The 144,179-nt window shown below is 33.7% G+C and overlaps 10 protein-coding genes across 12 annotated transcripts in view; 3 read left to right on the top strand and 7 right to left on the bottom strand.

Moving 5' to 3' along the window:
* The window catches only part of LOC130636515 (nicolin-1-like), a 4,950-nt gene extending 1,705 nt beyond the window's left edge, over positions 1-3,245 (bottom strand). Inside the window, exons 1-5 of one of the 2 annotated variants that reach the window (XM_057446259.1) lie at positions 2,837-3,245; positions 2,210-2,258; positions 1,982-2,096; positions 1,533-1,611; positions 631-725 (exon numbers count right to left, since the gene is read on the bottom strand). In XM_057446259.1, coding sequence (XP_057302242.1) covers positions 631-725; positions 1,533-1,611; positions 1,982-2,095 — 288 coding nt within the window. In that variant the 5' untranslated portion in view covers position 2,096; positions 2,210-2,258; positions 2,837-3,245. Of the gene's footprint in view, positions 1-630; positions 726-1,532; positions 1,612-1,981; positions 2,097-2,209 lie in introns of both variants that reach the window. The other variant, XM_057446258.1, reaches the window with a different exon arrangement.
* A 32-nt stretch (positions 3,246-3,277) lies between these two features.
* LOC130637001 (uncharacterized) lies at positions 3,278-18,496 on the bottom strand. Its single transcript, XM_057446856.1, has 21 exons — positions 18,349-18,496; positions 17,643-17,668; positions 17,293-17,349; positions 16,933-16,986; positions 16,834-16,860; positions 14,436-14,563; positions 14,255-14,311; positions 13,813-13,849; positions 13,671-13,716; positions 13,354-13,421; positions 12,726-12,782; positions 12,440-12,471; positions 9,427-9,500; positions 8,142-8,191; positions 7,551-7,622; positions 6,269-6,319; positions 5,968-6,038; positions 5,648-5,703; positions 4,031-4,108; positions 3,510-3,946; positions 3,278-3,310 (listed from the first exon to the last, which is right to left on the bottom strand). Exons 1-19 carry the CDS (start codon positions 18,494-18,496, stop codon positions 4,065-4,067), a joined length of 1,155 nt encoding a protein of 384 aa, XP_057302839.1. The 3' UTR covers positions 3,278-3,310; positions 3,510-3,946; positions 4,031-4,064.
* Positions 10,586-11,537, top strand: LOC130636512 (epithelial membrane protein 2-like). Its single transcript, XM_057446255.1, has one exon. It carries the CDS (start codon positions 10,742-10,744, stop codon positions 11,324-11,326), a length of 585 nt encoding a protein of 194 aa, XP_057302238.1. The 5' UTR covers positions 10,586-10,741; the 3' UTR covers positions 11,327-11,537.
* A 200-nt stretch (positions 18,497-18,696) lies between the features above and the next one.
* On the bottom strand, positions 18,697-21,974 carry LOC130636516 (uncharacterized). Its single transcript, XM_057446260.1, has 5 exons — positions 20,986-21,974; positions 20,647-20,702; positions 20,345-20,422; positions 19,817-19,942; positions 18,697-19,739 (listed from the first exon to the last, which is right to left on the bottom strand). The coding sequence occupies exons 1-5, from the start codon at positions 21,124-21,126 to the stop codon at positions 19,631-19,633; spliced, it is 510 nt and encodes a 169-aa protein (XP_057302243.1). The 5' UTR covers positions 21,127-21,974; the 3' UTR covers positions 18,697-19,630.
* A 145-nt stretch (positions 21,975-22,119) lies between these two features.
* On the bottom strand, positions 22,120-42,818 carry LOC130636505 (SCL-interrupting locus protein homolog). The gene is made up of 22 exons (XM_057446246.1): positions 42,251-42,818; positions 40,952-40,996; positions 40,555-40,608; positions 40,095-40,201; positions 39,825-39,890; positions 38,858-38,925; positions 38,324-38,401; positions 37,987-38,101; positions 33,352-33,484; positions 29,553-29,636; positions 29,241-29,327; positions 28,604-28,688; positions 28,458-28,523; positions 27,970-28,079; positions 26,820-26,937; positions 25,867-26,742; positions 25,179-25,313; positions 24,878-25,107; positions 24,253-24,512; positions 24,022-24,146; positions 23,358-23,527; positions 22,120-22,975 (listed from the first exon to the last, which is right to left on the bottom strand). The coding sequence occupies exons 1-22, from the start codon at positions 42,331-42,333 to the stop codon at positions 22,498-22,500; spliced, it is 3,573 nt and encodes a 1,190-aa protein (XP_057302229.1). The 5' UTR covers positions 42,334-42,818; the 3' UTR covers positions 22,120-22,497.
* Positions 42,819-46,613: 3,795 nt separating this feature from the next.
* LOC130636506 (elongation factor G, mitochondrial-like) lies at positions 46,614-58,734 on the top strand. The gene is made up of 27 exons (XM_057446247.1): positions 46,614-47,409; positions 49,328-49,413; positions 49,805-49,834; positions 50,312-50,425; positions 50,501-50,575; positions 50,757-50,814; positions 51,017-51,105; positions 51,182-51,414; positions 51,491-51,564; positions 51,644-51,720; positions 52,456-52,536; positions 52,614-52,687; positions 53,509-53,581; positions 54,011-54,148; positions 54,222-54,323; positions 54,604-54,660; positions 54,817-54,906; positions 55,125-55,172; positions 55,471-55,556; positions 55,633-55,702; positions 56,180-56,275; positions 56,348-56,423; positions 56,512-56,580; positions 56,821-56,894; positions 57,015-57,101; positions 57,452-57,505; positions 57,593-58,734. The coding sequence occupies exons 2-27, from the start codon at positions 49,345-49,347 to the stop codon at positions 57,725-57,727; spliced, it is 2,229 nt and encodes a 742-aa protein (XP_057302230.1). The 5' UTR covers positions 46,614-47,409; positions 49,328-49,344; the 3' UTR covers positions 57,728-58,734.
* Positions 58,735-59,853: 1,119 nt separating this feature from the next.
* On the top strand, positions 59,854-62,146 carry LOC130636511 (uncharacterized). Its single transcript, XM_057446254.1, has 4 exons — positions 59,854-60,034; positions 60,770-61,060; positions 61,478-61,682; positions 62,044-62,146. The coding sequence occupies exons 1-4, from the start codon at positions 59,869-59,871 to the stop codon at positions 62,099-62,101; spliced, it is 720 nt and encodes a 239-aa protein (XP_057302237.1). The 5' UTR covers positions 59,854-59,868; the 3' UTR covers positions 62,102-62,146.
* A 2,314-nt stretch (positions 62,147-64,460) lies between these two features.
* LOC130636504 (E3 SUMO-protein ligase RanBP2-like) lies at positions 64,461-90,541 on the bottom strand. Its single transcript, XM_057446245.1, has 27 exons — positions 90,185-90,541; positions 89,962-90,029; positions 89,838-89,879; positions 89,691-89,762; positions 88,967-89,010; positions 87,685-87,731; positions 84,205-84,264; positions 83,894-83,968; positions 82,184-82,244; positions 81,959-82,078; positions 81,651-81,759; positions 81,358-81,505; positions 80,739-80,916; positions 80,361-80,440; positions 80,227-80,274; positions 79,926-80,007; positions 79,755-79,844; positions 79,458-79,555; positions 79,158-79,324; positions 78,878-79,001; positions 77,785-77,841; positions 77,477-77,541; positions 77,312-77,372; positions 76,846-76,983; positions 73,473-75,826; positions 66,876-73,310; positions 64,461-66,180 (listed from the first exon to the last, which is right to left on the bottom strand). The coding sequence occupies exons 1-27, from the start codon at positions 90,293-90,295 to the stop codon at positions 64,890-64,892; spliced, it is 12,225 nt and encodes a 4,074-aa protein (XP_057302228.1). The 5' UTR covers positions 90,296-90,541; the 3' UTR covers positions 64,461-64,889.
* A 10,249-nt stretch (positions 90,542-100,790) lies between these two features.
* LOC130636517 (E3 SUMO-protein ligase RanBP2-like) lies at positions 100,791-121,359 on the bottom strand. The gene is given in 12 exon segments (XM_057446262.1): positions 100,791-103,007; positions 103,009-104,953; positions 109,509-109,637; positions 112,150-112,224; positions 112,393-112,452; positions 113,603-113,649; positions 114,932-114,975; positions 118,518-118,589; positions 118,665-118,706; positions 118,783-118,850; positions 119,795-119,918; positions 121,252-121,359. Coding segments are annotated over 11 exon segments (3,444 nt in total). The 5' UTR covers positions 119,906-119,918; positions 121,252-121,359; the 3' UTR covers positions 100,791-102,156.
* A 9,844-nt stretch (positions 121,360-131,203) lies between these two features.
* LOC130636503 (uncharacterized) lies at positions 131,204-143,139 on the bottom strand. 2 transcript variants are annotated; one of them, XM_057446244.1, is made up of 7 exons: positions 142,589-143,139; positions 141,827-142,139; positions 140,910-141,000; positions 135,467-135,656; positions 133,700-134,043; positions 132,720-132,847; positions 131,205-131,772 (listed from the first exon to the last, which is right to left on the bottom strand). In XM_057446244.1, the coding sequence occupies exons 1-7, from the start codon at positions 142,624-142,626 to the stop codon at positions 131,755-131,757; spliced, it is 1,122 nt and encodes a 373-aa protein (XP_057302227.1). In that variant the 5' UTR covers positions 142,627-143,139; the 3' UTR covers positions 131,205-131,754. The 2 variants fall into 2 exon arrangements, with proteins under 2 accessions (XP_057302226.1, XP_057302227.1); XM_057446243.1 differs by lacking the exon at positions 142,589-143,139 and having other exon boundaries at positions 131,204-131,772; positions 141,827-142,343.
* Positions 143,140-144,179: the final 1,040 nt, after the last annotated feature.

Here is a 144,179-nt window from a genome sequence, read left to right as displayed (position 1 = left end):
AAGAAAAAACTATAGATTAATTTCTTTGTTTACATTTTCAGCGGTAAGCTCTTTCGGCTCTGGTATCTGCGTGGCAGGTAAAAAGATAGGCCATTAGGTGAAGCAAAGTTATTTTCAGCTCACAAAGGCATTGTTAAGGCTTTAAATGAATTTAAATCAAAAGGCATCAATCTACACTCGATAATAGTTCAAAACCTCAAACGATGATTCCGGGAGGAGAAATCCACAAAAAACCTGTTACGAATGCTAGGGCCAAAGAGCTTACCGCTGAAAAGTAAACAAATAACTACCGCTGGAATCCATCTGTTGGTTAAAGTTATATCGGGGTTTCTAGCGAGTTTATTGGATCGAATACAGAGTCATCTACTGAGTAATTTCGTCACTATTTCCGGGTTTTAGTTTCATTTTATAGGGTCCTAAATAAACATTTTTAACCTTAAAAAAGTCTAAACATAAAATATATAACGAAACTGCCATTAAATCTATTTTAATAGTGTTAGCAAATTGATTATAAAAAAATTCAAGAACAAGGTTTTTAAAGCCACTTGTTCGAATTTAGGGTTATCAGTGTTTTTTTCAAGGTCCGGTAAAGACCATGTATACGGAAGCAACCATTATAAATAAGCTTACCTTGTCTGGTGGAAGGACAACACGGTCTTGACTTTCATTTGAAAAATGTGGAGTTTTCATCAATTTAAAGTCGCGAACTAACAGTTGGAATTTTCCTGCGAAGAAATGATTTTCCATTAAATAAAAAACACAGTTTCTTAACTTGGGGCTGAGATTATAGCTACTTTGAACAAATCGTAAAATATTAAGAAAATTGAGTAAATTGATAGAGTGACAGGGATCTTGCTAAAAAGAATTTTAAGGATACAAAACTAGGGTCAGACTTCATACAGAAAAATTCAATTAAAGTTAAGAAACATCCAGGCTTCACCAAAAAATATAAAAAAGACTAGCAAATTTTTAATAAATAATACAATAATTAATTGAACTACCTAACAAATAACTTACTGGTCTAAAAAATAATCCGACATTGCACCGGGCTTAATTTTAGCTGATGCAATTGACGTCATTTTCTATACTCACGTTTAAGGCGTTTTAAGGTTTGTATCATTATACTTCGAAAGATACACAAATATTAATGCAAGCATACACACAATTTATGGGATTTTTAAATTAGACCACGCACTTTGAAATTGTCAATATTTACAGCACACTTAGAACTCAGGCTCTTAGTTTTGTGATAATTCTTGTTGTGTCGGGTTTAATGGTTTCATAATGACGACATCGCTAAAATACCACCGGGCGCATTTTTGACGTTTATTACCCACCCCACACATCTGCGTAATTAGAATCTTTGGCTTCGAAGCATTCGTCAGGTGATGCTGTTTTCTATTTCGAAAAATGATCCTAAAACTGTTTTTTACTTAAAAAAATATGGACTGGCTACAGTAAGGTAGCGAATAACAAAAAAAGGTTACGGAGTGTTTGCCCGAACAAAACGAAGAAAAAAAAAAAACGCTTACCGTTACTAACATTCACAGGTGGTTGTCCCTTGATCGTGACGGACGCTGTGTAACTGTTTGTGAAGGATATACAGCAAATCTAAAACCAGTGAATGTGTGAAAAAAGTTACGCGATACTGAATGTTTACCCTCAGTTATTACAGCAGATATCAACGTATATTTTCCAGTGGATAATCTCACTATAGGGAGGTTGCAAATTAGCAGACTTTTAATATGCCTATTCTCGTAAAATCTTAACTGAGATAGACATCATATAAAAACTTATAAAAATATTTACATAAATTGCATAAAGTTATAGTTAAAAATATTAATATTAATAAAATGTTATTCTTTGCCTTTTCTCTGGGTGCTACCGTGTATTTAGGTGCATTGTAAATTTGGTAACTGCTTTGCAGAAACCTTCGCTTATATCACAACCGAACAAACAGACGAACGAACCAGTCACTTACTTTCACACCAGCTGCAGTTGGGAAGGTGACATCGAATACACCACAACCGGATGTCTTATCTGCCAACAGTCGTATTAATTTCACAGCGTGGACTGTACACGGAATTTCTTCCATACTAAAAAAGAATTTTAAACATTGCATGGTCACACATTCTATGCTATACGGTGAAGAAATTACCAACAAATTGACTCAGTTTAGGAGGATTTTAAAAATTAAGTAAATGATTACCTGCGTCCATGGAAACGTTCGTAATTTTTATTTTATTTATTCATTACTTCTAGAAAACATTTGGTAAAAATAAAACTATTAACAGCTAAAACATTTCTCATAAAAAGAAATCTTGTTGAACTAAAATTTCATCAGAGGAACCTGTTTCTTATTATAGATCCTATGCCAAATTCGCGTTTTTATCTAACAAAATTTTGCGATTTAGTGAAAAGCGTTAATGATCTACATAAATGCACGAAAATTTCGCTGCACGGAACTTCAAGGTCATCTTAATTTCACGGTCCAATTGTTGTTACAATTTAATTGCGGGTTTTTGAGGACCGCGAAATTTTACGCAAAATAGTTGATTCATAACATTTTAAAACTATCCTTAAAAATAAAAGTAGTGACATGAAAAAAAAAAAAAGCATTTTTTATATTTTGAACTAACAACATCATTTTAAAATTTCATATAAACACGAAAAAACTCTAAGAATGTTAAAAAATCAATAAAATAATTTTGATTTCAACTTTGGCGCGATTCAATCTCACTCCACGATAAACATTACACCAAACGTTTATCATCGAGATAAGCAAAGTTATCTAAAAAGAGCTCAATGTCCATATAAAGTGAAAACAGACAATTACTTAAAAATACGTGAAACAAATATGCATAGTCGGTTGATCAAAACAAGTGAGTCCATTCCCAACTTGTTCACCACACCAGCGTTTTGATCATTCCACAATTTCAGCTCCGATGACGTATTGTATTCGCCACTTTGTTACATACATTGCGCATCATACCAGTACATATTTCTTTTAAATTCGCACCTACACAAAAAATAACAGTGGCCTAACTCTGAATACGTTTCTGCTGAAACTAATCTTGGAAACTTACTGAAAATATCGTCGTTTTAACTTACTTAGCCTAACTCAAAGAAAATATCACCGTCGTCGCTAATGCAGACTTACTTATTAAAAATATCACCGTCGTCGCTAATGTGGACTAACTCACCTTTTCCCCCGAAAAACACACCTTAAAAGTATGTAAAAAATATGTTACCTCAACTTTTGTAAAGACGGACTCAAGATGGCAGCCGAGCTATTAACAGCACACTCATCCTAGACAAAAATAAACTACAACAGTTATTTCGCAATGACCCGTGTACTAACACCAGCAGAGCATCAGACAAAAGTCATAAGCTTAATTTAAGTTTGGTGTACAGTAAATGGTTAGAACATCAAGGTTTTAGCGAGGAGGTTTTCTCAACGCATTGTATTCAAGATTATAACTCCGTAGAAGAACTTCTTTTTGAGATACCTTTAAGTACAAACCAAACTGTAATACAAATTCTTTCAACATCGGCATAAAAAGCGCGTTGTAGAAAGTGATGATTGTATCATAATGTCGGCCGCTGATAAAAACACGTTTGAAAATCTAAAAAAGATTGTAAAAGGGAGTTTAACCTTTATATTAATGCTTATAAAAATAATCATATATATGGAATCCCTTCAATGCCATTTATTGATCAAAAAAATTGTTGTTTATCTTTCCTGTTCAGATTTACAAATTTTCTAGCATCGCTGTTCGCGTCGGCTGCTTTTACTACCACTCCTCGTCCTAAATATTGTATTTATCATTATTTCACTAACCATATCTGGTCCGAGCTTTAAGCTTTTATAACACTCAATCAGATGTCGAAATTGGACCTCTTTATCGATAACTTTCGCAATAGCATAGACAGCGCACAGCATTAGCTACGAAAGAAAAAATTCATATTTCAATCTTTTATCAGTAGCAAGAGGCATAAAGTACAACAAAAATAAATGACTGAATGATACCTGGTCAAGGTTTCTTCCTTTAGTGAATTTGTTTTTATAAAATATAGCATGTTCCAAACATGGCCATGTGTACAGGAACTAAATGTGTAAAAATAAAGTCAGTTTATATTCGGTTATAACCCATCATTATAAAAAGTTGGTTCAGTTTTGAATTTCTGTGCTAACCGATAGACCTATAGCATTTTGAAGAGTTGCTACTCTTTTTTATAGACTCGAATTTGGGGAGCAATAAGGAGTTTCGAGGTGTGGCGTGTTTCTTAAAAAGTTGATAAATTTTACTGACACACAAAGATGGTTTCTGGCCGCAACAAAGCAATATGCCATTATAATTGGCGTCTGTATAAAAGTCAGTAAAAATAAGCGCTGGCAAATCCCTATTTAAATAAAAGTGGCCCAGGGAATTCACCCACCGCTACTGGCAGCTACTATCTTTGGCTCGACAGACAGAGAAGATTATAATATTGACATAACTGATTACACGTTTGGCTATTAATCTTGTACCAACGGAACTGATTTTAATATAAAACTTACAAAAAAACTTTTAAAAAACTTCGACTTTCTGAAGTAGTAACAGATTACCTGACTTTCGTCTAAACCAAGTCTATCACACAACAAAAGCAATCTACTCTGCATAACTCTTTTAACTACATGAAAACGTCAAAAAGATCAACAATAAAAACATGACTAATTGAGATCACAGTGCTTCTTTAATCAGATATTCCAAATAATACGTAAAAAAACATTCACTAAGGGGCTCTTCATATGATGCAAGCTGGCCTGGTTGGGCGGACTGATATTTTGTTACGTTCCTATGAGGCGAGCTGGTCCGATTAGGCGGGCTGAAAATAGTCACGAAAGTTTCTTCATATATTTTAAATCGCGTTCTAAAGGAGATTTAAATTACAGGGATTCTTCAAAAAATGAAATCTAAGCTACAAATAATGCTTCATTCGCCAAAACAACGATAGATGCACGATAAAATTTGTTATGTTATTTTTCTGAAGGGTTTTTATATTTATTGTTCCCATGCATATAATATAAATATAATTTTCACCAATAGTTGACAAAAAAGGTAACCTTCAAGAAAAAAAATGCTTTCAACAAATAATTTTGATCATGCTCAAAAACAAAGTAAGTTAGCCCGGGGGACTGGTGTGTTCATATGGAAAAAATCCATCCCGCCGGTAGAAACAACGGAGATCTCAGCAAGGCGAGCTGGCTCGCATTTCGAGATCTCGCCCAAGTGTTGCAGCCCGGTTAACCGGGCCACCTCGCCTCCAATGAACAGCCCCTAAGATCTATGCTAAACGTAAAAAAGAAGGTTCGAAAACTGCATTTACGAAAAATGGAAAAAATATTAGGTTTCTTTCCAAGGGGAGATCTGAACACCCTTTTTTTTAGAATTTATTACTATTTGAATTTCAAGTCGCAATTTAATTTCTTTTCTCCTAATGAAATCTATAAATTTGCCAATTAAGAAACATTTTCCCGCAAATTTGGACCTACAAATCGCGAAAATGTATCTTCACGATATTTTTTCCCTTAAATACCTGTTTAAAATTTCAGCTGATGGCTTAAAATGTTTAAATCGAACAAATCGAAAACAAATATACATACGTCTCAAAACGAAATATTTTGCTCGAACGCTATATGTGTTCTCATTAAACGAATGTCTAAAACCAAAGAAACAAAACAAACTGATTTATAAAACAAAACAATGAATCCACTGATTAAAATTTTAGTTTATAGTTAGTATTTCTAATATAAACAGGTTAGAACTTTTTGAAGCAAAATTCTGATGTAGCTAATGCACGAACAGATAAACAGATTTAGCCAGACGCTTCAACAGAGCGGTCTCCATAACTTGCAGGAGAAATAAGACACCGTATGTATCTCAGATTGTGAAAAAAAATTGTGGGTAGATAATAAACACATACGATAGAAAATCTACGTTCCGATGGAAATTATTTTGAACTTTGTTGAACTTAAAATATTCATACACATCATCCTGAAAATACACAATAACAAACACGATTTATAGTACTTGAACTGACTTAACAAGGCGGAAGAATCATCCGTTTAGTAACCACCACATCAATAGGACAGAAGCTGGGGCGTCTGGATGAGGTTGGCGGAACCCTCCTCAGGATCCATGTTGGTGGAAGTACCGATGGGGAATAGAGAAATCATTTTGAGCTAATAAAAAACAAAACAAAAAAGAAAACCCAGATAGTTTACCTCGTTCCATATATATTCTGTTAGGAGCTGTAATTCATATCCCATCAGGAACTATTTGAACAAAACAATCATAAACAATGTTGGCACATGTAACTGGCATGTAACTACTACATGGTGTGCGAAAAACAACAATCAGGCTAAGAGTATGCTTGTGTTATGCTTACTGAAAAACGCAAATTAATAACCCTATAATAACTGTTTATGAGGGCAATACCGGAAAATATTGACCGACGTCAAAGTATTGCCCGAGCTTGTGAGGGAATACGTGACAGAGATCAATATTAGAAGGTATTTCCCAAAATAAACAGTTATTATATGGATTATTATCCGGGTAGTGCATTTTACGACCAAAAATATAACAATATAAGCAGGACGTAGAAACAATGTCTTTATAGAACGTACATTCGAACTAACTAATATGTTTTTTAAAATCGAATATCGTGTAAACATCACAAGATTTTATTGTAGCTGCAACATAGAATTCTTGAAAACAAAAAAGTAATTTTACTTAATTTTTGCGTTTTGTTTACTTTTATTCATTTAATGCCACCATATTTAAACCCGCTATGACGTAAGTTCTAACCAATCACATTGTGCAATATTCAGAAATATTGATGCCGCCCTTTTACCCGGGTAATAAAATAATATAACAGTAGAAAGTATAGTAGTGTCAAAAAGTAATAGTTGTATTGTGTGGAAGGGAAAAGTTAATTAAAATACCAATAAGACAAGAAAAAAATACATTAGAAGGGTTTATGAAGGCTGAGCAATGTGCTTATTACCTACCACAATTGCCGCTTATTTTATAAAGTTAAGATTTCAAGATGTTTCAAAAAAAATTTTTAAAGTTCTTTCAGAAGATGGCGGTATTTTTCATAAAAAAATTACAGATAAAGGAGATTGTGTGAACAACATTTTCATATTTATCCAAAGAAATATGAGTTATAAGATTTAAAAATATTTGAGCAGATTTTAAAGGTAATGTCAAATATTGTAGTACCCATGTAGCATCACAGTATTTGAAAATAAAACATACTAGCTACATGTTGTAAAGCTAAAATTGAGATTTCTTATTTACCAGTTTTAACTCCCTTCCCCTTCTTCCCTTTTAAGACGCCTCCACCCACGACGCCCACGCATACGCCCCTTCTGAAAAAATCATATCAATTTAAGTGTAAGGCGTCAACTAAAGAAACTTTCTTCCATATTAAATTTAGTGACAATAACCAACTGAAAACGGTTTCTAGGTACATGACGAATGCACTTGAAGCAATATATTCACCTTTGTAACTTGCTTGGGTAGGTATGGCTGGTGAAGTATGAACGTTTCAAGAATCGCATGTACATCGACAAACTAAATTATAACGGCATTATGTAATTATTATTATTCCGAATATTTATACAAGATGGCCACTTCAGTGTCCGAAACTTTTATCCATGTGGGTTCAATGTTATGATTGTATACATCAGCTGCACGCAGGCATTGCTTATCCATTTTCCCTCCCACGACATCCGTTGCTGCGGTAAAGACACTTTCAAGCATGTCCGCGCTGTGGACCGAACTACGGCCCTTGTGATTACGAAGCAAACTCCATAGCCGCTAGGCCACGCGCTACAAATGTAAATTAGACAACGAATGGAATATTAAATTACTTTTTTAGCTTGAAAAATATGCTTTTACCTTTTTTTTACTTTATTTTTTCATGAATGGCAGATTTAGTAATATATAATGGTGATAACACCAAGGTTAATAACATCAAGAGTGATAACGCCAAGGGTGATGCCTGATAGACACTCTGTATCACCATGTCTTATCTTTTTCAATTTGTGAAATAAATCAAGACGAAAATAATAAAAAAAATAGCTCACTTACTTTTACATCTAAAGAGCTAGCAAGCCAAGATAAACTAAAATTTTGATCAGCTAAACAAAATGGAAGTAAGAAGTTATCCCAAATCTGTAGCAGTTTTCACACACCATACTGGAATAACATTCTAGAAATTACGAGTGGCGAGAAAACTTAGAGAGGAGTTACATGTATAGTGATATATCACAGTTATCTTTTAAAATAAAATAAGCCTAGAATATTCTTAAGGTATGTAAGATTTTTCTTTTTTTTATTCAGATACTAAATAAAATCTCTAAAAACTGGTTCGTTTCTGGATTGATCAGGATGGAGTTGTAACAAATGCTCTTTTTAGGCACCTAAATTAGCCACCCACCCCCGAAAAGTCGCCTTCAGAGACTCAAAAGATACCCCCTCTCTCTGCAAAAAATTATGCATTTGTCCAGTTACTTTTTTGGAATAAAAAGTGATGTAAATGTAGATGACAGCATGACAGCGTGTATCCGCTTGACGTAACAGAAGGTGTATCAATCAAGGAAAACGTCTAATTTTGGATGATGATAATGAAACAAAAGAAGACGAGAAACAAAAACAGATATTTTGTTTAAAATTCTATTATTTTTTTAGTTCCTCTATCTAGTTCTCGCTTCTATCAATAAAATCTCCATCTGAAGCTAGTAACAAATCACAGTATTGTTAAAGTATCGAAATTTAAACTTTAATATTCCTAAACAAGACTTTTAAATTCATGAGTCCATAAAGAATATTAGTAAAAATGACGACGAAGGCCCAATATTTTGTATGTTGCAGGTGACTTACCCTAGTGTAAGTGGGTGGGTGTGGCAACTCCCAGTCTCCCTCTCCCAGTCCCCCCCCCCCCCCGAGAATTTTTTATTATTATTTTAATTTATATTTACTTAATTTTCTTTAAAATATGTTTATAATCCTAAAATATGTTTATAATCCTAAAATTTGTTTATAATTCTAATTATTTTTCACCCAGCTACGATAAAACGATATTATTTAACTATTTAAATGCTACGGAAAAAAATCGGCTACACATTTTTATCATGTGACAAAAATTAAAATTTTATAAGGTTTCTAGATAATATGATTTTAAAGAAGTTTCTACAAGCCGCCATTTTTGTATTCAACAATATTTACTTTAATTATTCATCAACAAAATATAACCGGTAGCCGCTTTGACATGAAATAATTGTTCAACCATGACGGACAAGTACTGTCTTAATCTCACACCATAAGAGGTGCCAAATCGACATTAAAGAGAATATTTGATCAAGGAGAATTTTACCTTTGTCATTTACGGTAACTGCCACACAAATCAAAAACAATGATCTGTGAAAACTTTGATTTAAAAACAGCAAACTATAAAAAGAAAAGCGTGAATTAGAGCCGCTGGTAGCATTAACAGTTGAGAACAATCAAACATTAACTTATGCTAAATTTACACTGAAAAAATATTATGCGTCGCGGCGCGTTTTCACCATATATAGTAGCTGCTAAACGACGTATACTGACTTTCGGTTTGCCGCATTACGCTGCGGGAAGTTTCTATCGAATCCAAACTTGCTAAGCGTATGTTGAAGTGAGCATTTTTCATTACTATTCTAGAATCACATGTTGTTTCTATTGTATACAAAATGAAACGAAGTGAAGAACAAAAAAAATCATGCAAAAGAACCCGTGTAGTTCACAAAGTTGTTCGCCTTGCACATCCTGACTCATGCAAAAGACTAACCAGAAAAAAAAACTAAAATGAATCAACGATTTTTTATTTCCTTCTCTACAGTTTGACGCGAATTGACGTCTGCGGCAGACAGACAAGTTAAAATAACATCAATTGTATGTATCTATTATTAGAAGGGTAAACAAAATATACTATTAAGGAAGGCGGGTTCGTAGTAATTTTAGCACCAATGTTTCAAAACGTAGTACAGGACTTTTAATAAAAAATTCCTAATTTTGTACAAAACTTTTAATAAAAACTTTTTTACCCAAATAATAGATTTTTCCTGACAATTTTAGAAGTATCGTTGCTCTTTAATTAAAAAAAGGACACGATTTTTATTTTCCAAGCTTCTTAAAAGCATGGCCAAAAATACATTTAATCTGAAGGTTGTTTAGAATAAGTACGGATCTAAAATTTCAAACGATTTCCGAAAAAGACATATGAATCATGTTCTATTTATAAAAAAATTTAAGTATATTTCTTTTCGATAACAACAGTTGCTAACGACCAACTCAGTTGCTATTGTGACTACAACCATTCTTAACCAACCCCAGCAGTACTGATGATCCTAGAAACATTTAATTTGATATTATCACCGCCTTCCATTTAACTCGTTAAACTCATATGTGAACACTCAATACTGAATTAATATTCATGAATAATCTAGCAATCAATAGCAAAGATACTTCTGGTTAAAACATTTTCTATACCATAAGTGTGAGTGATATAAACCTAGCGTGTTTTTCTTTTTAAATGCAAACAGAACTGTCTGAGTACTGAAGTTATCGCAGATACTGACAGCCAGAAGGGGAGAAGTCAAGAAAGAGAAATTTTAAAACAACATTAAGTAAAAGAAGAAATTAAATAGATAAAAAAAATGAAAGAAAAAGTGTTGAACATATCGACTGCTATATTATACGGAATATCAACTGTTCTTTTGTATGTCTCAGTTATTGGTGAAACATGGGTGAAAATACAGGACCAAGATGGCTCTCACGTGCTTGACACTGGGCAAATTGTCACTTTAAATGGTGAAGAGCATGCGCATCATGGATTGTGGGTGTATTGCCACACAAGTAATTGCAATCAATCAGCACATTTCCATTTCGAAGAAAATCAAATTTGGTTTCAAGCTGCACAGATTTGTGGTGTCATGGCAACAGTATTTGGAACAATAGGTTTTATCGCTTCGTTGATCCGACTTTGGGATCCGACCATCTTAGGAGTAATGATGACAATAGATATGTTTATAGCCTGCATATGCATCACTATAGCTTCCTCTATTTTTGCAGACAAGGAAGATACAAATGATACGAAACAGGTTTTAAGAAGAGTATGGGGTTGGACTTTCATAGTTGCTTGGTTCACCTGTTTGTTAACCCTCGTAGCAAGCGCACTGGCTTTAGTCACAGTGTGTGGTAACGTTGATAGAAAAGAAAAATACAGAGTTTCGTTTGCTTGAAATAAAATATGGCTAACAACACAATACATACAGACACACACCAACACGTCATCTTATTCTATAATATATGTTAATAATAACAATTTTATTTTTATATGTTTTAAACAAATCAGTACGAATCCAAACTGTATACGGATATTTAGGGATTAACATTTTAGAAAAATAGAATTTTGCTCACTGTTTAATGAACTAATACAAATTCATATTTTTCTGTCAGTATCTAGGAACACTTAAACAACCCTTTTTGTACCTCATGTTCGTTGTATGACACGTTGCTAACATTGGTTTCTTCAGAAATATTAGGTAATGTTACTAGCATCAAAAGATACTATATACGTATAATGTGACACATTAATTACTAAAATTTTCGCATAAATTTTATTACGAATAAAACGCTCGTTCTAAAATTTTGACTTCTGAATATCTTTCGCATGCAATTACCTTTTTATGGTTGGTAGACAAGAAAAAAATTAATGTTTCCTACATTGGGTGGGCTTTGAAATTTTTAGCAAAGCTTTTTAATTTGCAAAGATCTGGAAGTTCGAAGATTTCTGTTTCACCAGAGGACATATTTAAAGCCTTAGTGGCAATATAGTGATTTTATGTTTTTTAGACCAATGTCTTTTTCTACACAAACAACCAAACGATCGAGCGAACGTCTTAAACCTTGTCATTAATCTCGTCGAAATTATGAGTAAAACTAGTCGTTGCCCGTGGAAAAATCCACGGGTTCGCCCGTCCTTTATATTTACCCTTCGCAACAAAGTGGATAAAAATATATCGCATTTGATATTCGTTTTTCCGTAACATCATTTTTTAATTCAGCGGGGGTCCGCGCAGAGACAGACAGACGACGGCTATTATTATAGAGAGATTTCTAAAATAGGGTAAAAAATGTCTGGATTTTTTTGACTGAAAATATATATTTTTTCAAATATCTGGGTCTAAAAATCTTGTTATTAATGTAAGTTAAGACAATAAAGAAAATTTAAACATTCCTCTTTGTAATTGAGGTATATATTACGATAGAGGTGTTAAAACTATAGGGATGTTCTGGGTGAATCGATCTACCTTATAAAACAATTTTTATTCTTCTACAAAAAAACTAGCTACCTGAAATCTTTCTGTTGTATTCTTAATTCTTCCTAAACATGAAAAAAACTCTTTTATCTTTCTTTGTAACTGACAAAAAAAAATCAAACTCAATAAAAATTCGTTTATTGCATTAGCGATTATCTTCATATATGTAAAAAACATTAAGAAAAAAACACATTGCTTATTCATCAGTTTGAATTTATTAATTAGAATTAATTATGCAAAACAAGTGTTCAGGAAAGGAGGCTAAAAAAGATCTCTTTGGTCCAGGCTAGCAAATATTTATGAAACTAATTTAACTTACATTTTTTAAAATATTTTGCAACTTCATCAAGTAAAGTTTTGTGCTGATACTGCAAAGCTAAAAATAAATAAATAAATAATTCAGCTATATAAATTAATGAACAGCATAACTACTTTTTTAAATTCACGTCAGCAGTTTTGAAATCTTACATCATCAAAAATCTTGTATTGGAGAAAAACTGAATTACCTGAGTTACAAATTAAAAATGGAAAAAAAAAATAATTTAACAAAACACAATCGGTGTTCAACATTTAGTTACATCTGCAACGAGAATGTGCGCTTTTTTCAGTATAATCTGTACGAAAAAGCGAAAATGTCAGCAATTTTTGAACACAAAAGTATTAGGAAAAAAATGAAAAATATATCTTAGGCTACTAACTTTCGTTGGTTTTTTTTTCTGTTTTTTAAAAAACGATTCACACTATTTTTTTTTTCATTTGCCACTTTCTATTTTTTTTCTCATTTGCCACTTTTTAAACATGCTTACGTGGCAAAAAATTAGTTTTCGTGACAATTAACTTTCTTAAGGAAAGATATGATGCAATCCACCCCCCCCTCCCTCATTATTTAGACCAATCACAACTTTTACACGTAACATATTAAATAAATTCTAACTTATTGGACACACCTGTCGCAATTCATTAACATTACAACAAATATTCTCTCGAACACTCTCCAAAAACCATGACTGGAACGCTAAAAAAACATAACGCGCTGTCAAAGACTGTAAAATCGACATTTGGTATTTTAATTTAAAATCCTAGGACTTTCCTTCCTTATTGTGGTTTAACTGGTGTAATATACACCTGATTCCTTAAATTGTATTACACAAAAGTGACGAAGAAAATCAATAAACCAATCCATATTTTTACTCTAAATTTTATGGTAGCAGATATGGGGAAGGAAGGTTAATTCTATCGTGAAAGCAAAACCAAATTAGTATACCTGACAATTTCGTAATAAATTTTTTCTCAGAATACTTTGAACACGCCTAAACAGAAAAAAAGGTATAAACATAGACTAAACATTATACCACAGATGGTCATAAAAAAGTTGTTGATAGTCATGTATGATGTTAATAACTTACAGTTAGGTATGATTTCATTTCTTTGTTTAAATTGCAACTAAAATAAATTAAACAAAAAATAAACATGCATGGTAACACCTACTAAGAATCGTCTTCTGAACAAAAGATTATTTTTGGCAAGAATTCTGAAATAACGAATTTTGAATTTCTGACATAACATGGTGCAACAACAGTGCTAGATATCACCATTATGTGCACATGAATTAGCGTGCAATTTCTTGTTGAAAAAAAAGAGTATTAGTAGATACTTAAAAACATTCAAAGTACTGCTACTTTCTTCATAATTTTGCTACGATTATCAGCTTAATGAAGTAGCAGATAAAAAAATGATATAGAAATATTTAGGGTGGGAGGGGGCGAGTCATATAAAAAAGGGTTGAGTACTACCCTCTCTACGCTATCCGAAATGAATTAAACAAATCATCATCAGTATTTCTTTTACCTTTTCGTGTTTCGTGAGATTTTATCTATCGTCGACATTTCATATTCCATAACAACTCTAAATGCAAGTTTAAACAAAACAACAACAAAAACAAACAATCAAACAAAACAAAACAAACAAACAAATAATATCATTTATTTATTTATAAATTTAACTTAAACGTCTTTAATGGTCAACTTACTTGTATGTGTTGCTCCTTTGTTGGTTTTCTGATTGGCACAGAATTGCGTCATTTTCCAAAAATAAAACTTCGTGAAAGTCATTCTCATTGACAAAGAAAGCGTCATATTTACCAAATAAATATTGAATCTGAAGAAATTAACAGGAGAAATAAACAAATTAATGAAAAGCCCTTGCAGGCTAAAAGATTTCGGATTCTAGTTGGTGTGTAATATTGTTTCATGATCGCAAGTAGCCCGTTTTGTACAGAATTCCTATATTGTTGTTCCGTCATTTAAAATAAATAGGTATTACCCCATGGTTTTATCTTAAACTTGCAAAATGTTTCATGTAATACCTGAGATACAGGCTAGAACAAAACAATGCGTTACTGTTAGTGGGCAAAACAAGGGTCATAAGTTTAAGTAGCTCAAAGCTGTAAAAAAATGCAAGCTGATCAGATGCTCTTAAAAACATTTCGTCTGGTCGCAGCGACCAGGCGCAAGAGTAGAATCCAATCCTATTCGTTTACCACACGCCGAGCAAACAAATTTTTTGAGGTTTTAATTTTTGATTTATTTTAACCTGTTTTTTTATGTTTTTATCTTTAAAACATTTATAGTGTTTTTATCAACCTCGCTCCCAGCGCCTGTTGTCTCCTTTTTATCTCAGGACGGCGAGACGAACATGGCCATGGAGGAGGCCTCGTCACGTGACCCTCCAATGCACAGTTTTTCTGTGCGTAATATTTATTGAGATTTGTCTCAATGAACCAAAGTTTTATATATAACCTTGCAGAGCTAAGCAAGCTCAGCGTTTTACATCACAGATGTGCGGCTAGTTTATTTTCATTCCTCTCCATACGCAGCAGACCAACTGTTTGCATATTGCCCCTGAGTGTTATTTAAATGTATAAATATACAATCATGTTATTTAGGCTGCTGTTTACTTGAAATTTAAGCGATTCAGTTATGTGTATCTTATTGAGTTGGTTGGTTAGCAAGTACTGGGTTGTAGAACTTGTAGCTAGGGGAAACTTTGGAATTGGTAATGATTTGCCAACCTGTGCAAAAATGGCTACATAAACTTCAAATAGTCATGTGACTCTAGGTGCCTGACTGAAGGTAACTAGGCAGAAATTTAACTTCTTATTAAAGGGATTCCTGCATTGAAAATGATATTTTTGTATGTAATAGATGATAAAAGGTTGTTTATCAAGTTTTTTGAATTTTTTAAAAATATTTTTTCGTTTTCACCATATTAACCTTAAAAGATTTTCAGCTGACCTTAATACATCATCAATGATAATGTAATAAGATAGTAAGCATAAATTAATACTTCGAAATATCTTGATAACTTGCACAATACCAAAACTTTTGAAGAGTGTGGACTGATGCTCTTGATGATATCTTGGCATGTGTAAAGTTTTGTAGTTTAAGAATGATCTTATCTTTAATTATGACCTCTGATGTAGCTAGCCAAACTGCATTTGGCTAGCTACAACAGCTACAACTCTTCAGCTAGAGGTAGCTACAGTAAAGTAAGTAAGTAACGGGAAGTTTCAACATCCTTGGGGATTCCTTCCTAACAGTTGGCTCTTCCTCCCCTCCCACTGTAACTATGTTACATTACCGCCAGAGATACCCATAGCATTGCTCTAACTTGCTTGCCTGCCACACAAGCCAGTTAGCAGTCAGTAGATGGCATTACATGGGCTGACAACCCTGCATTTATAGTGCACCGGAGTGGGGACTTGAACCTGAAATCTTATGATTACAAGTCGAATGCGCTATCACTACACCATCTCCACAATAAGACAGAGCTAGCTAGAGAGCCACAACCCTGACATAAAAAAATAAGGCTAGATACAGGTGGCTGGCTTCAATCTGCGTTTGTAGCTAAAATCTTGAAATTGGTTTGTTGCAGATTTACACATGGCTAGAAAACGTGATGATATTTTCATCTTGATATGTGAAAACATAGACACAATGAAGAGAATATCTTAAACATTGATAGAACTGAAATTCAGACAGTTAAATAGTTATACTAACCAACCCAATATTTCTCTTTGCTTCAAAAAATTTGATTCGCAGCTTGGTGAACAAGCTGAAGTATAATCAATATGACGTCGTTCAACTCGGTCCCTCGAAAGGAACGATTCATACCTTAACCCCTACAGTTCAGTTTAGTTGAACAAAGTTCTCCTCATTGAAAACATAACTGGAAACGGAAATTTGAAGGAGATCTAGCATAGCTTATCAAGTAATATTAAAATAACAGTCTATAACAATATTTGTGATCAAATTTGTAACGCAGTCTTCGTTCTTTTCCCAATTTAACGTATATTAAGATACGCACACATCCGGCGTAAGGGAAATTATGATTCATTACACTATAATATACTGAGTTTTTGTACTTACAAGATCAGCTTTTGAATAGTGACAAATCTAAAAAATTAACAATAAACACCTAAGGTCTTTTCATACATGGTGTTAAAGTCTACTGTTAAGATTCTATACCTGCTGGAGCAACGTTCTAAAGGGTATCCATGCATCATTGTAAACACCTGTGAACTAGAAACAAAATAATGAAAGTTTGACACCCATTCAAATTTAAATTTGGCAGCTAATAGATGAATCATTGACAAGAAAGGATTGTAAGAAAAATAGACGAATTACAGAATCAAAGAGAAATCTACATTATAATACCCATATACGTCAGTCTGTCCGTTACGCAAAATGGTACCGCAAGTAGCACGCAATGTGGTACAAAAAAAACGGGCGAACCTGTAGATTTTTCCACGGGTCACTGACTAGTCTATCTATATTACGTTAAGGATTATCTAAAACTACCGACTAGTATTAATAAATGCTACATACTCTGCATAATGGTAGCTTCAATGCGATGCACAAAAACTCAAAAACAGCAGCATTTACCTAACAAACATGAGAAATAAACATATGAAATATATTGTACAACTACAACAACTAAGATGTATTATAATCTAACATCTAGACTTCGACGATGTCTTTACTAGTAGATTAATGATAAGTCTCATCTGAAACAGAATTCCAATCATCATAAAAAACTATGCCACCTTTTATTATAACTTCTAATCTGTTCGCCTATTGTGTTATCCTACCAATCAAGCTTTTTTATGTCAGTCATGCATGACAACAAATGCAATCTAATATTTTCTATCTAGAACTAAACTTCAAAAAGCACTTACATCTGTTGCAACACTGCATATCGTAACTAAAAAAAATAAGAATTGTAACTAAAAAACTAAACATATTCTAAATACATATACGTACATTATATATAGGGTGTCCACTCAAAAGTTGACCTCGATCTTCCTGACAATCCTCACATTATTCTGATATTTTTTAGTTAAAACTTCTGACAAAACTTTTTCTTATAGTCATGACTGATGAATTAGCTGACTGTTAAGGAAGAAGAAAAAATGCAACATACATGAAAAAAATAAGAAACAATTGACGAAAGAAATCCAAGTTGAAGATAAAAACATAATGGAAAGTTTTATATTTCTATAGACCTATATTCCACACATCTTAAAAAAAAGACCAACTTTTTTGACACCCTGGACATATAGTCGAAGGTTGGTGCAAATTGAAACGACTGAAATTGCATAACACTCAAAAACATGCAATGCTTGAAACTAAAGCTTTGCATTAACAAATAACCTTATCCCTGCCAAGCTTGTTGACCCAACAATGAAACACATCGATATATACAATCTTATTCAAAACTTTTTAGAATATATGCCTAATTTTAAGGATCTTACCCACAGGCAATAATTTATGGCTTTTCATAATAGACCCAAACGCTTTGAACTTTTCAATGTTTACAACGTGGCTTAGGCTCTTAGGTTATTTGGTCAGATCCAAAAACCTTAAACACTGATAATTGGTTACTGATGTCAGCTTGGCCTATTTTCTTGATTTCCTGGACCTTGACTTGACACAGCGTTACTTTTAATGCAAAATTGCAGAAACGTTCCTCACCCACCCTAGAAGTTTTGCAGCACTGTGGAGCATTCATTAGCGAATGTTGGTTAGCCATTTCGAAAAATGGCTGAAAAACTGTTATTTTTCAAAAACTTATGGACATGATTTTTAAACTCAATAAGACATACCAACAGGTTCTATCAGAGCATCTAAATCCATCAATGAGATACCATACGACAAACAGCAGATGTATATACTATAATGTTGTAAAAAACCTTGAGCATTGCCAAGGTTCAAGGCTGAAAAAACAAAAAAAGGAATATGATAAATTTGTCAAATTTCCATCCAAAGGAAGTGTTTACTGTACGTTTGCGTCATTTCAGAAAATATTTTGATGCATAAACAAGTAATTGATGTTTTAGGACATGAATCAGCCATCAATGTTGCAAATTGAAAAAAGATAGTGTTTTCAGGATAAACTTCAAAGAAGTTGTTAGTATCAAAATATTTTTGGGTACATTGTATTGTATTAAATTGGTATGCACAATTGATTTAACAAAAACTACAACAATTTTCATTCCTGTAAAGGAAAATAATTATTATATATATTACTATACGTATTACTTTTTTGATGCAATGTAATGTAAGAACAAAGTTTGTAAGTGGTCTTCTAAGGCCCATACACGTCAGTTTAACGTAATTAAGTTGCCATCCCATAAATTTTAGGCAAATTTATAACAGTTTATTATCATTTTTTGTGCACACACAATAATTTTTCGTTGGACATTGTCATTCACCACCTTGAAACTTAATTTCAATTCTATTAAAAGAAGAAGATAAACTTTACTTGTCCCTTAATTTAATGATAAAAATACAAAACTTCATGAAAAAAACATAATAATTTTTAACACAATTTTTAATTTGAAGTTAAAGACCATTATCACTTCCATACGCCACAAGAGGTAACATATGCATTAACCTGACACAAAGCCAGTAATATATGGGAGAAACAATAGTTTTTCTTGGCATTTTTTAATTAATACCCATAGTTATGCTCTTACTTTAACAACATCCCTTATGAGAGATTTACAAACACACAAAGTAAATAAAATATGATAACTTAGCAGAAGTAAATTGTGAACAACCACTGTTAATTACTAATTTAAAACGCAAAACAAGCCTTAGATTGCATTCTTGTTTGATGAAGTCAAAGAAATAACCAATGTTTACTGTTAAGAGCACAAAAAAATCATAGGGAAATATAAATCTTACATTTTGCAACAAGAAATAATAGCCAAATAAACTGCTTGTTCTCTAAAAAGTTTGGATGGCTTTCCACAAGTAACATCTTACATAACCTGAAAAAAAACATAGACGACTTGCTTAAGTAATTGTTGTATTTTTCCAACAACAAACAAAAACAACAACAACGTACTGGTTATGGTGTTCAGATACTAACAAAGCAGTCAAATACTTCTTAGTTAGCACCAAACTGCATGGACTTCGTTTGTTTAGCAGCACCATTTCATACTCTGCTAATTTGATCAGAAAACTGGAAAAACTGAAATTGAAGAAAATTATACATGTTACAAATTAGTTTGGTTTACCTAAACAAAATGTTTATTATTTCTAACTGTCTTATATTTCTAAATGTTCTTTTAACTAAACAGAATATATATTTAATAATGTTGAAAGACGATAAATGAATGAATGGACCTCATTTCACCTGAAAATACTTAGATTAGCTCTACTACACTATATACAGTCTTTCATTCTTGCATTTACAATGATCTATAATTTGCCACTATTTTACTGCAATATATTGGCTATTAAAATTCTACATACTAATGTCAAAAAACAAGAATATAAGACCTTCTGTACTTATTTACCTGACAAACGACAACTTTCCTTAAAATGATGCTTTCCTCTTTGGCTCTTCAACAAAACAGCCATTCACACATACCTTGTACTAGCCTGCTGACACAATTTATAAATGCTGAGGTCTTTATCTACTTGAAAATTATCTCGATCATGAAGTAACCTAGTAAACACAAAAATTACGACTAATTTATCAAAAAAGGGTTCACTTTATTGTTGTATTTGTGTACTATGGTACACATAAAAACAGTTGCGGCACCTAAATTACTGTTTCTTTTGCAAAACGCTAGATAGAGAAATAACTCAAGATCTAGCTTACTGCTTGTTCGTAAACTGAAATAAAAAAACATAAATTAAAAAAGTTAAAATATATAGCGTAAGCCTTACTGTTTTCCAGCAATGAAGACGTAGCCAACACAACAAAACCAGGACAAAAGATTTCCCTGACAATGCAATATTAAAAGTTAAATTAAAGTTGATAATTTTGTGAAATTTATTACATTTTTAAATTGTATGTTACACACTAAATTAATTATAGCTTTCTTCCTCCATGCTCTTAATAGCTCAACTAATACCTTCCAAATTAAATCTTGCTTAAGATCAACTTCCATATGTTTATAACAACAGAATCAGTTACACATAATAAACAATAAAGTGAGCAGACAGTTGTGAGCCTGTATATTACCGCCCTTCTAACGTTTCCATCCTTGAAATTAATTAAACTACCTCAATCTGACAAGGCCACTTCACCATGACGGATTTCCAAAATTCCCATGCTTTTGTATGAAGATGTGTTGGTAAGCAAACTTTTGAACAGTAGCAATGAAATAATTTCTCTGTTGATATATCCGTGTATGGAAAATTCATCTCTGCTTTGTCTAATATAATCAATACTTTTCAAATATGCAAACAAGAATTAATAAGCCAAGCAAAAGTAAAATAAGGATGTTGATCAATCAATTAGATTTTGAGACCAGGAATAGCTACCTCAAGGACATCATAAATCTTTTGATAGCTTATGATATTTTTAATGATGACCTGTAAACCTTTTTTTCGGAACATTTATATAAAGAAAAAAGTATTAAGGCCAAGATACACTTGTATAATATCATGAAATATATTCTATAATACAGTTACATTTTTTCTGCAATATACTTATAATTTGTTATAGTACTGTTATAATTTCATTTAATTTCATAACATCGTTGCCACAACAACGCTAGCAGATAATAGATCTATTGTCACACAAACAAAAGGCATTCGAAACCAGATCACTAACAATATTAATAAAATCAAACTCGTTTGATTTTATTCAAATATTATAGCCATGCAGCAAATTGAGGTTATGACGCACATGCCAGGTGTTGAAATTATAAAGAAATTATAACCATATTTTAAACATAGTTTAAGAAATTATATTGACATTATAAGTTATATTTCAGTGATATTGTACAAATGTATCAGGCCCTTTAAAATACTAAAATCGCAAAAATTAGTTCCGCAATTTTCTCCTATGAAGACTGATTGATATAAAAAATTTTCAATTTACAACTTTTTTGAGGCATCAATCGCAAAAATTTGTTCTGCAATATTTTCTGATCGGAAAAAAATTATGCCCTTGAGGTAACAAACGTACTGTTTTTTCCCCTTTATATTTGTTTGTTAGAGCGTTGTCAAAAAATTACAGGATGCTTCGGTTACAAACTTCACCTCTTATAAATAGAGACTCTGGTGAGATGGAAACATTTGAACATCTTCAACTATGTACCTGCCCTCTAAACAATTTCGAGTGTACAGTGATTCAACATTAATATTAGAGAGCTGTCACTATAAATAAACGTTGAAAAAAATATGTGAAACTATGGGATCTGATATATTTACAAAAAATAACCAGACGTTTTTCTACACATACTATCAAAAATTTTCTTTTTCAAAATTTCATAACATTTTTTGTCAAAAAACACACAAGTTCATTCATTTTAAGTTCAAATATTTACAATCCTATTTTAAGTTATATCTCACAAGAAACAAACAAACAAACAAACAAACAAAAAAGATACTATACAGACAAAAAAATTCAGGAAGATAGGAGACATCTTTAAGCACTCAATTACACACTCGTCTTTCATACATCACAACATGTGACATACATCAAAGCTAATTTCAAAATATAAAGTATGAGGTTTTTGTTAGGTTAACATAAACACAAAAAGGAAAAAAAGATTATATACAAACTTTTCACAGTAATTTAGGCAAACTACGAATTTTATTAAAATCTAAAATGTTTTCTTTATCTTCTAATTTTGTTTTATGTTCTGTTCGAGTTATGTTTTTAGAAATCTTCTTTTCAACAAACCTTCCATTAACATCTTCCAGAGGTTGTTTTGTACTATTTGTTTTATATTCAACTAGATCATATTTTTGTAGATATTTCTTTGATGCAATTGACATATTGCATGATATATTAAAACTAGTCATGCTGCCTGCAGTGGCCAATGTCTGCCATTCGTACACATTGCCAAATTTAACAGTTTTGTTCTTCACCACATTTTTTTCCTTAAAAACATTTGAGACATATTTCGATGCTATCTCGTCAATATTGGCAAACATATCTTCATTGTACGTTTCATCTACTGACATTGACATATAATTGATTCTGGGGTATGCTGGAACCACACTTTTAGATAATGACCAGGGATGTTCATCGATAGGTGGGCTAAACATTTGAGTATAAAATTATCAGAAAAATAATAAAGCTAAAACAAATTTTATTTGTAAAAATTTCACTGAGCAATGATATTGTGGACACAATTCGAACATTCATATAGCAATTTTAAGACTTAAATTGTGTGCGAAAAAACAAGATTGATAGCTTTAAAATTATTTCTTTACTTATTGAAATCTCAAGTCTTAATAGAAGAGGATATAAAATATCAAAAACAAAACAAAAACAAAAAATGCTTTACAAAAAAATTTTCTAAACTGTAAGGCTTAAGATTCTTTGCCCTAATTTATTTTTAACACACACAAAAAAAAATAGCACCTCCTATACACACAACAATCAAAATAACCAAACAATCAAACACTATTTTACACACCTTAGGTTAGGCTGTTGTATGATTTGTTGCAACTGCTTTACAGTCGTGTTCCGTACATGATTTATCTGTTGTTCTTCAGTTATAACTTCTTTGTTAGGGGGAGTTAAGATTTCTCTTGACTTACTTGCATTAACAATATTTTGAGCAGCCATCATCTTTTGAACTTGTTCCTAGGGTTGTAATAATAATGGAATGTAGTTAGTTATAATGGTCACCAGACGTGTATAAATAACAACCACCTAATTTTTTTATAATACATTTAGGTATTTATTTAAAATAGTTTTCATAAAATAGCATTAATGACAAGCAATTGACAAAAAAAGTTTCGAAAATAAAAAAATAGTAATTGACAAGTTTCGAAAATAAAAAAATAAAAAAATAGTAACCCAACGAAGCGTCCATTCTGCTTAATTGTTGGCAACATTTTTTGTATGAATTTTAATTTATTTTCATTTTACAGGCAGTTAATAAGCAAGATTGTCTGTAGGTCTGACCTTACAAGTGTACTTTCTAACTGAAGTAATAAGCATGAAGTTGAACATATTTTAAGGTCTTTAATACTTTAATAGATGCCTTATTGTAAAACTGCAAAACAGAATATACAAACAATATACTATTTCATAACGAATAGACAACAAATTTTAAGAATATTATTAATCTGTACCATCATTTGTGAGTAAAATTCTTGTGTGTCAGGCATATCGCTTTCATTTATCATTACTTGTGCTTCATTTGAAACTTCCGAAGGCATATTTCTTTCTTCCTCTGCTACCATACTTGCACTTTCACCTAAATGGACACAAAAAAACTTGCACTGAAAGCAGAAATCGAAATTGCAGTATTAACAAATCTATTTAAAATATCTATTTAACTATAGTTTGTGTATAGTTATTACCTAACATAGGACTTGTCTCCCATTTGCTTTTTAATACTTTTGTTTTCTCTGGTGAAACACATTCCTCTTGACTGTCATCAAACACGGGAATGTCAACACCTTTTAACGATGATGCAATGGTTTGAATTGAGCTGGCAGTGTCATTAAACATTGACCCATCAATATCTTCAGAAACAAGTTCAGATAAACTTGGTGTATGAAAATTCTTAGCAGTGTTTCCAGGAGTTTCCTTAGATTTAAATGATTCTTTTCTTTTCTTTCTATGGGAAAAATAATCAAAACTTTGATGATGACTTCACCACAACCCTTAAGCCAACATGGGTTTACTGTCGCAAACCAAGGTGAGGCCTGAGATAGAGAAACGAGTGCCATCTTGGAAAATATTTTCTATGATAATTAATTTACTTCTACAATATTGAGTTTGATCGCATATCCTTAACTTGTATATCCCTAAACTTCACAAGACGTAATGTTTTAATAGCTGTAAAAAGACTTATTTTCTTGAATTTGCGTATTCTTTAGGCAGAAAAGAAAATCTCCTATGGACAGTCTGGTTTGGTATTTTCAGTTAGAGACAAACTTTGCGTATCAATAGAAGAGATTTGAAGAACAAAAAATATTTTACCTGTGGCAATGCTGGCAACACAAACATTTCTTTTTGTCACCAACATATTTCAATTCACCACTATTGTTAAAATTGGTTACAACACTAGATGTTGCATCATTACCAGTCATCAACAAACTTTCTCCAGTATTCACACCAATTGATGCAGAAAGTGTGTTTTCAGCAATACTACACTGTGTTGAGGTGTCAGTTGTTAGCATGGGTGATGGTTGGTGCAAAAATAACTCAAGCTTAAAGTAAAATTACTAACTTAAAATTCACTGTTATTACAAACAGGAAATAGAATTTTAGTTCTGCTTACTTGTTGCTGCAAATGGTTTAACTGCTGTTGTTGCTGTTCTTGTATGTTTAGGACATCTTTTTTTATCTCTTCTGCGTTCACAGCTTTTTCTGAAGATTCTTTATTTACTTTTTGGTGATTCATAAATAATTGAAGCTTAATGTAAAAAAGTATGAAAGCAATCAACCATATTTTTAAAATAGCCAAAGATTATTCTGAACTTGTTACAAACAATATCTCTATAATAATAGCCGTATTCTGTCTGTCTCTGTGCAAAATCTAAAGTAGCAAGACACACAAAATGCGGTATGTAAAGGACAGACAAACCCATGGATTTATCCACGGGCCACCGTCTAGTCTCGATAATAATAGTCGTTGTCTGTTTTCTTCCGAGCAAAATAGTACCACAGTAGGAAAGGAAACACGAAAAATGTGGTATATAAAGGAGAAGCGAACCTGCAGATTTATCTATGGGCCAATGACTAGTCTATGTTATAATGATCACTGTTATAATGCTCATTGTAGCTGTAAGTAGTGATGAGTGAGCTCCTGGATTTTTTTTTAATCAGCTTAAAACTAGTTTGTCAATGAATTTTGAATTACCAAAAACAAGTGTCTTATAAAATCAATACTATTAATAAAAGGAATAGAAAAAGAATTTTCAGTTCAAAGTGTTGCCTTTGATGCAGACAGATTCTATAAAAAATACCTGTGTCTGTAGGTTTGTTAGCTGCTCTTGTTGTGCCAGTACCAAGTTGTACAAATCTGTTTTCGAACTTTCGTCACTAATAGCCAGTGTGGGTGCTGGATTATTTAGATTTTGCAAATTTTCTTTTTTTTGTTTTGAACAAAAATTTTTGTTTACCTCAGAAGCATGTGACAAGCTTTCTTTTTGTGCGTTCAATGAAGAAAGAACAGGTGATACAGTCATTTCCTCTTCACAAGGACTGGATAAGGTCCTTTTAAGAGCAGATTCTCTCATGATGTCTTCAACAGTGTGTACTTCTTCCGCCATAATGACACCATCATCCTTTTTACCGTCAATTATAAAACTTTGATCATCGTTAATATCAGAATAATTCTCTGGATGGTAAGACTGATTACTTGATACATTCATTCCATCTTTATTAAAAAATTCCTTTTGTAAATTATCTTGCATGTCAAAGTTTGGTATGCTATTTATATTAGAAAAATGTGATCTTATTTGAACAGGTAGCCTTGGTGTTGAGTCTTCATGATCTACGACATAATTCTTTTTCACTGTGTCGATGCTTTGAACTATTTCTTTTTCTGTATTCGCAATCATAGTTTTCACATCTTTTTTCACATTCTTCTTGAAATTAATAGCCAGTCGATTTTTGGACTGTTTTTGATTCTCATCAACTTTGATTGATTGTTTATTTAGTTCCATTCTAGCAATACTCGCTTTAGTTTGACGAGGAGCCACATTTTTTTGTTTAGTAGACTTAGAAACTGGTTGTCTTGAGACAACATCTACGTCTTCCTCAAATTTTTTATTTACATTTTCCACAACAAAGGAATCACAGAGCGAAAGGTCTGGAACTGAAGGTGTTGCTTGAAAAGCCTTGATAAAAACAAAAATAATAACATATAAATGCATACAACTGCAAGTAGTTAGTGAATGAATAATCTACGGTTTACCTGTACTGAAGAAGGGTGAGGAGAAGGGGAGGGAAAATTGTGCGGCAACGAATCATCCAAACCTTCATTACTACGTTGGTCAGTATCACTAGAGCCAGAAGCATCATGAACAGATTTACTAAAGAGGTTATTATTTTTTACACTCATACAAAATAAAAAATAAGTACAGCAAAAAAATAAAAAAATAATTGTTTAGTTGGGGTTCACATAAACAATAAAATGGTTTTAAAGGGTCTAGCTTTTATTTTACCTTCCACACAAAAGCAAGCATATGGTTTTATATGGAAGAGCAAGAAAAGTTGCCTGAAAATTGGTACGTTTTGAAAATATTTGTATCAGTACCCAAGATTTTTTACTTTTACTTTTTTTTTTGCTATACATGACATTATCTATACATATTTTTTGATATAAATCAGGTGCTGTATTTTTATCAATGTATGTAGTAATGTGAATAATATTTTCACTTATCTAGTTTAATATTCTGAATATATTTACCTTAAGACTAATACATAGTTGTCCTGATTATAATTCATACCAGCAATTGTTTTTCAACATCTAACTTAGGATGCCACAATTTCACATAATTAGCTAAAATTTTAGGTTGAGTATCTTGGAAACTAATACATTTTTCAAAAAAATAAAAAAGATTCATAGGCAACTTTCAAGCTCTTTCATATGAAATTAACACGTTTTTGGTGTGAGGTATTTTTCATTTTAGGAGAACATTCTTGATTATGCCTAAATTGAAAGAAGACACAAATTTTTTTTTTTTTTTTTGCAAATTATTTTTTTCCTAGGAAAATTTTTTCTCCCTTTTTTGTCATTGAAGAGATTTAAGATTCTCACATGTACATGTACAATTCTCCAAGACAAAAATACCACAAAGCAGCTAAGCAATATGATTACAAACTTATCCTATCTGAGCCCATATTTATCCTGAATTTCTCAACTCATTGGAGAAGTTAACTACATTTACTTGAAAATATGGGACTCATAACCCAAACAATACAAGTTGTGATGGAATAAGATTTTATTAATACCTTAAACTACCTTGATAAAATTCCCATTTAGGATTTACATCCACTAGTTTAGATTTCTGGATTATGTTCTGATATTCTGACCTAAAAATGATGTTTTTTAAGGAACATACCTGGTCATGTTGTTGGCTGATAATGCGTGATCAAAATTTCTTGCTAACAGACCGGAATTGGGTTCAACTAACTCAAAGGCGCATTCAGCACTATCCAATGTATTTTTCACCTGGAAAAGCAAGGAAGAAAATATGCATCATTTTGTTACATCATTTGCATACTGGAACGTCAATTACTAGCAATCTTACACTTTAAAAACAGATTGTGCCTGAAGATAATAATTTTTACATGGATTTATTGTTGTGAATCAAGTTCCAGTGACAGGGTTTCTGTAGCACTTTTTTAAAAAACTTTATTATCCATGTTTTTAATGATTTATTGTTTTTTATTGTTTTAATGTCATATTACTAATTTATAGGTTGCACTTAAACGATTGCATCAGAATTTGAAGAGTGTAAAAAAAGGGGGAGTGAAGTTCACGGAAATTAGGGTTAAATGCATCAGTAACAAGTACCATAGTTTTTAATAGTTTAGAAGTATTACGTACTGTGCTTAACTGGATTCCTTCGCAACATGAAACAAACCTGAATTTATGACCTTCCTCTCTACCATTCTACATAAAAAAGTATAACTCACAATAAACCAAATAAATTTTTTGACAAACTTATTATATTCAGAATTCCTGATACCTACGTTTAATGAAAATTCAAAAAATACTGGATTAGGAGATGTGCTGATATACGCAACCAAAAGATAGCAATTAGGTGGAGCAAATACTCTAAAAAATATTTCACAGTTAATATATGATCTATATGTTCTAACAATTCCGTGTATAGCCTTAAAACATAAAGTCTGAAAAACCATTTGTATTGCATATATATGCACCAAAGACAATTCCATATACTGTTGTCAACAAGAGTCATGCTATTTAAGCTATAAAATCTGTGCCAGTAGCATAACTGCTTGATTTATATTTTAAAAATTCCTCCTACATTAAGCAGACTCGCCACCCATTTGTGTCCTTCACAAGAATTAAACAAAGTGTAGACATCATTTTTTTTACAAATTTCGGACAGATGCTTGGTTGACATGTTTTCGTAACCTTTTATAAAAATATGAAAACACTCCAATTTTTTTTTAAAAGATAATTAAACAACCATAGCAACCCTTATCAAGACCTTATACAATATTTTTCAAAAAAAAATTAACTGCAAAAATCACTGATCATTGCATCACCAATCACATAACCGATTTTATCAATTACAATCAGTTTTCTTAATATTTTTTTAATTATTGCTTCTTGATTGAAATATTATTAAAGCTCACTTACCTTTCAAGAATATTTTCACTGCGTACAAAGCGAACACAAGCCGCCCATGTTTCTACTGATTCTACTGCATCTATACCACTGATCCAACTGTGCAAGAAATACATATGGGAAAATTAAAAAGGTGTAATAAGTTGGTCTGCTGTTGACATAAACCAAACATTCTTCAACATTATAATTACCACAAGTACACTAACAATTCTAACTCAAGTAAAAATTTCAGTGTGCCCAGTTCTCTTTATAATTTAACATCTACGGAACTATTGTTCTGTTTGATAAATTGTATTCTTTAACATTTAAATCAAGATATCTTACATTCCAACTAGGGGTAGTGTGTAGGCTTTTGGGTCAGTTTCAATAAGAAGAAGAAGCTTCCTTGTTTGATCCATAGTAATAAAACTAGAAAAATATAATACATCAGTCAAACCCTATAATAAATATGCCGCCAGAGACTTTCCCCACTCATCTAAGTAGTTTCCCCACTCATCTAAGTAGTTGAAATGTTAGAACGTAGATCTGTTGATATGTGTTGTGTTCAGGAAGTCAGGTGGAGAGGAGCTTCAGTGAGATTTGTGGAAAGTAGGAGGGCAAGGTAATAGTGATGGATATGGAGGAGTTGGCATATTCGTTGCAGAGAAGTGGGTAGAAAAAGTAATAGATGTTATGCGTGTTAATAGTCGTATTATAGTTATAAAGTTTTTGATAGGTAATAGGATTGTCACTTTTCTGTCAGTTTATGCTCCACAGTGTGGACTCGGTGAGGAAGATAAAGATAAGTTTTATGATGAGTTAATAGCAGTCACATCAAAGTTTGGAGACACTGAACTTGTCATGGTGGGCGGCGACTTTAATGGTCATGTTGGGAAGTCATCTGAAGGTTATAGAGGTGTGCATGGAGGCTATGGATTTGGGAGCAGAAATAAGGAAAGGGAGAGATTGCTTGAGTTTGGAATGGCAACGGACATGGTGGTTTGCAACACATCATTTAGTAAGAGACAGAGTAGGCTGATAACATATGAGTCAGGTGGTTGTAAGACACAGATAGATTACTTCCTGGTTAGAAAGTCAGACAAGAAAATGGTAAAGGACGTGAAAGTTATATCGGGGGAAGAGTGTGTTTCCCAGCATAGGTTGCTGGTTTGTGATATTATCTTGAAGAGTGTTAAAGAAGCCAAGGGAAAGTACAGGCCCCGTCGAAAAGTCTGAAATCTGAAGGAAGAGATTGTAGCAAGACAATTTAGTGCTAAAGTTCAGCAGTTAGCCCACAATGGTCTATGTGATAGTGACAATGTTGAAAGTACTTGGACTACTTTGAAGAATTGTCTTCTAGAAGCTTCTGATGATACCTGTGGGTGGACGAAAGGACCAGCTAGACATAGACAGACCTGGTGGTGGAATAATGAGGTTGACCAGTGTATAAAGGAAAAGAGGAAACTTTGGAAAGAGTGGAAGTCAGGTGGTAGTAAAAATATTTAAAGCATTGTGCTCGTACAGCAGTGTTTAAGGCAAAATCAGAAGCAGAGAGAAACAGATTTGCAGATGTGTTAAGAATGGTAGACCAACGCAATGAGGTATTCAAGATAGCAAAGCAAATGAAGAAGACTAATCAAGATGTTGTAGGTGAGAAATGTATACGTAATGATGAAGGTGTTTTGGCTAGCACAAAGGAGGAGAAAAGGGTAGCTTGGAAGAATTATTATCAGAGGTTGCTTAACACTGAGTTTGATTGGGATGAGGATAATTTGTCTGATGATGATGTTGTAGAAGGGCCAGCTATGCAGATCAAGACAGAATGGGTAGTGGAGGCTATTAGGAAATTGAAGATTGGCAAGGCTGCAGGAGTATCAGGTACTGTTGCAGAGATGGTAAAAGCATCTGGATATATTGGAGTTGAGCTCATTACAAGTCTTGCTAACCAGATTATAAAGGATGGTGCTATTCCGAGTGAGTGGTAGTCGAGTGTAATAGTGAATTGTTTCAAGGGCAAGGGTGATGCATTAGAAAGGGGTAACTATAGAGGTTTGAAGTTGGTTGATCAAGTAATGAAAGTTATTGAAAGAGTGATTGATAAGTTACTTAGAGAAAGGATTGATATAGATAAGATGCAATTCGGTTTTGTTCCAGGGCGTGGCACTACAGGTGCCATATTCTTACTCAGACAGCTTCAGGAAAAGTATTTAGGAAAGAGAAAGAATCTCTATTTTGCCTTTGTAGATTTAGAGAAAGCTTTTGATAGAGTGCCATGTAAAGTTATTTGGTGGGCTATGAGAAAATTAGGTGTGGATGAGTGGCTAGTTACAATAGTACAGTCATGTACAGCAATGCTAGAAGTCGTGTCAGGATTAACGATTCACTTAGTGATGAATTTAGTATAAATGTTGGTGTACATCAGGGTTCTGTACTTAGTCCTTTGTTGTTTGTTCTAGTCTTAGAAGCGCTGTCGATGGAGTTCAGAACAGGTTGCCAATGGGAGTTATTGTATGCAGATGATTTGGATCTCATAGCAGAGTCGATGGAAGAATTAGTTAAAAAGTTTGAGAAGTGGAAGAAAGGACTAGAAGAGAAAGGGCTAAAGGTAAACACAGCAAAGTCTAAAGTCATGATTAGTAGCATTGCAGCCAAGTGTGACCTTGTAGTTGGAAAGTGGCCTTGTGGAGTTTGCAGGAAAGGGGTTGGTAGTAGCTCAATTTTTTGTCAGACTTGCAAGCATTGGGTACATAAGAAGTGCAGTAGTATTAGTGGAAGGTTAAGAGCTGACATTCAGTTTGTACGCAAGCGTTGCAAAGGTGAGATTATAGAGAATGAAGTATTTTCAGCTTTAATGATGTACAACAGTGGCTCGTTAGAGATAGTTGAGAACTTCTGTTACTTAGGTGATATGTTGGGCAGTGAAGGGGGTGTTGGAAGAAGTGTTACTTGCAAGATAGGTTCTGCTTGGAAAAAGGTCAGAGAGTTACTTCCTTTGTTGACTAGCAGAGTCCTGTCAATTGAGGTAAAAGGTAGGTTGTATGAGGCCTGTGTAAGAAGTGTTATGTTGTACGGTAGTGCGACATGGGCAGTGAAGCAGGAAGATCTTGACCGTTTAGAAAGGAATGATATGAGAATGGTTAGGTGGATGTGTAACGCCAGTCTGAGAGACAGAAAGAGTTCAGATGAGCTAAGAAGCAGGCTAAGTCTCCGTAGAATTAAAGATGTTATCCAGATAAGAAGATTGAATTGGCTGGGGCACTTGGAAAGAATGGAGGAGGATAATTGGGTAAGAAAGTGTAGAGACTTGATAGTTCCTGGGGCAAAGCCCAGAGGCAGACCGAGAAAGACTAGGCAGGAGGTTATAAGGACAGACTTGATACAGAGGAAGTTAAGTTTAGATCTAACACAGACTAGATCAGATTGGAAGAGGGTCATTAATATACCCCGTCCAACCCATGCTAGCATGGAAAACGGACGTTAAGATGATGATGATGATGATGATGATGATGATGATGATGATGATGATGATGATGATGATGATGATGATGATGATGATGATGATGATGATGATGATGATGATGATGATGATGATGATGATGATGATGATGATGATGATGATGATGATGATGATGATGATGATGATGATGATGATGATGATGATGATGATGATGATGATGATGATGATGATGATGATGATGATGATGATGATGATGATGATGATGATGATGATGATGATGATGATGATGATGATGATGATGATGATGATGATGATGATGATGATGATGATGATGATGATGATGATGATGATGATGATGATGATGATGATGATGATGATGATGATGATGATGATGATGATGATGATGATGATGATGATGATGATGATGATGATGATGATGATGATGATGATGATGATGATGATGATGATGATGATGATGATGATGATGATGATGATGATGATGATGATGATGATGATGATGATCTAATATCATCCAGCAATATATTTTCCTGAAAATTAAATTTCCAATTCTGATAAATTTACAATGTGGTCTGCATAATGTTAAATTACAAAATGTCATCAAAACAAGATGGACAGACTTAAAATTTGATTCAAATTAAATAAAATTTTAAATAGACTTAAACTCACCCTGTTTTGACTTGTGACTGGACTTCATTTAAAGAAGATAGGCTTGCAAGATTTCTTGCAAGTGCAGTTTGAATAATTGGAATTGTATTGATAGGCTGTAATTTAAAATCTTCTGCCATAACAACACATCCACCTATATGATAAAAAATCCCAAAGATTCAACTTGGGTGCTTTTTCTACACACAACCAATGTTGTGACCATGCTTGAGTCAATAATAGATTCTTTAATGTTAATTGTTCTTCTAATTTTAGTGCAAGTTATTTATTTTCAATTATTTAAAACATGGGTAGGACATCAACCTTTATTTTTCTTTTTGGTTTTTGAGTTATTTCAATTAGGAAAATACAATGCTGACAAAACTTTTCTCTGCAACTTATGAGTAGAAAATCACCATCTGTATTTTTACCACTGTTTCGTGCAGAAATCTTTGTTTAAAAATTCTGCTCATATTACAGCTTTCAGTTGTATTTATTTTTGTGGTATTACTTGACACTGAAATGTACCATTTTGCATGACAGACAGACGTTTGTTCAATCCAAGCCTCTAGAATATTTTCTAATGATCCAATAACTCAAGATCTGCAACTTGGTTTGCAATAAAATTTTCTTGGTAAGCTTGTATATGTTTACTCACAAAATTTGATTGCAAATCAACATGCAGATCCCAAGTTATAGGGTTGTCAGCAAAAAATTAAGAGGACTAGGACGAGAAAGCAATTTTCATTTTGACAAAAAAGTTTATGTTAATCGATTCACCCTTATAATATACATGCATTTATAAATTTTGAATGCACGTTCTTTAACAGGTCTAAAATTACTGATGACAGAAAATGTCAAAATTTGCTATGACATCATAATTTATGCAGCACATTTAAATCTGAAAATTTTTGAATGTGAATATCTTGAGGACGAAAAGAGCTTTTTAAAAAATTTAAAAGACTTGTTAACCAACTTTTTAAGCTCTATAATATAAGTCCAACATGGTTTTATACCTTGGGTTCCCTTTAACATTACTATAAATTCCATTTGCAAAGTAAATACACTGTACAGCCACAATTGAAAACATAGCTATTAAATAAAGGCTTTTCTTTTTTATCATGTTAAGGTGTGAGTGAGGGGAAAAATGTCATTTTTTTTCCAAAATTTGTTTTTGCACCTTCGTATAGAATATGAGCTTTTTGATAGAAAAGAAAAAAATTATAAAACAATATGAAAGAATGTCTTTATTCCAAAAAACCTACTTTACATTCATAGCGCACAATTTATTATACTCACAAAAACACATTTTTGAATGTTCGTAAATTCATTGTCTTGAGAATAATTTTTACTCACTTGCAGACGAGCGAACTTTTATGATAAAATAATTACCGTCACAAAAGATTATAAAAATCAGTCTTTATTTTTAGTCTGATTTTCTTTATTTTCCTCCAACAAATCCCATTACAACCTTTGCCAGCATTTTATCATTCTTTCTTTTGAAGCATTATTTCTTTCGTCTTTCTCTTGAAACTTCATTTTATTGACGATAAACGAAAAGAAAACAAGTTTTGTCCTACAACCGTTTTAAAATGTCAACTTATCGTCATAAAGCTTTTGCTCCTTCGAAAAAAAGAAAAAGACAAACTAACATCACTTCGCCAGACAAAAGAAGATGCAGGAAACCTGAGAAAAAAAATTTAACCACAGCCTGCACAAGTAGAAAAAAAATCAGAGATGTTGAATATTCAAGTGGCAGCGAGGATAATTTATACTCTGACGATGACGAAGATATTGAGGAATCGCCGTGCAATTGGATAATTCCTACAAGATTTTTGGCTGAATGTGTAAAAAATGTTTGCGTGTGTAAAGTTTGTCATGCTACAGTAAAATTTTCAGAAGGAGAAAACTTTAGAGCGGGTCTAGGAACTAAGTTTGTTGTTACCTGCATAAACAATGTCACGCGGAAGAGGATTTTTTTAGTATTGCAAAATCTAGGAAAATTTTTGACATAAATAACAGAAACGTTCTTGGTAGTCGTGTTACTGGTAAAGGACGTTGTGGATTACAAAAAATCACTGGCGTGCTTGGGCTTGCAACGCCGATTAATAAGACTTCATACAGCCAACATGTACAATACTGGGAAAAAATAGCTTTCGAATTGAGACAAAAAAATTTTAAAATGGCAGCAGAGAGGGCAAGAGATATAGTTCAGAAGGGGTATGGGAGTACTGGAAATATCATTGATATCCCAAAAGATTTTGATGGTACTTGGTGTAGTCATGGCTGGACTGCTAATAATGGTGTTGTATCAGCTATTTCCAATTGTTCTTAGCAAGTTTTGGATGTTGCATTAAAATCAAGACATTGCAAGCAATGCACCGCTATGTCAGAGAAGAGGCAAAATGGACTGATTCAAAATATTGTTTATTTGGATTGGTTTATTGATCACGAACCCAAATGCTTCAAAAATCATTTTGCAAGTCCTCAGGTGTGTTAAAAACAAACTTTGAACTTCGTCGCTTTTGTAGTTGTCATGTAAAAAAGTTAAGAAGTGGTGCGTGGGCAAGTTTTTATTAATTCTTCCTGACTAAAAAACAAATGTATTTTTTTTTTCAGAAAATGGAATCGGACGGGGTGCTCGAACTTTACTGTTGCTCGGTTGATAACTACAGCATCAGGTATAATCCATTCATAGGAGATGGAGACAGCAGTGCCTACTCAAATGTTGACAACGAGCGGCCATATGGTGCTTTGTTTTTTGTTGACAAGGAAGAATGCGTCAATCACGTTACTAAAAGAATGGGAACTAATTTGAGGAATTTAGTAAGGACATGAAGGGTAAAAAGTTGGAGGATGGAAAAGATATTAAGAAGGTATCAAGAATTGACTCTATTCAAAATTTTTATGGTCGCACAAAACAAAACAATAAGGGTGACCCCAAAAAAACGAAACCTGGGATATTTTGAAACATTATTCAAGTACTACAGAGAAATCCCAGCACGAAAATTGTCCCAAAGGGGAGAAGAGTTAGTGCAGCTATCAACGAGATTTGGCCACTGCCTCAAAAACATATCGACCCATAAAAACACCCTTAACACCCGCAATTGTAAAATCTGTTACACCTATTTTCGACAGGTTGGCCAGTGAAACATTTTTAGAAGCTTCTAAGAACGTTACGAATCAAAATGCAATGGAGTACTTTGGAACATTTGTCCGTTTCAAGACGCAGGAATACAACCTCACGCATCATCGGTGACTTAGTGGCATCAAATTGACAAGGAACGTGTTGAAAGTGGTGACAGTTCAGTTTGTGAAGAGAACAAGACAAAGCGAAGAAAACGAAAGTACAGTGAAGTGAAACGGCAAGATGCATTCAAGAAGAATGAGGGTGTACAATATCAACCTCAAGGTTTTCATCCTAACCAACAAAATTGATAGTATTTTTTAACTAACATTAATTATTATACATATTTTACATAAATTTTACGAAGTTTGTAATAACGGTATATTCAGACTATGACAAAATTCTTCCATTGTAACATCGTATGCATTTTCCTGAATCTCACCAACTACATCACCAGGCGCAATTTCTCCAATATATGCTAACACGCTATTAGGGTAACCATAATAAGAATCATTTGGGTCGATTTCTTTTTTGAACAAACTTCTCGTCCATAAACAGTAGTAAAAATATCTGATTTGCTTGTTTGCTTTTCCTCTTTTCTTCCTTGATGAAATCGACTCCACCAAATTATTGGCAAAACAAACACCGTCATAACTAAAAGAATTTATTGAATAAGTTCATAAATTTGGTGTTACATAAATACATATTTTCTTTTTTAAAAAAAAACAGAAAAGTTACTTACCCACAATCAGCCATTTCGTCTATCATCTTTTTTTTTACTTATACCACGGCTTTGTCCTTTCTTCATATTATTTGTTATCTTACCCATGTTGTTTCATTATGATCAAAGTGCGAAAGTAAGTGGACATGTGCGCATCATACAGAAAGTGTTAAAATACATTTGTTACTATGGCGACGAATGAATTATACAGAAAATAATGAACTTTTAAAAAAATCTATAAAACCCTTTTTACAGACTTCATTTTCCAAGAGAGTATACTATACATTATAAACTCCATTTACAAAACAATAAAAGCTTTGAGGAGGAGGGTGACTTTTTTTTGTAAAGGAATGATACATCTCAAGTGCTTTTTTGAATTAGGGTGTAAATGTAAACCTAACTCAAGTTATGACGCTTTTTGTGATGAAAGGAATATAAATATGCCGATGCATTGACCACCTCTCAATTTTAGTTTTACGATTTTTAATACAGAACACTTCTTTCCCTTACTCACACCTTAATTCAAAATACAATTCAAGGTTAACTTTAAAATGGTTTCCATACTCAGAAGCCTTGTCATTAATCTTACACTAACGTTTGTACAAATCCTGACAATAACCATAATCTATTTTGGCTCCCAAATGGTGTAAGTATAACAATGTTAGCTTTTCGTAAATTTTATTTACATGCACGTGTTTGCACACTGCTCATGTAAAAATAACGAGGTGTGATGACGGTACACATGCCATACACAATACATGTGCCATTAAAATAAACACACAACAACCGTAACAAAATTAAATTCACATACTTGTTACAAACGCAAGAATATCGTCATCTTCTTTTTGGAAGCAACATTTTATCTTCATAGAGAGAAAATTGCTTACATTCAATTTATCTTTCCTTGAGCACCAACTTTTTAATACCTACAAAAAAGAAATAATCTAGATATTTTATCGATACATTAAATTATTTGTTTATAAGACCAAGCTCAAATTCAAAACAACAAAAGATAAACAACAGCAACAACAGCAGACATACATGTGATTGCATGCATCTTGCAGAAGATTACAGAAAGAATGTAGTGGTTTGTTTTAATTTCTTTTGTTCCCTATTAAAGTGAAATATAAAACTATAACAACATATACCTGTAACGTTTTAACAAATTCGGAAACAGAGTGTGTCTCACTTGTATGATGATCAACAAAAGCCACTCCATGCTGTAACTGCATAAAAAAACGAGATCAAACTTCTTTAAACAATAAGAAAATCATTTGACCCTTAAAGCTCAATTTAGCATATCTCTTGACTTGGTGTTCCCTTTTTCTCTTACAATATTATGCTGTGTGTGACAGGAGAAGCCCATGTGTTCCTTTACTTTGAAGTAGCTGAATTATTCTCATTGTTATTTTTTAACTTTATGTAACAATATCAATGATTAAGCATTTATGTTTTTTAAGAAGAATCTGGTAGCTTATACATCAGGCCTTTCAGGAGGATTCTGGCGCATGGGCAGCAACAAGCACATGTCAAGTGTTACAGGTGTGCTATATATGCCAACAACTTGTATGTGCCATCAATAGCATATCTTAATTAATTTGCGTGTGTGTGTGCTATCGCACACCTCTTCTGAAATAGCCTGACACATCATGTTGAAAAAGATAAATATAAACAAGAAATACCAAAACAGGAATACAAAAATCTCCAGGGATCATTGCTGTAGGAATTCTAATGTTTTGAACATCAGTGCCTAAACAATGAAAAAAAAAAACATTAATTATTTTAAATCACTAGCCGTTAGCCTGTTTAAAACCCACAAAAATTTGACTGTGCTACTCCCAGGTTCTATTTTGGCTTACAGACAGAGATGCAGCAAACATTAGAACATAGATTCTGTATCTGCTAAATTTTATAGGGTGGAAAACAATTTACAAATATTAAATTTAAAAAAAGTTTGCTAAGCAAATAACACAAACATCTATAATTATTTGCCAAATATATAAATCTTGTTATTCTTCCTGAGGAAAAATGTCACTTGTAAACAATTTCATAAATTTTGTCAAAGTTTCCATCAGGCACAAATTTAAAGAACAACTTACCCTATTTATATTAGGCTTTTTGGGTATCAAATATCTTGCAGAGAGGGGTGGATTAACCCTCCCCAACATAAGCTAATAACATAAGCCATGTTTGTGAAACTTAACATAAACATGATATGGTATAAAAGAAAATAATTGTCAGTGATTTGCCAACAACAGCAATTTTGCCATGACATTATTAACTTTCTTAGAACACATGCAGTGAGTTGATAAATTTGTTTGTGCACAAATTTTGTTTCTTAAAAGCCTACTACATCATTACTCTTCATCATTTTTTTTGTCACAATTTAAGGAAAAACACTAGGTCCAATAATACCTGTATATGTCTGTCTATCACACAAAATAGTAACCACAGTAGCAAGACGTAAATAAAGGACGGGCAAAACTGTGAATTTATCCATGCTAATGAAGCCAATTGTGCTAAATAATTTTGAGGCCAAATAAGTCAAATTTCGAGGCCAAACTTAAAAGAGGGTGGAAATAATTGAACATAAGGACTTTTCCATGGGCCATTTGGCTTGTATACATTATAATAATACAAAATACACACCTGTTTTGATTTGTCCATCTCTACCAGGATCAAATCTGTCAATTCTTACACAAATCCCTTCATCGTCTATAAGAAAATAAGTAGTCTGTAGAAAGACATGGTTAGTATTAAAAACTTGACCATTGGTATTTTTTATTTTTTTATTTGGCTGTTGGGTGTGTTCAGTTTTAAAAATGCATGCGCTGAAATATTACTCTAAAAAAGTACAGGCCAAACGTTACATGTTCATCACAAACTATTAAATTGATTTATTTCTGCCTAAACACTTACCATTAAATTCTAAATCACCAATAAAAAAACCATTGAAGCTTTTGTTCTGCACTTGAAGTTGTTTGTATGCAAGATACAATGTTCTCTCGTTAATTATAAGTTTTAACCTTAAAAGAAATATTACTTATGTATAGATGATTCACCTTTGGTAATTTTGTTAGAAATATATTTATGACCAATGCTGAACAGACAACAAAATTTTTACCTGCTATCAATTTTAGAATAGAAGAAAAAATAAAAACGCAAAAAAAATTAACAGAATGACCAATTAAGTTTTTGTTCTTGGATCAAGCTAAAATTTCAATACATTATTTTATTAAAAGAGCTCAAGGAAAATTGTTATATTATTTTGCGTATGTATGTTCTGCTGCTAACAGTTTATTCCTACCCCTTCTCCCCCCCCCCCCTCACCCCTCCAAAAAAACTACAAAAAAATATGAAATATAAAGTATATATTTACTTTTCGTTCTTGATAAACATAATGCTAGATGGATTTCCTAACGAACTACGGTTCCTAAAAATACAATTTAACACCTGTAGATACTCAATTCGGGAAACAAACAAATAAAAATAATTGGCAAAGGGATGACGTTGAGATTTAGGTCAAAAACAGGCTGAAAATTTAAAAAGTTACAACACAGGTTTAAACCAAATAACTAAACCAACCTACAAAACAGTTATTTAAAAAAACGAAAAGTATTTTCTTTGTAAAATGATAAATATAAACAAGAGCTGAAATTAAATTTTGCACTAGCAACTGAAAGCGAAATGATTGGCTCATGTTTATTCAGCACATTTAATGGTCATGGTTCACAAAATTCAAAACAAATTACTAAATAAAATATTTTCTCACATACCATAATATAGCTCTTGTTGATGGAAAATCTAATCTTTGTGGAGATCTAAAAATGAAATCTCAATAATAATAGCCTACATCTGTCTCTCCGCAAAATGGTAACTGCAGTAGCAAGTGAATTTATCCACTGGCTACTGACTAGCGTTTTAAATATATCTTAAATTTATCTGTACACAACATAAAATGAGTTTTGTCTGATTAGCTGAAATAAAAAAAACGTTTTTTGCATATAGTATATTTATAGCACACTGTGTTTAATTCGATTATTACCATCATTTGATTATTTAACTTACCATCAGTACTTATAAGTTTGGATGACATAAACAAGCTTTGTCATGTGCAACAACCTACTCAGTCTATAAAACTAGATAGTACCACAACTACTTGATTTTGGTTGATATGTATTTTTTGTTTTGAAAAAAATATTGCCGCATTTTTGTTCTAGTATTTCACTGACACTACGACTTTTTTCTTGACACTATGCGATAGCCTCTACTCATTAGCGCAGGGTGGGCACAGAATTAAAGCTTCTTAAAAAGAATTTAGAAGAATTGGGGGTCCAATTTTAGGAGAAAAGACTGAAAAACAGGCCTATCAATAAGGGGAGAGTGATGACTCTTGCTCATGCAAGGACTCACCCAATTCTGAGAAATGAAAAACTAGATAAGCCATTATTGCTCCCCCAATTCCACATAGAGTTTGTCTGGCCGAGCAATATCAATTCATTTCACATGGAAATCAATGTTATCTTTCTTATTATTTGCAGTAAAAAATAATCAAAAGAGATAAAAAAGAGATAAAAAGATTTTGTAATAATTTATTAAGGTTGCTCCAAATTATTGTAACCTTGGGCGAGCATTTTATTGCTTGTGTGCTATTTTCTTATGATAACCTTGGAAACACATAAAAATTACTCCATGCTTAAGAATATTTTGCCAAAATTTTAGGAGGAAATGGAGAGTTTCTAATAATAGGGTTACTTTTTGAATGAGAGGATGTTCATTTCAAATTTGCAAGATTAACACATGCTCAATATTTGTTTATTTGAAATAAAAATGGATGTTACCACAAACAGTTTTAGAAGATAATAGAAGTCGATATTTTAGGTTATTCAAAGATTCATTTTTAGGTTATGTAGTAGATTTTAGTATATAACCAAAAAATTGACTAAATATTTAAAATTTATATTTACACTCTATACACCTACAGAGTAAAATCTGACTAAAGCAACCATTGCAATCAATGACGTTGCAAATACTATTTCTTCTTCACGTAGTCATATATTAAAAAAAAATCCTACCTTGTTTCATTGTAGCCATGAGAAGACAAAACTTTATCAGGCATGTTTATTGAAAATGGTACAGGTCCACCAATATTATTCATTATTCTCTCTAAAAAGTTGTTACAAATACCAATGTGTTAATAAATGGTTACTGGAGAAATCAAAGAAAAAGTGTAGAGATTTTAAGTTGATTTTTACAACTTCCACCGTTGGTACGGGTTATATTGTGGTGCGGGTTATGTGATAAGTTTTATATTTTCTGTCACTTATTGTGATCATACATTTAATGAAGAAAATAGTACCCACGGGATAAAATGCGTACATTAATATAACTGCATGTGCGATCCTATATCTACGTAATCTTACTTCAACTACGTGATTTAATTTTTTTTACACAGTGAAAATGCTTTCTTTAATTTTCTATTGCTTGCCATTGTTAATATTACGAGCTCTCTCTGAAACACAATTCTGGAGATCATTTTTCTTTTGTGTTGAATGTAATTCTAATCTATTTATATCTTTGCAATCACATTGAGGACATTGAAATGATTTGCTATTGGTAATAAAGCAATATAGCAGGTATCATTTTTAGGTTTAATTAACACATATTTTACAACCCAGTGCCCAGGACTTAATTATTAATTCCTGTTAAAAATTTTGAAAAATGTTAAAATTAAAGTATACGTAATAATTTTCTTTTTTATCTTCGCTACCTTCAAGCAACAGGTTGCCACTAAAAATATGAAAAATAAATATAAAATACAATTAATTAGACACACGCAACTATCTCCTCCTTATTGCCGCCATTCATTTATCATGCACACTGTGATTGCTGGGATATAAATAGATAACAAAATTCTATAAACGTTAGAAAAGAATGTTTCGCACATCGCTGTTACAGACAATCCGTGATAATTATTATGTTGTTTATTTTTACGCAAAAAAAAACTTAAATATACATAAAAAACCCAGAGATTTTACTTTAGGTTTATAACCTGATAGAATGGTTTTTTATTTGTTGGTTTGTTCAATGGCAGGAAGAGTTATTATTGGCTCAAACTAATGTTTACAAATTAAAAGAAAACAGCATTGTCCGATTTGGTACTGTTGGTCCGATTTGGTATTGTCATTAGCAGAAGATCGACTTGTCAAATTAATTTTAATTTCGTTATTATTTCGCCAATCAGAGAGTCGCTTTAAACGTCCCCCACTTGTCTCCAGCATGAAAAAAAAACAGAACACACGCACATGAGTATAAAATGATTAGGGTAAGTAAAAATACGCTGAATTTTTTTCTTAACATGATGCGGGTTATGCAAAGGTGTGGGTTGGTAAAACACATTGATTGAAATTTTATGCGGGTTATACGAAGGTGCGGGCTATCTGATAGCATCTAGTTCATAAGTCCCTAAAAAAACTGAGCTGCGGGTTATACGATGTGCGGGTTATATACCGGAAAATATGGTAAGTGATGGAAACCATAAAATGTAGAGCTTAAAATGTTAACAAATCTTTTAGAAATTTTGAAAAAACCCCTTTGTCTCCACAATTACTTCAAAAATATTCCTTTTAATGCGTATCATATTTTATTTGAATTGAAATGCAATTTTTAAATAAATTATAAACTTTATAATTATATACTTAGTTAAGATATTTAAAAAATTTTTAATAAAAATTTTTAAGCAAACATAAATTGAAGTGAAAGAATGTTTTTAAAACCAACAATTTTTGGATGACTTGTTGATTTTATGTCACAATACGTAATATTTCTTTCTTTTCGTAGAGACTGTCATAGCTAGCCAGAATTTAGAGACTGGAAAATTTTTAATTTTTATTTTAAGCGAAAGAAACGAACACACGAACAAGCAAATAAACACATCAGGTTTCATTATAATGTGTATTTTGCTCAAGAATCGCAGCTAAGAATTTGTATGTTTGATAATTTATTGTGTATCTCGATAATGTTCGTTGCATCAACATATAAAATTTTAACTTTTTGAAAAATATAAAGTTTATGTTATTATTTTTCACATGCGCTCTCACAAAAGCAAAACTCATACGGTTATGCTTTCTTTCTGCATATTCTTTTAAAATAAGCTCTCACGTGCATAGAATAAAGCTTGTATACAAAATCCATGTATTTTTGAATGGATACTTTTGTCAGGACAGATAAGAATGTTTTAGAAGGGGGTGATAGTAAAATATCTGATATTAGGGTTGGCGTATTCAAGCCAAAATTAGACAAGAAGGGGGAGGATGTCATATTGTATTGCAGATGGGTTGCTGTACTTCCGTGATCTCCTTTGGTGTACAACAAGGAATTTTTACATCAAACCACATCACAGTAGAAATCATAATTAAAGAAAATTTACAAGCAAAGACACACCAAAATGTAACTAAATGGCAAACATACCCAAAACTAATTCATGATTTAAAGATAGAAAAAAAGAATTCCTTGAAAAATCCAGTCTGGAATCCCTCAGGGATCAGTCCTTGGACCGTTATTGTTTCTTGTTAATATTAATGATTTAGAATTTGCAATTCACAACTCTTACTTCCATCTGTATGCAGATGACACAATAATTATTCAAAGCTGTAATTCTCCTATTGAACTTAAATCTGCACTTGAAATTGAGTAAAATAATGTCAAGCAATGGATCCACATTAATAAAGTCACCATAAATACTGATAAAACTAAAGCGATCTTTTTTGGAAATAAAACAAAACTTAAAGCATGCACAGACATCATTATATCATACGATGGCATTGAATTAACTTCAAGAAAGAAGGTGAAGTGCCTGGGTGTTATCTTTGATAGTAACCTGAGATGGAAAAGTCACATCAAAAGCGTTGTTAGTAAATCATAATATAAATTCAATAAAATAAGATACATCAGTTCATACTTGAACGATGAAACAAAACAATTACTTATGAATGCTCTTGTCATGCCATATTTATATTATTGTTCACCAACATGGTGTAATGCTAATAACTCATCTTTAAAAAAGGTGAATAAATTATTTTCTAACATAAACACTTTCTTGAGCAGAGATGCTTCAGATCTGAACTCTCTATTTAATTTCAACTCAAGTATTTCCATTTTTAAAGCTGTCCATGAGATATCACCTACATATTTGAGCAATAAGCTAACATTAATTAAAAGCAACCATTGTTACAGCACCAGATCATCTACAAGTAATATGTTAGTTTCCAATCGAAGTGGTGCAAGGTATTTTAATAGATTCATAATATATTCATCTCCAAAGCTTTGGAATAGTTTGCCAGATAATATCAGAAAATTAAATAGTCTCCTACAATTCAAGCAAGGTTGCAGTTGGCAAACATTATAACTTTAAATAATAATTTTAATTCTCAAAAGTGGCCCCTAGTGGAAAAAATCCGAAAGCTGTCTAAAAGCTGAAAGATTATTCTGGGCACTGCCACTATAAATATACATTATTATTATTATTAATTTATGAAGGTTTGACCACAAAAACGCCATGCTTACGAAAATGCATACACCATTTGACATGCATACACTATTTGACATGCATACAATATACACCATAATGGTTGGTTAGACTGAATACTGGCCTATTTAAATCTGGCTAGCTAATATATGTAAACCTGTGATGATGACTTTAGCTATCATTTGAAAGTTTAACATACATACATACTTCTGGCTAACCTATAGTAAGCGTGGCTAGTTTGTTAGCTTAGACAGCTTAAGACGTCGTCACCTCTCAATAAAATTTTTTTTTTCATGCAATCATCATAATCATTGACAAATTAAAAAAACTTCATGTTGCAAACAGTAAAGATGGCGCCGTAGATTAGTGGTTATAGCTCTCGTACTCTGTGCGGGAGACCGGGGTTCGATTCCTCTTGACGGCGATTCAACATGGGCGAGTGAATGTTACCATAGCCCGGGTTAACCCAAGCCATGTGAGGGAAATTGGGAAGATAGCACACTGTGTGGGCCGTTGGATGTTGCCGGGAGTTGTCTAGTAGAGCGCGGGCCCTAATTGGGTCTGCGTCACTCAAAATGAGCATTAAATACTCTAGGACTCTCCATCTAAGCCATGGCCCCTCCTGGAAATAATAGACAGGGTATATCCCTCGATATTTGTGAGGCTAGCCATGTAAAATATGCACATCTATCTATCTAAAAAGCCTTAAAAAGCAGTTACACAGCTTATTAAAACATTGCAACCCGAAATAATGCAGGAGTTTTCTATCTGACAAATATCTATTAACTATATAACGCACAAAATAAAATAAGCTAGCTAGCTAGAGCCCATGTTTGCTTTCCAAAAAAATTCGTTTCGATTTCAATTTTGACCGCCAAGAGCACTCCGTAATAACCGGGTACCGATTTATGTTTAAAAAAATCAGGACCCTTAGCAGGATGGCCCCGTGCCTCACTTTTTTCTCAGCCAGGTTAAACGTTTCCCCTTTTTGTCAAAACTCTTCAAACCGCGCCTTCAAGGTTTAAAACGCAATCGCTACAGGTTTTGGCGTCAAGGCTGGTGTAATACAAAATCACTTGGAACGCTTCCCACATAATTCTCAGATCTGGGTTAATGCTTGATATCTTCTGATCATTTTTAACAAAAATGACCAAAATGTTTGAACTTGGCACAAAAATCTATAAATGCATGCGAATTTTCATGTTTATACAATATTGTACAAACTGCCACTATTTGGTAGCCAAACTTTTGATGCTTTATGTAAAAATAAACACGCAAATCAACCGCGGTGAAAATTTTCAAAACTACAGGTAAATATTACGGTCAAACTTTCATATAACTTCAAAACTTTAAATTACAGTAAATCATGTTCTAATAATCTAGTGGCATTTCAAATTTCCTATCTTAGATAATTTTTGCTATTAAATTCAAATATGCACCATTCATTTTCCTTAAGTTCTTTCTCTTCCTCCTTTTTCAAAATTTGATAATGGTAACTCGGATCTGAGAGTACAAGTTATGCTACTGGGACAATAACTTTAATGCAAAGTTTTTATACAAGGGCATTCGTTCTGAACCAATCTCGTTCCCAGGACATTTTGCCTTAGGCACCCCGCCATAGCAGCCCGGGGCCACAGGACCCTTGGTTAGTTCGTCCCACATGTCTTTTTTCAAAATTCTCGATTCCGGGAAAAGATCAAAAATCAGGTATGTTGCTAATATGGCGCACGTGCTTTTTTCCTCTAAACTCATTGTTAGCTTCACTCACACTTTACCCTATAAATTGCTTTCGGAATAAACCAAAGCCCCCCTCTTACCCCTCACACACCCTTCACCTAGCTAGCTATACTTTAAATTACTGATTTTAAGAGCCTATCTGAGACCACAGAGGAGGACAGTCAAAAAAAACTGTCTGTTTAAAATGTCTTCCTTGATTAACACTTCTAACCATGGTTGTTGTGCACTTCACGACGTCATTTTTGTTCTGGGAACCGCGGATCGAATCCCGCTCACTGCTTGGCAGTATGTTAGTGATAACAAAGTAGTTCTTCTTCATTATGACTTACACGCATTATACTCGCCCGTCATGATCAGAGGTCTGATCGGGGTGAAGCATTCTCTGTTGATAATGAAATACGAATGTGCTATGATAAATATTCACCTATATGTCATTTTTGTTACTAGAGCCAGTCTTTTTGATTTTATGGGTGTGTGTGTCAATTTTCTTCGTCCTGTTATTATTATTATTATTTTTACCCTTTTTGGTTTGTATGGGGAAAATGGAATAGTATTTTCCCTCCCTATACACTTTACCCTTGTTACTCCCCCATTTGGTGGCCTTCACGTTACTAATAGCTTCGCTATGGTGTTGGTCCCCAGCCATTGAATATAAATATATGTAACTATTTATCTAATGAATTATACCTACTGTAATTTTAACTTTTCTATGGCAAATAAATAAATTGAATTGAATTGAATATGTGGCTCGTTTTGCATTTTGCTATTTTTGTCCTATTTTTACACTATATATATTGAAAAGTAATTTTTGTGTTTAGTTCCCTTTTTAAAGGTTGCACACAATTTTCCTTCTTCTAGCTGTTTGTGCTTTCCATTTCCACATATTGTTATCCCAATCTATAAATCATTTCCCTGACTAGCAGTCTACAATTTCATTATTGTATGTGTTAACATTGAACTTACTAAAACAGCACTTTTGTGTAGATATAACATTGTTTTTTTAAAACACAGAGGATTATCAACACATCCTGTGACAGATCATTGACATGTCCTGAGCGTAAGGCACATGCTAATTACTGGTCTTTCTTTTGTACCCTGAGCATCAGATGTTTGAGAGAATTGAGATGCCCTGAGCGTCAGGTGCATCAATATGCCCCGAGCTTCAGGCACATGTTTCCTACTTAAGTGATGATCACTATTGAGATGTACTGAGGGTTAAGCGCATTGGCATCCCCTGAGCAACAGGCACATGTTTCCTATTCAAGTGTTGCTGATTGAGATGCCCTGAGCATCAGCCGCATCTTAATGGGCATCAAGTTTGTTTCCAAGTACGCAACTTAGAATAACAAATATGGAGAACACATGTAAACATGCCATGAGCGCCAGGTACTTTTCCAAGATTGCAATGACTTGTATCAACACATTACTTGCCAAAATGGCTGACAAAGAAGGCCCAGCATACCTACTGAATAAATTAGAGGCTAAGTAACTTAAAGTATATACATCTAAAGAAGACCCCCCTCCCTCCTCCCCACACGCAAGCAAGGTATTACTAGACATTGCTAATGACTAAGGTAAGCCTAATGTATAATAGCCACAAGTGCTGAAGAACTGTACTTCTGTCACCAAAATTAACATAAGCAAAGCTTGCAGTTTAGCTCTATTTCCCTATGATTAAACATATTTAAATTTTCAGTAAATATCAGTGTAACAATGCAAAAGTACTGTGTTGTTTGATGCTTGACGTAGAAGTAGCTTGTTTAAACCTTTTTTATTTAACCTGAGTGCTCCCTTATAAATGTAAAATTCAAAAAAGGTATAAATTCTTCAATGTTAAGATGAAGTGGTTTTAAATTATTTTAAGCATTATTACTATGCATTTTTTTAGGATTAGAATACATAACAATGTTAGCCTTAAGACAACACAACAATTTCTCCACCATCTTTAGGAAGATCACAAAAAATACATTACAGGTAATCAACTAGTTTTTTTTTGAAAGTTATTGATGAATAAAGTTAGTAACAGCACAGACAACCATGTAAACAATAACATTACACAACAGCACAACATAAAAACTTATTCCCACACGAACACACAGATAAAGCACTTAACAACATGAAAAAAGAGTAAAGGTACATTGACACATTGCACAAAGCTTAACATACTACACACACATAACATATATAACTAATGAATAAATCAATAACATCAAGGCAGTTACAAAGGGTATATATAATTATATAATAAAGTAAATCATATTATGATTATATTGTGGTGTAAAAAATCAGTCAATGATGGCCAATGATGGTTAAATTATGAGTGTGTTATATTTAGTCTTGACAATAAATTCAAATTCTCTTTCAGAAATGTTGGTGCAGCAGCAAAGCAACAGAAGTATGTATGATTAATTAATGCTGAGTTAAATCTTATGGGATAACTTTTTGAAGGACTTATTTGCAAGGTTTTTGAGACCCAAATTGAAAAAGAAATCTCTATGTCAAGACCTCTATTGCTTTAGTTGTTTTTACTTTAAATGTGGAAAGTCACAAAAGTCTATCAGTAATAAAAAATGGTATTGAAACAAGCAATAAATGAAAATATGGCAATTGCAAAAAATTGGCATTAGGTGGCATTTTGATTTGAAAATTATGAATTGTTAACTACCAGTTTAAATCCTGGTACATATACATAACAGAACTTTCTTAAAATATATCATTTTTGCTCTATCAGCGTTTAGAAAGGTACAACTTGTTAACATTAGTTTTTTTACAATGCTTGTTCAACTAAAAATCAATCCTGATGAGAAATTGTAAAAACAAAAGTCCAGATAAGTTGTAAACAATTAATAAATATTATACATTATTTTTTTAGCTGGATATTTCCAAAATTCGTAATATTGGAATATCTGCGCATATCGATTCTGGAAAAACAACATTAACAGAACGAATATTATATTACACTGGTCGTATACAAAGCATGCATGAGGTAAAACTTGTTTTGTCAGTCTTCCCTTATTAACAAATGAGCAGAGTATTAAAAACATGGCTTTTTTTTTGCCAGGTTCGTGGAAAAGACCAAGTTGGAGCAACAATGGATTTCATGGAATTGGAAAGACAACGAGGTATCACTATTCAGGTAAAATAAACTAAACAATTGGTTGTCAAGTTTTTTATGAATATCTGTACTAATTTGTTTCACCTTTAAATATTTAGAACATGTTGGGCTTAATAAATGTTAATAATTGTTTCATTATCTCTATAAATGTTAATTTTAATATTTTTTTTATATATAATGAGTTGTTTATTATTACATTCAGTCAGCTGCAACTTTTACTGCTTGGAAAGATTACAACATCAATATTATTGACACACCTGGTAATGTTTTACTAATTTTGTAGTGTAATAGTATTGGTCAGATATTTCCAGAGCACAAGTTCTTAAACTTTTCGTAATAATAGAGTACACAATCTCTGCTCTTTACATGAAGAAAATATTTTTAAAAAAGCAAGTCTGAATGTCACTAATGTAGCAAATTTTATTTGGAGTATCCATATAATTAGACAAATTTGTCTTTTAGGTCACATTGATTTCACTGTTGAAGTTGAACGAGCTTTGCGTGTATTAGACGGAGCAGTGCTTGTTCTTTGTAGTGTTGGTGGTGTACAGGTATGGTTGTTTTTTCTTTTTTTTTTTACAAGTAAGTTTATATTTTGCAATCTATTAGATTTTAATTTTTTCTTAGAGTCAAACATTAACTGTTAATCGTCAAATGAAGCGCTACAATGTACCCTGCATTGCGTTTATAAATAAACTTGACAGAACAGGTGCAAATCCTTACCGTGTGACCAATCAATTGCTGTCGAAACTTCGGCACAATGCAGCATTACTGCAGATACCAATCGGTTTGGAAAGTAATTTAAAAGGCATTGTTGATTTGATACATGAGAAAGCTATCTACTTCGAAGGAACTTTAGGGTAGGTTTAGTCTTGTCTTGTGTCTCTAAAACTTTTTTCAATGCATTTATTAACAGCAGTTTCCTTGCTATTTTAGAACAGATCTAGTCGAGAGAGATATTCCAACAGAAATGTTAGATGAAGTAAAAGAAAGGAGAAATCAACTAATTGGTAATTTAATTTTTTCTTTTATTTTAATAATAAACATTGTGTCTTGTTAATTTAAAACCTATGTGTTTTTCACTTTCAGAGGCTGTTGCTAATGCTGACGAATTCCTGGGTGAAATCTTTTTGGAAGAACGAGTGCCGACCGTAGATGAACTTATGGTAAATGAAGTTAACAATGTTTATTAAACATTGTCAATTTTTTTAACTTTAACTTTTTGTTTTCTTAAATGTCCCCACAAAAATGCTAACTTCAGAATAAATTACCTGACATATTGACCCGGTTTAAATAGGGTTAATACCCTGCATAATAAACTAAAATAAGAAAGTTCATCATGCTAAATATATTTGGCACAATATGCTATCGTTTATGGCACTGTTTACTTATTTACCCAAGTATACAATGCAATCAGAAACCTATCGAGCCACATTCTCAGAGAAAAAGCATTAGAATCACAAAGAAATCTGTCCCTAGCTATCTACTTTCACTTTTGACCAAAATATAAAATTAGGAATGAGAATAGCTGGAAATCACAAATAATACAGTATGCTAGTTAGAATAATATGACAGCATAAGAAACAAGATATAGGTCGTTAAAATCATAATAAATACATTTGTATATAGGTGATAAAAGTAATGAAAATTTAACTAAATTTTAAAAATATGCGAAAATAAAAATAGAAAAGCAAAAAAAGTAGAAAGAGCTATAAAAGGGGCTAAAGAACTTGTGGCTATTTATGAAGGTTGGATGAGAGTTTATACTATGTGTAACTTACCATTGTAGCCTCCAGGTTTAAAGAAACCTCTGCTAGTTGTGCACACTTTTAATACATTAAACTGCACCATAAATGTGAATCTATAACAAATGGTAGTTGTTAGTTGTTGTTTGTTTATAGGCAGGAATAAGAAGAGCGACTTTGCAGCGTACTTTTACTCCTGTTCTGTTAGGATCTGCACTGAAAAACAAAGGTGTCCAGGTAAAAAAATAAACATAAAAATTTTATATATCCCTTTTGTAAATGAACACTCACTTACACATTTTTTTTTTTTGCAGCCTTTACTTGATGCAGTGGTAGAATATTTGCCAAATCCAACTGAGACAGATAACTATGCTTTAGATACAGAAAAGTAAGTTTTTTGCTTTGTTTATCGACGTATGATTGGAATTAAAAATACCTATGTATTGCATTATATCTAATTTTTGTTTACGTCAGCCTGATTTTCTGTTTTTGCTGGGGTTTTTTATAAGCAACACCATTTTTCTTTTTGGTTGGGAAAGGGCAAACTTTTTATTTCAGTCTTATATATGCTTAGTTGTTTCAAAGCATAATATTTAGCTTGACACATGCTATTGATGGCTGGGCAATGCCATAATTAAAAGAAAAGCATTCTGTTTTGTGGATTAGCCATGTTAAAGTATCAGTTGCTTAATTTGCTAAACTATTTTGTTAGCCCATTGAAAATTCAACAGGGCATTGTCCACTGCATTGCTATTTTTTGCATTGCCTGTTAACATAACGTAATGAAATATACTTGGACCAGGGTTATTGCTATGATTATAGTTTTTTCGATTTCAAAACCCCTGGTTTTTAAGTTGGCTCACGGACAGATAAATAGGCAGCGAGTATTATATGCAAGATATTTAGCCCGGACAGTTTCTAGGTTTTAACTCAAATCTCAGCCTCAGCCGTTGTCAACTCAGTTTGTTATTAGAAAAGGCGTAGAAAGACACTTGTCATAACATGACCTTCTGTTGTTTAATTCAAATTGCTCCAATAAACAATCTAGAAAATATTGTGGTTTTCAGATTTCCTCAACCTTATTTAATCCTGTTTAAAACATCCAATCAATTTTAGTCTCATATACCAAATGCACCATTTATGTGCTGACGAAATGTAATTAAAAGTCACACGTTAAGAATAACGCCTATTGTTTTTGTTTTGTATTAGCAATGAGGAGCGCATAACTTTGGATTCTGTGAACACAGACAAACCGTTTGTTGGACTTGCATTTAAGTTGGAGGTTAGTTTTTTTGTTTTTTTTTGGATAGATATTGTTTGATTAGGAATATTTCGATAAACAAACATTTAACTGGAAATATTGCAACATCAAGAGAAAGATACCTCAAAGAAAAAAGAAAAATGCAAAAGAATAGCATGCTGTTTTGTTAATGTTTGCGAATTTGCCTCATTTTAAACAAGGATGAACATTTACAATCTTTTTATTCTGTTAACTTCAGGCTCAAATAAACTTTAGCCATATGATATAAGGAAAGCATGAGATTACTAATTCACAATCTGTAATTCCTTAATTTAGCATTTGTTTATTTAGCATTTTGCCCAATTCTTGAGGTTCTATTCACAAACTTAAATGCCCCTTCATTTCTCCCGCAAACTTCTTTCTTTCCTTCAGATAGATAAAGAAGTATATCAGTGTAAATTATTAATTTAGGCTGGAAAATATGGACAGCTGACCTACATTCGAACCTATCAAGGTCAATTACAAAAAGGCCAGCAAATTGTAAACACACGAACTGGTAAAAAAGTGAAAGTACCAAGACTTATTCAAATGCATGCTAATGAGATGAAGGTATTCGTGTTTTTCACATAAATCAAGTGTAAAGGACAAGAAGAGTGTCTATTATATCATACATTTTATCTAGGACATTACCCAAACATCAGCGGGTGATATATGCGCTTTATTTGGTGTTGACTGTTCATCTGGTGATACATTCGTTTCTGAGAATGCCCCAGCATTATCTATGGTAGGTAAAATTTGCTAAGAATAAGGAATAACACTTTTTTGTCTCCAAATATAATATTTGTCTTATTTTTTTTCTGTTTTCTTAACCTTCACAGCTTGATAAAAACATGTGATTAATGTTATATATGCTTTTAGCTTGGGGCGCAACATAATATAATTGATTTTAACACACACCATATACCATATGCGGTATATATTCCATATATATCATATACCATGCACATACCATATAACTACGCAGCATTATTTATGAAATGCAGGTCTTGCGATGATTTTTTTAGGAATCGATTTATGTTCCGGACCCTGTTATATCTCTTGCTGTTGAACCCAAAAATAAGGTATTTTATATTGTTGTAATTCAGTAATAAATAAATAAATTTCAGCGACTCTTGTGGAAATTACGTACCTTTACTCAAAATGTCTGTCACAGAATTTTCTGGCTTTCAACTATCTTTTCCATTTATTTACATTTTAATGGGTATTAATTTATTTAGAACGATGTTGAAAACTTTTCCAAAGCTATCAACAGATTTACTCGTGAAGATCCCACATTTCGTGTGCACGTGGACAATGAAAGCAAAGAGGTTTTTATGTGTTACTCTATGTTCAAAAATTGTGACTTTAGTTTGGGCTATGTACATGAAACAAGTGCTTTAGCTAGAATTTGCTTCGAATACTGTCGAGCTTGAGAATCGTGAAAAATTTGAATTTGATTAACCAGTAAAAGTTTCTCGCCACACGTCTTATTTCTGAATGCTGTTGTACAAAATGTATTGAAATGTTATGTTTTATTTATTTGTAGACAATCATATCTGGAATGGGAGAATTACATTTAGAAATATACACCGAAGTAAGGATTTTTCTTGCACTGTTACGATTTGTTGTTTAAATCTCACTTTGAGTTTTTCATTCATTCATTCATTTTTGTTTTGGTATAAAATGTTACGTAACCAGTGGACGGTTACTTTTTATGATATGTCAGTTTTGAACAATTAGGACTTTTTATGATTGGTCAGTTTTGAACAATAAAGACTTTTTATGATTAATCAGTTTTAAACAATTAGGAATTTTTATGATTGGTCAATTTTGAACAATAAAGACTTTTTATGATTGGTCAGTTTTAAACAATTAAAACATTTATTTTTTAGCGCATGAAGACAGAGTATAATTGTGAAGTACTGACTGGGAAACCAAAAGTCGCTTTTCGTGAAACGATTGGTAAAGACGTTATCAAGTATACGACATTCTTATAACCGTTCGATAAATTTTATATTTTATCTTTGTGTCTATTTTTTATTTTTTTTATTTAGGTTTGAATACCAACATAAGAAGCAAAGTGGAGGTTCTGGTCAATTCGCTAAAATCATTGGTAGAATCGAGGTAAGTTGTTTTCTCTTCCTCTTTCGTCGACATTGTCTTTGTCGTCGTTCTTGCTGTTGTCAGTGTCTTTGTTCTTTTGTTGTCGTTGTTGTGGTCGTCGTTGCTGCCATATAAATCGCTAGCGGAGGTGTCAATAAATTAGAATCAGTGGGTTTACAAGATCCTTTTTTGAAATCATTGTGTGTCTTCTCATTGCCAGTGCAAAAATTCGGTGTTACAGTGTTTGTGCAAATTTGTAAATTTTGAAATGAATTTTTGAACCCACCCAATTGTGAGATTGAAATGTTTGCGTACTGGTCTAATTCTCGAGATTATAATAATATCCATTTTTTTAAAAATGGCTACAAAATTGCGACTCTATGCTAAGTATACGCGAAATAGCGATGGTTGATGCACAAAGTAAATCCCTGTAAATCTTTCAACGGGTTAGTTTCTCTTCTATCTTCATCTCAGTAAACTTGATGTTTACTTTTTTAGAAATTTGAAGATGAAGCAGAAAATACAAAATTAGAATTTGTTGATGCCACTATTGGTATGAACATACCAAAAAATTTCATCCCTGCGATCGAAAAGGTGGGTTGTGTTGTCTTATATGCAGTTCTAGCGTTGTGTTGTCTTAATACAGTGCCACCGTTTTTGTTGTAGGGCTTTTATGAAGCTTGCGAGCGTGGTTATTTAACCGGTCATAAAATGTGTGGTTTCCGGTTTATCTTAGAAGACGGTAAGTGTGTCCATATTGGTATATCTTTTGATTGTACATTGCAAAGAATATTTTCAATCTTTATGGTGTTGCCTGTTGGCTTTTCCAGGTGCTGCACACGCTGTTGATTCCAGTGAATTGGCGTTCAGGCTTGCTACGATAGGAGCTGTTAAGCAAGGTATAGTGAAGTCACGCTTTGTCGGGTCAGCGGTCACGACATTATTAAACCATATATGGCAGTTTTATAACAAAAAAGGTTGTGAACAACGGTTGCTAAAAATTAACATCAAGGCTAGACAAGAAAAAGTATTGTTGCCCCTGGTAGCCGGTAACCCTACATTAAAACTGAGATTTTACACCTCCCAACGTTGTATTCCTAATTATGTCTATATAATTTTATATTTGTAATTTTTTTCAGCGTTTGATAGTGCAAACCCCGTATTGTTAGAACCCGTTATGGCGGTAGAAGTGGTTGCTCCCAGTGAAACACAGGTAAGCTTGTTCTCTTTATGCAGTTTTAAATATTCACGTAACTAAATGACATGGTATTTTCACCGTTGTTGGAAACGTTATATGTCTAAAATTCCGTTTGTAAAGTTGAATGTATTATAGGGCACAGTCATGGGAGGTGTAAACAAACGAAAGGGTTTGGTGACTGGTACTGAGTCTTCTGATGAATACTTTACAGTGTATGCCGACGTAAGTTGTTTTATACTTGTCTCTTATTTTAATGACCGTATTCTGTTTGTTCAAAATGGTTGCGCCGCAACTTTACTTCGCACCTTCCACAGAGTAATCTTATTACTTTGTGCTAACCAGTAGACGAAAAAGCACGAAATACTTATACAGGAAATATATACGAGAGGCGCAACTGTGCGGACCGTAGATCCGTTTATTTTTCCTGTCTGTTTTTGTTTGTATAGCCCTTTCATGGTCCCCCGCAGAGTAAATAATTTCCGACGTGCGAACTCATGGTTTTTCCCAAGGGTTAACAACTAGTCACCAATATTTTTAGCTTTAAAATTGTCTTTGTTTCCCCCCTTGTTTAGGTACCGTTAAACGAAATGTTTGGATACTCGAATGAACTGCGTTCGTTGACACAGGTTAGAAATTACAATCATATTCTTTTGTAGTTTTTACTTTAGTCACTGGCTTTCCCAATTTGTTCATTTATTAATTGATTTTCTCAGGGTAAAGGAGAGTTTAGTATGGAATTTAAAAAATACAGCTTAGCCAATCATCAGACACAGGCCGATTTGATCGACACATTTAAAGGTGTAACATCGTCAACAGCAAAAAAACAGATTCAAAAGGGAAAGAAATAACGTCATTTTTTGTATGACGCGGCGTTGTTATGGTGGAGCAGTGACGACTGCATTATGTCGTGGTTGTGGTGATTCGGATAAACACGTCGTATGAAGCCATGTCGGCATCAGTATCGTTTCAATCACCATGTTAGTCAGAAAATAACCTATAAACAAACTTAATATTTTTTATATCGTATTCTGTAAAAAAAGGTCTGGTCGATAAATCTGATTGCCTTAAAGTTCTTATAGCACACGTAAATTAAACAACAATATTTTTATTTTTTTTTTACCTCCTTGGACACAAATCTTTAAAAAACAATTTATTCTCGCTAAGGTAATTTTGTGCGAATACTCCTTTTTGTAAATTGAATTCACAAAAACAAAAAAGGTGCTGCGTTTAGAGAAAAAGCTTGTTTAACGAGAGCGTACTCTAATTCTTTTGTCTTTTGTTAAAAATTACTGACTAGAGTATAAAATATTGATATTTGGTCATCTTCACAAAGGTTCCCCACTGATAAAAACAGCTGGCAAAAGATTTGCGCCGACGGAATTTGGACCATTTTTATAATTTCGTTATTCATTGTCAAAAACATTTTGGGTTTCTTCCAACAAAAAATAAAAGTCGTTCCAAAGTTTGTGGACATTGTAAAGTTGACAGAAGCAGGTGCTTTATTGATCAAAATGTTTAGGAAAAATTTGAAATAAATGCATAGAATTTATTTTCTTGTCCCAAATTGGCCCAAATTATTTCCATCCATGTTTTTGGTGGTTTTAATTTCTCACCAGTCCAAATCTTTCTCACCAAAGAATCTTGTCGTTTAGGGCAGATAAAGTTTGAACCAGAAGGTTGTTTCAATAATTGGTCTGCAATCTTGAGATATTTTGTTACTGTTTCATCTATAGCTACTTTTAAATGACAAAGTAGGAATACTAGCTAAAAAAATTGTTACGAGTTTTAGGTGTATAAAAAATATATTTTAATTTGGATATATTTATGTATGTGTAAAATATATGGTTTCTGATCATTGTCAACAATGTTTTGATCGGTTGGCATACAAATTAATGGTTTGGCTGTTATTAGTTAGCTAATTCAACATACAGTCTGTAGCGCAAAGACAGCGTAGAGACCATGTTGATTTTATTTGCGATTTTTGAAAACATATGAAAATTAACAGTAGCTTTTTAACTGCTGCAGTTAAAGTGAGACTTGAACCTATGATTTCTTTTTTGTCTAGCGACTATACGAGGCGAGGATACGATCTCTTTTCTGTATCTTTTTTGTTTTTCCTATTTAAAGCATGAAGTCCTGATGAGATTTGCGGACGTGCTGTAGATGCACGAAAGTTCTCAAGGTTCAGTTTGAATGATATATCTGCAGGAATGGGAATTCATGTTTGAAAAGTTTTGTTTCGTGGGCTATCCCAAATTTCGAAAATTGAATTGCGCGCTAAAATATTGTTTTCCTACTTCGGTCACCTCTCCTCTGCAATATTAAAATGGTTGGTTGTTAAAACTTATTTCGGATTTATGCGATTTTGACGAAAATGCTCAGGGGTTCACTAGTTATATGAAAGGCCCGTGTGACAAAGGTTTCAGAGCCGCTAATATTTAGGTTGGAGTTGAAGAAACTTCAGGTGGAGCAACAAATTCACGGTCAAAACTCAAAATTTTACCGACTTATATACAAAAAATGTTCTTTAGTCTCCTTGAGTCCCCTATTAAATTTTCATCATTTTACCGACGAGCAACGTAGTGACGTCAAAGTTACGTTGATGTTTGCCCGGGAACTCTTATTTAAGATGGCGATCGGATTTGCATGTAAGTAGCTTGTGTAACCTTGTTGATTTATTTTAGTACTCTATTATAAATGTAAATCAGGCAAAAAGACTTTTTGTTAATGTTAAGGTTAAGTTGTTTTACAGTAGAAGTAAGCTTCAAACTTTGGCAAAACTTACTACCCGCGGAATAGATTCTTTTCTTCTTTGCGCGCAAGTTACTACCTGCTGAAAATAGCACGAATGCGGGCTACAAAGCCATTAAAATGTTAATGCAATACAACCTCCGTAGGTTTATGCATAGAAGCAAACTCGAATGAGGCATAAATACACGGAAAAACAAAAATCCTGCATTTTGGTAGACATCATGAGGAAGTCGTTATAATGCATATATTTTCACGTTGTAGAAAAACGCTTGCACTGCAGCAGCTTCTTTTGGTAAAAAACAAACTAATTACGATGAGAATGGATTTGGGAGCTCAAATTGCTGTATCGCTTCTTGCACATATCGGGGTGTTCTTCGCTGCAAATCAGTTGATGAGTACAACAGGTATAACTGTTATACTTAATTCCCCTGCAAAGATGTGTCTAAATACTTTTTAATCACGTTCAAAATGGTCACAGATTAAAAAAGCGCGATGCATTGTCCTTCGCAGGCTGCATATCTTCGTGGCTGCATGATTGCGTGGCTAACCAATGTTTTGACCCTGCAACCGTGCAGCCACGGCAAGTTTATTTCACGGGTTTCGTAATTTATTAAGCATGTGAGCAGGGTATGAATATGGCAAGATTTGATATCAAAGAATGTAGTTTTGTATAAAGATGTGTAGCCGTGCAGCCAGGTATTTTTAGTTCTTGATTTTTAAAGAGTAAATTCTAAAGTTTAGCCCAAAGAACAGATTATTAGAACAGCTATAGTTTCCTTAGACCTTACAGAAGTAAAAAATAATTCGGACAAACTAAATGTAATTTACCAATGTCATTATTAGCGTCAATCAAAGAATACTAACCAACAGACCACTGTGATTACATAAAAATCAATCGACGAGTTTAAAAAACCAAAACATTATTTCGGCCCGACCCCTTTCCCTTAGTCCCTGTCCATCGTTCAGTCGTTCTTTTTTCCTCTTCGACTGTTATAAACCTTACTTTGTATACATTGGAAAGCAAAAAGCTCATGAGTTTTTCGTAGCGTTGTTGGTCCTCAACTGGAGAATTTGATCAGAATTTTTAGGAGAAGCTTACGATACGCACCTTCCTGTTCCACCAAAAAATTTTCCTTTAGATCTACCGAACCTACGCGTTTTACTAAATTCAAGTGACACTAATTCGTACGATACAAAAGTACAATGGCTAGTCACATCCAAAATCTCCATAGCAAGTGTACAGTTGTCAATCTTCAATGACCACGTGACAGACCTATTTCACGCTTTACCTGCGATGAAAAATTTCACTTCAGGTGTCCATACATTCACTAATCTTCAACCAAACACAACGCATAATATATGTTTACTAGTTCGTACAAAACAGAATACCCACGTCTCGAAATGCATCAACGTTCATACAAAACCGAGAGGTGAGTGAGGCTTTTACCTTGCTTAACCATGTTTCGTTGGAAAAACATCTTACGCAACGATGTTTTAAATTACTACGCGCTAGGTGTGGCTAATTTTTGACTGTAAAATATGACCCCATCTCTGTTCTTTCTGTTTTGATGGAGAAAATTTTACCTCCTAAAATGTGTAAATGTCAATCCATTTTTGGCATCTACTGACCAAGTTAGAACAAAGCTATGCGTATCTCTGGTGGCAATGTAACATATTTACAGTCAGAGGGGAGACAAAGCAAGCTGTTATGATGATAATCCTAAAGAACTTTAAAACCTTTCGTTGCTTACTAAATAAAACTCAAGCTAAAATGCAAAAAAGAAATCCCCGAGTTTCCAGGATTTTGATAGGGTAAAGTTTTCTAGTACTGAGCCTGTACTTTTCAGATATTTCCAGATTAAGAAAAATATTTCCACGTAGCGACAGCAATCATTTGACAGTATTGTTTTGCATACTTATTCTCGGACTTTTCATCGCCATCGTCGCTTCGTCATATAATATGTACCTACAATCACTTCGAGAACAGAAAAAGAGCGAATACAGAATTTTAAAATACTATCAAAACGAAGATACACTAGGCTTGAACAAAAGGTATGTTTATCAACTTCGTCTCCAGGACTCATTGTTATGGGACGAATATTTGTTCTTTTAATTTTGTACATACTTGTGGTGTTGACTTTATTCTTTACTCTCCAACAAAACATGCGCTGTGTTTTAAAAGCTGAAACAGTCAAATTTTACCGGCAGGACTACTTTTTTGATGTTTGTAATCGCACTAAAATGAAATTGTGACGAGCTTTGGTTTTGCCACAAAACTTGTGTGGGAAATCTTCGAGGCTAAAACTTAGTGCAGAGGAATAATGGCAGAACATATATCACCATATCTAACCTTTAGGGCCGGAATTGGTTTTGTGACTTCACAATTAAGTTCTTTTTCTTATATTTATTTTAGTAATCAACTTAGACAACCCCTGCTTGCAGCTAACAATGTATACCAAAATGAAAAATAGCTTTTGTAACTTTTTATACTTTTGTAGACATTTATTTACACGTAATCTGAGCTTGTTTTTAATGTCTGTCACGAAGCATCTGAGAGTTTTCAGCTGAAAAGGCTTAACACAAAAAATGTTCAAACGCAACCTTGTTGCCAGGATTTTTTTAATCGATTTCTATACATCGGAACCTGTTCAGGTTCCAAAAAGACCCGGTGACGAGTTTTTTGGTTGCACGCCACCTCACACCAATGCTTTTTATATTATTAGGAATGTAAGCAATACCTAAAGCCTAATTTCCATTTACGAATCTCCATCGGCGATCGAATTTTCATTTCCACTACAGCGCGCGATTGATGGAAATGAAAACTAAATATGGCATCCTTGGCAAAGAGAAAGTTGATTCTTGGATTTCAACAAACTTGAAATTATCTTTGTTATTGCGCCTGAAAAAAAATAAAGGTTGCGAAATACAAAAAATGAAAACCTAAGGTTGATTCAGAAAAGGAAAAGAAGGAATAATATCATCTGCTAGTAAAAAATATTGTTTTTAAATGTTTTCAAATGAACTTGATTACTCTTGAATTTTTTCTTGGTTGGGTTGCACTGTATATCAAAAAATGTGATTTGTGACAAAAAGTTGCTTCGCCTGCTGCATTTTGAAATTCTCAATAAATGCATGAACAACATTTGGTCTCTGACATCTGACACATTTGTTTACTTCTACTTGAAGAGTCTGCCATTTTTTGACGCCTGCAAAAAAAAACTAACGCTCGATCTGCAAGATTTGCGATCGCCGACAATTTCCGGCTATTAAAAACTTACACTGGCCATGCTCAGACCAAAAAACCTATCGCAAAAAATCGATCGCCAGATGAAATTCGATGAATACAAATGGCGGACAAATTCAATATGTCAATAAGCATAGTTAGATCAATCAAATATTGATGATTGATAACCATATCTATTTAACAAACAATTTGACATTAGTGACATTCAAATTGAAAAATAGATATTGAAATCAAATTTGTGTATCCACATCGTTGTTTCAAATTGGAAGTCATTAAAACAATCAAATTTCAGGCATTTTCCCGCCACTTAATATTCTTTGATACGAAATACTTCAGTCCAAGGCGAACAACAATCCGTCTGGAAAATACAATGCAAATTTTTTAAAAATTACTCTGGTCAGTAAATTGATTATATTTGTAGTGTTTATACCTGTTTTACACTGTAAAAATATATTGGACGAATTATTTTCTTTTTTTCTATTCTTTAAAACTTTTTAAATCGTATATTTCTATTGTGAACTGTCCTCCAAAACAACATCTAATTTGCAGGAATTTTTAATATTATTGTAATTATGAGGTAAAGTTCAAAATTTTACAAATGTTTGTCAGTGTATACTTAGTATTATTGTCATGTTCGTGGTGTTCATACATCAATATGGCGAACACAGATCCTCATGTTTCGCCTGCTGAAACTTTTCAGGTATATGTGTTGAGAAATATAGATTACTAGTCGTTAGCCCGTAAAATCCACGGGTTCGCCTGTTCTTTTTATACCGCATTGCGTGCTTCTCGCTATTGCGCAGCTAAGCTACCATTTTGCGTGACAGACAGACAGACAGACGTATACGGGTATTATAATATAGATTTTAATTTTATAAAAAATTTGAGTGATGTTAACGAAAGAGTCTTTAATGAAATCCAAGCAACTTTCGTTTGGTTCATTGTGGCTTTTTCCGCTTCCGCCATTTTACTAACTTTGAACACAAAGGAGCTAGGAGAGGACGGTACAAATCACAGACCGGAATAGGCATTCGGCTGTGAAGTCACATTATCAAGACTGACCCTAGCTGAAAGTTATACACGACTTTGAGAGTCAAAGAATTTCATTGATAATTTAAGTTGACAATTTTATAATTCTTCAAAATGTCTCAAAAGCAGTCTCGATTTTATATCTCAACTTCCAATTTGACGACTGATTATTGGGAAGAGACATTTTAATTTGACGAATTGAATGTCAATTGGACAAATTGACAGAATGACATAAAAAATTTGTCAGCTATCTAACCCCATAGAAAATTAGGATTAAAATAGGGATTTTTCAAAGACGACACAAATTTTGACAAAGTCATGTTTTGTACACTTCTCTTTTTGGCACACAAAACTAACTCGAATAAAAATAAATAAATAAATCGTAAATGTAGAAAATTTAAATTTTTCGCGAGAATTTAGTTTATCGAATTTAAAAAAATTCAACCTTTTTGCGGAATTTTCTTGTCCTCTAAAATTTTTCCCTTATGTATTTTATATTAAACCAGGATTGCAGTCTTGACACAAACGAGACTTCTAACAGAAGAAATACTACAAGATTTATGTTATCAAATATTTCCAAAAACAACACTAAAACATTTTTTTAGTTTACATTTAACTTATTTTTTCTAAAAACTACAAGAAAATATTGAAAATTAAACCACTATTTCCTCGCACTGTTAAAGAGTTACAGCTGTACTATATTCGAATCATGGCCGTACTAGTATCGAATTCGTGTTTGTACTATTATCGAGTTTGCAAGCGTACTTTTATAGAGTTTTGATCGTCCCAATGGATTTTGGAATTCAAACACATGTTGCGCTATTGTTTCGAGTCTTGGTATAATAGTTACACAGAACATAAATATAAAACAAAACAGAACTTTCTACAAGCTACCCTGCAAAAAAATTGGGAATACTTCTAATTAGCTACAAATGATATAAACATTTAAGATTACTAAATTGTCACTAAAAACCATCAAGAAACTTTTACATTTCAGAAATAAGCCGTCCTAACAAAGGATCGCATGCGCCAAAATGAGTTGGTTCAGCTTCATCTTGAAGAAGATCGTCTAAGCCCTCTCCATTACATAGAGCTTCAAATTTTGTTTTAAATTCCGATAAAAGGGTAGTAGTTTTGAATCTAGCTGCAAGAACACAATCTTCCGGTATTCCCTCTGACATGTCGGCGATAGCGTTCCATGTTACCGTCAATTCATTGGTGGGGAATGGAGACAGTTGCATTTGTGGAAGTAAAAGATGGTTAGCGCAGAGTTTACGAACTTGATCTCGACGCATGATTAATCGAGGCTTTCCAGATTCTTTATGCCTTAGAAGTTTCATCTCTCCCACCCCTCTTTCTTTCCATTTTTTCGTTTGTGAATCAAAACGATATAACTTGCATCGTTGAGTAAACACCGAGTACTCATTTTCTTCACCGCTATGCACAACTACAGAGGTTAACTGGACAATCGGTTCGACATGAATGTTTCCATCATTGCAAGTCTCCTCCTGCTCTTCCGTATTGCCGTTTGACGCAAACAGAGTTTTTCCGGAACCGGAAAAAGTTTTACCGGCATTGCTGTTAAAACCAGATTCTCCACCAGCTGCCAATGAAGCGAATGATACACCAGAAACTGCTCCGCCAAATACCGGTTGGCTTACACGCAAAGTATTTTGGGCATCGCATGCAGATTTAAATTTTTCTGTTGATAAAATATCATAGAACTTGACTGCGTACCGACGTAAATGCGCTTGCCATTCGTATATAACTTTCGAGCCGTGACGCAAATGTAAATCAAGTTTTTCGTCTATATCAACTCGTACGTACTCAAATTCTTCGTTCACAACGACAAATTGACACACTGAAGTATCACCACCCTTCAAAATCTTCACTTTGCCATCCACAATTTCACAGAATTCCGCAACCTTAGGACTGTATTGAAACAGCGTACACGGCATCTCGAAAATTTCCTTTTCACTTTCACACAGCTTGTACGTCGGGTAAGAGGTTGTTACTTCAGCGTTACTTTCAGTGCATCCATCTTGTAAGGTTTCACCCGTATCGATTTCCACACACTCGTCAGTTAGATGGGCTTTTTCAGTATAATTGTAAAAACTGGAAGGTAGCATCATACCTGCTGATTTGTTTCTGGATATGCTGTCAGTGATTCTTTCATGCGTCAAGATCAAATCTGGTATGTATTCATCATTAGTTGTGAGAGGTGCAGCGGAGTCGACGATGGGAGATCTTTGACTTGCTGTGTTCTCGTAGGACGAGCTAATTTAAAAAGAAAAACAAACTTTATTATCCTACGGGGAGACACGTTAGCGCAACAAATTTTTACGAGTAGGTTCTTTTTATGCAAAAATGAAAAATAATTTGTGAAAGTTCATTAGTAATTCTTATACCCGCAAAAAACGGTGATTTTTGCCAATTTTAATTTTCAGGCACACAGACAAAAAAAACACTAGGGATAAACAAAGGGGAGAGAAAAAAAATCGCAAAAACGTTGCCAACAATTCAAATTTTTAGGAAGTATTTAAAAGGCTGATTAAAAAACAATTCATCAAAACTACACAACTACAATTCATCAAAACTTTTTAGAGAATGATAGATGTATAAAGTTTCTAGGGTTGCACTTTGGAGAAATGTGGACATTGAAAGTGCGCAATATTTTTTTCTAAAGAATGATGGATATTATTAAGTTTTAATTACTTTTCTGTAAAGAATGATAAATATTAATAGTATGTGATATTTTTTTCAAAAGAATGATGGATATTCAGTTTTTTTCAATATTTTTCTCTAAAGAATGATGGATATTGGATTTTTTAGGAAATAAAGGATTCAGAAGGCTTGTAAGCTTTTTTAATGTCTTACTGAGGGCTTAAAGTACTAACAATAGTGGGGGGACTAGCTTTCTAAACTAAAAAAGTTGGAATAAACACAAGCGTATTTTAAAATAACAAGATTACCTCTCTCCAACAGTTCTCTTAGGTCTGTCACCAATTGGAGGAGGGTTATGGTAGAATGCTGACGGCAACAATAAACGTTTCGTTTTTGTTTTCAACTCATTTTCAATAGATGGTTCATATACCAATTGCACGTCTTTAGACGGACTTGCAATAACTTCTTCTGTTTCACTGTCCGATATCACTATGACGTCAGGTTGTGATTCAAATATTTGCTTTTCTGCCTGATCAATCTCATTTTGATTTTCATGGGTACTATTTTCTTTCAGCTTTTCCTCAGAATTCCTTCGATGAATATTCACCTCAGGCTCTTTTTGATCAATCTCGAAATCATCCTTTTTAAGATAAAAGTCTACATCACCTGCTTTTTGATTATGGTCTGCAACAGGCTCTTTTTGATCAACGCCGAAATTAGCCTCTTTTTGAAAAATGTCTAAATGAACATCTTTTGGATCAATGTCTATTTCAGCCTCTTTTTGATCCACGTCTACAACAGCCTCTGTTTGATCAATCCTAAAATCATCCTCTTTTTTATTAACTTCCAAGTCATCTTCTTTGTGATCATCGTTAAAGTTAGCTTCTTTTGGATCACTGTCTACATCAGCCTCTTTTTGACCCACGTCTGCAACAGCCTCTGTTTGATCAAACCTAAAATTAGCCTCTGTTTTATCAACTTCGAAGTCACCTCCTTTGTGATCATCGTTAAAATTAGCTTCTTTTGGATCACTGTCTACAACAGCCTCTTTTTGACCCACATCTACAACAGCCTCTGTTTGATCAAACCTAAAATCAGCCTCTGTTTTATCAACTTCGAAGTCACCTCCTTTGTGATCATCGTTAAAATTAGCCTCTTTTGGATCACTGTCTACATCAGCTTCTTTTTGACCCACATCTACAACAGCCTCTGTTTGATCAAACCTAAAATCAGCCTCTGTTTTATCAACTTCGAAGTCACCTCCTTTGTGATCATCGTTAAAATTAGCTTCTTTTGGATCATTGTCCACATCAGCCTCTTTTTGATCAACGTCCACGCTGGTCTCTTTTTTATCAACTTTGACAACATCTTCTTTCCAATTACCGTCAAAATTAGCCTCTTTTTGATGAATGTCTGAACAAGCACCTTTTTGATCAACGCTAAAATCAACATCTTTATGATCACCAGCGAAATCACCCTCTTTCCTGTCTTCTTCAGAGTCAAATTGCTTCTCGAACACTCCCTCATTTTGTTGTTCTTCAAAACCCGCTTCTTTTGAGAGTCCCTCTAATTTACCCTGATTTTTATGTTTAGCAGGATCATATTCACCAAGCCAATTTTCAACGTCACCCTTGTCAAATTGCTTTATAAAATCTGCCTCTTTTTCATCATCTTTAAAATTAGCTTCACTGTCAAGTTCTTCCAACTCAGCAACTTTTATGTCGACAACTTGTTTTTCTTTCAATTGATGTTCTTTCAAATCAGCATTTTTTAGATCTTCTACCAAATCAGCGGCTTTGGTGTCATTGGAATCCTTGTTATGCTCTTCAAAATCAATCTTTGTGTTTTTCTCTTGTTTTTCTAATTCAGGCTGCTCTTTTAACTTACTCCTTTCGACATGTTTCTTCACATCATCTTGGTGATTCTCTTCAAAATTTTCATGTTGTTCTAAAAATTCAGGCTCATTTTGATTTCTGTTTAACATGACCTCTTTTTCATAATCTATCCCCTCTGACTCTTTTCTAGGATCAATTTTTTTCTGCTCTTCCTGTGCTAATTTCGTCTTAAACAGTTCAGCCTGGCAAGCGGTAGTAAACACCTCAGCAAACCTATTAGCTTTCTCCTCGTCTTTGAATTTCGCAGCAAACATCGCTTCGGATGGTTCTCCATCTGAAATATCTGCTGCGGTCTTCCACACAAAGGCTTTCGTGCTACCGCTCATAGGTTTAATGGTCAACTCCGGCACTAACAAATGATTTGCACATATTTTGTGAGTTTGGTCTCGACGCATCACTAACCGATGGTGATTATCTGTTTTATCTCTAAGAATCTTTAAATCGCCTATACCCCGTTCCTTCCATTGCTGATTAAAAAGAAACATTTTTGAGCGCTCTTCAAACAGCACTTCTTCCCCTTCTTCACCCGTGGAATGAGACACCTGTGAGAGAGTGACGAGAGGTACAAAACCTGATGTGTCTGCTTCATCATCGTATTCTTCAGTAGGTGTTTGAGGACTTAATGCTGATAAAACGCCTTCCTTTGTTTTACTTTCAGGTGTTTTAGGCGCACTTTGATTATTAACTGGGATTTGAAAATTAAATGATGTTCCGTCAAATGCAGAAGGAACGTCGGTATTTACCCTGACGTCGTCAACACTACTAGCTGCTGATAATGAAGGTGATGGAGCAGAACCAAAGGAAAACAAATTGTCAATATTCAACCCTTTAGGTTTCCACGTAAATGCTGAGTCACTAGTACTCTTTTCGCTGGTTGGTAGGGCTGGGGGTGGCATCAACTCTTTATCTAAAGCTTTTTCAAATAAAAATCCAGATGTACTTGGTTCCTTTTTGGCTAAGAAAAAACCAGAATTGTCCGATTGTACCAACCCAGGAGTTTGAGATTTCCCTGTTTGCAAAGGATCCACATTGTACATGATCGGAGTTGAAAATTCTTTTGGGTCGAGTTTTACCACAGGCGTTTTTTCTTTTGGTTTGCTACAGGAACGGCAGAATTCCCTCTGACCAGCATTTCTCGCAAGGCAGAAAGGACATTCCCAAGTGTTTGGATCAGCTTCAAAAGTACTCGGCTGGAATGTTTCTTTGTTTTCAAATTGTATGTTAATTTGATCAGCAGTGTCACTCTGTTTTTGGCCAAACACAAAGGGTGAAGTATTACTTTTAAACGACGATGTATTTAATTTCTCACCAAAGGTAAAGGGAGAATTTTGATCAGCAGTACCAAAATTAAATTTAGTGTTTGTATCATTCGCATTTTCAAACGAAAATGGCTTTACTTGATTTGGAGTGTTACCTGGCTTTGCAGTTTGGCACGCAGGGCAATGTGACACATCTTCCTCGTTTTGAACGAGACAAGTGGGACAAGACCAAGATCCTTCCTTTGGAGCAAATTTAGACAAGAAGTCCGGTTTATTTTGAGAGTTTTCAGACTTTTTACCTTCTTTTGGTAAGTCATTACTGATCAAGTTCTTACACTTCTCAAAGTTTTCCTTAAAATCATTTGCAATTTCGGCTGTCTTAAACCTAAGAGCAAATTGTTCAGGCTTTACTTCACCGTCAGAGATATCCGCTTGAGTGAACCAGGTCCACGCTTTATCTGAATTGTTAAGTGGCGACAATTCCATGGAGGGCATAATAGCATGATTCGCACAAAGTTTATGTATTTGTTCTCTCCTCATGATAACACGACAACTGTTGGTATTTTTGTTATGGGTTAGCTTTACGTCGCCTAATCCTCTTTCCTTCCACTGTTTGACAGAGGAATCGTATCTGAACAATTTTGCTCTGTGTGAAAAAATAGTTTCTTCGTCCTCTTCTCCAGTAGTTATCGAGTCTAACTTTGAAACTTGTACGATGGCTTCAACATGTATTTCTGGTTCTTCTTCGTTGAGCTTAGAGGGTGAAGCTTGATAGGCATTACTATTTGTTTCAATTTGTGTGACACTTTTCTCTGGCGATTTTGACAAACCTGCATTTAAAATTTCTACTTGCTTGTTATCAGCTTCCGAACAGATAAATTCCTGTTCTGTGCTAGCGTGATTTGTTGGAGTTACTTCTACTTGCAGGTTATTTGCAGGTTTTTGCTCATTGGTCAAATCAAGCATTGAATCAGCAGAATTTTCTTCAGACTTCTTGCCAAAATTAAAGAGCGAAACTGAGGATGTATCTTCATTTTTATTATCAGAACTAAAAGATGGAGCAGCATTGGTGTTTACTAATGTCTTACCAGAAACAAATGGAGAACCTGTTGTTGTTTTATTCAATTTATTACCAAAACTAAATGACGGAGTGGTAGCTGTCTCTTTAGACTTGTTGTCAAAACTAAATGGAGATGTTAATGTATCATCCTTTTTATTACCGAAACTAAATAACGGAGCAGCTGTGGTGTCTTTAGTTTTCTTGCCAAAACTGAATGGAATAGTTCCTGATGTATCATCAGTTTTATCACCAAAACTAAATGATGGTGCAACAGCAGAGTCTTCAGTTTTCTTGCCAAAACAGAATGACGGAGCAGCAGTGTTGTCTTCAGCTTTGTTGCCGAAACTAAATGGAGAAGATGTTGATGTATCTTCTTTTCTATTATCAAAATTAAATGACTGAGCAGCAGGGGTGTCTTCTTTTGCCTTGCTGAAACTAAATGGAGAAGCTCCTGATGGATCATCTGTTTTAGTACCAAAATTAAATCCCACAGAGGTAGGGGTGTCTTCTTTTTTCTTGCTGAAAGTAAATGGAGAAGCTCCTAATGTGTCATCTGTTTTAGTACCAAAATTAAATCCCGCTGCAGTAGGCGTGTTATCCAATTTTTTACCAAATTCAAACACTCCAGTGCTATTTTTCACTGCTGAAGCAATTCCTGAAGTTTGTGCCACACTTACTGCATCTGGATTAGCAGTTTGGCACGCTGGGCATTTCATTGCAATTCCATCATTTTGGATTAGACAAGTGGGACAAGACCAGGAGCCTTCTTTTGGAGCAAATTTAGACAAGAAGTTAGAGTCTTTAGGCTCTTTAACTTCTTTCGGTAAGTCATTACTGATCAAGTTCTTACACTTCTCAAAGTTTTCCTTAAAATTATTTGCAATTTCTGCTGTCTTAAACCTAAGAGCAAACTGTTCAGCCTTTGTTTCACCATCAGAGATATCTGCTTGAGTGAACCAGGTCCACGCTTTGTCTGAATTGTTAAGTGGCGACAATTCCATGGAGGGTATGATAGCATGGTTCGCACAGAGTTTATGTATTTGTTCTCTCCTCATGATAACACGACAACTGTTGGTATTTTTGTTATGAGCTAGCTTCACATCACCTATTCCTCTTTCCTTCCACTGTTTAACAGAGGAATCGAATCTAAACAATTTTGCTCTGTGTGCGAAAATAATTTCTTCTTCCTCTTCACCGGTAGTTATCGAGTCTAACTTTGAAACTTGTACAATGGCTTCAACATGTATTTCTGGTTCTTCTTCCTTATGCTTAGAGGGTGAAGCTTGTTGATCATTACTATCTTCCACCTGATCTGGGGTCAAATCGCTAATAACATCCGGTTTTTCCGTAGGAGGTATTGCAAACAGAGTTGTTTTGGGCATAATTGATTGAGCAGAGTTGCAAGCAATGCATTTAGTTACCGCAGCTTCATTTCTTATAAGACATGTTGAACATTCCCATTGACCTGGTTTAGCAGAAAATCTGTCTCCTAAAGGTCCATTGGTACCTGGTACGCATCCAAATTGAGGTGGTTTAGCAAAAAACTCACCAGCAGAATTGCTAAACTCAGATTCTTTCTCTATTTCCCCCTGATCCACTTTGCTACTATTACTGGCAGTTGCAGAATTTTCTTTTTTCTCTTGCTCCACTCGATCTTGTTCTAATTTAACAGCCATTAAATTTTTGCAGATGTCAAACTGATCCTTAAACTCATCCGTTACTTGCTTGTTTTTAAATTTCACGCAAAATTTTTGAGGAAGAGGTGGCGTGCCTTCTGAATAATCAGATGGTGTAAACCAAACCAAAGATCTATCTGAAGTGGTAAGAGGTACCAAGTCCATATTGGGCATGACAGCATGGTTAGCACACAACTTATAAATAAGGTCCCTTCTCATAATAACGCGACAGTATCCAGTCTTAGCATTCTTTGTGAGTTTTATGTCACCAACACCTCTTTCTTTCCACTGTCCATCAAATCGATAAAGCTTAGCACGATGTTTAAACAAAATCTCATCATCCTCCTCACCTGTTTTAACGTCTTCAAGTTTTGACACTTGAACAATTGCATCATATTGAGGATCGTATTCATTATCTCCTTGTTCATTATTCTCAGATTTAGAACTAAACAACTGTGCACCTGCACCTGCAAATGAACCACTTGCTCCGCCGAAGCCAGAAGACGAATTTGCCAGATGTGCAAAAGAAGTCGGACTTGATGAAAGTACTTTAGAACCAAATGCTGGAAAACTTGAATGTGTAGTGCCAAGTATTGCTGCAGCTTTCGTTTCGGGAAGAGATTGTGCTTCTATTTCAATGGAAGGAAGCGGTTTACCATCATAAGATTCTATACAACCTCTGCAACCAGGACAAGGCTTGTTTGATTCGTATAAGAAAAACGTACGAGGTAGTTTAAAACGAACAGCTTTGATCTTTTGGGTAAAAGATGGTTTCTTTTCAAATGTTATGCTTATCTCATCATCAATAACATCTTCATTAACAACATTGGCTAATTTCTTTTTAATTGTTAATCTAAAACGAAAGAAAATATTACAAATGTAAGACTATCCACACAGATGCATAATTTATTGTCAAGTATTGTTGAAATCATGTTAACAAAAGCTGGGTATTTAAAGACAAAAGAAATTAACTGCAGAAAAGATCTCTCACTCAATTTTATTGATAAAACATTACCTGTCTTCCACGTTTGTATTACCACTAGCGACTCTTTCATCCTGGTCATCATCACTTGAACCTCTACGACTGCTACTTGCTTTTGACGGCTCATACCCTTCTCCATCACTAAAATATTCCTCTGGATCGTAACTATAATCTTCGTAATTTACATCACCATAATACTCATCATTATCTCCATAGTAATCGTCACCATCTTCATAAAAGTCATTGTCCTCGCCATAGTACTCCTCGTCTTCGTTACTAGCTTTCAAGTTCTCTTTGAAAAATTCTTCTTCGTCCACTTCTCTCGGTTCTTGGTGACCAATAGTACCCAAAGCAGATGTATTTCCCGTAAAAAAGCTTTTCTGGGGTGAAGCTGATGTCCAGAAAGAGGATGGATCAATACCACTGTTAACAACACCTTTCTCAAACACAGGTAGAGTATTCATACCAGGTATAATAACAGGTGAGTCTCCTGGTTTAGAGGTAGGAGGAGCACTCAAACTCGAAGGTGGAGAGCTAGTTGATGCTGTATCTTTAAGCAATGATGACATAAATGGGAAGTTTTGTGACAAAGGAGCACTAGTATCATTGGATTTTTGAATTACATTCCCTGTTGATTTTTCTGAGAAACTGAATCCAGTAAATGGACTGGATGACGGCGATGTCGTTGATGTAACTTGGTTTGTACTAGTTGATGTTGCAGTTGCTGTGTTAATTTTAAACGAAAATCCTGCAAAAGGACTTGGCGAGGTTTTTACTGGATCTTTTTCCTTAAATGTAGTTGAACTGAACCTGTCAAAGCTAGGATATCCGGTAGAACTATCAGCTGGTGCGGCTTGTGGCGTTAGGAATGGGTTGACCTTTTCTTGCGAATTTTGAGCCTGCGTTGTGGCAAAGCTAAATATTGGTTTTCCTTCAGGAGATTCTGTGATAGCATTTTCTGGAGTTTTAAACCTAAAAGCTCCCATAGAAGTTTGCGTAGAAGTTGTAGGTGGGGCAGAAACCACTTTCAAATCACTGTTTTGATATTGTTGTACATTTTGATTGGACGCTGGTGTGGACGATTTCTGATCATTGGATGAAGTACTGGCAATATCATCTTTAGAAGCTGATTTCAATTTATCTGTTTTTGTTGTGGTGTTTAAGGGATTCGTCAAATTTTGACATTCAATAAATGATGATTTAAATTGGTCAGCGATTTCTTCAGTTTTAAATTTAATTGCAAACTGCTCTGGCTTCACTTCTCCATCTACAGCATCAGCAGGAGTAAACCAGGTCCAACAAGCGCTTCCTTTTGCTTCTAACATCATATCTGAAGTAATAAAATGGTTGCAACACACACGAAACACAACGTCTCGTCGCATAGTAATACGAGCTTTGTTCGTCTTTTCATTGATCAGTATTTTCACATCGCCAACACCCCGTTCTTTCCAAGAAGCAGCACTTTTGTCAAAGCGATAAAGTTTAGAACGGTGAACAAACTTAGTGCTTTCATCTTCCTCTCCTGTTTCTAAATCACTTTTGGCAGTAAGCTTGACTATAGGTTCAACATAGATATCATCTGTGTCTTGAACAACAGGAGTAGTTGGTGTCTTTCCTTTAGTATCAGTTATGTCAGAGGTTTTTCCTGTAGGCGTTGCCTCTGTTTGATCACGCAGGGTTGGTGCTTCACTTTCTCCACTCTCTTCCCTTACCTGCTCAACATGCTCTGCAAGACCAGCGAAATAACCTTTTTCAAATGATGCCTGTGGGGAGAAGGAATCCCACCAGAGATCTGTAGGTGTCTCCATCCCATTTGTTTGTTGACCAGGTGTATAAGGGCCAAATGGTGCGTTGGGACCAAATGGTATGTTCGGAATAACTTGGTGTCCATGTGGTAGCTGTTGAGGAGCAAGCAAATGCGCTGGTACAAACTGCTGTGGATGCATAATCTGCTGTGGGTGCATAACTTGTTGTTGAAATTGCACATCAGCTTGTGTCCTCAGCATGGCCAATTGCTGGCGTAAGTTTTGGTTTTCTAACTCCTTTGCTGTTAGTTGATCTTCTAAAATACTTTTTTCCACTAGAACAGATACATCATTTACATCAGCAAAAGATGATGACGGGTCATTAATATTTAAATCTTGAGATGGTACAGTAGACTGAAAAGTAAGGCATTTTTTGCTAGAAGGTTGGGTAGTAGCAGCAGAAGCATTATTGGCTTGTAGTTCTTGTAACTGGTCAAGAAGTGTCTGTTTGAATTCTGGCGAATGATCTGAGTTGCTGATGCAAGTTAATAACTTTCCTTTAGCCTTAGTATGGTAATAGATATAATCTTTTTCCCCTTCAATAGTTTTGATGTCACATTCAGATGCAAGGCGTATGTATATCTAAAAATACGCATTAAGGATACATGAAACCCTTAAAACAACATTCTTTTATATTTATACCATTGAAAGCTTATAATTGATAGAATATTTATTTTAAATAATTTTTCTTCTTAGTTCTTTTTAATGAAATTTAATTTGTTATGAAATTTGAAGTTCGATATCTCTAAAATAATTTTTGCTTGATACACCTCTCAAATGTAAGTAAAAGATACATGTTGCATTTAAAAATATAGAGACAAAACTAAAATATTATTGTTTAGGGCATACTTAGCTCTCAAAAAAAGTGTGAAGATAAAAAAAGTTTAACAGAGAAGCACAAAAATAAATTTTTGATGAAAATTTGGAACTAGACCTTAAAACGAATAACTGAGACACTTTTTACTCAATTAAAGTAGATTTGAATATCGTGATTTTTATGCGATACCTGTACTTTTTGGTTTTAAGAGTTGGCACCTCGAGAAAGGTAAATAAATTTTTAGGTCTTACCAATTTATTATTTTATGACATAGAAAAATTATCTGGCTTTCAGAAAACATACACTTCCATATAGTGTACTTTGCAGTTAAGGAAATATGGAGAGTGTTCTCAACATTGGCAATAAGTGCTTCATGTTTTCTTTCACTTAAAAAATACAGCCTGCAAGTTTCAGAAAAGATATTAAAAAAACAATTTTTGCTACTCGTAAAGACACTTTAGTCAGATTCAATATAAGTAGCATATTTACACTGAAAAATATATTATAAATTTTTTATGCAACATGTATTATTTTAAAAATAAACTTCCCTCTAATATAAACAAAAATAACGTTAATGTTGAATTACCTAATGTTTATGCATTGTATTAATGAAAGAATTTGTTAGGTACACGGTAAAATGGTTCAGTATTAAGTGTAAACATACAAAATAAGCAGACAATGGCATACACACTGCCAAAAAAAGACACTTGGGACAATGCGCAATAATTTTCATGAAAAGTTTAAGACAGGGTATAGGCTAAGTAGATGAATTTATTTGTCCTACCTGAGCTTGGATATACAAAGATTGCAAACTATTCACTTCTGCGTAATATTTCAATGCTTCTAACAGGTTACCAGAAGAATATTCTGAATCTGCTAGTTTTAAATAGTTCTTATTCAACATTGCCGCAATGTCGTTTGGCTAAAATAAATGCACACATTTTACAATAAAAACACATAAGAAACGTCAAATAGGTCATGCGAAAATCAAATCTTATGAACGGTGCCTATATTCTGCTCCGAACCCTAGAAATACCGTACAATTTACTTTTTAAATCTCTTCTATATTGTGCTAGGTACCAGATAATTGCCAACAATCCTTTTCTTATTAAAACGTTACTACTTCAGTAACACATATGCTGAAGAAATATTGCGACGTATAAGTCATCAGTTTCTACACATTGTAGGGTGATAACTTACTGCAGAACCTGTGATTATCATACCATAGTTGAGAAAAAGTAGAATCTTACTAGCAATGGCTCAGATAACGCCAAGATGAGTGGGTCTTCTATCACAGTTATTGTTTTGTTGCTAAACATAAACAATTACATAATACACATCCGTGTAAACAACACACAAATACGTCTTCTGAGAATAATCCAGTTCTTAAAAAAATAACACAAATGGAAGTATACCTTTTGTAGATTTCAAGAATTCTGATAGCTTCCTTGATATAGTAAACTGCACGGGTTTGAAGGCTCTGTATTATTAAATGAAACACAAACTTTACTGATGTTTAACAAACAACTCTAAGTGAATAATACCTATAAAAAGTGTCTAAATCATTGCAGGTTAGTACTTCAATGAAAAAGGAACTTTCATTCAGGGACAGACAATTATGCAAGCTCTCAAGTTAAATAGGCCAATCAAACGTAACAGAAAATGCTGAAAACAATCAATACAAATAGCTCATAGAAATTTGGTTACATAACACGTTATATACCTCCCAGTGATCCTGATAATCATATTCCTTCTGCTTTTCATTCTGAAGAGACTGTGACTAAAAAAACACTCAACATATTATTACATGTAGTACAGGCAAGAACACAGAGCTAACTGCTAATGGAGGATAATAGACTTTCTTGAAGTTCATCATAAAAAGGGAAAATAATTAATTTTGAAATAGAATGTACACAGCACAAGTTAATAAATATGCGTGTATGTGCTATTTTTAGGCAGTTTTCCCAATTCACTTTAACCAAAAAAAACGCATGTAAAAGTTCCCACACTAGACACTAACTGCACTACTCCCTCGAAGTAGGCCCTATCGAAATCATTTTTTTGTTGACTAGCAGAGTCTTGTCAATTAGGTAGGTTGTATGAGGCCTGTGTAAGAAGTGTTATGTTGTACGGTAGTGAGACATGGGCAGTGAAGCAGGAAGATCTTGACCGTTTAGAAAGGAATGATATGAGAAAGGTTTGGTGGATGTGTAACGCCAGTCTGAGAGACAGAAAGAGTTCAGATGAGCTAAGAAGCAGGCTAAGTATCCGTAGAATTAAATATGTTATCCAGATAAGAAGATTGAATTGGCTGGGGCGCTTTGAAAGAATGGAGGGGATAATTGGGTAAGAAAGTGTAGAGACTTGATAGTTCCTGGGGCAAAGCCCAGAGGCAGACCAAGAAAGACTTGGCAGGAGGTTGTAAGGACAGACTTGATGCAGAGGAAATTGAGATTAGATCTAACACAGTCTAGATCAGATTGGAAGAGGGTCATTAATATTCCCCGTCCAACCCATGCTAGCATGGAAAACGGACGTTAAGCCGAGAATGATGATGATGATGATGATATTTATTAGTTTAACAACCAAAAAAATTTTGGTTTTAACATGTGTCTCACTTTGGCCCTCAAAATTACATGAGTACATAATGCATAAGTACAAACTTTGTGTATTAACAATGCAAAGCACTATGTGTAATTAAGCATCTAAACAAACTACATGTGGGAAAGACAACTATTTGGTATGATTTATTAAGTGGAGAACACACTTTCTCACGTTTTTCAGAGAAAGTAACTTAAGCACAATCAATCACAAACCTTCTCCCAGAAAGCAACTGCCATATATATAAGTATTCTAGGATCAATTCCATGATCTCTGAGACAACGCAATGTCTCCAACCCTTTTTGCAACACCACTTTTAATTTTGCAGCACTTTGAGTACTAAATAAAAGTTTAATTATATGCATCTTTCAATAAACAGCTAGATTACCTATTTTCAGCTACATTTAATGAAAATTAACATAAAAACTTATTTTCTTAGGTCAACACCATGCAGACAATTGATGAACTTTTAACATTGTTCTGTATATTTCTTACCCAACTTTTCCTGTGTAAAGACCATATGCAGCTTGCCACCATTCTTGTTGTGATGTGGTTACAAGTCTACTACAAATTTGTAGAGGCAACAATTTCATCTCATCTTCAATTTTGCTACATTCAAGATGAATGCTCTTGCTGCTTCTAATCACAGCATATATGAAAGCCTAAAATTAACAAAAAAAACTATCACTTAATTCTTAATTTTTTATATGATTTAAAAGTATAAGGATGTGTCAGGGTAAAACAAATAAAATTCAATTTAAGTTTCATTGTGACTATCAAAAAACAGGCTCTAACCTCAACATCTCGCAAGCACATGCTTGAGAAATGACAGTTTTTCATGTTTTTAACATCCAAGGATATTCCTTCAAACAGACGACCCACCATCACACCAACTACAATAACAACAATAATAAAATGCAATTTAATTTGCTTACTTGTAATTTGACATGAAGTATAGGACGTTTAATTTTATAAATTTTATAAACATCGCCATTTGTTCTACATTGATTTTATCAAGCAAGCAGTAACAATGATAAACAAAGAATTACATGTATTTTTTGTAGTACCACTTGTGACAGAAAATTTTATTACCTCCAGGTCGTATTTGTTGGTTGAACTCATCCCAATGCAATCCAAGCCAAATAATATGATGTAGGTCCTGTGCATGCTCAGCTACGGTCACTATAAATACAATATAAAGGTGTTACAGAAGATAATGTTTGCCTACCATGATTGTGAAGATGACAACAGAGAATACAGCACCTTCATCATACTGTAGTAACATGCCAACATTGGGAATTTTAACATCTACATCCATGTAATCTTGATCAGTGGATATAAACGACTATAAAAAATATAACTTCTTCACATGCTTACTATGCAAGATAAGACTATAGTTGACGAGTAATTCAAAATATCAAACATTTCCATACTAACAATAATCCAGGGAGTAGGTCAATACTTACTCATAGAATAGTAAGAGCATTTTAAACAGTATACTTAATTTTTATGAGAAGTTTTATAAAAATGGAAAAAAAGCACTAAAAAAACATTTCAAACGAACCTCTTTCGTAAATCCACCAAAAATTGCATCCAACACGGTTTTACGTCCCTAAAAAAGAATTAAGTTTGCACATTCATGAAAAAAAATGCATTTTTTTAAAACAAAACATAAAAAGATTAAAAACAAAACCAAACCTGTTCAGTACAAAAGTCTGTAACTGAACTTTTTAGCCATTCTTCACCGAACTGAGATGACATAGATAGTATTATATGGCCTAGGCAAGAAAAAAAATCATTTTAAAAGACAAAGCGGACTTCAATTTCCACAATTCTTAATAGCCATGTAACCAAAACATTGACTAAAAATATCTTCTATAGTTTGCATAACTTTTGTTTGCATTTTTACATTAAATAAAGCGATTTGATCAACTTAGAAAATTTTATTGCATATGCTTATTTAAACTTACTCTGACTGGTTCTAAAACCACAGGGAATATAGTTACTTTGTTAAAAAACGAACTAAACAAAATACAAAGCATTTTAGCATAAAAATATTATTATAGAAATACTCACCAGCCTGGGACAAGCGTGCACATGCTAAAACAGACCATTCATACGCTTGTGGATTTTGTCTTTTCAATGGTGAGTGTCTTGAGAACAACTGTTGTGTCATATTTGGTGCTTTTACATTCCATGAAGTGAACATAAGCGCACACATTATTCTGCTGGCTTTCATCCATGGTAGAAATTCCTGTAATGTGAGAATAAGACATATAATTGTGTAAACTATGATTACTCAAAGTATGGCAAAAAACAACAGTAACAACATCAACAACATTTGTATGTTGGGGTGGTGACATTTACATGAAATAAAACAAATCACTTTTTAAATTTCATTTCGGAGAGAATTTGATTTTTTTTTGCAACCAAAGAACTGAAAGTTTTTGATGCATTTTTAAAACAATTTAGTCACCTCTTCTTTGCTTCTTTCATTCCATTGTTTTAAAATACAGTAATTTTTCTGCACAATTCTACGTTTAATATAAGAAAAGTTTCAAATATTTTTTTTCAAACATGAGAGGTTTGAACTAACATAAACCATTTTGATTAACAGAAAATTATAGTATGTAATGCTGCCTTCCACAACAAAAAAAGAATAATAAAAATAAGAATAAATAACTAAAACCTGTACCTCTTGTGCAAGTTTCATAACATAAACAGCTGCATTCAGATAAAGCTGCCCTCTCATTTCGACGACACAATCATTCCACTCGGTCATGTATTCAAATGCTACTTCATGCTTTTCCATTTCTCGAAATTCTTTTACAGTTTTATCAAATCTAAATAAAAATAAAGTAAATTAACAAAAGCAGAGGTTATTTTTTTTGAAAAAGGGAGTTTTTTTACAAAGTTTCATTACACATACTGGCACATTTAGACACATGCATGATGCCACACAGGCACCAATTTCCTCCAAAAACATACCTATTTAAAATGCTTTTTATTTCTCGTGTGTTGGATTGTCTTAGATGCAGATTTATCAACTTGCACAGTGTGAGTGCAAACAATAAACAGGCAGTCAGTTTTTCCCCACCTAAAAAGAACATGAATGAAGACTGAGAATGACTATTTACAAGGTAAGGTATCAGAATTTTCTTCTTAAACAAACTCTCTCAAACAATGGAAGAAAAAAGCTACACTATACCCTTTTAGGCCCATTAAATTACTGTTTTTTTATATAAAAAAGATAAAGGTATCGTTTTCTCAGCAAAACAATTTAACAAAAAACATACTGTCTCTCTGTCTGTGTTCATCAAAAACATTGCATGCACATTCCAACCAAACAAGACTATCGTTAAAAGCTCCTGTCTTTTCGACTGATTGGCAATGCATGAATGCACGTTTTTGGAAATCTAAAGTGTTAATATTAATAATTACCACAAATATACATTTTGTTCTTAAAAATTGCACAAAATGTAAACAAAAGGTGGTACACTAAATATTGTTAGTATTCATACCTGCATCCACATACATATCAACAAGGTTTACATGTAACAATGGATCACGCGCCCGACGTGTCTATCAAATAAGAAATAAATATTTTTATGTTTTTTTTTGTATAAGAATATATGTTATAAGAATATCAGTGCAAGATTCTCAGTCAGAAACAATAGGTCTAGTGTTTAAAAAGGAGCATGCAGTTTTCAAAATTATTATTATTGTCTCAAATCTATTCTAATTTGACAACATCAGCATTTGTTGATTGAAAATAAATAACAACACACATAAAATGAATACGTAGTAGCTATTGCACAGTGCCAAGAAAAATATGGGAAATTTAAATTCAATCATGGTTGATGAGGTTGAACAGCAAAAAAATTTATTGCAAGATAATGTATGTCATTGTGTCTTTTAATTCATAAAAGTTTTTTTAATTTACGATAAATTATGCGCAAGATGGTAATTATTTTTAAAAAAATAAAGCCTGTTTATGTCATGCTTCAATGAAATTAAATGAAAATGAATTTTAGAGTAATATATTCATGCAATACAAATTAGATGAAGTAAAAGCAGTGATTATCTTGTAAATTCTTAATTTCTTGTTCACTTGTAGAGGAAAATCATTCCATATTGCATTTATCTCCCAAAAATATATACTTATGCTTATAAGAAGTTAAGTTAAACAATCAATTAAACATAAAACTCCTGCAATGCAATATACCTCACTAAGCTAAAGTAACTGTTAAACTAAAAACCTCTACAGTGGAGAGCATTCACAATTCTCTTTAATGACTACATCGAAACAAAAGAATAATTAAACTGAGAATACTTATGATTGATTGTTAGTTTGTTTCGCAAAAATAAGAGGAGAAAATTATGGAACAAATTTACCGACAGGATAAGTTCTCCATTTTTAAGAAAACAATAACTTTATTCAGCGAGTTATTAACCAATCAGGAAAAAAAATCCACTTTTTGCATGCTATTTCAGCCAATCAGAGAAAAAATATCGGCTTTTTGCACTGTAGAATTAAAAAATAAAATTGCACTCAATTCTTGGTAGAAAATAGAAATATAGCATATATTTTGTGTAGATTAGGCAATTAAAGTGCGAGAAAAACTCTAACCATATAATACTAACCCTATAATAACTATTTATGAGGGCAATACCGGAGAATATTGACCGACGTCAAAGTATTGTCCAAGCTTGTGAGGGCAATACGTGACAGAGGTCAATATTCGAAGGTATTGCCCGAAATAAACAGTTATTATATGGATTATTATCCGGGTACTGCATTTTACGAGCAAAAATATAACATTTTAGGCAGAATGTAGAAACCATGTCTTTATAGAAACTATTCCCGTATGGAACGTACATTCGAACTAAAAATATATTTTTTTAAATCGAATGTAGTGTAAACATTACAGGTTTTTATTGTAGCTACATCATAGAATTCTTTAAAAGGTAAAAGTAAGTTTCACTTCTGTTTCGCGGTTTGCTTACTTTTCTCCGTGTTTATTTACATATACCATATTTAAACACGGTTGCTATGGTAGCGGGCAACACTGTGGAATATTGCCCGCTATGACCTAAGTTCTAACTAATCACATTGCACGCTGTTTGAAAATATTGATGCCGCCCTTTTACCCAGGTAATAATACATATTATAGCCACTACTATTCAGATAAAATATGAAACCCACTATGTTTGGGTAATAATTGACATACTAATTCGTCAGCAATGAGTAATTCCATCTGCTCAAAATCTTTTTCTTCTGCAGGAACATCATTTTGTAAATGCCACTAAAAGTAAATAAGTACTTCTAAAACAAAATAAAAGTGCCCCAAATTTTTTTCCTACACATTGGGAGCATTACCAATTGTTTTTCACACATGTTTTTTCCGCTTTTAATATAGAGAAGTCTGTAGCATGGGAAAATGCATAGAACAGGAAAAGAGAGTTTAATCACCTACTTTACTAAGCAAACTTGCAGTAAAGACTGTTTAGGTTCAACTCACATTGTGAATACAGTACTAACCTTTAGCTCAAAGACGGCAGGATGACCAGGACATAATCGTGCACCCTTATCAGCCCATACCTAAATAAAGGTGCGCATTGGAGACAACTATTAATTAAAATGTGAATAGAAGTTTGAATTTTATAAAGTCAAGCTATCAAAAAGGATTAAAAACATCAAATAGACTTGACTTTTATGCTAAAAGTTCATAGAAAAAGAATTTATACAAAAACTCTTAATTGCTTTTCCCTCTTGTTTTACTTAACCCCTCAATGCCTATTAATTTTTTAAAGTTTGCTAAGAACTTTGAAAGAAAGTTTTTTTGATTTTTCAAAAATGAAGAACATTTGGGTAACCGTACTTATGCTGCAAATATAAAAAAAATGGCAGCGTATTGATAAAAAAAGCATGGTTTATAAACAAAACATATTTATCAAAATGACTTATATTTATCAAAATGACAAAAAAGGCATTTATTTTATCGTAAGTTATTTAAAAGAAGTAAATATAATGGCTTTTGGAATGCTATTTATAGCGTCAGTTAAGAAGTTTATTTGCACTTTAGTTGCAGAAAAAAAAAAGATTTAGCAAAAGTTTAAAATTATAATGTTCATGTTATGTGGAAAGTTATTCAAAAAGTTAAGCTTGTAATTTGTATCTGACCCCTTTTTTTACAAAAAAAATCTGATATTCATTGACTTGTGTCTCCAAAATTCCGATTCTGATTCTGATTTGGCATGCTTAAACAGCAAACTATAAATTAAATATTCACTAAGGAACATTTCTTTTTTGGCTTTCCATGCCTTAGATGCTAGAGGTGTTAAATTGACTTATTGTCACTATTTTGAGTAAGTTTTAGAAATAATATGACTGTTAAAGCTTTCCAGTCACATTAAAATGCTAGATTTTATTACGACTTTTATGACTATTTTTTAACATAAAAAAGTATGGGCGAAGAAGTAATATAGCGTTAAAGGTACTGTCCGATTAAAAAACAATATCTTTTCTTTTGTTTTATTAAGTATCAAAAATAACGAAGATTGCACTCTTAAACAACAAAGATTTATCCAATACTTAGCACCATCGTTTGTTTGTTTTGATCTTGCTGCACTAGCCTACCATCTTCACGAACTTTCGAACGCGGCAAAAGGACTGGGTCAATTCATTATTCAGCACATTTTTGCTTGTGACGTAGTTACCTGGCTTCTTATTAGGCGAACCCCCCCGACTTGTGCATCGAACGACTAAATGTTTATTTATAATTTTTTTCCTTTGTTTAAAAAAGTTCTTCATGAAGATAGAAATGAATGAAAATAATTCGCAGGTTCTAGGATTTTAATTCGAGCCGGAAAGAACAGCGAATGATGAGCTAGTTCCGACTTTTCAAGACGTAGACGAACATAACATTGGAAACCTTGTTGCTCCTACTCCTAAATGTGAGAGGATGCCCTCTGAAGTGTAGAATGTTTTTGCTGTCACGAGACAGACTCTCAGTCTTTTTTAGGAATATTTGAGTAGGTGTGCGATGATTCGCACGTGTAAATCAAGTAACGCATGCGATGTAAAACGCACGTGCAAAGAATGTTACGCCTCTCAATCTTAACTTCCTTTTCTACATGTCCGAAATAGTATGCATGACTATACTGTCATTTTATATTTATTGTTTATTTTTCACAAGCAAATAGGTAAAAATATGCTTTGTTTTCAAATTAAAAAAAATCTTTATCCACGTGGCTTAAATAAAACTTCAAAATTCATTCAAAAAGTTCAGCTACACTTTAACAAAATTTTTACAGAAAAAAATTTATACCGACCGTGGGTTTCGGTTTTACAGGCATAAAGAAAAAATCCATTAAATTCGGACCTGCTATGGTTTCCAATTATTTTGTCAAATGAAGAAATTATCTACAATTAAATCCATGATAAAATGTCTATTCCGCCTGTAAGTGCAGTTTTGCAGACTTGCTTCATCCGTGCTCCGTCGGCGTTCACCTCCGCATTAGTTAAGAACCGCATGGCTGGATTTTTTGTGTAAGACCTGGTTACCAACGACGAAGGGGCCAGGCAAAAGAGATTTATGTCTACGTAGTTCTTTTAACTAAGTCAGGAGTTGGTGAATTAGCTAGGATGGTCAGGTTGGCTATGATAAGGCTTGCTCGTGGATTAAAAGGACCAGGACTATTCAATAATTTCTGAGATCTAAAAGTGTCCGACTAATACGGAAATCTATCGGACGTTTTGTCTGACGACTGTCCAAAAATTATTTCGAGGGCTGCCATCGCACGCTACAAAATGGATTTTATAGGTTGATTTTGAAAACTCAATATTTATTTTTCAGGCATGCGATTAATCACACGCCTGAAACGATTTAGGCGTGTGCCAAGGCGTGCGCATGCGATCGCACGCCTCTCCTGAAAAAGACTGGACTCTATTAAATATTTTCAATTACATGGTATAAAAGTTTCTACTCCTTCATGAGTAATTCTTAGATGCAAGTGTGATTGAGTAATATTGTAATATTTTTCAGATAAAAAATGTATTACGGAACACGAAGAATTCCGAGCGGTGGTTTTATTGAAGAGTACGCTGTGAACATCTTTGGTGGCACTCCATGACAGAGAGTTTCGAACGACCACCTAGTTACCAGCCCCCACTCACCTCCTTAACATCCTTTTCTTTCCTCTGTTCAGATATTTCTCTGACTTTTGGTTTTTCCTTATACGGAAGATTTTTTTTTTGGATCCTCGAGGAGCGAAAAAAAAAAAATTTATCCTGTTTTTTTCGACTGTTTAGTGCAATTCACAACAGCGCACCATGACATTATTCTGCCTCTCAACCTTACTGAATGTGCGATCTGAGTCTAATCTCTCTGTGGCGGGACATCTAGTGAAGAGGAAACTAATTTTTAATTAATGATTGGTTGTCTTTAGAGTAGCTGAAACAACTATGCAACCCTAAGGCTAAAGTCATATTGAACTTCAAGTGTTATTAGCGAAAGCTTCTTACTTAGGTTCGTACAGAATTAGCACAGTGTGTGTTTACCTTAAGGTCTAGACAGATCTCTCGCCTTCCATTTTTTAATTCCATATGAATAATTCATAAAAAGCGGTCTTTCACAATTCAGGGGGTAAAATTACCAAAATTTTTAAACATATAATAAAATATCAGCCCTGGCCCACGTTTTATCTATTTTGGTCAGTTCGGCGCGCTCCAGGTAAATACGTCACACGCGACATATTATTTCAGCCTCGCTTTAGTGCCTATCATCCGCCATCCATATAAACAATCGAAGCGAGAGACCGCATGCTTTTTTTGTAAACAAGAATGAGATATTGTTCAGTTGGTGTTAGGAAAGAAAACAAATAATTATTAAATTATTTTATAGAAATTAGTTCCAAATAAGAATTTTTTGTCAAAATTTTAGTTGATTTTTAATCGGACAGTACCTTTAAGGCTATGTATTATGTATTTACTTGGAAAAGGTAGGGAGAAAATGCCTACCTTAGCACGCAAAGGATCTATTGGACATTTGCTGCACAAAGATATCACTAAAAAATAAGATAAATTATCACATTACCAGATCCTGGTTAACATTGTCTATTGTGTTATTTAGATTTTACACTGACTGTTGGTCTCGTTGTAGAGAATTCGCTTTCAGTGCGGACTGTCTTAAGTTCATACCCTGGCCAGAGTCATGCAAGACACTAAAAAAGTATGAATCTATCCTTTCTGTTTAGCCTTCAGCATAGGATGAGTGATTGCTGTGCTTGCACGGCTTTCATAGCTCAAATGGGAGCTTCAAATATACTAGGACCCCCTTTTGAAGGAACCTCGTGGATAGCAGAACCAGGAGGAACTAAATAAGCTGCCTTGGGTAAACAATTGCAATAATAATAAAAAAGTAGTCATTTTATACTAAAAGTAGGTAATATCAGACTTTCTGATTAAAAATGTTGTAACATAAAAATACGTAGACAGACTCAAATAGCATCTATTTAAAAACTTTTCCACATTTTAACTGGGGAGTTCGATCATTAGCCAAAATGTTACAAATTAGTACAATGAAATTTTGATGTTTTGTAACAAAATAAAGCAGTCTGAATAATAGCTAGAAAAATAGAGAACAGTAAACAGCATCTTCCCAATCCATATTTCCTTTTCCAATGCGAATTTTAAAATTTGAAAGCTCTAGGGTCACTTTAACATAGGAAGACTTTGTGAATTATGTGCATGGTGATATGAGTGTACGTAATTAACTCCAATATTAAATTTTAGAGGGATAACAATTTTAAATATTTATTTAAAAACAAAATACTATCAAAACTATTTTACCGCAACAATTTTTTTATTTTTTACATTATCAAATTTCAAATATGCAGTATCAAAATTAAGGAAATATCCTAGAGAACATTTCCTCTTATGCTTATTTTGCTTATATAAAAGTTACGTTAAAGTTACATAAAAAATCAGTGAATATTAAAGTCATTTGTTGTAAGTATGAATGACCTGCCAGTTAAAAAAATTACATGCATGATTTAAGTGCATGCGCGGGCAGAAAAATTGTCATTAATAAATGTGTGCTTAGCATGCTCGAAAAATGAATAGCATTTATCATCATTTAAGGTGCATAATTTGTCACCTAGAAATAATTTTTACATAACAAAACTGTGGCTGATCATGTTAAGAAAGAAATATTTCAGAAACGTTTTACAAGAGAGCATTCTCTGTTTGCGCTACCTTTGAACGAAAACTACAGAAGAATGAATTAATATCATTTATATACCTTTGATGAGAATGTCTTTTTGTGTATTGCAGAGTTCTAATGACCTAAAATGTAAGTTATTTAAATACAAAAATTGAAACTATATATACACAATAATTATTACATAATAGTGCTTTGTATCATATATTGTATATCCAGCTAAAAGTTCTGAACTAACATATTTTTAATTTGGAATCATAATAAATTTTAAACCATTTTTTGTATATATTTTGTATATATATTTAATATACATCTGTATAGACACTTTGTTCATCAGAGTCATTTGGGACTTAACAGAGATAAGAACATTACAGAACAAAAGATTTCTAGCATAAATTCTTCCCATTGCAAACTAATGAAATAATGAAAGAAACTGTACTCAAACTGTAGATATTGTTAGTACATGTAAAGAAAAAAGGTTCAAATTCTGTAAGAAAATTGCAATGTAAGGTAAGTGTAATTTATTTTATATATATTCATATATATTTTGTTTTGTAAATACACAAAAACATATAAATTAACAGAGAAAATGTTAACAAAACTTTTGTAAGTTCAAGTTACATCCAAATTAAAGAGAAACACAGCACTCGCCTTGGCATTTGCTGAGTACTGACTTGAATTTAAAATGCTGCAATAGACATGCCTTTCATAAATCTTTAAGAATTTCAAACAGAAAATAGTCAAACAAATTAGAACGTATAATTAGTACAAAATAAACTTGATGCCAATTAGCAAACTTTAATACCTCTTATAAGATGATAATGCATCAGGATAATTATGCATGGCTTCATTTATTTCTCCCATTAAATTATGAACTCTAGAGAAATTAAAGTATAGAAAATGACATGTGCTGCAGAATCATTTAATATACAAATAAATCTGGCCAACATACTTGAAATCTCGATCTTGGATACTGAGGTAATTCTCAAGTTGTCTACAATAAAATTTTTATATATTTGTTTATTTACGTTACTTCTACCAAACTTTAATTAAAGAAATGTTATGTCAACACTGACCTTTTAGCTTGTACATAGTCTTTGGCATCAAAGTATAACCGGGCAAATGCAAAGGCTTTAGCTTTTTTCTGAAAATGGAAATACAAATATAACCTTTTAAAAATAGACAAATAGCTTTCATCAAAAACTCTTTGAGTCAGTATTACCAAAAATTATGAAAATGTACCATCCTATGTTATAAATAATTTCCATGATTGCTTGACTGTTTTACTCGAAATATTACCTGAAAAGGGCTTTGTGTCTTTTCTTCTTCTTTTTGCACATATTTATCAACATCATGTGATGTTATGATTCGCTTTGGTGTAAAACTTCTGTTGGCAGGTGCCTTAAACATTATTTACACTTGCCTAAAACAACAAAAACATTTGATACCTTTCTAAAGAGACAGCGTGTAAGAGTATGAATGCAGTTACAAAAAACAAACAAAAGGAATACTTTTAAATGTTGTTACAATAAAAAAAAGCTTGGGATACAATACTATAATGGCATTGGATGTAGTTTTTGTTTTTTGCTACAACACCGGCTGCTACAGTTGTGCTTACTGGTAGTTGTGTTGTTTGGTACATACATTACAGCCCTTTTAATTTAAGTCAGAACATGGCAATTACCAACATACTAGCTAAGCAGGCAGGCAAGTAACAATTTTTTTTGCCAACAAGAAAAATTTGAATTTGAAAGGCTGTATTACATTGCATTATTTAAATTGGAGTTGCAAGAAAATACATTTAACATTCTACACCTACTGACTTCTTTTTAGGATCATTGATATATAAACTATGTTGTTTTGTTTACATTAAAATTCTTTTAATAGTAATAAACAAACATGTTTTTTCACCAAAAAATATAAAACGGATGTTAACAGTCTGTCAAATTACCTGACTTATACACGTTTGGTCAGGGCCATCTATTAAACAAACAAACAAAAAAAGAAACACTTTTACGAATTGGGTTAAAAGTCTCATAATTTAGAGTGAACTTTTAGATTCTTTAATGAATCATTTTTTATGATTACTGAGAATGTTGGATTACACCCTATCTGTTTACGTATAACAAGGAAAATAATATCTCCTATAAAAAAGAAGACAGAATGCAATCTGCATTACATAACAGCACTTAATGGTTCATTTTACAAAACTCATCGTAGGTGGATATAGAAATACTTTTATCCAACAAATCAGACGAAGTATTACGGTCAGGACAAGAAGGAAAATACTGTTCACTTTCTTCATGGGACAATTTTGTATGTTCTGTTAGATCCAGGTCTATTTTCTTAAACATATTTTTGGGTTCGTTCTTTTCATGATATCTCAATATTAAATCCTTTAATGTTGACTTATCCACTGGTCTTTCTGTAAATTTGATTGGATCAATGCCAACTGCTGTTTGAACATGTGCCATGTCAACTATGATATCTTTCAAATCTGCAAGAAAACCATTTTTCTTGCTTTCATCAGTAACACCAAGCCATTTTGTGAAACTATCTTTGTTACTTAAACAATTTAAACTTTTCTTGATCTGTTTATGCAAAGCTTTTTCTTCAGCATGACTCACAGTGTATTTATTACCTTCCATCCTCGGATGCGGATCCCGTGATATACTCTTTTCTTCTTTACTTTGATGGCCATTTAATTTTTTGCGGCTAGAATCTGATAAAGATACCCGTAACAAGACACCGTTTACTGGAGTGTTATTTAGCAATGTGCATGCTTTTCTTGCTTCTGCAAGTGTTTTATATCGTACAAAAGCGTATGTGTATGCATAATTTCCACCAGGTGTCACAGAAGCAATAAAAACATTTTTGACATCTCCTGCAGCTGCAAAAAGGTTTGAAATTCGTTCATCTTTGATGTTGAGTGGAACATTGGCAACATGAACCGAAAACAAATCATGCACATTATCCATATGGAATTCTGAAATTAGGCAATTAGAATTTAAGTATGCAGAGAAAACAAAATAAAAAAATAAAATAACAGTTATTAAAGTAGCCTTAGCACCATGTAAGAAATACAAGAGTTATATACTTAGAGACTTATATTTGCTGTAAATATATTATTGTCACTCTCAGAACTAGGTATCCTAAGACTTCATGCTAAGACTTAATATCTAGCTTGTTTAATTCGAAATGTAAATATCCACAAACAAACATATATCATATGTGCAAGCATGAGTAATTCTCAAAAAAATAGTATATACTTATAAAAATATCCCTTGCTAGATGTGTCAAATATGATAGTTAAAATGCTTCAAAGGATTATGCCACAGCTGCCATAAGCGGTGTATTTATAAGCTTCTATTTCACTAAATCTGGCCTTTTGAAAAGTGCAATGGCAGATGCACATATACAAATTTTATAAGACAAAGCCTGTTATACATCAAAGTAATTCTTACACAGCAACTGAGACTACAGTAGATCGATTGATTTGGAAATCTAACTTTAGCAGGATGACAAGTGTTTAAAGATGTTTGTATGAATATAGTGTGCAACAAAGATTAATGTGTATATTTTGCATGGATAGTCTTAAATATTGAGGAATACACTGTCTATTATTTCCAGGAGGGGCCATGGCTTAGATGGAGAGCACTAGAGTATTTAAGGCTCATTTTCAGCTACGCAGACAACTCCCTGCATCATCCAACAGCCCACACGGTATCAATTATCCCAAAAAATTTTCGCATGGCTTGAGGTAACAAGGGGCCATGGTAACATTCACTAACCCATCAAATTGCCATCAAGGAGAACTGTACTCTAGTCCTCCAGCACAAATATAAAAGAATATAGCAACCTGGTGAAATTGTAACTTCGCTAGTTAAATTGTACCATTTTTGGCTTTATTGGGGGAGACTATTTGTAACACACAAGCTTTAAAGTATTATTTTCAATTGTTGGTGCTCGGTGTGATAATCTTTAAAATAAGCCACACTGGGCCAAGGGCAAATGCAAGCAAAGTTAAATAATATCTTTTTTCTTAAAAAGTAGCAAAATTGTACCATTGTACCCTAGCTAGCAATTTCAGGTTTTCACTGTTATAAAACTCTAAGCTATTATATAGCTAAAAATCTAGCTAGCAGCTCGGCATGCAAGTCTGAAAACAGATGCAGACACACTAGCAAATCAAGGGCTTTTTTAGTCAAATTTGCAAAGGGGTGTAACTAGGACTGAATCAGAAGTCTAAGACACTTGATAATAGCTAGCTATCCCCAGTCAGCTGCTACTGACTGGTTGACATAAATCTTCTCTTTTATTACTAGCTAGCTAGCTCTATAGCTAGATAAAAACAAAACTTCTTTCTTAATGCAACTATTTGACAGCAAAAATCTCTGAAACTCCCGCCGAAAAATTAAGGCATCGTTAAAAATAGAAAATGTTTATAACATGGCTACAATGTAAGTTTCAAAAGTATCGCATTTTTTAAAACAAAACACCTCTACGCTTTTCCACACTATCGTTTTCAAATCCGCCATCATTTCTGCTCACATTTTTGAGTAAATATTGTGCGCGAGAATTACATCCGAATCGATTGTAAAAACAAAGTAAGTAACTTTTTCCGGGCGATTGGGATATATAGTTCCCGCAGTACCAACTTTCAGCTTAGGGTTCAACCGTGGAAGGGGACCCCGTGGTGACACCCCCAACCTCGATCCCAGGGCATGTAGCGTTTTTTTGATATGAGGATGGAACTCGTACGCGTTTCATCTTCATATCAAAAAACGCTACAGGCCCTGGGTTCGAGGTTGAAAAGCCCTACACAGCTCTTCTTTACGCAATTCGATTTCACGTCATTGCAAATGCAATATGAGATAGATCCAAGAGAAATTAGTTTTTTTTTTGAATAGAACTCGTTACGACAGATTTATCTAAATCACGCTCTCGCGATATCATCTGCGCGCAAATCGGGGAGACGAATATTTTGCAAGTATGTGCCATCCCACCACATTCTTGTCCCCAAAGCCCCTTAAGATAAAACCTCAAATTCTCAAAGAGCTCTGGTGTATTTGTGTAGGCATGTGTGGGCAGGCAAGTTAAAGCAATTCTATATGTATCTCCGGCGGTAATGTAATACAGTTACATTCGGAAGGAGGGGGAAAGAGCCAGTAATTAAGATGAAATCCCTAAGGATATTAAAATTTTCTGTTACACACTTACTCACTTATTTGTTAGAAGCCTTACCGTTCTTGACATATGGAATTTTAAAAAAGATACAAATTTTGGCATATTTTAAGTTATACTGGGCATTTTAGATTGAGTCCATTGGTCAGTTCTATAAGGTCTGCTATGTGATAACGTATCCAAGTTATATGCACTTATTATAGTATAAGCTACAGACCAGAAAGACCATTCTTGAATTGATTATGCTTAAGGCCCAAGTACTTTATAGTTTTAAGATCTATGCACTTACAGTTTTACTTACTTTCGTTTTGGAACAAATTTATTTCAGCAATCAGGTCAATCTTGTCCGTCAGTTGCTAGTGGTGATACAGCAAAAAAAGGGCATTAAAACATTTTGCTTTAATGGTTTCATCTTTTTTTCATGGTTTTACCTTTTTATATTTCTAGCAATTGAAAAAAACGCTCTGCAGTGGCACTAGTTGCTGGATTTACGAGCAGTAACCTGCAGAGGTGCACTAAGTTTTGAAAAAGACGCCGTTCTGCTCTGCTACGTTTCTTTAACTCGTTATGGATATCATCGAAACATTTAGGGTCTTCTTCAAACAAATTTAAAAACAAAAATTTTATTTTTTCGGGTTCGAGTACTGTGACATCATCATCAATTTCATCCTCACATAAATCTTTAACCTCTTTATTTCAGTAGCATTAATTTTTCCTTGAACACCTTGAAGTAGCAGTTTTTCAAATTTCTCATAGGTTTTAAAACTAGGTTGATTGAATCGATCTTTAATAGCCGTGATGATGTTGTCAAAAGCGTCATAATAAATCGCACGGTACTCTTCATCTGCTATAGTTGGGTGATGAGTTGTCTGTTACTTTCATGGCTTTCAATAAACTGAAGGCTGAAGTAATTTGGCCTTTTTCGCTTTCTTGGTAGTCTTGGATCGTCTACAGAAAGATCTTCGGCCTTCTCAACAACCTCCTGGTAAAATTTACTGAAACTATCTACACTTCTCATGTCTTGCATTGTTTTAACTATCAATTCAGCACACCTTTTACATTCGTTCGTGTCTGTCGACCCTAAACCTGTTATCTTTAGATGCATTCACAAAATACTTCTTTGACAGCGGCTAAATCAACTATGGTCGCTTTACTTCATTACACCTTGCCAATATCAATTACCTTCAACGAAAGTGATCTACCAACCTGGAATTACCTTAAAAATTTCTTTTCATAAAAGAAAAACCTTTTCTAGGATCACCATATGAAATAAGAAAATTAAGCAATGAAAATGACTGGTGGCGTAATTGGTTTTACTCAAAAGCCATCTACACTGAATTTATTTTGAATTTAAAATTTCTCCCCAGTCTTGTGACGAAAGCATTTTTTTGCCAATTCAGTAAACGAAATTTTCAATCAATAGAGACACTATCTTGAAAAAGCGAAAATTATTCTCCTTCAAGAGTGGAGTAAAATCAATAAAATCTACAGTTGCAGGGAAACTAATTTAAGTAAAGGAAGAGATAATTCTCTTATTAAGATTTTGATTGTTGCAAGGAATAGACTGGAGCTTGATATGCAAAAAGCAATTGGAAATTTCGTATTTGCTGTAGTGCCTAAATCAATGTTCAGCAACGATGGAATACCACTTATTTGTTCCGATAAGCCAAAATGATGCATCATATAAAAGACATGATCGAAACCACGCTCAATAAACGGGATGGTAGCATCAGTTCAAATCATCACAAATTCATCATTTCGTGGCTGTAGTCAGCCAAGTGTAGAAAACGAAAAATGTTAAAACAAGCTTACATTTCCTTGTTAATTATTATCATCAGGAAGCTCGACTACATTTCATTTGGCGAATTTCGCCAAATTTAATCCTCGCCAAAGTTCAACCAGCATCGCTTAGAGCTACAGCAATAAACCTCGACAAATAAGTGGTCCACAATAGACCTGGTTTTTTTTCATGACGGGAACTGCCTAAGAAAAAAAAAATTTCTTAGGATTTTGTTGTAAGGATTTTCAAAATATAACAAGGTTACAATGAGATGCGTTTAGTTTGTGACAGATAAGTTAAAAAGTTAATTAAAGCCAAAACAAGAAGTAAACGTACGTCTTGTAACGAAACTATATATATCTTGATCACAAACAGAACCAACATAAAAAACATCACCATCAAGCAGTTCCTGTCATGAAACGAAACAGGTCTATTGCCGACCACTTATTTGTCGAGGTTTATTGCAGATCTTATTATGAGTGTTTTTTCGGACAAGCAAAGGTCACATCTCGGTGTTCCACATTTGTATGGGAATGCTCTTGCAGCGATACTCCATGACAGTTTGTACGGTTTGGATTCATCTTTCAGTCTCCAGATTCATCTTTCAGTCTCCATATCGTTTCATTCTCATACCTTTTGTGTCGGAACGATTTAACATGGTTATTGTAGCGCGTCTTAAATTCTCCTTCACTTGCTCCAAAGTAGATCGATGTTTCCCCGTCCGCAATAACTTCTGCTTTGTAAACGATGCATGATTTCAAACAATCACCATTTAGTGGACAGTTTGGTTTTGATCGGCAGTTGCAGGATCGATTTTGTTGTTCATCCGTGTTATTGAGCAGGCTGGAATTCTGTTGACTTATGTTATGCATACTAGGTGTGCAAGAGTAGCTGACTTTCAATGTATTGATGTTGAAAATTTTATTCAGTTGGTGGTCTTGAAAGTGCTTTCGTACAAGCTGCAAAAACCTCTTGCCGACATTTGTAACAACGTTCATATTATATGGGGGATTGTACCATATAACATTTCTCAATCGATTTCTGTTTCGTCTTGTGTAATCACGCTGGTCATATTTCAGAATATTTTTATAGCCACTTACGTCAAGTGATGTTTGATAGAACTATTTGGCTTTATCAAACTCTTCTTTATCACATGATAGTTGGATTAATCGTTGGTTGATCATAACAGGGAGTTGCTGGAGAATGGTCGGTGGGTGATTGGACTGCGCGTTAACATACAACGGCTTGCTGTTTGGTTTATGGTATGGAAAGTATTTTCCGGAATTCAAATCGAGTGAAACATCCAGGAAGTCAGTTGCAGATAGGTTAGTATCGATTGTTATTGATAGATCTTCTTTCTTAAATAATTTGATAATGTCTTTCCGTGTTTTGTCCATTCTTGGCCCGTTGGCATTTTCCATTACTGCGAGGCCGTCATCTCGATAAAGACCAACGTTATTGATGTTAATAATTGAGGACAGTTTATTTAAAATATAAAGTCCTACAAGCTCACATGTTTCCGCGCCATCAAAAGTACCCATTGTGACGTCAAATGATGGGTTACCTTTTTTGACCCATGTGGATTTGTTGTGTTAGAATAGTAACGACTTTCTGGCTAGTTTGATAATGTTAACTGTTTCTGGTGTAATATCTGTTACTGTTTGTGCAAATTGAATTGCTTTGTTCAACAGCTTTTATGATATGGACGGGTAAAATTCGGCTATATCAAAATTAATAAATCGACATTTCTGCTTATTTTCAGTATTAATAAACCAGTCAATGACAGAAGATGTGTTACGCCATTGATTTAAACCGTACGCTTCTAAAACCTTTCTGTTGATTGCTTCTAAATAATGCTTAGATACAACACTGATTTCGCTTTTCGCAGGGTTGATCAATCTGCACGGCAGCTTCGTCTTGAAGTTCTCTTTATGGTCCTTTAGAGTTAAGAATGCTGGTTTTTCAGTATAACACTCCATTCGCTTTTCTACGCCCAGCGACTTTGCAGCTATCTTTGTTTTTAAGTCAATTTTTTGTTTAGTATCGAGTTCGCTCTTTTTGTAGGATTTTGTGATATTTTCGGTGATTTATAACGATCAGTTGTCACGTTATATAAGTTTGTTGTTTTGTCAGCGGGGATTAGTAAGTTGTCGGATGACTTAATTTCTTTTACTTTTCTTTTGAGTTTCTGCTGGAATTCGTTGTTTTGATTCTGTCGGAATCTGTCTTAAATCCAAAGTTTTCCTTACTGCTTCCTTGTGTGTCATTACTTTCATCGGGGTTACTGTGCAAGAAAAAATATGCTTTCCAATGGAGGCGCTTCAAAAAACTTTCTGTTTTCTCGATCATAGATTTTATATAGGGATTCTTTTGTGGCGCTGGGATGTTTTTTAACGAATATCCAAAGTCTGTCGGGTTCATGGTGTGATTGTTGTTTCTTCGTACTTGAATGAAATTCAACGAAGACGAGAGTGCTCTACCATAAATTGATACAGGAGCGTAATATGTATAAACGGTTCTCCTTGATTTCTAGAGTGCTCAATGTAAAGAAACAGAGCCTTATAATATTTGTTGAACAAGTATGAATACTACAACTTTTTAACAACTTCAAGTTTCATGTATATTCTACAATCATCAGGTTACAATTAAAACATAACTTTAGAAAGTTGTTTAAAACATTTAGTTTGTTTGTTACCACAGGGAATAGAAGAAATATGTTAGTTATTTAATGTTTCCTATTATAAACTTATTTCTATGTCGACATTTCGATAAGAGCTCAGTTCGTTTATTCAAGAGTCCCTTGGGTTAAGATCGTATTATAAGTGTTTTTTCGTACAAGCAAAGGTCACATCTCCGTGTTCCACATTTGTATGGGAATACTCTTGCAGCGATACTCCATGAAAGTTTTTAAACAACTTTCCAAAGTTATGTTTTAATTGTAACCTGATGATTCTAGAATATACATGAAACTTGAACTTCTCGTTTCTTTACATTGAGCACTCTTGCCTTTTCTCTTCTTTCTTCTTTATCAAATGGTACCTTTACCAGGAAACTCTACTTTGTTTACCTACTTTCGCATGTTGTTAAATTCTTCAACATTCGAACCTCGCAATAAATTTTTCAAGAAGTGAGCTTATGTACGACGTGTGAAGTCACGAATGACCAATTGAACTTTTGTTCGATAGTGGTGGCGACTGTTAATGTAATTATTGTTCTTGGGAGATTAAGCTTGGACATTATATATTTAAAAAAATAAAAAAATTTAGGGCTTCATCATTTTCTTTACAACCCTATGCTTTTGCATTGTGTTTCATAAGCTTACAATAATGTGGTATAGCTAAGTTATGATACGTAAAAACTACTCTTAAATGACCCTTTAAAAATGTGAAACCACATAATACACCTTAATAAAATTTCGTGTTTTTCGTACCTTTGTGTTCAGTATGGTAGATTAGTATGCGTGTCAACTGGCCAAAAAAGCCGTAAGTATGAGGGCAACCTTGAGCAAATTGTTAAATACAATTTGTACTTTTCAAATGGAAAACAGTGCCTTCAATTCTGTTGTCTTGGCCACAAAAAGTAGTGATCTATATTTTATGTGGTTAGCCTCATTAATTCCAATAAATTTACCCTGTCAATTTTTTTCCAGGAGGGACAACATAGACGGTTCTAGAGTGTTAAAAAGCTTCCATTTGAGCTACAGAAATCCTTTAAATTTCTGTTCAATAAGGAACAACTGTTATGTGGGATTGAACCCATATGAAGAATATGAAGTGAACGCTCTACCGACTAAACTACCAATCCCCCAAAGAAAACAACCCTCAAAGTAAACAGAGTTCATGACTTCATTAATTATATCAAGCATATTGTATCTAGTAAACACTTTTTGAGCACTCTGTCCCAAAAAATGATATATATTTGTAGTTTAGAAATTTAACTCTAAATATCGTTTCTCAAAGGCACTGGATTTTCATGTGTTTAGAGACTTTGCTATATATACTATATAAATGGGATTTCTGTTTCTTTTTAGATTGCGTACAATGAGACCGAGAGATGTTATCTTTCAATACGTGAGATAAAAAGAAGAAAGCGAAACCTCATACCGCGTTGTTATTGTTTTTCTGTCAAAGATTCGAAGCTGTTTTATAAATCTTGATAAAGTTAATAAATTGTTTTCGTTTTTGTAAATTGTTTGTTTTTGTTTCCCATGAGTTTTCGAAATTCATTGCAGCAGATTGGCTTCAAGAAATCGGTGGCTTCAAGAAATCGGTTTTTATAACTAGTGCCGTTATTTTTACGTGAAAAAAAACACACAAGCTGCTTCGTTCGCCTTCTCATCTCCGAAATCGTTAACGCGAAGTCTCTTTTATTATCTGCGTTCCGAGTATTATTTTCCGGTTGAAAGAGTGTACCTTCGACGCGCATCCCCTGAATTCGTGACATTTTCGCACACTACGGATTGTACAACTCGATGTATTGCATTTTTTTCAGAATAAGGGTTTTCACTTTGTAAAAGTACAACTTTGCATGGATTTTTGGCGCTAAATCCATAATTGATGAAGCTTCATCAATGTTGGATTTACGTCGGCCACCACTGACAATATTGTGATTATTATCAATATTTAATTTTATAATTCTGTGAAAAAGAGGTTTTACGAAATTTTTTAGTTATCGTTTTTGTTTATTTTTGCGCGATCTAAATTTCTCGTACCTTCTGAAAAGAAATATTCCGCATATATATATTGCATTTTTGTCAAAAAATCACTACTTTTGCACAACGAGTTGTTGTTGTTCCGCGGAGAGTTTATTTTACAACCTCGTCCACAGGGTTTTCTACGCCTATGATATTCAGTTTTGGTGTATTCCCAGATATCAGCTGCAGTAAGATTTTACCACCTCGCCGTATTATATCAAAGAGAAACAAAAAACACTAGGGACAACTATTGGCTAGTTTCAATTTTGCTTGCAACTTGCGCAATGCTTCGCAACCTTTTTTTTAATTTCTAGTTATACATCTAGTCAGTGTGTTGCTATGAGTATATTTGATACGATGTTGAAAAGTATTATTAGTTCGTGGCTACCAATGTTTGTAATACGATATTCACGACTATTGTTAGTTCGTTGCTACGGATATTTTTGATACGACGTTCACGAGTATTGTTAGTTTGTTGCTACGGATGCTTTTGATACGACGTTCACGAGAATTGTTAGTTTGTTGCTACGGATGTTTTTGATACGACGTTCACCAGCATTGTTAGTTCGCGGCTACGACTGTTTTTTATACGACGTTCGCGAGAATTGATAGTTTGTTGCTACGGAGGTTTTTGATACGACGTTCACGACTATTGTTAGTTCGTTGCTACGGATGTTTTTGATACGACGTTCACGAGTATTGTTAGTTCGTTGCTACGGATGCTTTTGATACGACGTTCACCAGCATTGTTAGTTCGCGGCTACGACTGTTTTTTATACGACGTTCGCGAGAATTGTTAGTTTGTTGCTACGGAGGTTTTTGATACGACGTTCACGAGAATTGTTAGTTTGTTGCTACGAATGTTTTTGATACGACGTTCACGATTATTGTTAGTTTGTTGCTACGAGCGTTTTTGATACGACGTTCAGGAGTATTGTTAGTTCGTGGCTACGGATATTTTTGATACGACGTTCACCAGCATTGTTAGTTTGTTGCTACGAGTGTTTTTGATACGACATTCACGACTATTATTAGTTCGTTGCTACGACGTTCACCAGCATTGTTAGTTTGCGGCTACGAGTGTGTTTGATACGACGTTCCAAAGCATTGTTAGTTTGTTACTACGAATGTTTTTGATACGACTGTTTTTTATACGACGTTCGCGAGAATTGTTAGTTTGTTGCTACGGAGGTTTTTGATACGACGTTCACGAGTATTGTTGGTTCATGGCTACGAGTGTGTTTGATACGACGTTCCAAAGCATTGTTAATTTGTTGCTACGAATGTTTTTGATACGACATTCACGAGTATTGTTAGTTTGTTGCTATGAGTTAAGTCTTGTTAACGCGGCGTTATAAGCATTTTCAAATTCACATCGGTACAATACAAAACATACTTAAAACATATACTAAAATTGCGTTTTAGATATATTAACACTATCAACTTGAATTTGAATTTAAAAGTTCCGTCAATAGCAGGTTGATTATCAAAGATTTTCTTGATATCCTCAATACTACTTGCTGCTGATAATAAAGACGATAAAGCAAAGTCAGGGCAAAGAAATTGTCAACAATCGTTTCGTTTTCCATATAAATGCTAAGTCACTGAAATTTTTCATTCTTGCTGGTTGGTAAGTCCATCAACGGTTAATGTATCATCCTTTTTATTACCAAAACTAAATAGCGGAGCAGCTGTGGTGTTTTTAGTTTTCTTGCCAAAACTGAATGGAAAAGTTCCTGATGTATCATCAGTTTTATCATCGAAACTAAATGATAGTGCAACAGAAGAGTCTTCAGTTTTCTTGCCAAAACTGAATGACGGCGCAGCAGTGGTGTCTTCAGTTTTCTTGCCGAAACTAAATGGAGAAGATGTTGAAGTATCTTCTTTTTTATTACCAAAATTAATTGACTTAGCAGCAGGGGTGCCGTTTTTTTCCTTCCTGAAACTAAACGGAGAAGCTCCTGATGTATTATCTGTTTTAGTACCAAAAGTAAATGCCAAAGCAATAGGTGTGTTATCCAATTTTTTACCAAATTTAAATACTCCAGTGCTGTTTTTCCCTGCAGAAGTATTTTCTGAAGTTTGCGTCACACTTACTCTTGCATCTGGATTATCAGTTTGGCACGCTGGACATTTCATTGAAACTCCATCATTTTGGATTAGACAAGTGGGACAAGACCGGGATCGTTCTTTCGGAGCCAATTTAAAGAAGAAGTTTGGTTTACTTTGAGAGCCTCCAGGCTTTTTAACTTGTTTCGCTAAGTCATTACTGATCAAGTTCTTACACTTCTTAAAGTTTTCCTTAAAATCATTTGCAATTTCTGCTGTCTTAAACCTAAGAGCAAACTGGTCAGCCTTTGTTTCACCATCACAGATATCTGCTTGAGTGAACCAGGTCCACGCTTTGTCTGAATTGTTAAGTGGCGACAATTCCATGGAGGGCATGATAGCATGGTTCGCACAGAGTTTATGTAGGTAGAGTATTCATACCAGGTATAATAACAGGTGAGTCTCCTGGTTTAGAGGTAGGAGGAGCACTCAAACTCGAAGGTGGAGAGCTAGTTGATGCTGTATCTTTAAGCAATGACGACATAAATGGGAAGTTTTGTGACAAAGGAGCACTAGTATCATTGGATTTTTGAATTACATTCCCTGTTGATTTTTCTGAGAAACTGAATCCAGTAAATGGACTGGATGACGGCGATGTCGTTGATGTAACTTGGTTTGTACTAGTTGATGTTGCAGTTGCTGTGTTAATTTTAAACGAAAATCCTGCAAAAGGACTTGGCGAGGTTTTTACTGGATCTTTTTCCTTAAATGTAGTTGAACTGAACCTGTCAAAGCTAGGATATCCGGTAGAACTATCAGCTGGTGCGGCTTGTGGCGTTAGGAATGGGTTGACCTTTTCTTGCGAATTTTGAGCCTGCGTTGTGGCAAAGCTAAATATTGGTTTTCCTTCAGGAGATTCTGTGATAGCATTTTCTGGAGTTTTAAACCTAAAAGCTCCCATAGAAGTTTGCGTAGATGTTGTAGGTGGGGCAGAAACCACTTTCAAATCACTGTTTTGATATTGTTGTACATTTTGATTGGACGCTGGTGTGGACGATTTCTGATCATTGGATGAAGTACTGGCAATATCATCTTTAGAAGCTGATTTCAATTTATCTGTTTTTGTTGTGGTGTTTAAGGGATTCGTCAAATTTTGACATTCAATAAATGATGATTTAAATTGGTCAGCGATTTCTTCAGTTTTAAATTTAATTGCAAACTGCTCTGGCTTCACTTCTCCATCTACAGCATCAGCAGGAGTAAACCAGGTCCAACAAGCGCTTCCTTTTGCTTCTAACATCATATCTGAAGTAATAAAATGGTTGCAACACACACGAAACACAACGTCTCGTCGCATAGTAATACGAGCTTTGTTCGTCTTTTCATTGATCAGTATTTTCACATCGCCAACACCCCGTTCTTTCCAAGAAGCAGCACTTTTGTCAAAGCGATAAAGTTTAGAACGGTGAACAAACTTAGTGCTTTCATCTTCCTCTCCTGTTTCTAAATCACTTTTGGCAGTAAGCTTGACTATAGGTTCAACATAGATATCATCTGTGTCTTGAACAACAGGAGTAGTTGGTGTCTTTCCTTTAGTATCAGTTATGTCAGAGGTTTTTCCTGTAGGCGTTGCCTCTGTTTGATCACGCAGGGTTGGTGCTTCACTTTCTCCACTCTCTTCCCTTACCTGCTCAACATGCTCTGCAAGACCAGCGAAATAACCTTTTTCAAATGATGCCTGTGGGGAGAAGGAATCCCACCAGAGATCTGTAGGTGTCTCCATCCCATTTGTTTGTTGACCAGGTGTATAAGGGCCAAATGGTGCGTTGGGACCAAATGGTATGTTCGGAATAACTTGGTGTCCATGTGGTAGCTGTTGAGGAGCAAGCAAATGCGCTGGTACAAACTGCTGTGGATGCATAATCTGCTGTGGGTGCATAACTTGTTGTTGAAATTGCACATCAGCTTGTGTCCTCAGCATGGCCAATTGCTGGCGTAAGTTTTGGTTTTCTAACTCCTTTGCTGTTAGTTGATCTTCTAAAATACTTTTTTCCACTAGAACAGATACATCATTTACATCAGCAAAAGATGATGACGGGTCATTAATATTTAAATCTTGAGATGGTACAGTAGACTGAAAAGTAAGGCATTTTTTGCTAGAAGGTTGGGTAGTAGCAGCAAAAGCATTATTGGCTTGTAGTTCTTGTAACTGGTCAAGAAGTGTCTCTTTGAATTCTGGCGAATGATCTGAGTTACTGATGCAAGTTAATAACTTTCCTTTAGCCTTAGTATGGTAATAGATATAATCTTTTTCCCCTTCAATGGTTTCAGTGCCACATTCAGACGCAAAGTGGATGTATATCTAGAAAAGAGGTGTTAGCAACCAAAATATAGCATCTATATTTACGAAAATAATTTTTTTTTAAGAAACAGTAATTTTCATTCGAGGCTCGCTGTTGCTTAGTTTTTAAACACTTTCAGCCTAGTTTGTTGCTTAACTATTGCTTAAATATCCCAAATGAAGTGACTAAAATTATTTCCAACCTCGTTCCTAGGACTTTCTTCCAACACATTCATATTGTACTTTTTCTCTCCTGTTAAAAGTGATATACGCATAAACGTAAGAAGAAGACCAGGGAATGAGTTTACTTTACACTATTCTATTAAACTATTTAAAGTTTAATTTCAAATTAAATTTTTTGATAAATTTAAAGCTTTACCATTAAAGTAATGGCAAAGTCCCCCCCCCCCTTGCTATTAAAGTAAAAACATCGTCGTTTCTGTGTTTGTCTGTCTGTCTGTCTGTTATAGAACCACAAAATGCGATATTAAAGGACGGGGAACTCCGTGAAGTTTTTCACGGGCTAACGATTAGTCTCTTTTATAATAGCCGTATTTTGTCTGTGTGTCCGCGAGAAAAACGTCGTGTTTCGGAAACACGAAATATGTTATATAAAGGACGGGCAACTTACGATTTACGAAATAATTTTAATTTTCCAGCGAAGTGATGTGCATATAGTTTGTTTACCTTTATTATTTCTCAAATTAACTTGTCAAATGGATAAATTATGAACTTTTGGTAAAAAAAAAAAAAAAAAATAGAAAATAGAATTTATTTTATACCCATCGGACTTATTAATGTTGCTTGTTTTTACATTCTTTTCTAGTGTTCCGCTATCTAAAGTTGATTAATTTGGATTTTATATTTTAGCTACACTAGCATTGGTTACCACTAGCTAGTTGGAGCTTTAACCAATGTTGTTGACATAAATACACACTTTATTCTTTGTTATTGGATATCTATGTTGGCCAAGAAGTGTCAACGCATAAAATGAATTCGAGAAGGAAAAATGTAAAGTGAAACATACTCTATAACGCAACTGATGACATTTGTCGGCCAACATCGTGGCCGATTATAGTAGTAATTTTTTTATTGTGTTGTTTTTACTGAAAATAGTAAGCATATTCTATATATCGACCCCCTTTTTTCTTCCTTCTTGAATAAAATAACGTCAAGTTAGCTAGCTACCCATACACTCTGGCTCTACTATGGATATTCTTATATGTGAGTATAATAATAAATGATAAGATGTCTTGGAAAAACGATATATGCTTGATAAGATTAATAAGATCTCGGATGTAATCAAAAATCTTAATAATTCAAACTCGTCAGAGAAGACGAAACTTAACTCTTAAGACTTTGGTGTTGGGCCGACAAAGAAGTCATCGTATTGCCGCCCTCCTGCTGCTTCTATAATAGTTTAAAAAAAATCTTCAAATCTGCTCAAAATAGCATCATTCAGTCTAAGGTTTGCTAGTGGGTATATTCCACAGTTACAACAGTTGAAATTGGATGGTTAAACCTAAACATTTTTACTTTTTTTTCAAACCTTCAGCATCTTTACGTATATTCTCCAAGACTCGACTTATAACAGGGCTTTTGTAATATCTTTTGAATTTACGGTAACGACAAATTTTATCATTGCGAACTTATTAATTTGTATTTTCACTTTTTTTGCACCATGACACTGTTAGGCCACGTCGCTGGTCGCATAGTGTCATCACTTTATAATGACTTTTACTTTGAACTTAAGTTTGAATTTTGTTTTCATTTTTAACTTAACTTTGACTTTGACATTTATTTTAGATTTTAATTCGTCCTTGCAAAATTCATTTTACGTGTTGACACTCTTCGGCCACCATAGATATCTTTTATTTTTTAAAACATCTGTAAATAACATTATAACTTGGCTTTCCTTAGCATGTTCGTGGTATTCGACTGAATATTTGTCTCTATCGTATATTCAACAAAATGTAATAAGAGCAATGCAACCATTCAAGGTAAAAGCACGCGTTAATAAGCACCCTTGAGCCTTGATTTTATAAAAATTATGGTCTGTAAGGAAAAAATTACAGTTATACCACGTCGGGTACATACAACTATGGATATCGTCATTTATTTGTACCTAAACGCGAAGTTATAGAAATAGATTTGTTATAAAGAAAACTTAGTATTTTAATCAAATAGTAATAAATAGGCCTTTTTGGGCAAAACTGAGAGAATTGTAGATAAATAAACTTGTTTTAAGTCACATCTTGTTTCAACGCAATAACATATTTGGCCAGTTAAGCTGGGCAGCACTCCCTAACATATGTTTGATACTCGATCGATTTACCACAATAACTTAACCTGGTGGCCTAAGAAAGTTAAAAACGTTTTAATATATTTGGATAGCCTTACACCTAATAAATGGCTTTGTTTTCGGAGTTTACCACTGCAATTATCATAAAAGTTAATAGAGGCCTAATGTTGCTTTGTCAAGTTAATTTTAAAGAGAATAATAGCAATATTAAAAACCTTAATTTTCTTTTCTTAGAGAAGAGAGCTACACTACACCTACCACATATTTTTATTTATTTAAATGTGTAAGCTGTGACAAAAACATTTTTGTAAGAACAGCAGCATATTCAGTGGTGTCGTCACCTTCTGAAAAAATTTGATTATGCAAGAACCGATGCCATACCAACAAACAATTTGTAGATAGCATTGTAGGTTTATTATTTCTTAATCATATTCAAGAAATGATAATTTATAATATTATTATAAATCTGAACAGTCAAACCTAAGCAATAAGCAATTTGTGATTACTGAGTACACTGGGTTGAGCCAATTATAAATGTATACTAAATGGAATGGTTAAAGCATATTAGCATACCTTATTGGTATAAAATTTGGCGCATTTTTAGAAATTTGCGCTTTTTTGCGCAAAATTCTAAAAATGCGCCTGCGCTAATAGTATGTGCACCAAAATTGGTACGCGCGAAATCGCAATTTTTCTTCTTCTAAAATCATATATTTTTTTTTCTCAGATTTTTTATCTTTTTGAATGACTTTTATGACATTTATTTTGTGAAAAATGTTCATATTTGTTGAATTTGTTAATATCAAGAGTTGGTATAGTGCTAACAAAAATTCTAACTATCTTACCATGCACCAAAATTTATACCATTATTATGCGCAAATAGAATGTGCGCCAAAATTAGTACGCGCGAAATCGCAATGAAAGTAGGGTGTGCCAAAATTAGTACCGGCCAAATTTTATAACAACAAGGTAGCTGGGCAGCACATGATCCCTGTGTGCATAGCTAGCTATAACATCCAACCTATAATATCTGACTAGGATAAAAACCTGGGTAACTTCTTTGGAAAAGTAATTGTAATTTAAGTTTCAGTGAACTAGGTAAACATATTAGACCTTACAATGTTTTGATTTTTCGCCACCACAGCTGATCATGAAAAGGAGATATGCAGCTAAGGCCGACAGAAAAGACACTTCCACAGTTGTAGAAAGTGTTGTTTATAAAAAGTGTGTAGTGAGGGAAAACGTTGATCTTTGCGCGTGTACTGTTTGATTTCGTATATTAATTAATAAAAATATCCTTTATAAGAATAATGACCAGCCTGATTGGAAATTTGATATTATTATATAAAAAAAGGTAATTTTCGCAAAGTTTTAAAAATTATAGACTTCAAGCTTTACCATATTACTATCGCTTTCAATTACGCCATTTTTTTTGAATTCGAAATTTGAAAAGTAAAACTTAATTTTTCAAAAGTTTTTTTAAAAGATTATAGGTTCATAAAATTTCGATATTTTTTATTTAAGTCTCTTTTTTGCAACCTATTTATTACTAGAAACGCTTAAAAATTTGCTTCCTGACGTATGCGATGTACGAAGACTTGAAAGGGTTAATTATACCCCCCCCCCCCCCCCCCTCCCCCCATAAATTCTAGATCATGGTGGATCTCGCTGACACCTTTGTGTACCAGCTTTTTTATGTCATGCATAGCGACGACCTTCCCTCTGGATGCTAAATTTACTGTAAAACGCCGTACAGCCAATTACATGTTGATAATTTTTACTCTCAAAGAACATTTTAAGGTGTAGAAGAAAAAACCCCTGACTCAGCCATTCAAAGTACAGTTTCATGGCTTGTTGAGTTTGTAAACATTTTTCCTTGTATAATTTTCGCGGAAATGGGCTTTTTGTTAAATTTTAAATATACGAGGTCACAGTTTCAGCTAACCATTGTTTAAATAAATCTTTTTTTTTTGCTACAACAATCTTATTGTTATGAATTAAGAAGGCTCTGACCATTAAGAAAAGTGAATTATTTTTTTGCGAAATATTTTGAAAAGAAAAGTTACAATTACTTTAAATATGTTTTAAGTATGGTTCCTGCAATGACATAATAAAATTTTTATGTCGTGAGACTTATTATTTCTTCAGAAAATGAGAAATACTTATAATGCGCATGGTTAAAGCCTTATTAAATTCACTCTGTTAACTTCCTTTTTTAATATAGAAAATAAGCAAACAACTTAAACTGTGAAAAGACTTTGCTTCTTATCATACCTGAGCTTGGTTGTACAAGTATTGTAAACTTTTCACTTCGGCATGTTTTAATTCTTCTAACAGGTCACTGGAAGAATATTTCGAGTTTTCTAATTTTAAGCGATTAAACATTTCAGGAATTCCAACTAACTAAAATAAAATGAATACATGCATAAAATGTAAGCAAATATCGCTTAAAATTACTTGGAAACAATCTGAACAAAAATCTTAGGATTTAATTCCTAAATCGTTATTCTTATCTATATTATAATACCCGTATACGTCTGTCTGTCTGTCTGTCACGCAAAATGGTAGTTTAGCTGCGCAATAGCGAGAAGCACGCAATGCGGTATAAAAATGACAGGCGAACCCGTGGATTTTCCACGGGCTATTGACTAGTTTTACTAAATACCCCAAGTGACGAAATTCTAAAGCGACTAAAGTTAGGGAAGACAGAAAACTTTTAAACTATTCCCCGATGTTTATATGCTGATACAAAAAAAAGGAAACAAAACGCAAAGTGACAACGCTATCAAAAGAAAAGGCAATTTCTTTAGCATGAAGTACATGCAAATTCGCGAAATTTTTGCGATATATCGATACAATTTGCAAAATAAACTAGTCAGCCATTTGTAAAAAATCGCAAAAATTACATCTTGCAAAAAACCAAAAAAAACCAGATCTGCGAAAATTTGGTATTGCTCGCAAAAACTTGTTAGGTGAACATCAATAAGAACTAGGGCTGAAGTATGATTATTCTTCCTAATAATCCTCACCAATTACAGTCACACTATTTACACTATTACAGCCTTAGTTTTATAATGACTGCACATTTTATCTCCGTTACTTTTCGCTTGTTACCAGCACTTGTATCATTAGTTATTTTTTTCGTTTCTTTCATGAGAAATGGGAAATGTGTTTATTTGGTCATTTAAGACTAAACTTTTACATTTCAGAGATAAGCCGTCCTAACAAAGGATCGCATGAACCAAAGTTAGTTGAAACTTCTCACTTCGGCATATTATAATTTTTCTAACAGGCCACTGAAAAAATATTTTGTAATTGCTAGTTTTAAGAGATTCAACATTTCAGCAATTCCAACTGACTAAATAAATTAAATTTCAGCAGAAAGCCACCAGCAATGCTTCTTATCTTTTATATAAGTTTAGTTGTTCTTTTTCGCACTTGTCCGTTGACGAAGAATTATATTAGTTTAATCGTTTCTTCCGAGCTGTTGTTTTCCTTGGAAGAAAAATTGTTTACTTGATGCGTAAGAATAGCAATCAGTAATGCGACTAGTTTTGTTTTCATAGTTTGATCAAAAAACAAAAACAATAGTGTAAGTGAAGCATCCCGAAATATTTTACAACATAATGCAAAATTTCAGTTCTTCGCAGAGATGATGCGCTTTAAAAAGAAGGGGGAGCAATGAAAAGAGGAAATTAGGACAAAACGGGTTTATGTTGATTGTTAAGTATTTCAATACTAGATTCACGTCACCTAAACTTGTCAAAGTTCTCTTCTTTTAACACATGTTTACAGCGGACTTAGGTAATTTGGTTAGGCTCCAACCCTCAAAAGGTGTTAAATGTTACTGACTTCTGTGTGGCCATTTTTCTTCAATTTCGGGACCTTTGTTGAGCACTGCCGTGGATTATTTTATAAGATGGTAGCGTTAGAAAGTGACTAATGCATTTTAATCGCTACTTACCTAACTCAACATGGCTGAAAAGGTGCCATTTTCTCAATATTTCATAGAGTCCATTTGTTTCAGTCTAAGCTTCATGAAGGCTACTTTTCTTTTCGAAAAACTACAGTGAACTCTCTCTTCATTTTTTGTATTTACCAAATTTTAGCGCCTTGTGTTTCAGATTGTTCGCATTTACTCTACGTTTTCGATAAGCAAGGGAGTTGCCACTCTACTTAGGTCACCTTATGCATGTGTTTTAGGTCTTAAATTACTAGAACACATACCCCCACAAACCAAGAACTTTTAACCATATTTGTGCATATATGTCTTGAACTAATTGAGATTATTTTGCAGGTCACTTTTACCGAATAGTACACAGGTTGAGTTAAAGATCTAGAATTGATTATGAAAAAAACAAGACAGCAAGCTATAATAATGATCTAGGATATGTGTAATATCAGCGGATACTTCTCAATGACGTTGGTGCACATCTCTTCCATCTTAATATCTCTGACAGTCACTTCTTTTTACCATACCCTTTACTCTACACACATTTGATTAAAGGAATTGTTTTATGGGGTGAGATGTTAACGGATAGTTATAGCATCGTCGCACATAATGTTTGCAAGAGATTATGCATATGCGCAACAACAATCAGACTCTTCTACTTTTTAAAAAATGAGAAGACGAGTTCGAGGAAAGCACTTTTAAAGGATAATCGCATAGATGTTTGCAAGTGCCCTGGGACGGAGTGGTGATGTAAGGTGTCAAAGAAACGTTTTAAAGGGTAATAACATCAACGCTTATGAAGATGAGTAAAAAATACAATCCTTTTAAAGATATATGCCTACTAAAATATGGCTTTGTGCAAGAGAATTCGGTGATTCAAGTCAGATCAACAAAATCAGATCCTGCGTTTAATAGTACTGCAGGTAATTATCACACAAAAGTAAGTACAAACAATCTATCTACCGATTCATCAGCAATGAGTAATTTCATCTGTTTAAATTTTTCTTCCTCAGAAGGTACATCATTCTGTAGATGCCACTAAAGGTAAGCAGATATATACTTGGGAAAACGCTGGAAGGCAGGCACAAAATACAAATATAAAATAAAATGAAACACAGAACGACTTTAGGCAATTCATATGTAAAATTAGTATAACTAAAGCTATTTAGGCTTAAAGGTGATAACATGATACTGTAAACGACTAACCTTCAGTTTGAAGACAGCTGGATGACCGGGACATAATTGTGAACCCTTATCAGCCCATACCTAAACAAAAGAATCCATTTGCATAATGCTTTATAGTTAACTACGAGCCTGTCAGAAATGTTTTATTAGCTTAGGTTCTACCAACGTTTGTAAAAATAAAAACGAAGCACCCCTATTATTAGGAACCCCACCCTTCTTATTTTGAGAGCACCCCTCCCCCCATTCTAATTTAAACTAATATTCAAAGACATCAGAAAGCATTTTTTTCGTTGTTGTTGTTAAAAAAATAATGTAATCTACAAAAAGCGATGTTGAAAAGACAAAACAAATTGATAGCGAGAAAAAGTTCTAGCTAACTAAAATTGCACTCCTGCTAATTCCTTTTGTCCACTTTGTCTGTCTTTCATGGCCACTAAATGTGACTAAAAATACCTGGTACTTTTAAAACTTACAGCAAGATCTCAAATGGGATCGATAAGTCTTGACCTGACATTGAACACTAGGTGGATCGCTAAGTGCAGGTAGATTGTGTTGCCCACCCAGGTGGAGCTTTTAGTATACATTGTGTGTCGCAACACCAGTGGGGCACTTACACCGATAAAACATTTTGGATTTAATACCTTTTCTGCAAAATAACTTTCCCGCAACTATAGGAATATAGACACACCTGTTGTTACTCTATGACAACAAAAACAGTTCCTAAGCTTTATTCTTTGCAGAATAATTTCAAGCTGTTCATGCGAAAGTGCACACCAAAGATCAAAATTGTTCCAATTGTTTTCAGTACAAAGGCGAAAATCACAGTGTTATTGTGAGTTTGAAACAATGCCTATTTGACAGTGACAGAGCATCTCTTAAACAGCTAAAGGTTCATACCCAACGTCTACAATATGAGCTTAACGTTATCCGAATTATGGTTAATAATATGTTTTTAAGCAATATTTTTTTAACTAGGGTTCTCTTTAAGAACCCAATGTCTTTGAAATATTTCTCCTAATTTAATGATAAACAAATGGTAAAAAATGCTTCTCATGTTTATTTTTTATTCATTTATTCTTTCATTCATTCATTCATATCCATTTATTTATTGCGCAGATCTCAAAAAAAGTACATTGGATAAAAGAGTAAAGTTTGGTAAAGAAGTAATATCGCTTTTAAATAAACTTTTAATGGTTCATTTTATTTTGTCAAAACGAGCAAAATTACTAACCTTTGCACGGGAAGGATCTATGGGATACTTGCTGCATAACGAGATCACTAAAAAAATAAGATAGAAGTATTCAGTGATGTTCAACATTTCCCTAATCGTTGTCTGGTATATCGTTATTCTAAAGATATTGTAAATGATCGTGGTTCCCTGTTATAAAATCCACCGTTTAGACTTTGCAGAATGTACCTTTTACCGTCCAAGTACTTTAAGCTTCTGTATGGTGTAGTTATTAGCAATGTTATTCAGAATGGGCGAGGAGGAAGAGTAATATCACTGGAGTTCTTTCTAAGCCGAATAATGTACAGTAAATACGGGGTTTAACCCTCCACCTCAGGTGTCCCTTATCAATAAGTACGTCCCCATTAATACACAACCCTCTTAATTCAACATCATTTTGGTTTCACTTACATTGCTCTCTGTTTGGCTTAATTTAAATATTTTGTTCCCCTTTCATTTAAAGAGTCACAATTTTTTAGTATGCAATTTTCTGAAATAAGCACCTCCTTTGATTGTGAATTTTTAAACAAGAACGCCCTATAATTCATTTTAAAAAAATGGCTTCATGTAATAAACCCTGTGTAAATAGACACTCATCTTAAATAACCTTCCAAGAGATAACTCAGGAAGAGGGCCTATTAGAGGTTAATTTATTTTAAAGATGTTTAAGGGATGTAAAAAAGGGTTATTAAGGCTGTGTACACATGCATCTTCCAATGAATTCAAACTAAGTTAGTATTTGGGTACACTTAAGAACAGTTTGAATATGGCTGTAATCATAAATCGTAGTAAGCCTCAATTCATGTTTACATGACAATACCCATACCATATTAAACCACACAATAGGTTTTAAGGTCAAACTCCCATGAAAGGCTTATGCAAATATAAAAACACCACATTGACTTCTTCACATAATATTCTCAATGTAATTATTTTAAACAGTAGCACTTTTTATCCAAAAACAATGTAGATTCTACAGAAGTAGTTAAAACAAAGACTACTCATATCATTTTCAATCAATTGTTTAAACTCCGAAATCATAAACAACATTTTGCATATGGATGAGCTTTATATGCTAAATTTTGTCAACAGTCACAACCTTTCTATGCTTGAAAAGTTTAATAAAGAAGAATTCGTGTAACTAATAAACTAAATTTTAAAATGTTTCAAATGCAACATTCAAATTTCCAGGTAAGCAAAAGTTTTAATTTCCAATTGGTATAGAAGGTTGTACCAATATGAACTTTGACTCCATGTTTTACAAATTAAGTACATTATTGGAAGTCAGATAAGAACAAAACTTTGAAAGAGACTAACTGATCATATTATTACCTTTGATGAGAATGTCCTTCTGTGTGCGACAGAGTTCTAAGGATCTAAAAAAAATAATCAAAATATATGAAAGAAACAAAAACAATGTAATGATATTAAAAAAGTGTTCGTAAAACAAGCTTCTGGTCTGTTGTGTCATAGGTAATATATATTATGCTTTCATTCGGAAACATGTTTTAAAAGTTTGCTTAATATGTCATTGTTATTAAAGGTTGCAATTTCTTGGCATAAAATCGTTTTTGATTATATTTCCACATAAAAGTTTGTATACGTTTATATTTAATATACATTGTTTATGTTTGATATTTTTTTTATTATTATTGTAAAATTTGTTTTTGGTTTTGTTTGGTTTTGTGGTTGTTCGTAATGCTATTGTTGTAAATGTTTATGTGCCATCACATATTTTATGTAAGTTTCATAAAATCTTTTTTGGTTAAATTGATTTTTAGGGTAATTGTCAGTTTTTGCACATTTCTTTCAAAGAAAATAACATGTTAGAAAAAAACTCAGTTTAAGAGAAAACCTTCAAATTAAATCAAATTAAGTTTCAGACAATTGCTACTAATGATATTAATAAAGTTTACACGTTGTACCGTGTCTATGTATGTTCCTTGTGTATCGTGCTATTTTTTCATATATACTAGCTTTTTAGTGTTTTGTACATAGACAACATTAGACATTGTAAGGCGGTCCAAAAAGAACAAAGGTCAAACGGAAATATCTGCTAACATATAAAGTGACTGAAGCACTTGTAGGTAGTAAATTATTTGTTTTTGTATTTGTTTGTATTTATTCAGAATTATTTTTTAATATTTATTTGTATATTGCCATCCCTACACGTACACATGTATAAAATATATGCAAGTATATCTACTGTGCTTGGCCAGCTAGTAGTAAAAATTGCATAAAATATATGATGGCACATCAAACAATTATCAATTAGTATTTATATTATGGTTTAAATAGGTTTCTATGTCAAAGATTTCAAGACACAAACAGTTAGTGGTTAAAAACTTATTTAAAACAAAATAGAGTAAACTGCAGTAGAGCCAATCATTTTAAAGCTTTAACCCTATTTACCCTGTGACTGTTTTGCTTGGCGTGAACGCATGCGAAGTTAGTTTAAATCACAAAACGAAATTTTGTACTTTTTGACTGGATTATTGGAGAGTTACAAAAAAAATTACACTGACCTGGTATTTAAAACTGCAAGGCTTGCGAAAGATTAGAATATAATTAATAAAAAGTTTTAGCAAATTAAACTAGTAACTTATTGCTCTTAAATTTGCTATATATACTACTATTAAAACAAGAAAATTTTCCCCAGGACTTTTAAAAATATAACGAAATTCTAAATATTCGTGATTACTGAACTTTCAAACGTAGCAGTAGTACCTAGTTGGATTAGAAAAATGACAGTATCGTCATACAGTACCATATTTCTGTATCTAGTTGAATTGGATTCATCGCAGTATCGTGATTTAGTACCACATGCTTCTTGGTTTATTGCATCATGTTAATAGAGTTTGTGCTTAATTCATTTACTGCATCATGTTGACAGATTGATGAATTTAGTAATTTAATGTTTAGTGTTTTAATGTTAAGGTGTTATAGTTGTTGATTAAAGTTGTGTGTGCAGTGGCTGCTGATCATACATCAGAAAAAATTTGTGATCAGGGCAGTTTGATGGTAGCATGAAAGTACAGAGTCCTCCACAAAAAAATGAGAAACTGCATCAAGTAAGAAAAAATATAATGACATCATCATCACCATCATTCTCAGCCTAACGTCCGTTTTCCATGCTAGGATGGGTTGGACGGGCTATATTAATGACCCTCTTCCAATCTGATCTAGACTGTGTTAGATCTAAACTCAACTTCCTCTGTATCAAGTCTGTCCTTATAACCTCCTGCCTAGTCTTTCTCGGTCTGCCTCTTGGCTTTGCTATCAAGTCTCTACACTTTCTTACCCAATTATCCTCCTCCATTCTTTCCAAGTGCCCCAGCCAATTCAATCTTCTTATCTGGATAACATCTTTAATTCTACGGAGACTTAGCCTGCTTCTTAGCTCATCTGAACTCTTTCTGTCTCTCAGACTGGCGTTACACGTCCACCTAACCATTTCAAATATCATTCCTTTCTAAACGGTCAAGATCTTCCTGCTTCACTGCCCATGTCTCACTACCGTACAACATAACACTTCTTACACAGGCCTCATACAACCTACCTTTTAACTCAATTGACAATTGACAAGACTCTGCTAGTCAACAAAGGAAGTAACTCTCTGAACTTTTTCCAAGCAGAACCTATCCTGCAAGTAACACTTCTTCCAACACCCCCTTTACTGCCCAACATATCACCTAAGTAACAGAAGTTCTCAACTTTAACGAGCCACTGTTATACATCATTGAAGCTGGAAATACTTCATTCTCTATAATCTCACCTTTGCAACGCTTGCATACAAACTGAATGTCAGCTATTAACCTTCCACTAATACTACTGCACTTCTTATGTACCCAATGCTTGCAAGTCTGACAAAAAATTAAGTTACTACCAACCCCTTTCCTGCAAACTCCATAAGGCCACTTTCCAACTACAAGGTCACACTTGGCTGCAACTTTGCTGTGTTTACCTTTAGCCCTTTCTCTTCTGGTAATTTCTTCCATTTCTAAAAACTTTTCAACTAATTCTTCCATCGACTCTGCTATGAGAACCAAATCATCTGCATACAATAACTTCCATGGACAACCTGTTCTGAACTCCATTGACAGCGCTTCTAAGACTAGAACAAACAACAAAGGACTAAGTACAGAACCCTGATGTACACCAACATTTACACTAAATTCATCACTAAGTGAATCGTTAATCCTGACACGCCTTCTAGCATTGTTGTACATAGACATAGACAAGTCTAAGGAAATTTTAAAATAATTAACAACATGCCATATCAATCAAGGAATGAAGTTAGAGTTGTATTGCATCAATTTATTTACTAGTTAAAGGGATAAATTTACTTGGTTGGGAGGCAAAATTCATTGAGTTATAAATTTTTAAGACATTTTCAACAACCTGTTCATAAACAAAATAATTCAGAAATTTTTAAACAAATTCTTTTCATTGTGTAGAGCTTGAAACTTACTTAAGTAATTATGGGGTCACATGCTTTTGACAAACTGATTTTTTATTCTGTTGCATTTATAGTGAACAAAATAAGATATAGCATTATGTGTTTTCAAAAACAGTCAATGACGTTTCCAACAAGCTGACTCCGAAACGAGCAGGTTGGCCCAGCTTCGGGGATTTTTCATTAATTTCCATCTGAAATGGCCCGTAGTTTCCTATGTGGGAGGTCAGATCAATTATTTCCATCCGTTTTCCAAGTTATTTAGTCTCTAACTTATAAGTGCTAAGAAATTGCTTCACTAAAAATTAGAAGCTATTAATTTCAGGCTACTTTGTTTAATGTGATTACGTATTATCATAACAGTTATTTTCCTTGTCTGTAAATGAGCCAATAAAATCCTTTTTGCAAAAGTCATAGACATACACTAACTGTGTTATATTACATAAGACTGGTCATAAATACCTTTCATAGGAAAATAACGCATCAGGATAATTATGCATTGCTTCGTTTATTCCCCCCATTAAATTATGAACCCTAAAGATAGTAAAGTATAGAAAATGACAAATATTGCAAAACATTTTAACATACAAATAAGTCTGACCAACATACCTGAAATCCTGATCTTGGATACTAAGGTAATTCTCTAGTTGTCTACAATAAAAATTTAGCTTAACGAGTCCCTACACAGAAATATAAACAGAAACAAAATGATAGCAATGGTACAGACCTTTTCGCTTGCACATAGTCTTGTGCATAGAAATACAGACACGCAAATTCAAAAGCTTTACCCTTTTTCTAAAATAAGAAACTATAAATTAATTGCATTAGTTATATCTATGAAAACAATAGAGACTTAGAAGGATAGTTATTAAAATTTATTATCGAATTTTTATTAAATAAAATATATATTATCATGTCATAAACAAGCGTGTTTATTTTAGGCTAGGATTTGACAGCTACAGCTGTCATTGATGGGCAATGATTGTAATCGTCTTTGGCTATTTATTAGTTGAGGAGATAATTAGAGGATCGAAATCTACCAATCAGATCTCACTACCTAAAGTAATTAACTTTTTGGTGTAAAAAATAAATTATTTTCTATTTTTTTTTCAAAAATTTATATCAACTGTCTTTTATTGAAAAAAGATCTCAGAAAAAGTTTTTAAATGCACACATAGATCTTCTTACTACTCTGGTTTGTTATTGCCCATAATTGTTTACAATTTGCCTGTGCCTTACTAGTCAGCAGCACATGGTTATTTAATCAGTAGTACTAGTATTAAAAGCTTACCTTTGATTTCATATAAAAGAGGTTGGAAAGTTGTTTGGGAATCCTTTTAATTTTTTGAAAAATCTTTATCCGTTCTCAAAATTTTTGACTTTAAAGTTCCACTAATTATGCATGACATTGTCTACCGGATGTAAGTGAGGTTGTATTTTTAATGGTTTTACCAAGATATGATATAATGTCATATCGATTATGGGTTTTTTATGTGCAAGTTTAATGTAGTCGCGTATATCATTAAAAGTAATCAAGTTTTAATACTTTTACAAAAAACCTGTGAAGTCACACGCAGTTTTAGTGAGTCACACACATTCAAGAGCACTTCACATGCACATGAAACAAGATTAAAATCTTACATAACATTTCAAATTGAAAAAACATTAAAAATATTTTTCTAATTTCTAAATTCCAAAACCTTATATTTCCTCGTTTTAATAAAAATTGAAAAGCTTACCTCATGTGGACTTTGCAATTTTTCTTCTTCTTTTTGGATGTATTTGTCAACATTGTGTGAAGTAAATATCTGTCCTAGAGAAGGACTTATATTGGCAGGTGCTTTAAACATCGTTTACACTTGCCTAAACCAACAAAAGTAATAGTGACCCCCAAAAAGTCTCAAAAAAATTTTGTCTGCTGCACTACCTGCAGGGGTTATCAATGCCCAAAATAATTATCTGGATCAACCCCTGAAATTTGCAGATGAGATGCCTTTTCAAAACTGAGCCGCTGTGTGAGTTGACCACTTACACAGATTCAAACCTTATTTGTCATAGTCGCACGAATAAGCAACCATTTGTTTTTAGCATACTACGTAAATTTCTCTCATTTGCCAGTATTTCCTAGTGGTTGGAATAAGTACAACTACCTCTGCGAATGGGAATCTATCAACAAATCAGATTTAGAAACACAATTTCAAAACAAGGCTTAGAATTTCAAAACAATAACTAAGTTGATGAAAAAGAAAAGTTTAACTTTTTTAAGTATAAAAAATAAAAAAATGTCTTATCCGTTACATGTAGTTTTATTTCTCAGGACATAATGGTCTGGTAAAATAAAACTACTCCCCAAAACACTACCCCAATAGGGGTACCCCATGTTCTGCAACAGAATCAAGAGTTTCTGCAAAATTGTGTTACATCTTCAACATGTTTTATACATTTGCAACAAAATTTACCTGTGTTCTATATGTATATATTAACATTATTTATGCATCGTTTTAACATTTTTTAAATACAATTTGTGAAAACAACATAAACAAACATTGGGTTCCTAAACAAGTGTGACATTGCAGAAATAAACAGCTGTTTGAATTAGTTAAAAAATTGATTTTTAACCGCTATAAAAACCCTGGGAAAAACTTGATAAGCTTTGTTAGCTTTATTTCTTGAAAACAATTGTGAAAACAATCCTGTTGAACTCATCACCAAGTCGTGGTTTTACTCAGTTTTTTGTTTTTGTTGGAGCACCGTACTCTTTTTTTTCTGTTTAGAAGTTAGTTAATGCATGTTTTTTCCAATGTTTTAATGTAAGATACATATAAATACTAAAAAAAGGTGCCACTGATGAATTTTGCTGCAAAAATCTTGAAGATTCACATGTTGAGCAGACAGAAGGCTATCATTACCCTGACTGTTTTATGACAAATAACTGGTTCGCATACGTGTTTATTTACAGAGTAAAGGGGGTTAGAGGTCTTGGCAAAAAAGTATTCCTAGTGTGACAAAAGTTGTCACTGGCCATTGCTAGATTTGTTCAAACTACTTATTTAAAAATGCAACCTAACAACACATTAAACGCATCGTTTCCTTTTTTAACCCAGTCCTTAGTGAAAATTACGATGTAAAAAGCAGAAGGTTTTTAAAACACATATTTTTACAGATGGAATTTCATTTTAGAAGCAAAACCACTCACCTATTTCTCTAAATTGTCATCATAATTAGCGAGGCTGACTACGCTGTTGTTTAGACGTCCATATTACCCGGAGTGCTTCGGGCGTTTTAAATTCCTAGAAAAGTATAAAAACATAGAGAGCCCCAACCTCGTTCTCAGGGTATCTAGCTTTTTTGCGCTGCCATGGTGGCCCTATAGTTCCAAGAATTCTTGATATATTGTATAAGCATGTATTCCTTGATGTATTTACTAAATGTCTGTTAATAATATACCTAGTGTAATATTCTCGTGCGTGTGTAACATGTATCACTAGATCATCTCCAGTTATCTTAGTACGTATCAACCTTGTCCCCAGGGCTTTTTGCACTCGTCCATTTATGGGGTTGTATACCAGCAAATTGATAACTGAGATACGTTGGCGTAGGTATACCACCATGACCATGCTATATGCTATCACTGCGCAATCTGTTTTGCATAGGTGGTGGCGGGGGTAAAAAAAGTGAGGTTAAAACTCCAGCTTGATATCAAACAAAAGTATACTTTTTTGTACTCAATCAAATTAAAAAAAAACTAGCATTAGGGAATTTCCCTTTACTCGTATTCTGTATAGTATGAATATATAATATTTATGCTATTGCGCATGACGTCATATGATTTTGTTTATATTATTTAATATGATTATGTGTTAGTATTTAATGTATATATGATTTCATATGATTTTGTGTTGGTGACTGGCATTTATATATCATTTAATATTATTTTGTGTTGGTGACTGGCATTAAAGGTAATTTCCCTTTGGTCGACGTCGTCTGCACCAGAACGAACATTTCTCTATCTCTACTGTGGCTATTTTTGTCGAAAATAAAGTAGTTTTAATTTTTGGACCAACTTTGGCCCCTAAAATGGCATTTAGGTGACAATAATCAAAATTTTGATGTCACCATTATGTCCAGCATACTTTTTTTGTTAACTTTGCCAATTTTTGTTCAAAATGAAGTAGTTTTAATTTTTGGACCAATTTTGGCCTAAAATGACATTTAAGGTGGCAAAAAATCAAAATTTTGATCTCACCACCATGTTCAGCATACTTTATTTGCTTACTGTGCCAAATTTTGTTGAAAATAAAATAGTTTTAATTTTTGGACCAATTTTGGCCTAAAATGACATTTAAGGTGGCAAAAAACCAAAATTTTGATGTCACCATCATGTTCAGCATACTTTTTTTGTTAACTGTGCCAAATTTTGTCAAAAATAAAATAGTTTTAATTTTTGGACCAATTTTGGCCTAAAATGACATTTAGGAAACAAGAAATCAAAATTTTGATGTCACCATCATGTTCAGCATACTTTTTCTGTTACCTGTGTCAAATTTTGTTGAAAATAAAGTAGTTAGTTGCTTGGGTACGAAGTTTAAATCTGTGACGTTGCAATTGACCATTTGGGACAGGGTTAGTTACCAATACTATCCTCCTCTCAGAGGAACGTGAAATCCCAGGGTCGATTTTTTCTCAAAAAATGCTCCGAAAGAAAAAAACGACGGTTTTAAAGAATTTCCTACGCCTTCTCCGGGCGCGGAAATTCAATTATTATAGATGGTATATACTATATTATTTTTTTGTAACTTGAGTCACGTGGATGCCCAGGAACAACAGCAGGACAGTTTCTAAAACGATTTTTAAATTCTATAAAAAATCTTGGCGGAGAAGAGTTATAATTTTTTAATTTTAGAATTTTAACGCCAATAACCAACCTCGTCCCCAGGGTCTTGTGGCCCCTGAGCCGTTAACAACTTCATCAACAAGGCAAAATGCCCTGGGAACGAGGCTGGCCAAATCTTCCTTTAAAAAGTCGTTAACATTACTGGAAAGGGCGTAAAAAGTACCCTAATTTCGTCTGAGGGGGTAGTTGCAAGATCTTTACGTTTAAAGAATGGGTATTTGGATTCGCAAATTCTGGAAAATAAAAACCAGATTTTTTTTACCAATCATTTCATAATCTTATCCCCAGAACTGCTTTTTTGCTTTCGTGCTGGCACCGCGTTAATCAAATATCAAAAACGAAAAAAAGGCCTTGAGAACGAGATTAGTCATTTGAGTAAGGGAAAAGAACAACCTCGATCCCAATGATTGTAGCCTTTTTCGATGATATGGGGATAAACCTTATATCAAAAAACACTACAGGCCCTGGAATTGAGGTTGGGATAAAGAACTGTGCTTGAGTGTTACTGGAAATAAAATGCAAGAAACGAATCGATCCTATCATATCAAGAAAATTCTAATTATGAAAACCCATCACATAATTGTTAGATTATGACGTCAGTCGTGCTAATTTAGCCAAATTCATACGGCGCGGTCAAGTTTGTCTGAATTCACTTGTAGGGAAAAAAATCATAATGGCGGCGATTGTTTTGATGTACTTGGCTAGATAAATAATAATAAATCGAAGAAAAACGTTGTATATTGCAAAAGTATATAGTTTATTTATGATATCGATTATTAAAGTTTATAAACATGGACAATACAAAGGATGTTAGCAATTATAGCTTTGAGGAATGTTCAGAATGGCTAAAAAATATAGGTCAGTGTGCCACAGGAAATGTTCAAGAACTGCAGATAAAAATTAGAAAGTTTATGCGATATCCTCGTTTAGTAAAACGTCTAGAAGACAAAGCAAATAAAAATTACAAGTTTAGTTGTAGCTTAGATCCCACAGATATTCCTCCAACTACAGCTAAATGGTGTAAAAAGGATGAGGATCTACCACTCATCAATGAAGATATATTTAAGAACTACTGCAAAATGAAAACATATGGAAGTTTAGGCCAGCAAGAAAAAGCTATTAGAATGTTATAGAGTAGAAAGATAGTAACTGTTAAAACTTTAGTTGATAATTTGTGTACATATGTAAAAGCAATGGTCAAAAAGTCATATGGTACTGAAGCAAGGCCAGCAGTGCTTGTTTTTGAAAATGGGTACCCTCAAAAAGCTCATTGCAGTTGTCCAGTTGGTGCAAGTGGCTTATGCTGTCACGTTCTTGCAGTTTTGTTATTTTTAAAACATTTCAACGACACTGGCAATCAAATTTTGGAACTGACTGTGACACAACAGTTACAAAAATGGCATCGGCGGTCTAAAAAAGGCTCTATTCCAATGGTTCCATTAAAGGCTATAAAAGTTAAGTCAGCAAATGTAAAAAAGAAAAATGGAAAAGTTGTTCTTAATGCTGCAGATCCAAGTGAATCTTATTTTAAAAGAGATGTCACTTCAATTATGAAAACTTTAAAGGAAAAACTCAAAAATGAAAAACCTGTAGAACAGCATGTCTACCAAGTGTTAATGAAAACTGATTTGGGAAAAACTACCTCACTTGGCCAACAACTCCAATACAAATACACATTAAAACTAGCCAATGCTTTAGCTGATCATGACTATTGTGGTGTAGCCTTATACAACGAAAATATTATAAGACATGACATTAACAAAGAGCAAAGAATAGTAGAATATGTCCACAAACCAGTTTCTAAAACAAACACTACCAACATAATAAACAAAATAGTTAATCAAAATAAAGTAGCTGTCCAAATTGAAAAATCATTTACAGTGTATACTCATAAAACAGATGAAATTAAAAATTTACATGCTGATATCAATAAACAAATGAACCCAAATAATAAGGAAGTAATAATAGACATCAGTTTTTTAGAAGCTCCAAAGCCATGTGGTACAAATTATTTTAATATTTCTCAGAACACCACTGAGTGGCAATCTGCTAGATATATGAAAATTACTGGTAGTAGACTACCAGCCCTTCTTGGTATTTATGGGCGAAAAACGTTTCAAGAAATGTGGGATGTTGTGAAATTGGGTAAACCTGAAAAGGATATATCTTTCATACCAAATAGAGCCTGTGGTCAAAAATTTGAGAATGATGCTATCAAAAATTTTCAGTTAAAGTCAAAAGCAACTGCACAAAAATGTGGATTTTTTACAGATCTAACTGACAACCATTATGGTGCAAGCCCTGATGCACTTGGCCCTGCAGGAATTTTATTAGAAGTCAAGACAAGAGGACAAAAAAATGATGGACCACTGGAATCACTTAATGGCTTTTCACAATACTTTGTGCAGTGCCAGTTGCAAATGCAGTGTACTGATGCAGAATTCTGTATCTTACAATCCTATCACCCAGAGACTGTGAACAGTAATTTCTTTATGATAAAACGAGACTACATCCTTATGCAAGCACTTAAAGATGTCACAAATTCAATTTTAAATAATGAAAATCTTCTTCAATGGGAACATAACGATGTCAAAGAGCTACAGAGCTTTGGAATAAAAGTAGTTGGCACACATGTTGATTTTGAGAAACTAAAACCACTAAGAGCGTACCTTGGAAAACTTTCAAAATCTGTTAAAAAACTTTTATTTTCTGATAAACTTGATATAATTCCGTAAAATGTTTATTAATAATATTATATATATATATATATATATATATTATTATATATTATATACACATAATAAAATATTTACTCACGAGGACCTATGGGTGGCATAGTAAGATTTACTATATGACATAACATTTGCCAAGTTGAGGATAATATGTCTATTCTATTCATAGGCCAAACTGTTTTCAATATTGACCAATCTCGAACTCTGCCAATAAAACATTCCACATGGATCCTCGTAGCAGCTATGTCAAAATTGGATGATACGTCTTTTTCAGAGAACTGATCACAATTTTTTTGTTTTGGCCTGTTTAATGTGATACCTTTTAGAGCACAATGCTCCTGAATGGAAAACCCACGATCACTCATTATTTCATGCTCCTCTTCAACAAAACGAATGGCATCTGTTTTTTCTGTAATATCACTATCTGAAATTGACCCAGGATCGATATCGCTAAAAAGAATTCCACTGCCATGTGGGGAAATACCAATTAATGCTTTTCCAGTTTGTGTATTTTTATAGTTGGAAAACATCAAAGAATTTAACTCATAATTTGAGGCACGTTGAAATTTAAATTCAGTGGCATCAATGACTAAATCTGTTAAACCATGGCCAGTTTCAATAAAACTTTTAGGCATTTTCTTCAATAAAAAACCAGAAGGTGGTTTTAAGTCAATTTCATTGAAAATACCAGCAACAAAAATTACCCAGCCAATAAATATCCGTTGCATGGTGCTTTTAGATATATCCATAAAAAATGCCATTAAACCTTGATGAACACCATGATGGCAAATAGTCAGGACAGCTAGTAATTCTGTTGCTTTATCTAGTGATCTATTTAGTGATGGTGTGTGACAACAGTCAGGATATGGGATCAGGTGAAAGTAAGGCATAAGACAGTCTAATAGCATGTTAAATTGGGGCAATGTTAAACCACATAAATATTGAAAATTTGACGGATTTTTAATGTTAGAAAAAGTAAACTGTTTTGAAGTAATAGACATATTATCAGAACATATTTTTCTGTTATTATTTACCAATAGCTTGTTTTGAAATTTCATAGTTGCAAGTTTCTTATTTAACCTGGCGATTTTTACTTGGGATTCGGTAAGCTCTTTATTTAGTCTTAAAATTTCAGCATTTGCTTTTTCCAATTTTTTTCTGTATTGTAACTTTGAAGGGTTAAGTTTTTTAGAAGAGATATATGTACTAGACTTTGTTAGGGTTCTTCGTGCTTTTGATGAGCATGGAGTATTTATATTTTGGTTCATTACATTTCTGGCAGTTACCAACTTTTGTTTAGCATTTCTTAATCTTTTTTTGTAAAGTTCTGTGGCTGATTTTTTTACCAAGTTATTAGCATTCTCATATTTCTGTTCAAGCTTTTGGAAATTTCTTTCTGAAACGACAACATCTGGCAAGTCTGTCACTGATAATCTCTTATTGGAGCTCCAGTGTTCACAGCAAATATACCCATTTTTCCAGTTAATACCATCTGTTTTTAAAATCTTCCGATATTGCGATTTTAAAGATTCTAATCTTGGTAAACGATAAAATTTTAAAGGTTTCCCATCAATACCCAAAGTTGTGTGGTTGTTGAAACACAAGGCTGATGCACAAGACCACTTAACCATTGTTTGTTGTAGTTTTTAGCTAGCTAACGTTTGTAATGACACCTTCCAGTATATTCGGAAAGGTCTTCACCAAGTGTTAAACTATACGATTATGCAGCTAAATGTTTATAATAACGTTATAACATAATATAAAGCTGGACGTTTTGTGTTTAACTCCATTTGCTTCACTTTAGAAGCCCAACAAACCCCCCATTATGGATTTTTTTTCCCACAAGCAAAACATTAGCGCCCCATTCCTCCGGCCTATGAATTTGGCTAATAGAAGGAGAATTGATAAAACTATAAAAAGAGGTAGACAAATTGGAAGAGCCAGGCGTTTTCACCAAAACGTTCGATTTCTGGCTGTATTTTGTTAATATATTAAGGGATTTTGTATTCAAATATACTTTTTTAAATCCAATAAGAGGAGAAACCGAATGAGCAAATGAGGTAAATACTCTGTTCTTCTTACCTTAATAGAATAAATTTTCGCAAAAAATTAAATTTCGCGCTCTTGCAAATTTTTGTATTTTCCGCAAAATGCTTTAATTGCCACTGTGGCCATTCGCGAAATTTAACTTGTAAAGCTGTTTTCAGCAAAATTTTTGAGAATAATAAATAATTGTGTGTCGCGTAACTTCACCAATTCTCTGCAATGGTCGCACTTTGTCTATAGACCTTAATAAAAGAAATAATATTCTAGTTGTAGAAGTCCGAAGAGACATATCAGTCGGTGACTGATATGTCAGAGACCTACCCGAGAACGCTTAACGTCAATGATAGAGATAGCGATCCCTCCAATAAATCTGATAGGGACTTATACTTTTTGATATCTATCTATCTTTCTTCCTCATGCCATTTTAAATATTCCTTCTTTTCCGGCGGAAATCAAATAATCAATTGGAAAATACCTTGAAAAAACATTTTTTTCTTGGGGTATTTCTTTTTCATTGTTTCTGTTTTCATATGTTTTGCTTGACTGTTCTGGCAATGTTGTGATGTGTTTATCTTCTCTCGTTTTGGTGATTTCTTTTATGTGTTTCAACCCCTTTTGGCTTCCAAAGATAATTCAGGTAATACTTATGCAAATATGTTTCGCAAATGTGTGCACACCCTCACAGTCAAGAAAAGTACAACGTAATGAAAATGGCCTATCTACCTTAATTTAAAAATATGCAGCATCTAGATATTTAGCATGTGGACAATTCTCACGTGAAAACGCCCATCATGCAAATTTCCTGCATTGATATTCTTCGTGCATACTTCTCGCCTGTTAGCTTGAAACTCTGAAATTTACTTGTTCATGGGTTATAAATATGATTATAGGTGCCATTTATAATGGCGTTTTTTTTAATTAGCCATAAAAATATAACCTTAATATTAACTCGTGGACAGACAGTGAGTGTTATGATTTAGGTGATAGATAAAAAATAAACTGGAATTGAAACCTCGAATCTGACTAGAGATATTCAATCACAACCTCATCTTTGCCCGAAAATATCAATATGTATCAATATGTATGTACGTATAGCTATAGCAAATGCTATTCTATAGCAAATCTATGCCAACATGCGAAGAAAAAATATGATATAAATGTTGGCCAATATTTATTAATTTTTTTAATAAATGTTGGCCAACATTGTTGGTCAATTTTGAATGTTGCTACGATTTGCTATACCCACCAAAATACGAACGTTTTTTCGAATTATTGCTTATTACATATTCGAATGTATTTTGTTCGAATGTATAATGTATATGGGACAAAAGTTAATACCACATAGACACTTTTAAAATAACTGAAGGTACGCATGGTCCTCCAACTGCTTCTGTGTCTAGAAAAGAAAAGTTTAAATGAAAAGATAAAGTTGTGAAAGAGACCTTGTGACTGATTAGTACATCTTGTCCCGTAACGGGACAGTTGACGTGCGACCAAATCTTTTAGATGTGCAGCCGAACGTCATAACACTCAGCCGAATGTTTTCATGTTCGGCCACACATCTACATGTCCGCAAGCCGAACGTTTTAAATCATAAATGTTCGGCCAAACGTTATAGAGAGTCTGGTTTGTATATTTACTTAGCTTTAAAAGTCCGGCTTGGTCTTTGTGAAATGTTTAAACTTTCTACGCCTTACGGATCGAGTCTCATCAAAGTTTTTCGAACAAGTTCTCTAGAAACACTGATGTTATGTTTTAAACATATCAATTCCTCCATTTGTCTGTAGCCAATATCTGTTTTGTGTAATTTAAGTGCAACAAGATCCTGCAATTCTTTAGCATCGATATTTTGCTTTCGATTTAAGCCATTCCTTCGACAAATTTCCAGAAAGTTTCTTTGGCTCAATGGAACATTATAATACTTGCTACATATCTTTCTGTACTTTAGTTTCGGTTTTATGTCTTAAAAAACTTTTACCAAAGAAAAAAGATCAATTCGTGTGCCTTTAGACAGAAGTACTTCCATCTTACTAGAACACTGACTATTGTTTTCATTAAAGCTTTTCTTAAATGTTTGTTGCGTCCAGACGAATGTTTGAGTTATTCGGCCGAACAGTTAAACATGCGGCCAAATGTTATAACATCCAGCTGAAGATTGTGATATTTGGCCGGACTTTTAAGACGTTCAGCCCCATGTTTGCTTAATACGAACACTCGGGCGGACGTTTAAAACTCAATAAAAATACAGAACCAGATTCTCTAAAACATTCGGCCGAACATTTATAATTTAAAACATTCGGACCTGTGGACGTGCGGATGTGCGGCCGAACATCAAGACGTTTGGCCGAGTGTGATTACATTCAGCCGCACATCTTGAAGGTTCGGCTGCACGTCGACTATCCTGTTACGTGACAAGATGTACTAATCATTTGCGGTAATTGAGTTATATGAAGAACGACTTTGTTTATGGGGCATTTCGAATCAAAGCTATTTAAAACGAGATGTCAAGGAGAAAGCGCTTTTTGAAATATAAAACGAGTTAGACATCATCACAATTCAAGCCAAATGAAAATCCTTAAGGGCACAGTACAGGAGGGAATTGAACAAAGGAAATATAATCAAGTGTGGTTAAGGCACTGACGGAGTGTACGAGACTTCCTGGGTATTTATCCAGAACATGAATAAGTTTGTCAAACAATAAAGAAAACAGAAAATAGCACTTCAACATTAAACTAAAAAGATAATTCAATAATTTATAAAGGAAGTGATAGGGAAATTGGCCAGCTAGATGATTCCTTGGTGTCGGATCCTAATGTACTTAATGTACAAAAACAGGGCAGAAAAAGGACGCGTTGTTAATACAAATAATGAAAAACAAAAAATAATTGCAAAGTGTATTGATGGTTCTGGATAAGCCGAAAGATCCGAAAAGTCATTTGCTTGAGGACCAGTTCGCACTGTACATTGCAGATTGATTAAGAAATAAATTAAAAACGACGTTCATTTGCTGACGGAAAGATAAATGACATTATCTTTCAAAAGTGGAAGAGTTCGCTGGTGCTGGTTTCTCTGATGCAAACAATCATCAATTTGCTCCCATTTTCAACCGGTTCAATCTTCACATAACCCCTATGGCGTTGACCAAAATGTTGTCTCGATTTCTGTAAACCTGAGTTTTATACTTTCTGACACAGTTAGCTAGGTATTTCCTTATAAATTTTGTTTACTCTTGCCGTATAGTGCCGTATAATCTCCCCCCTGCACCCCCACATCGATTGTAAATTTTTTGATCTCCCCCTCCATCTTTCATTAATTTATTAAAACGAGCAATATATTTTCCTCATTTGCTTATTCGACTTTTCTTCTTATCCGATTAAAACATTATATTTAAAACTGATTCCCTGAAAACATCACGCCAGTCAATTTCGTTTGCGAAAACCCGTCTTTATGTACATTACGTACATCTATCCCATAGCTAGTACTGAAATGACAATAGACGGCCAGTTGGCCAGTCGGACAGGCAGATGGACGGGCGAAAGACATGTAGGAAATCATATCAAACATTCCTTTGGAGGACGAAAGAGATAAAAAAACAAGGAGTTATGTACAACAATGTAACTACTAAAGCAATTTTTGGTACATAAATCTTTTGCAGAAAATAATCAAATGATTGTGTAAACTCGTGCTTAAATAAATAATCAAATGCTGCATAATTTGGTTAAGCAACCATGTTAACCATTTTTAAAAAATATGCCACATTAAATAAACGCCCGCCTCTGAGTAACCGTCCTGTTATAAAAAAAGTTGTTTTGATTTGTTTTTTTTATAGATTCACATTTGTATTATAAAATTTTACTTTTCATAAGAAACTTGAATAACACAGAGACTCTCTTGACTTTTTCTCTTGTTTGGGGAATCATTGCATATGAATAAACAAATCAATAAACCAACCAATAAATAAAAAAACTAATAAATTAGCCATTGTTTGCGTCGTGATAAACTGATGCAATCTACTCACGACATTTCATTAGTGCGTCAGTTGTTCCTAATAAATGAAAAAGAAAAAAATTATTATTAATCTATATAATAATACGCCAGTTCTGTCTGTCTGTCACTTTTGCAAAGTGGATAAAATTTCTTTGATAAAGTCTATAAAGCATCGCCTATAAATTTGTTCCGTAAATTAGCAAACTTTGACATTAAAGCAATATTAACGTCAAAGGAAAGTATATTAAGATTAGTGAAGCCATTGCATTGCACTTTTAAATTTAAGGCTAAATAACTTGGAAACGGGTGGTGTGTAACTAGGGACCACCTGGGACCAATTTGGGTAAGTTTCCCAAACCTGTGTCCCCGAATCCGTTTCGGAATAAACGGGTTGATGACGTCGTCAAAAAATCTTCAAACCCCAATATCTCTGCAACCGTTTGTCAAAGATACATGATCTTATACATTTTCTTGATCAGCGTTTCAAAATCTATACGATGTAGGGAACAGGTATGCAATTTTCTAAAAAAATTTTTTGGGGGTTTTCACTGGTCATTGTTGACGTCAGGAAAATTTTTAATCCCTTATCTCATTGACCGTTTATCAAAAGCACATGATCATATACCTTTTCTTGATGAGCGCTTTAAGGTCTGCACAGTAGAGGCAACGTGAAAACAAGGTTCTAAATTATTTTTTTGTGGATGGGTTGCTGACGTCATCCAATTTAAATGACGCTTTGTTCTCATTTTTATCCTGTCTCAGTGGATTTCTCCACGGGCCTTATCGACTAGTTAATTATTATTGTTATTAAATAAAATGATCAAATGTAAGTTTTAATCTTAAAAAAAAGTTCCTAACCTAGATCGAATATAAGCTCAAACAATGCAGTATACATCCGCTACATGCGTTCGTACGAACAATTTTTCCGACTTGAATGTCGAATGGGATGTATTACTGTTGTTTAAAGAGGTTCAAAATTAATTTGTTTAATACTTTGCTTCTTACCGTGTGGAGATTTCGTATTTCTTCATTGGAAAGCAAGCGATTGTAGTATAAGATGTCGTCAAAGAGGCCGTAGTACTTGGTTGAAGAGCCTTTCCAAGCCATTTTTATAACAGTTTTTTTGAAATCACCTGAAACAGGAAAGACGTTCGATAATAGAAAAGAAAAGATTTTGAAACCATTACAAAGAAGAAATGTTGAAACTAAAATTAACATTATTTAACCTTTTCCTTTCCAACTTTTTTTCTGCTTTATCAAATGTTTTGCACTTACAGTTCACTGCTCGCTCCCAGGGAATTTTGCCTTTTTGATTAATCTGTTAGCCGCTAATAACGGCTTAGGGGCCAACAAAGCTTGTGGATGAGGATTCATTTTGGTAAATGTTTAATTGTTTCGCAACTGGAGCAATGTTGATTTGACCAAATTTGACAAAAGACGTTAATTTATTTAGCGGTAAATAGTACTATCCCCCCTTAATTTATCATTTCTGCACAACTAATAAAACTGCAAAAAAATATAAAGTTAAAAGACTTTCTTCATTTAACCATTATTAAATTCCCATACTGGGGAGTATTGCAACAAATGTCAAACCGAAATAATATCTTCTTCAAATGAGTTTGAGAAATTTAAATTTAGGGGATATTAAGGTCAACAACTTTTCGCTGTTTTTATACGTTTCTCTTTGGCTGTTTTCAACTTTGTGTTAAATTTTGAACAAAGCTTGGCCTCGCAGCAATTTTTTTTTAATGGAGGTGAGGGTAGGGTAGGTAAGGTATTTCGCGAAAAGGCTCAATTTTTCTCTGGAGACAAAGAAAGGCTAAACCAAACGCACATTCCTTCTGCTGATTGTGTTGATTACCGTACAGCCTTATTCACACGCAAAACTTCGCCTCAGAAAGACTATAACAATAACAATGACAATGACAATAACAATAGGAACAATTTAACTGACAATTTTTTGGGATTGTGATAAATATTATTACCTGGCTCTCTTGCCAATTTTTCTCCATCAAATTTATGCTCGCCATTAACGAATACAGAAAACAAATCATTCGCAATATCAAACTTAAAAAGAAAATGGATCCATTGCGTAGCATCGGGACCGTTGTAGTTGTTGAAACGATAGATGTAATTCTCAGTTTTAAAAGAGATGTTCCACAAGCCTGTATTGTCCGCAAACCTTTCACCCAAAGTGAAGTCAAAACCGTTGTAATACGTTTGAAAGACGACCGCTGAGCCAAGCCAAGAGCGTTTGAAAGTTTTGTACCAAAATGAAAACACAAATCCATCGCTGTCACAGTTATCAGGAAATGCAGATAAAAGATCCCTGGAAATAGAAAATTAAAAAATGGCTAAACTAGATAAACAAGTACTCTCGGGTGCTTAATACAATGGGGGACAATAGGTTGTAAAAAATTGTACTGTGAAATAGACTAAAAGCTTTAAAATTTTAGAATACAAAATAAGGACACTTAAAGGTGGTTTACCACCAAATAATGTCTAAATTTCAAGAATTGTCTTTTACCTGTTTTCTGACAGTAAATTCACCTTAGAATACCGTGGCAAGTAGTTCTTATGACAAATTTTGGTTTTTATTGCGCAATCTGGCACTTTCTCCAACCAACCGCAAATATAAGTGCATAGCAACGCCCATAGCAACCATTTTCGCATTTTTAGACAGCTTTCTTGCTCCTTCGTCGATGTTTATTGCTTTGCAAAAGCTGGATGATACTTTAGGGCCTCCTAATAGATTATATGACAGTTGTGAATATTAAATGTGGTGTTCCACACGCAGTCAGAAAGCTGTCTTAACGATGCACCCTCCGAAGTGAACTCGTCATCAATTAGACTTAAGACTTAGGTATTTGGTGCTTTTCAGGTCGAAATAGTGCTGCCGTACACCTTTTGTCGATCCACAAGTCTAGAATGTCCGTAAAATAATCTTTAAGCACGGTTTTTGCCGTTTAAGTTCGGAATCCTCGCAAAACAAGAATTCTCAAGATCGAAGCACACATGCTTTACAATTTCTTTAGTGGGTGCAGACATTAATATTATAATATTACCTAGTGCTTAACTGAAACCGATTTTCGAATCGAAGTTTTGTCTTTCAGTTATCTTGTCCAGTTTTGCCCTGTTTTGGCCTTTTTTTCGTCCAAGAACAACCGCATCAGTTGTCTGGGCGACGAGTCAGCCTTACGAAAATGCGTTTTACTCAATCACTACAGGTGACCCTTGAGAAACATACGCGGCCAAAAAGGCGCATCAAATAGCGCATGTTATTCAGTTATTTGGTTAAGCGTCGAGCAGCAAAATGTCATATTTTGCTCCTATTTTACCTAGCAACGGGTAACCATGGCAACCAATCAACTAAATTTTGGACTTAATTTTGTCGCACTGTCGCGTACAATTAACTTTAGAAAAGACAATCCTCTGCGATATAGTTTATTTGGTGGTAAGCCACCTTAACCATGGAGGTACTACCTCCATGCTTTAACTATTCGCGTGCAATTTCTTTTCGCTTCTGGTTGAGATCAATCCCGGATTGCACAATATTTAAAAAGAGTATTATCAAGGTGTAATTAAAAACACATAAGTTAAAGTTATGGAAAAGAGTTGAACAGAGGGAGGTGCTGAATATGCGAACAGGGAGGGCAAGTACAAATTCAAACAAAGCGAAATATCTTTACACAAATTCACAGACTAATGAATCAGATATTTTTTTTAAATCCTACAAGTAATAAAATTCTTACTTCAAACATCCTTCGGCACGTATATTTGATCCTAGTCCTGCAACGTCAATCAACTGTTTCAAATATAACACCTTCGTTATCCGATCTGGAACATTTATACGCGTTCCAGTACGCCAAAATGCCAAAGCGTTGCAACCAGAACAATTCAGATTTTCATCAAATGTAAAGTTGATCAAAGGACGGTAGTACGCTGTGAGTAAATGCACGAATTTAAAATAAATATGCAATACCACATGCATATCTGCAACCTCGTCCCCAGGGCATCTTGTATCTTTTCTGATCCCGGGACACGAACTTTATCGCCGTCCCGGGGTCAGAAAAGATACAAGACGCCCTGGGGACGAGGTTGGCATATCTGTAGATATAGTAAACTCTCGATAACTCAATCTCGCTGCTATTTATGGAGTGTTCGAGTAATAAAAAATTATTCTGTTATCTGCAATTTTTGCCTATCTTGCCAATTTAGTATTATTATTATTATTAACAATTTCTTTTACATTGACGTGTAAAAAAAAAAAAAATTCTAGCTTCTCGGGAAAAGTCGCTAATTAAAGTCAATGAAGAAGGCAATTAATTTAGTTAATTTGACTTCTTTGCTTTGCATACCATCCTCCTGAAATAAAGGATGGTTAGACTATAGCTTTTATTTTTGAGATCCTATATATTGCAAGGAAGTGGTATGCCAGAAAATTCGGGAAAAAAATACAACAAAAACAAACCGCAAAATGCTATAAATACTAAATAAAAGTCTGCCTGTCAACTAAAACCTAATCCATTAATATACGGTTTGCACAACCTACAAGGGCAACTTTCTGGATTCCATTTCTTAATTTTTGACTTAAACTCTTGTAACGTTTCAGATGTTTTTATATTTGATGGTATCATCTGCCACAATTTTGGCGCGAAATTTGAGATAGTTTCAGTGCCATAAGTAGACGTTTTTGCTGTGCGATAGCAAAGTTCTCTATCATTTCTCAAATTATAAGTGCTACTACGGAACAGAAAAATATCACTTATTATATCAGGTGAGAGTTTGTTTTTAGCTTTATATATTTCTATAGCTAGTGTTTCAAGATTTTTTTCGTGTATCGTTTTTGATTTATCTCTATGTAACAGTTCCTTAAATGTTGATGTATGGTCACAATAGTTCATCGAAGTGCTCTTACATGCAGATTATTAATTCTGTTATTCAGTGTTCTATTGTGGAACATCCATATCAAAGGACAGTAACTGAATTGAGAGGTAACAAAAGCCTTCATAATAACTCTTCTTTTTTGAGTATCCATGTAAGGTGCAACACGCGCTAATGTATGTAGTTTTTGGCTGGTTTTTTGACATAAGTCCGTTACATGCAAATCAAATTTTAATTTCCGATCAATTTTTATCCCTAACAGTTTCTGTTGGTCACTGTTTTCAATGTACGTGTCTCCAACGACAGCTTTTGTATCAAGTGGTAAGCTAGAAAGAAGATGGCTCTTTGCTTCATTGGCTTTCATACCGTTTTCAGCAAACCATATAAACATTCTTTTTGCTGTTTTTTCAAGGTCTTCTACAACTTGATTTTTATCAGACCCATACGTATATGGGGTGTTGGCATCTTCGTAGCTAGCTATATCAGTTTCAATCGTTATCAGAAATAAATCTATCAGGAAAACGTTGAAGAGTAGTGGGCCTAAAATAGACCCTTGTGGCACACCAAATAAGATATCCAGTAACGTACTAAATGAGTTGTTTATTTTAACTCTTTGTTTCCGGCCAGTTAAATAGCTATGTATTAATCTCAAAGCATCCTTGTCAAACCCATAAGCGTGCAATTTAGCAATAAGTAAATCGTGATTTATACAGTCAAAAGCTTTAGACAAGTCTGTCAATAACGCTGCGTAAGATCCTTTATTATCTAGGCTTTTTTTACATTTTTTGATCATTGCTATAAGGCATTGCTGCGTACTAAAACCTCTCCGAAAACCACACTGCTGCTTGTTAAAAATAGGTTAAAAAAAGCTTTAATTTGTTCGTATAAGCATTTTTCGAATATCTTAGAGATATTAGGCAGTATACTGACCGGGCGGTAGTTACACTTGTCCGTACGGTCCTCCTTTTTGAAAACTGGAATGACGTCTGCGTTCTTAAGGCTTTTTGGAAAATTGGATTGGTCGATGTTATAATTTATGCTATTGCACAAAACATTTCCAAAAATGTCAGAATTTTCCTGTATTATTTTCGTTGGAATGTCAGACTGCTGTGTAGTTTTATTTTTATCTAAATCTTTAATTTTTTTTGTAACATCAGATAGGCTGACTCGTCTAAAAGAAAGCTTTTTACCAGGCTCGCCATAAAACTGTTTGATTTTGACAACACTTGGATGATTAGCAAATTTCGATAACGACGTATCAATAGATTTATCATTAAAAATATTATCATTTTGTGGATTTTCATTTAGCTTGATTCTAAGATTGGGAACAAGGTTGCAAAAATAATCATTGAAAATCGATGCTATTTCAAGGTCATCAGTGATAGTTTTTCCATTTTCAACTAATGTTATCAGCTCTTTGTTTTTGACTTTCTCAGTAAAGCAAGGTTTAACTGTGTTCCAGAATTTTTTATTATCTGTAACACTTTTAATCTCTAAATTGTTATAGTAGGTTTCTTTACTTTTTTGTGCTAGTTTGACACATTTATTTCTTTGCTTTTTAAAAGCAGTTTCATTTTCATCGCTTTTGTTTTTTAAGTATTTATTTCTTAGTCTAGATCTAGTCATTATTGCGTTATTTAACTCTTTATTCATAAAAGGTGCTTGGTTGGTTCTCAAATATTTCGTTTTCTTTGGAGCATGTATATTAAGAGTGTTCATGACTTTGTTCAAAGATGCTTCAAGATCAATACCTAAGAAATCGGTTTCATTTAACGATTTAAAAAGGTCCCCCCGGAAAGTTTCATGGTCAAATTTTTTGTAGTCCCTATGTTGTTGTATGTTCGGTTTACCCTTTTTAAATTTAGTTTTCATAAAAGTCACAGTCATCTTGTGGAAGTCAGATAAGCCTGTTTCCACAACATTAGTGTGTTGAAAGCTTGATGATTTGTTAGTAAGGATCAAGTCGATGCAAGTTGGGTTGCATTGGCTTTCAAAACAAGTAGGCTCTTTTACAAGGTTATGCAAACCATACATTTTTGCAAAATCAGAAAGTGGAATTTCGCTTGGTTCAGCATTGAAATCACCGATCACAAGAAGATTGTCATAAGTAGCAGAATGTTTAGCAAGTTCCTCTTCAATATATTGCAAATGGTTTTTCAAATTTTGTTTATGAGGGTTGTATACGCAACAGAGGAGCCACTTTTGTTTCCGCAGATTTATTTCCACTAATAAGTATTCTGCATGGTTTTGAAATTTACAGGTAATGGGTCGGGATGGAATATCTTGCCGTACATACAGCAGAATACCGCCACCGAAACAGTCTCGGTCTAGCCTGTATGGTTGGGTATAGCCATTGATAAAAAATTGTGCTGTGGGAAAAGAGTTGTCGATTTTAGAGACCATCAAAATGTCAAGATTACCATCTACAGTCGCAGAAAGCATCTCAAATTTGTTTCTTATTGAGTTGATATTTATATGCCCAATAGTATTATTCTTTGAGTGCATTATAGTTTGTTTCGCACGATTTGTTCTGCTCAAAGTTTTGCAACTTCAGCTGCAGAAACGGACGCCATGATTATAAAGTTTCAAAACTTAAACATGATTGATAACGTGGTGTGTGACGCAATTGATCACCTGACATTCGAATCATGGAAGGCCCTCGACACATGTCAGAATGTCAAAACAAAAATACCTGGGTGCACAAAAGATCCGCGACGCAGTTGTGTTGTGCGATTGGTACTGAAATCATGTTAAGGGTTACGCAAACGCTTCTAAAATTTCATCCAACATTTTGAATCGAATGTTTAATAAATGTTCGATGAAAATTCGAATGTTGGATGAAATCGAAATTAAATGAAAATGAATTCCGACGATAAAAAAACTTATCGAGGTAAAACAGCTGGGTAAGAAGAAGAAATGCAAAAGGGATACTTTAACAACATCATCGCCCGGGTTAATAGGATCGGAATCACCTTCATTATTACTCATATTATTTTCTACTCCTCACATCTTCCCTGCTACAAGTTGAATTTGAAATGTTTATACTTTTTGTATTTTGATTTTTTAAAACATTCGCATTTCACAATCGAACATTCGAAAAACACTCCTTCGTGTATGCTGTGCACTCAACACAGTGCTGAAAAGCCAAATGTTGGATGAAACTTTATACCAAACACACCCAACACAAATTTTTGATGTTGAATGAAAGAAAATGTTGGATGAAAAGTTTAATCGAGAACAAACTTCATCCAACTTCACTCAGCATGAGTTTTTTTAATTTTTTTTCCTTTTTTAAAAAATTTTTGAGTCAACGCAAATGCATCGAACATTTCATCCCAACCTTGGTGATAAAGTTGATTGGGGCAGTTGTTGGCCACTCCGTAAACGGCTCAGGGACCACAAAAGGTTGATTTCATCTTACATCGAAAATTCTTAATACGTCATAATATTCCAGTTAGAGCTAATAAAAAAAAATGATAAAAAAATTCAAATTAAGGACGTGTTCGTGGAAATTTATTCACCGAAATTTGGGATCGTCTAAAAGTTAGTAACGCCGAATTTTTTTGAAAAATTACAAAAATTCAACAATAAAAAGAAAGAACGGACTTTACTATAAGCTTAAGTATGTTATTTAAGAAATTAAATAATGTCTAGTTACAGCTATGTTTATTTTTTCGTACTTTATATTTCTTTTATGGTAATAACTTTGGATTTTCTTGCTGTTTTAAAAAAATTTTAAATAAGCTGTTTGAGAATCAAAAATTGTTCATTCTTTAGTGACTTTCTTTCTTACTGCTAAGGTACCCTGTGAACTATATTCAAGTCATTTACATAAGGCGTATTCAATTATTTTAAACCATCGTGATTCATATGACTTCAATTCAAGGGTGGTTACAATTCAATCAAACCTCCTGAATTTAAAGCTAACCAACTTAATTAATTGTGAGAAAGGAAGCTTGTATCATATATTTACTAGTTACCCAGTTTGACTGAATGAATTGAGAGGTCGATAAAAATATTTACCAGCCCTTTAAGATTCTTTTTTTGTAATAGCAGATTTTTTTTTACACGTTTGTATACTTTAAGTTGATTTATTTTAGCGAAGATTAATTTTCGTCGAGGTCCAAAAAATACATTTCGTGAATGAACCATTTTTCTGACGAATAATTTTTTTTACGAATCTAGTAGTTTTTGGTATTCGTGAAGATTAATGGTCGCGAAAATTATTCATTATTTATTTAGTAAAGTTATACAAACTATTAACTTTCGTTTCCAGCTACACAGGGTGAACAAAAAGGTTTTGTCACTTACGATCTGATACCACACATGTGTACGAATGGTTTCCGTGATGTGGCAGACACTTTTCATATCTTGGATTACAAGGATTGCTGTCGCATTTGCTCTAAAAAATTTGGAAGAATATCTCACATCAACTTCAACTTAATGACTGAGATGTTATATTAACTAGCACACGAAATAAAAAAGAACTGAGTCACAACCATCCCCCCCCCCCACTCCCACCCCCCCCCCCCAAAAAAAAAAAAAAAAAAAATCCCAAAGGCATTACTTTTCTAATATAACGATTTAAAGCTGTGTTTGTCAAAAAAATAACAAAAAACAAAAATAAGGTGTTGTGAGGGACTTCCTTCACAGGATAATAGAATAAGCAATAAAATTTCCTATATAAAATTTACCTTAGACCCACCATTCCCCCCCCCCCTTCCCCCAATTTACAAAATGTGGTGAAGACATTCCTAAGGATTCCTACTATTCAACGCAGGAAATTAAATTTCTCATTTGACAGGTGTTCAAGTTCTCCAACAACATCGGGGTAGCAGGTTGCACAAAATTGACTTTAAATACAAGTATCGAGTATCGGCGAAAAAAAGTAAAAATTTTGGATTTTTCGGCTGCTGAGATTAGGGGTTAAGGTCACTTTAAAGTCTCCTTTTATACGTGGCGCTCAATTCCAGTTGAAAATTTATGCTTGTGATTACTACCAAAACACAATAATTCAACAACTTCATTTACAATTTTGTTTGAGAAAGGAATTAAATTTATTTAAAGCTACATTGGTTTTTTAATTAAACAATTTTTTTAATAGCCGCCCTGTTATTAACTGCGTCTAATGCCACTCTGTGTCTAACGCCGCTTTACCAACAATAATAGCACCCCGTTGTGCTCATCAGAGCAAATAAAGTATGAAATTACTAAATCAATCAACTCACTGCTGCTGTAAAATGGAGCCAACCAGTCATATTGACAAGTGAAGAAGCGTTTGTGTATCTGTCCCCATCAAGAATCTCACAGATTAAAGATGAGACGTTGTTAGGACCAACATTGGTTGAAAAACACCCATCATCCATTGCGCAGAGTTTGTTACATTTTGCTTCACTTTCAACATAATGTGTTGATAGTATGGATCCGTTTAACTTTGTATTGTCGAGTTTGCTCATGCTTATGTAAGCAAAAATTGCGGATGTCTTTTCCTCTTTGCATTTGAATTTTGATTCGCAAGTTGATGCTACACTGAAACCATATCTAAGAAGAAATTGAATATTACACACAACCTTAGGACAACAGCACAGCCTCGCTCCCATGGCAGTTTGCCTCCATTCCGTAATAACAGTTAAGTGATCAAATGATCCTGGGGATGAGGAAAATAAAAGTGATATATTAGAGGATGGAAATTTTTTTACCCTCTCCCAAAAAAGAAGAAATTACAGATCTTAATACGAGAGAATTAACTTTCGCGATTAACCGTGTTCAAAAAATTCCACCCAGTCCAACTTTTGTGATTTAGGCCAAAAATATTTCAAAAACCTAAAAAAATTTGTTCGCGTGAAAGTTTCTTCCTTTATACTTTTAATTAACTTTGGTTATATAGATACTTTTTGATATATGAGAGGCAGCTGTTAAAGTAAAATTAAAAGAAACCTTCGTCAGTAGTAATTTCTGCTTCGAGGAAAAATAAATAAAATTAAACCAACCTGCAGATAAACATCAATGTCGATATAAAAAATAACATTTTATTTTCACTTTTTCTTTTCCTCTTTCTTTTTGTCAAATACGTTTTGATTTGTTTTTTAAAAACACACGTCTTTATATTAGTTTTTAATATCTTTGTGTATTCAACCTATAGAGAAAAGATCCCTGCTAAGCAAAGCAGACATAATAACATGGTTGCTTAGAAGTTCTATTCAACAATCTTTTCTCAATGTAACATGTTTAACTATAGCGTATAAAATATGTATACATCCTTCTAACATGAAACATTAAAGTTACTTAGTTGGTCAAGTCATTTTTTTGCGAGGTCAAAGGAACACGACTTCGTCACCGAGTGTTTCTAGCAATGGAAAACAATTTTTTCAGTTTTTATTTCGTAATTAGGGAATTTTTGGTTCTTTAGTGTTATGCAAGTGTATGCGGCTAAAATCGGAACATAGAACCTCCAAAAAGCGGACACTTCGAAAATGGAAAGTTTTTACCGGTCCAAGGAACACTTTTGCTAAAATTGACTTTATAAAACGGATTATAAAACGGATTATAAAACGGATTATAAAACGGATTAGCTAATTCTTTTAGTACCTTTAGGTGAATTAATTTTCGCGAATTTCACAAAAATAAGCTACCGCGAATATTATCCAAAAAAATAATTCTCACGAAACTTCTGTCAAAAAATGATGAAACTCTTCACTTTATTGTATTAGCAAATATAATGTTTGTTTTTTTTTCCTACATAAAAATCCCACAAAAACAGAATTATTAGAAAAAAACCTTTAAATATTCCTCGGATTTGAGTTTGCACAAAAAATTTTTCAAGCATTTTTTGGAAAAATTAATTCATTTGTTTCAATTTTATTAAGTTCATTTTTTGACCCGTCAAACGATACTCCAGTTGTTAAACAATACGAAATGATGTAGAGGCCATCCGAAACACAAAACAGATCTATATTAAACTTGCATATTTTCAAGTCAAAGCTCTCTAAGTGGACTAATTTTGTATGTCCCGCAAGTGCTTGCTCTATTATCAACTGCCAATCAATGGCAGGGATGGCATCATTAGCTTCTTTAAATTAGTCTTTGTGTTTTGATTGGCTAATTTCTATTAATTGCAATCCTTCAATAAATAGCCAAAGATTAGTTCGATTTCCTGTTGATGACAGCTGTAGCGGTCGAAACGTAATCTATAATACACTCGTTTGTTCATGGCATAATAATATTTATGTTAATGACAATGACTGAACAAATAGATGGTAATAGCTCTTATTATTTTCACAAAATGTGACCAAGGATTATTTATAGGTAACGGTAAACCTCGTTTCCTAGGTTTTTTGTTTCTCATCGGTTTTATTGATAGGTCTGACGAAAAAGGTTTTTCTCGCAGTCCGATATGCAAAAAGAGACAACAGGTCTTGGAATCGAGGTTGGGGCAACAGCTGAGGGTCGTATATCATGGTGTCGTATACATGATGTATACGGTCATATTAAGTTCCAGATAGCAAATAAAATGAACTCTGTGAACTGAAACTGTGATTCAAAGTATTCCAGATAGCCGGATAACAGGAGCTGTTAATAACA

Source organism: Hydractinia symbiolongicarpus, chromosome 3 (genome assembly GCF_029227915.1).
Source record: "Hydractinia symbiolongicarpus strain clone_291-10 chromosome 3, HSymV2.1, whole genome shotgun sequence".
Taxonomy (NCBI): Eukaryota; Metazoa; Cnidaria; class Hydrozoa; order Anthoathecata; family Hydractiniidae; genus Hydractinia; species Hydractinia symbiolongicarpus.
This window is presented reverse-complemented; position numbering and strand designations above follow the sequence as displayed.

Excerpts from the sequence above, each read along its gene's own strand:
- LOC130636512 (XM_057446255.1), top strand. The coding sequence starts at position 10,742 with ATGAAAGAAAAAGTGTTGAACATATCGACTGCTATATTATACGGAATA.
- LOC130637001 (XM_057446856.1), bottom strand. The coding sequence starts at position 18,496 with ATGGCTAACCAACATTCGCTAATGAATGCTCCACAGTGCTGCAAAACT. Across the intron at positions 5,704-5,967 it reads CGGAACGTAGATTTTCTATC|ACATTCGTTTAATGAGAACA; the intron begins GTATGTGTTTAT and ends CTTTGGTTTTAG. Across the intron at positions 4,109-5,647 it reads AAAATATTTCGTTTTGAGAC|TTCCTGTACACATGGCCATG; the intron begins GTATGTATATTT and ends TTACACATTTAG.
- LOC130636516 (XM_057446260.1), bottom strand. The coding sequence starts at position 21,126 with ATGAATTTTCCATACACGGATATATCAACAGAGAAATTATTTCATTGC. Across the intron at positions 19,943-20,344 it reads TGTCAGCAGGCTAGTACAAG|TTTTTCCAGTTTTCTGATCA; the intron begins GTATGTGTGAAT and ends CTTCAATTTCAG. Across the intron at positions 19,740-19,816 it reads GTATCTGAACACCATAACCA|GTTATGTAAGATGTTACTTG; the intron begins GTACGTTGTTGT and ends GTTTTTTTTCAG.
- LOC130636505 (XM_057446246.1), bottom strand. The coding sequence starts at position 42,333 with ATGAATAATATTGGTGGACCTGTACCATTTTCAATAAACATGCCTGAT. Across the intron at positions 40,202-40,554 it reads ATGTTTATCAAGAACGAAAA|GTTAAAACTTATAATTAACG; the intron begins GTAAATATATAC and ends ATTTCTTTTAAG. Across the intron at positions 29,637-33,351 it reads CAGTCACAAGTCAAAACAGG|TTTTATTACTATGGATCAAA; the intron begins GTGAGTTTAAGT and ends ATATTTTTCTAG.
- LOC130636506 (XM_057446247.1), top strand. The coding sequence starts at position 49,345 with ATGTTAGCCTTAAGACAACACAACAATTTCTCCACCATCTTTAGGAAG. Across the intron at positions 54,149-54,221 it reads TGCATGCTAATGAGATGAAG|GACATTACCCAAACATCAGC; the intron begins GTATTCGTGTTT and ends CATTTTATCTAG. Across the intron at positions 54,661-54,816 it reads CTGTTGAACCCAAAAATAAG|AACGATGTTGAAAACTTTTC; the intron begins GTATTTTATATT and ends TAATTTATTTAG.
- LOC130636511 (XM_057446254.1), top strand. The coding sequence starts at position 59,869 with ATGCATATATTTTCACGTTGTAGAAAAACGCTTGCACTGCAGCAGCTT. Across the intron at positions 60,035-60,769 it reads TCAGTTGATGAGTACAACAG|ATCTACCGAACCTACGCGTT; the intron begins GTATAACTGTTA and ends ATTTTCCTTTAG. Across the intron at positions 61,061-61,477 it reads CGTTCATACAAAACCGAGAG|ATATTTCCAGATTAAGAAAA; the intron begins GTGAGTGAGGCT and ends TGTACTTTTCAG.
- LOC130636504 (XM_057446245.1), bottom strand. The coding sequence starts at position 90,295 with ATGTTTAAGGCACCTGCCAACAGAAGTTTTACACCAAAGCGAATCATA. Across the intron at positions 89,763-89,837 it reads ATCCAAGATCGAGATTTCAA|AGTTCATAATTTAATGGGAG; the intron begins GTATGTTGGCCA and ends TAATTTCTCTAG. Across the intron at positions 81,506-81,650 it reads ATAAAAAGCATTTTAAATAG|ATTTGATAAAACTGTAAAAG; the intron begins GTATGTTTTTGG and ends ATTTTTATTTAG.
- LOC130636503 (XM_057446243.1), bottom strand. The coding sequence starts at position 142,198 with ATGGGAGCGAGGCTGTGCTGTTGTCCTAAGGTTGTGTGTAATATTCAA. Across the intron at positions 141,001-141,826 it reads GGCTCCATTTTACAGCAGCA|AGCAAATGCGACAGCAATCC; the intron begins GTGAGTTGATTG and ends CAAATTTTTTAG. Across the intron at positions 134,044-135,466 it reads CGTGCCGAAGGATGTTTGAA|GGATCTTTTATCTGCATTTC; the intron begins GTAAGAATTTTA and ends TTCTATTTCCAG.